We start from the raw sequence: 132679 nt of genomic DNA on the forward strand, positions 1-132679 counted from the left end.
GTTACTCCAAATATTAAACCAGGTGGTAATCCACAAAAGTCCATTAGCTACTGTATGAAAGGAAAAGATTATATTTGTTATAATATGGATCCGAATTATGAAGTTAAGAAGTTAAGACCAGAAAAATGCACCAACAGTTACTTGGATATCAATTAATTACAAAGCAGCTTAATATGCAGAAGGCTACCGGAATATATCCAGAATTGCTATTTAAATATGATACTGTAAAATCAAATTTAAATTCTTACTTTCATGATGCCGATATGGAAAATAACCCTGGAAATAAATTACATATGTGGTCTATGTTTGGGATTGAAACAATGTTTGGTGGTAAAAATAAGATACCACAATACTAGATTGTAGGTCCATCAAATATAGGTAAGACATATAACATTGATGTATTAGAACAAGGTGGCCATCGAGCATATCTAATGAATAAAGAAAATGATTGGTCAGATTATAAGGATGATGATTATGAATTTATATATAATGAAGAAACAGGTTCTGATTTCAAATTAACATTTTTAAACCAAATGTTAGAAGGAACACGGTTAAAACTTAATGGCAAATTCACAAAGTCAATAACTAAAAAGAAGAATATGCCAATAATACTGAATAGTAACTATATGCCGCACATGTTATACAAAAACAAATCAGTATATGAGTTAGAGCCAACGCTCAATCGTTTATATATTATCTATGTTGATAAGAACCGTAAAGGTCATATAATATGGAATCCATACACAATGAAGGTGAAGGATTATGGAAATAAATTCATGTATTATGAAAACATGGATAAGTATGAGGACTTATACAAAGGTGAATTCGAAAACGAATACCAAGATCAGCATACATTTATCCGTTATGCACATAATAGTGGTCAGGATGATTTTAAAAAATATACACCGATGGATAAAACAGTAGAGGAACTACAAGAATTAGCTGACACAGAAGAATATATGAAGGAACAAGAAGAAAAACATAATAGTAATAATACACAGAACAATAAACAACATAAACCGCCTCAATAAATAGAGGATGGTCAACTATAAAGGTACCATCATCAGTAGATTGTAGGCATTGGGAAGATGTGTTTAATGATATAAAATGTGATGATGTTGTAAATGATACTACTGATTGGGAAAACCTACCAGAAGATATAGAGAAACATAAATACATAGATGTAAGTACATCTGAATCAGAGAAAAGCAGTGACTGCAACATACCAAATAATATACCAAAACGTAAAAAGAAAAAAAGACACATTAAAAATAAACAGAGAAACAAGCAAATAGTAGAAGAAATACAGCCAAAAGAATATTTTAAAAAGCATAAGGATATAAAACAGGCTATAATAGATGATATAGATATAACAAGAGAAACTGACGTCAAAAATAAATCAATAGATACTAATATAAGTACAAGTATAACTAATGAATGCATAAAACATAAATATAATTGGGCAAGTAAACGAAAGGTTGATGCAGTCAGTTTCAATATGAAATTTTTTAATAAGTAAATAAGTAAGAAATTAATTTAGAGCTGAATACCATGTGTGGCCATATATTCATGTAGCATTTCCTGGGAGTTAAACTTATCAACTGTTAACCAACTATTATCCTTTACACTATATCCAACCCACTTAACCTCAAATATGTACTTATTATCAGTATACACATGTCCTACAATCTTCTCAATTTTATATGAATTACTATGTTCTATATTTCTCTGTCCTCTTTGATTTTTTCTCTTGCGTTTAGATGTATTATTTTCAGTTTCGTCCTCACTATCTATAGCCATATCTATTGATTGATTAATGTTAAGCTGTAGAAATTTCTGCTGCATGTCAACCATTTCGTTATATTCAGTATTTACTTTTTGCTCATTTGAAAATACTAAGTCAAGTTTGTTTTTCTTACTTGGGAATTCAAAATCTTTTCCATACTATAATTTATGATGTGGTTGTACCTCTATATTATACTTATTTACAAATCGCCATATATTAGTAAAAATACAAGCAACACAAAACTGAATATTATAATATCTTATATCGGTTATTTGCAATGCTGCACGATTATTATTAAATCGTTCAAATTTAGAGCCTAACATAGAGAACTGTGCTTCTATTGCTGAACGAAATGATCCAAACTTGTTATTAAAGTATGTCTCATTGATTGTTAACTTTTGTCCTGGTTCTTTTCTTATGGGATGTAAAAAATTACGGTCATAAAAACTATATCCAGCATCTGTCGCATTATCTTTAAACTTTTGTATAAATAAGTTATATCCACCATCCATTCCTAAACAATCTGCCTCACTTATTTTTTTATATAGTCTCATATTAATAAACATAGTACCATCATTTCCGATAGCACATTTTTTCAGATACTGAAACATGTGTAATTATTTCATTCATATCCTGTATAACTTGTGTACGTACAGCTGGCCCTTTTAATTTATATGAATATAACTGTGAATGTGACTCATTTGGTTTATAATACTTTATTTTACTATCATGTCCATCAATAAATAGTGTAACATTCTTAAAACCATCTGGATTGTTTATTATTGCTGATAAAATGCGATACGTGGTGATGAGAACATACTATCTAGATCTTGTTTTACCTTTTTATTCAATTCATTATAGTTAGTAATCCAGAACCGCTTATATATATCATAAAATGTTGCATATGGCATAACAGTATGCATATCCTTTCCTGATATACCTGATACCATATGAATGCAAGTCCTTTTTCAATCTCGCAGTATGGCCCTGGATATTCAATATTTCTATATAAAACAGTAAGAAAATAAAATATAGGTATAAATCCAAATCTATTAAGTAATACATCCTTTATATCATTTATTGTATTATTCTTCATATCTTCAATAGCTGTTCTATGATTAAATCTATGTTGCATTTCAGGATAAGATTTATTAAGAAAAGTCCATTTATTATCAGTTAAGTTTTTAATTTCAATATCAAGTTGTTCAGTGTGTTGTGTTGTGTTCATTTTTATTTGTTGTTATATGCTTTAAACAATCGCTCTTTTTTTTTCTCGTGGGAGGCTACCAATATAAATAAAAAAATTCAATTTATTGTAAATCAATAATTAATTCGGCTACTGATAGTTATACCGATCATAGCAATTTTATTATCTATATTACAGTGCTAGTAGGTTATAATTGGTTATACAACTAATAGTAGGACATCAAGGTTGTTTCACGGTTTATCCAAGGTTGTTCCAAGGCTGTTTCCAAGGTTTTTTCTAAGCTTGTTGCAAGGTTACAGTATGAACGTGACTAGAGGCCAAGCAGCCTGCATGTTCTTTCAGTAAGAATATAACCTGGAGAACGAAAAGAAGCTTTTGGACAAGATAGACGGCTTCGGCGATGTCGACATTTGCTTCATGAAAGATCCTACCGAGCCGTTCCTGCTTTACATCCCCAACATCCACAGTAATCCGTTCATATACCACCGATATTTGTCAAGCCCTACAAAACCACCGCAACCACTAGAAGAGCAAACTTTCAACGATGAGCAAGCAAGTGTGACCGAAAAAATCAGAAGACTGAGTAAATAATAGAACCTTTCAATGATACTTTATCTACAGTATTACAACTTACTAATGAACCGTTTGATATAAGCTCAACCCCATAGGTCGTCTACTCCTTGAACGAAGTATTTCTGTCGTACAATCCCTACAACGATGGAGACTGGTTGTTATATTAAAAATTATGAAAAAAGTAATAATTAAAAAAATTTATATCAACTTAAAAATAAAATAAAAATCGTATTTTTTATTTTATAAAAAAGATAAACTTCAGAAGATTTTTAAAAAAATATAAATTTGGAAGTTTTTTGAAAAATGGTTCTCTTCAATAAAGATATTCTTATATATAAGTCATCTTTAATATAATCTTTTGAAAATATTATGTATGAGGTATAAAAAAAATATTTTGAAAATGAAATATTATCTGACCCCAAAAATAAAAAGAAATTATTTGATAAAATTATAAAAGAAAACATGGAAAAAGTTAATAATAATTACTTTTGGTATGAAAATAGTAGTAGTAATATATGCACATATATACATAAAAGAGGAAAAAAACAAGGATATATGTGTCACAAAAAAATAACCGAAAATGGTGATAAAAAGAAATTTGTATGCACAAAACATAATCCTAATCATATCCCAAGAAAAAAAAACAAAAAAAACAAAAATACAATAAAAATAATAGAAAGGAATAAAAATGATATTAATAAAAATTAAAAAAACAAAATAAAAAAACTTTTTATTTGTAATGCAGGTGAAATAAATCTTTGGAAAATAATTACCAAACTCACAACTTAAATAAATCAGTTATCAAAATTAATAAACGGGGCTATTATATTTATAATTGATATTTCAATTATAATATGCCCCGAGTATGTCATTTTTTCTTTTTGTCAGGAAGGTAATACAAATCCTTTGTATTATGCCTTCCTTGTATTATAATAATAAATATAATTAAAAAAAAATAATTCTTGATGTATCATAATATAATATTAAATATAATAAACATCACACCTAAAGGTGTTAAAAGCTTGCGGTAGCGAGCTGATGTTTATTTATTATAATATTATATATTACCAAATGGGTCTTTGACCCTAGAAGAAATAGTAATGGAACCCCATTTCTTCAATAAACAGTAAAATGATACATTTTACTTTTTATTTATATATATTTTAAAGATTAGAATCTTTCTAAATATATATAACCAGAAGGAAAAAAAGAAGAAAGAAATTTTTTTAATTATTCTTGGAGGATAAAATTATTATAATTTTATCAACTATACTGAGTATTTTATTTATCAACCAGACGCCGATGTAGTATATGAGTATCGCGAATACTCAAACGATATGATCTTAGAAGTGGCCTGTCGACACACAGTCATGTTCGATGACAAAAACACGGTAGGGTTTGGCAAATGGTGCTCTACCGAAAAAATCCATCTCATCAAAGTCAACTGAAAGCGTAAAAGATCTAGTGACGCATGCGTTCGACCGCTATATGTTTTAAAAGAAAGCTTTATGGGTAAGCTATGTTTTTTTTAGCAGAAAGTGGATCTAAACTAATATTGTATATCAGAAACAATCGTTGAAAAGATCACCACGGCGTTGCAGCACTACCAAAGTTCGATTAGACTTATGGAGCACGAAAAATATGAAATAGTGGGGTACTGCCGAAAGTCTCCTGGCAATAAAGCAACACGAGACCGGCTGCGGCTGATGCAGCACATGGTTGGTCGTCTTCAAGAGCGGTCATTAGTTGATAAGGTCTTTGTTTCTCTTTCTTGCAAGTCGAATCAACCTATAAGCGAGCGTAGGGGTCGCAATTGGAAGGGTCGGGTCGGGTCAAGGGTCTGACCTGTTGACCTATGGGTCAAGAAAGCACTGACCCAACCCGACCCGTTCAACCCGACGGGTCAAAACTTGGGTTGACGGGTCACTACTGATTTTGATTTGGTGACAAAGGAGGTGTCAATCAACCTGAGCTTGAGCACTGGAAGTGCAAAACTACATGAATACACAGCTCTCTAAGATGATGGCACGCAAATTCCTAGCAGTGCTAGCAATATCTACGTTTTGTGTGATTATTCTTAAAGGTAAAGGGGTTTGTGCCATAACAAAAGAAATCGTTTGCGCTCACATGCATTAAAGAAAGCATAATGGTTAAAGTGTGGTTAAAAATCGACTTCCTTTAAATGCCCCTAATCCTTTTCCCTTTTCCCTTTTCTTTTCATTTCTTCCTTCTTCGTTCATTTTTCTTTTCTTAATTCCTTCTACGTCTCTTGTCAAATCTCGTCTCTCACTGCCACTCTCTATTGTCTATTCTCATTGTACTATTGCTACTTCTTTACTTTGCTACTTCTTTACTACTATTACATATATTGCTTATAGCTTACTTATCTTACACTTTTGAATATAAAATATGATCCCACAATGAAAAAGAATATAAGTACGTTTTATGTTACAGTTCTATAGCAGACATATTGACAACTACATCTTTTAATATATTGATGCTTCCCAACAAGAAGATTGACTACTTGAATACGAGTACCTCATAGATATCATATGTATACACGGGTCACAACGGGTCAACGGGTCGGGTCAAGGGTTAGACGGGTTGACCCGCGGGTCAGAAAAGCATCAACCCGACCCGTTGACCCGTCCTCAACCCGCGGGTCGGTTTTGACCTGCGGGTCAGATTGCGACCCCTAAACGAGCGTGACAGTAACATAGAAAATGACGACATGGAAACCTTGAACAAAAACACAGTTGGATCGATGTAACGATGTAAGGTAAACTGAACTGGTCGACATACATATACTACAGTACTATCAGCATCGAATCCAAAGCTGTAGTGTCAGCAACGATATTTACCACGAGAGAGGCTTTCTACTAGCGTGGTACCGGGTAGCATATTGCCAAGCATGGTAGTATAACATTCAAGAGATCCCAGTGAAACATAATTATCGACGTTTTATTGATCAAGTATTCATGTGCGTAAGTTTATTCATTGATGGGGGATATGGGTTTGGGACAAGGACTACAGAAAAAACTGGTACATGCTTTTTCTCTCGACAACCGATCTGACTTGACATGTTCACAATAGAGCTTGTTGATATGATCTTTGTCCTATACTTTGTTGTGTAGCAGTCATGGTGAATATCTGACATGATGGATCTTGGACTACCACTTCTTTGTGATAGAGACTTTATACATCAAATGAATTTTTTCATCTCGTCGTTGCTACTTCAAGAGTATAAAGGAAGAGCAAAAGGTATGATTGGATTCTATTCGTGTTATTTTTTTGGGTGATATATAATGATATGACAACAGGGAAATATAAGTAGCAATACTAAAAATTATTAAAGAGCGGACATGTACAATATATCCATTCCTTAATCCATCGTGATGATCGTTTTCTTTTTTAACTACATACTACTTTCGAACAGTGGTTTGAAGTTCGTGACGTTGGATAAAGAAGGTACAAATCAAAGCTAGCGTTGCCATCACCACGGTTGATAGGAATGCATAGCGAATTGCAACTTCGTAAATATCAAGAACAGCTTCCAAAACATCGTCTGGCAGCAGTTCTCGGATTTCGGTCATTGACTGTCGAGCAATGTCGATATACTATCATAAGAGCAATTCGTTAGTTCGACTCTTTTCGTTTACCAATGACTATATTAATTCCTTGAAACCCGATCGAATCCATACTCTTTTCTTTTCCTTCCAAATTCTATTTTTGTTTCTCTGCTACTCTCTTCTATCTATCCCTTGACTTCATCCATTAGCCCCTTTTCCTTGGTATATGTGACATTTACTCCTTCTACGTTGTCATAAGCCCTGTCCCTTTTCTTCATAGCACTCTCCTTCCCCCTCTCCTGCTTTTCCCTCTCATGCATTCCTCTTCGCCCGTATTATTCTCAAAAACGATGTCATAAATGTCCACGCGTGATGGTGGTGGTGATAAGCAGTGATTTCATAAAGATTACTATACCTTTTGTGCATCAGGACCAGTGATCTGTTCGGACAAGCTAGTCTTGACCACAGCTTGGAAGATGGCCGTAGTAGCAGAAATACCAATAACGCCTCCAGCAGAACGGAAAAGATATGACATACTCGTGATAGTGGCCATCTCTGTATTGTTTAAATTCAAAGCCATCGAAAATACAAAATGTCAGCGGATCGTATACATCACAAGAACATAATCACATAGCAAAAGAGAGAGAGATAGTTTTACCTGCCGCTCCCACACATGACAACATTGCGATCAAAGTGGTCGTAATAATAACACCCATACTGAAACCGTCCATCAGCAAGCATGGCATAATAATGTACATGGGTGTTTCTCTTGTCCACGTCGAATAACCCATCATGGCAAGCAAGAGTATGAACGTAAATGAAACGGTAATATTCTTGTACTCGCCCGTACGCGACATGTATATACCAGACAAGACAGATCCAATCGAGACACTTGCAATCTTTGGTAAAAAGTAGATGCCGGATGCTGTGGGAGTTTCACCCAATAAGCCCTATACAAGAACAAACACATTCTGAGTATGAGATTACATCCCGAAAAGGTCAAGGCATCGATATGGCTTCTTACCTGAAAATACAAGGGAGTGATATATATGGTAGCAGTGGTGCACATGAGCACCCAAAAGTTAGTCAAGGAACAGGCAAGGGGAGTTTGGGAGGTAACAATGTGCCATGGCATCAACGGGTTACGAGCCACATTGGCCTCGATCACACAAAAGACGACAGCCAATACAACCGATGCACAAAGACATCCGATCACCAAAGGATCCGTCCAAGAACGCAGGTTACCACCCATCGATGTGGCCAATAAGAATGCAACGACAGCAGAAACGATTGAAATGGCGCCCAAGTAATCAATCTGTTTGAGACGTTCAAATGTCGTGGAGTTGTCCTTGCGTTCGTTCAAGTTGTAGTTGGTCAAGATACAGGATGCAGTATAGATAGTGATTAAGAGAATCGGCAGGTTGATGTAGAAACAGTATCTCCAGCCAACACTATCCGTAATGAAACCACCTAACGGTCCTCCAATAACAGATCCCAACTAATATAAAGTAGCATGTTACTCACGGATGAAATTGGATAAGTGTATCAGCACACAGCATTCAACACCCTAATATCATTCCCTTCCTTATTATACTTACACCATATGCCATGTTACCATAACCTTGATAAGTACCACGTTGACGCAATGGGACCAAGTCGCTTACGATGACAGTGGTAAGGGTATTAATTCCACCGCCACCCAAACCAGCAACAGCACGGGCGGCGACCAAGGACCACATATTCGGTGCAGCACCACATAGTAAGGATCCAATAAAGAATACAATCGTAGCAAACAACAAGGCTGACTTTCGTCCGAACACATCGGAGATTCTTTACATGTTCACAAAAAAAAGAAAGGCGAGTAATTTTTAGTTGGGGCCTCTTTGAGAATACTTATCTTCTTTTTCTAATCCGAGCATCGGTAAACTTTACCTTCCATCTGAAAAGAAAATTAGGGTTTTAAAAGTCAGTGCGCTGCACAAAATTGATAGGCTCTGTGGAACATAAACACAAACACAAGCACACAGGAACATGAAGAAAGAGACTTACAAAGAGGTTGCAATGCAGTAAAACTGAGCATATACGACGTGGCTACCCAAATAATCTCGTTCGATCTATCATTGATTTTGGCTGGATTAATAATCATATCGCTATACTCCACAGACCAATATCCTCATAACCAAATGCACATCATTTAAAAAACGCCACTAGTACTATTTGCCGCTGCTTATATGCAGCCCTTCTTTTTGACCCTATTTTACCTTTTAAACTCAGTACCAATTTGAGCATAAACGGTTGCAACGATGGATGCGTCCAATGAAGCCAAAGATACGGCGACGTAAAGTCTAATGAGTCCCATACATTATTTCCGAATGACCAGGCGAGGAAAGTACATGGAAAAGATTAGTAGGAGCCCGATAGTACCATGATAATAGCAAGAAGTCATGTGTAATGCAATAATTACGAAGCAAGCACCGTGACGATGGATGCACCGTTTAATCTTTTTGCCACAATATCGTCCTCCGGGGAAGCGGACGTATCCTCGTTGCTGCTGCCGCTGCTGCTGCTGCTGCTACTACTGCGACGGCTGTGTTTGCTACCAGCAACCGACGGTGGGTTGGATGTTAAAATGGTAATGCGGTCGTCATTGTCGTCAGTTGATGAGCCAGTGGCAGTTGAAGAGGATTTATAATTATGAGGTGAAAGATTGCTGTTGTTGTGCAAGAGAGGAGTGGTTTCCTCGTTGTTCTTATTTTGATCCATGAGTAAGCACTACTACTACTACTGCTGCTGCTACCGATAACCAAAATAAACGAACGACAGCCGGCAAGCCCAAAAATAATATGAGAACGAAGAAAGAGGAAGAAAAGACTAGTGCTACTAGTGCCTTAAAATACATAATCTGACAATATAGAAATGTGCAGTCACTTTCTCGATGCATGTACATGTAAATTTTGAAGCTTATCTTTTCTTTCTCCCACCCTCGCACCTGAAAACCTTAGATACGGTTAAATATATGCTCCGGAGTGAAATTTGTTGCCATAAACAACAATTTTAGTGTTGCGTAGTAGCAAAGTAGGCATATCGTATCAACAGATGATACTATAGGTATGCAGGTAGGTACTAAGGCACAGCATGCGGATGGATGATGTTTTTGTCACTGCATGTGCGGATTTGATTTCGCATTTGCTTCCAGCAACCCGAAATGTTACACAGAATTTTTATCTTCGCTTTAAGGTACCGAAACTCGGTGGACAAATAAGTGCCTGAATAGGAAATTCGATTTGTTGAATGTTTTTCTCTTTCGTAACAACTGAGCGAATATTTTGACACTTCCCCGATTCAACATATTAATTTAATTTGATTTGATAGTGGATCAGAAATAAAAATACACATTTGTACTTCATTTTACTTTGTTTGCATATTGACGGATCTAAGAGCGTCATGACCCAAGGATCCGCAAGTACCAAATAAAACTGCCAAAACATATCACATCGATCCTGGAAAGCTGCTGCTGTCTTTTTTCATATTGCATTTGAGCTGGGTTACACAATGCACTAAAGAGAGCGACCTTGCGTGCTCCATTTTTTCCTTTTCGTGCCCTAAATTCATTCGGCTCTTTTCACATCAACACCATCATCAACACGACCAACACACACTACCCCCTTTTTTCTTGTCCTCTTTCTTCTTCTCCCCACTTTTTAGCTATTTCTCTGGAAAATTCTTTTTTTTTCTTTTTTTTTAAACCTTTCTTTCATGGAAATACTACGACGACGCCAACGATAGAGAAGAGAAAAAAAAACAGACAATATAAAGAGCGAACATGGATACGTTGAGCGAGTTGGACAAGTATCTCTCAGAGGACAGTAAAATGTCCCTCAAGGGTATGGCGACCACTTTGGCCATCAATTTCGGTATTGCATTTGGCATATTCATGCTCTTTAGTATTTTACGTCCCAATCATTCTCGTAAAGTATCTATTTCTTCTTTATCTACTATTGACAAACATGAAAGCAATTAGACCGTGGAGCTAAACGTTTAAATTAATTATTTAGTTGTTTACGCGCCACGATACAAATATGCCAAAAAAACGTAAATGAGGAACCTTTCATAACAGACAAGAGGCTAAAAACGATAAAAGCTAATTATGGAATTGTGTTTATTTAGTGCGCAGCCACCTGCTATACCGAATGGAATCTTTTCTTGGTTCAGACCTGTGATGCATACCGACGAAACCACCCTAATCACAATGATCGGATACGATGCTGTCATGTTTATCCGGTTTATGCGCATGTTGCGAAAAATGCTGTACAAGATGACTGCTCTCGGCTTATGTATCATGGTCATAAACATTGTTGCCACTTCGTATACGGGGTAAGTCTTCTGTCATTCTGGGGAGAAGGAAGGACACCATCAACACCACTCCCATTGTTTTCATTTTTTTTGCACAATGGTTTTCGGTAGTAAACATTAAGATTAAAGAGCGATGATCTTGTTCCTTTACCTACCTCTCCTCTCCCCGCATAATAACTGTTCTCCTTTTCGTAAATTCTTATTGTTACTATTTATTGACGGCGTGGCACGAAATAACATTGTTTAGAGAATGGCCTCCTTCAACCGGCGTTGATTTCTTATCCATTTCAACCATCAACTATTACGACGGCAAATTCCATTCGGACGGCAACCTGGGCTGGTACTGGGCCCATTCTGTCGGCTCGTGGCTCGTTTCATTTTTCATCTGTCAAGGTCTGTTGTACAACTACCGTGAATACGTAAAACTCAGACGCGACTACTTTGACAGCGACGAGTATGAACGGTCTGTGCATAGCAGAACCCTGCTTGTATATGACGTGCCCACTGCATTGCAGTCCGATGAGGCATTGAGTGTTTGGGTTAAACGTAGTATCGCTCAGCTCAAATTCCCACCACAAGAAGTTCGGATTGGTCGAAGAAACGATCAGTTGGCCAAGTTTGTTGACGAGCATGAATCGGCTGTTCGTAACCTGGAAAATACATTGTCGAAACATCTCAAAGGTATTTTATCAAGTCAACAGCTGCTGCTATTTTTCTTTTTCCCCCCTTTTTCGAAAGGTGCAGCATATGCAGGGGAAGTGGGCTTTGTATAGACTAAAAAAACCATCATTGTCTCATTAGAGCACAACGACGACGAAAAGTACGATTCAGAAAAACGCCCTATGATCCGCATCAACGGCCGTTTCTTTGGTTGTTGTGGCGGTCGTAAAGTAGATGCCATTGCATACTACACCGAACGCATCCAAACACTGAGTAAAGAGATTAATATACTTCGAAGCAACATGTCGTCGAACAAACCGACCAGCTACGGATGGATATCTTTCGAACAACCTTTCCATGCCCATATGGCGGCTCAAGCAATGACTGCATTCACACTAAAATCCATCATAACTTCTGGTGCTTCAGTAGTAACCCCACACCATAATCCACGTATCCTGCTTGCGCCACAGCCTAGAGACATTCTCTGGAACAATCTATCCAAGAACCCTCACCTACGTCGTAGCAAACGCCTAGTCGGCGGCGTCATCTTTTACGGCTTTGTATTCTTGTTCTTCATCCCGTCCAGCTTATTGTCGGCATCGACCAACGTTAAAGATATTGCTCGGATCTTCCCCGACGGCAACCAATATGTCAAGGAACATTCTACGTTTGTCTCGTTACTCGCAGCATGGTTTTCTCCCATCATCATGGCCTTGTTCTTTTTCATTCTCCCCAAGATTTTGCGGTTGTTGTCTCAGCAACAAGGTTACTTGACGCAAACGAGCGTGGATCGTCAAGTGCTTTCGAAATTGTATATATTTTTCATTGTCAACCATCTCCTTGTATTTACTATTGCTTCCACGTTGTTGGCCATGTATGCTCAGATCCATAGTGCGGTCCAGGGTACCAAGCAGCTCACTCCTGCGATGTTTTTTACCACAATGGCCAAAAATCTGACCCAAGTGGCTAAGAATATAAGTGGTAAAGTAATATTATGGATTGCGATAGAAGAAGCGTGCTATAGTAAAGATAAACTTGCTTAAAAATGATAACTTTTCTTTTCATTGTAGATGTCTCTACTTATTGGGTTAATTATGTTTCCCTGAAAGGCCTTGGTGTGATCATGGATCTTGCACAAGTATTTGCGTTAATTACAATTACGTTGAGGTTCGTTTTTATAAGGAAAAACTTGTAAAGAAGTATAGAGCTTCAACCATAGTTGGTGCTAACGTAATTTACTCTGCCACAAAATAGAAAACTGTTTATGAATCCTAGTCCTCGTCAGCTCCAGGTAAACGATAGATATGGCACCTATAAGTCATGATAGAAGGGCAAAATATTTATTTTTTCTGTTTTTCCAACCACTGTATATATAGGAATTTACTCGCCCATCGCCATTTGATTATGCACTATTTTACAACATTCTAATCTTCTTTTTCACGATCGGTTTGGTATACTCGGTGATCGCCCCGCTTGTGTTACCATTTACCTTGGCTTATTTTTTACTTGCAACGATGGTGTTCAAATACTTGTTAATGTAAGCTTAAAAAGATTTTGTCAGGAGAATTAGAAGGTGGGGTTAGTCGTATCATATGAATATGCTGTGTCAGACTATACTACCGTAGTGAGTAGTAGTAATGTTGGTTGTAAGTAATAAATCAAAAATTTATTAGGTATGTATTCACTACTGATGTCGATACAGGAGGACAGATATGGCGCGTGCTGGTCAACAGAATACTTGTATCTTCGATCCTGTTTCAAGTGGTTATGATCCTTGTACTGAACTTTAAAGGTGCGACCGGCCCTGCCTATGCCATGATCCCGCTACCAGTTTTCACTGTTTTGTTCAAATTTTATTGTCGACGTACATTCGATCCACATGTGTATTATATCCAACGGCATGGCGACGACGACGACAACAGCAACACAACTGAACGACAAGAGAAAAAGAGAATTTCTGAGCGGCGACGATCACGACAAAAAACAAGTAATAGTAATAATAGTCATTTCAACTTGAAACATAACATTCAACTACGATTTGGTGAGCCATCGTTTTTGAGCGAGCTACCCATTCCTATGGTTCATGAGCGCGTTCGTCACTTGTTGCCTAAATTGTACGGCGCAGCACAACAGCAGCATGGGAGTACCACCAGCAGCAGCAGCTGTGGATCCAATCATCAACAAGAACAACAGGAAGTGGTTCATACGAGTGCAGTAATGACACGACGTAAAACGGTACGACGTATGGCTACGATCCGACTCAAGCAACATCAAGAGCTGCAGTTTCAAAGCGTCACTGACCAGGAGTTGGAAAAGGATGAATCGACCGAAGGCGTGAAAGGACTTTACAAGTTTGATCAAGACGACGACGACGAAGTTGACGACAACGATGATGCTGATGTTATTAACAACACTGACGACAATAGTAACCAGCAGAAGCAGCAACAACAGCGAGCCATTGTAACAGCTAATAGTACTAAACAAGACGACCATGTGCTACGTGAAACAGCGATTGCAATGCCCGTGTCTGTGGCTACTACGACAACGACACCCCGTAGTAATAGTAGTAGTAACAGCAATAACAAACGTTTCATCAGCAAGAAGAACGTCATTCCGGACAAATACGCTCCCACGCGTCCTCTCATGCAGCAGCAGCAAGAGGAGGAAGAAGATTATGATTTCGAAGATACTAGTAGTACGATGTATGCCACTGCTTTGGGAAGTTCCGGTATAGCACCACCACCATCTCATCATAATCATCAGTATCATCACTATCGAGATGATGGTGATACGTTTGAATTGGAAGAACGGTTTGTGGCAGGCGGCAGATCTCATCGGTAATAACAAATAGGATCGGATTTAATTCCGAGCTCCCTCTCGCTCTCTCTCTCTCTTTCTCTACTCCTTTATTGATGTTACATTTGTGGCGGGAATTGCAGCGCCATTATTATACAACATATATACCCCGAAAGGACAGGCGTGCATCATATTGAGACACGTCGATAGACGTTCTCTCTCTCCCTCTTTTTTTTTGTTATTATATGCGTCCCAGCTAACTATTACTATTAGTACTACATCCTATCTTGTTGTAACTCATACATAATTCTCAAATAATAATGACGATAGCTTCTTCTATCGAGAGCGCTGTACGAAAAAGGTACTACTATACTTGTTAAAAAGAAGATTCGATTATAGGCCTTTTGTTGTTGTTTTCTTGGGGGAGAGAGAAAGGAAAGAAAAAACAAAAAAGCATTTTAACATAAACAAGTTAGCTAATACTGGAAACATATCTATTACTTAGCAACACCTTTTATTGTCACGTGTAATCTCTGTTGCTATGCAACACTTTCTGGGGGGGGCGAAGATGGCTGGGAGGAGACAGATTTTCCAAAGAGAAGCAAATGAAGATGGCGCACCATCTTTAATAGAATGGAAGAAAGATCGACCCTTTTTTACTTTTTTTTTGCGCCAGATGATATGATTGGCGAGTGCACTAAAAGAAGAAAAGTCATAGGTTCGATCGTCAGGAAAAAAAACCTATTTCAACACTAAAAGAAAAATGGAATGTTTGATTCGAAGAATAATAGAAAAAAAAAACGTGGCATAAACAACAACAACTTATATATCCCAAGTTTAGCACTCTTGTGTTCATGTACACATTCGACATGGAAACCCCACCCCTTTTCTCTATAGCTTTGCCTTTTCTCGTTATTGCTCTAATCTCTATCTGATAGTCGGTTATAGATAGCAGTAGTAACAAAACCACGCGGTTTGCTCAGAGTAGATATAAAAGAAGAAGGATTTCGCACGCTGTCGACAAAAAAAACCCTCCCGGTGGTGATACTCCCGTATATATCCCTTCCCCTCCTCCCCTTTACCTCTTCTCTTACTTGGCTGATTTTTTAAAACCGTATATACTTTCACGAACCTTTTATTCGTTGTGTGTGCATTCGATTGCGATCGGCTCATCCGCAAAAGAAGGTGGGGGAACGCGACGACGTACAGCATACGGAAGAAGAACGACAGTGACCATAACAGAGCGACTGCGAACGACCGAACGACGAGTGATAGCAGCAGTGTGTTTCCTCCTCATAAATAGCGACTGTTTTTCTGGCTTGCCACACTCTTGTCGATTCGCTTATAATTCAGAAGAGCTGGTAAGGATAGCTATCTATAAGTTACCAAAAAATGGCAGTTTCCATAGCAACTAAAAAACGAATTATTTATTTATTACATTTCATTAGGCATTGCCTTGGTTGTCTGGCAACAACAACACTGTGTCGTGATCGTCAGATCGTACCTATACAATGAAATCAAGGCACACTACTAGTGAGTATCCTTTCATCAAGTGGGAGAGAGATATATGCTCATCATGCACGATACGATGTGTGGACTGTAATAGGAAGCATCATGGCGGACTTGAACGCGAAAACGCGTGCTATTAGTGGTGATGCCAGTGTGTGCATCTCTGACACGTCGCCCGTCTTCAAAATCGTAGTTTCTCTTCTTCTTTTCCTCCGTTGTACCTGATGTTTGGAGCGTGTTTGTATAAGGTTTGTATGTGAATCATTGCAATATTATATAACTGGGCGTATTTGTTATTTATTTTTTTTCGTTTTCTCGAAAGGTACCTGAAATGTCTCATCGTAGTAATCTTGGTTCTTTTGTTTCTTTAAAAGCTCGTCTCATCTGTTCGTCCGTTCCCATTTGATCTCCACACGCACGCAACATTCCTTCCCTTATTTTTCTCTTATTAACTCGGAAACCAGATATCAAATGAAGGTAAGTAAACGGGAGCTTGTGTAGTAGTGCAGGACGAACAGTCATTTGAAAGAAGTCCCAGTTCTTACCTTTTTTATTTCTTGTAGTCTACACGCAAAAGAAATCGCCAGCGCTAGTCGTTGGACGAAAGGGCTCTTTACTATTTTGTCTAGAGCTGTTTGAGCGATGAGGTAGGCAGCTGCGACTGTTTCTTAAAGCCTATTAAAAGAAGAAAAGAAAGGCAAGTGTCCTTTTGTCATATTTGCCTCTGTACTTGTATATTGTTCTGTACTTTTATTTTACCTACCTATTTTGTTCCTGTACTTTTCTTACTTCTTTTCTACTCTTATTTCTGTTGCATCTTCTCTCTTCTACTTTTCTTTCTTGGTCACGAACCTTTTGCCCCACAACCACCCACCCCCCTCTCCCCCCACAATGATATATTCTCATAAACCACCACCCGAGAAAAACTGGCGGGTTTAAAAAGCCCCTCTACTGACATTTCTTCTGTAACCCTGCAAGAAAGAAGAGGCAGATTCCAATTACTGTTGCTAGATAAGAAAGAAGCGGCTTTCGACTTTTTTCTTTCTTTGACTAGTAAATGGTCTCTTTCTCTCTCTCTCTCTCTCTCTTCTTGATACCCCTTTCCATTCCTTTGAAACAAAATCCTGAGCTGAATTAAGCGCACCATGCTGTAAACAACCCCTTCTTATTTTTTTTTGGATGTATGCCTTCAATGTTTGTACCGATATATTATATGTATGCCCCTCCTCATTTGACAGTTTTTCCTTTTTCTTTCTGAAATAAAATATTTATCTTCCCCCAAAAATTTGATTCGTAGTTTTTATATATAGTGGAGAGCGTTCGTGGGTTATTCGAAGAAAAGTGCTCTTGCGCTGCTTGCTACTATGTACCGACAAGTGAGATGATATAGGGCAATAGCAACTACAGCGGTTGATGGGGTTTGCCCAAGGACATACTCCAAGTCATCCTAATAGCACACTCTTTTGTAGTAGTTTTTTTCTTGAACAAAACATCGCTTCTAGCGTCATTGATGATAGAGCACCATAGCCTCCTATCCGCTCTATTGTCCAAGTCGCTGGTACTTGAATAAATTACTGTTCTCTCTTTTTTTGGCAGATGAGTGCAGGCACTTCTTCATGTGGGTTACTTGTCCATCCTACACGAGGTACTTCTCGCTAATCGTACCAAATTAAGATTTTGCAAGATGACATGAAGAGCTGTGCTATTGTTGGCCATATGTAATGAGTATAACTAAGCTCAAGTATATGTAGTATGGCAAGGTATCTTAATGATACTTTTGTTAGATACTTCCACTCGTGAAAATGTAAAACAGAAAAAGTTCCGCGAAATTCTTTCAAAAGAGATCTGCCATTATTGTTGGTGAAGCAGTTCTTCATTGCTCTATGTACACATTTGCGTGACCAAACCATACGTACGATACTGAAGGCATATGCGGAATAAGTATATGTGTGTCTAGCTTCTGTGGGGAGTGATGAACTCAGCCTCATAGTGGCATTATCATCTGGTCTAAATGGTTCTTAATGGCCCACGGTCACCTACAAAAAGATCTAAATGGTTCTTAACAGCAGGCTTACATTACAATATAACCGGATAAGCTTGCCGGGGCATTGCCTCTCTAGCTTACAATATCTCTAGCGCCCTGTAAACTAGCATACATGTAGTAAGAATATATGTATATTTGATCCAGATAAAAATCGAAACACTTTCAAAGATGGTGAAGAAGCTTTGTTTATCGTGTTAAAATTTATAGACATCTACTCTTGAGTTCTCTTTTCTTCAGGAACAGTAGTGTGATATTCTTGGAGCGACTTTTCATAGAAGCCCTTTTCAAGAAGCATATGGGCGCCAACCATGGCAAGGGACTTGCTAGCAATCATGGCACCCTCATGTGCTTTAGGGGTACCAGCAGCTTCGACAAACCCGTGAGTGTGCGGGTATTCATTCGTGTACACATCAAAGAGAGGATGAATTCCTGGCATCAAGACGGAAACGTTGCCGAAATCTTGAATTTCCACACGAAGATAGAAAGAAATGCTCATCATCAGAAGGCTTACTCATTAAGTCCAAAATCATACAAAACCAACCTGTAGATCCACCAATTTGTGCCGCCTCCTGAGCTTGACGAGGAGGTATGGGTGCGCCACCGAGATTTTGGAAGTACTTGGTATATAATTCTGCCATAACTGAGTTTTGTATAATATCTAAATTGTGGAAGGATGTAAAGTAGGTTATTATGAATGTTGTTGGATAGATCAAAGTGTTAATTATAATAATAGTAGGATATATATGCTTAAAGCTAACGAAGCATTATCGTTGTACAGTACACATTAAAGTATCCATTTGTGACTTACTCTTGCACATGCCAGCATCGCGCCATTTCATATTCACTTCACAACCAGTTGCCAAAGCTGCTGCCTTGAAACAGTTTTCGACCTTTACCATCAGCTCTTCAACACGGTCTGTATTCGCTGCACGGACATAGAAATATCCTGCCGTTCGATCAGGGATGATATTTGGCTATTTATATATGTTTAACGTTAGAAACGGATGATGAGGTATGCGCATTTCTTGCTACTAACTTACCGCTTTACCGCCTATAATATTCCATAGAAATAGGAGAGACAAATGAACCAATGGTTGTTAGGCTGTATAATTATAGAAGCGTGAGGCTGACACTTACCATCAGTAATAATTCCATGAATTCTGTCAGTTCCAAGCAGCTGCTGGCGAAGCAAACCAATGCTAACCCAAGCCTGGCAAATGGCGTCCAGCGCGTTTACACCTATCATGTACCAACCATCGATTGAATACCAATGTCAGATTTTGCTCACACTGTGGTAAACAAAAAAATTATTATGGCTCATACCATTCCAGGGCGCACCGCCAGCATGACTTGGCTGATAGCCGATTCCAGAAGAAACAGCATCCCTTATGATTAGCAAAAAATACCTCCGGCTTAACGTATCTTTACGCGTCTCCTTCTCAAAACATACCTTTCCTCGAAACTCGACTTTAACGTCTTGAATAGCAGTTGCAGCCCAGTATGTCATATTGCTAGGTCCAGGATGGAGCATACTGCAAACATCAACATGGTCTTGGAACGCTCTCTTTTTTGCCATCAAAATCTTACCATCCAATGGCTCTACACATAAAGTAAATAAACGAAAAATCAATGTTATTGTTTGAAGTACTGTGCACGATGCGTCAAGTGAAAACGGTCATCGTAGTTTATGATAAGCAGTTTCTTTGCAGATTTAAAGCATTTTACCTTCACTAGGAGTGCCAAAAAGTACGACCGTTCCGGACGCAATTCCCTTTTCCAACAGGGCCTTCATAGCCATCGCGTTCGCTACGCCGGTAATGGCAATAAGATTGTGTCCACAGGCATGACCTAGTCCAGGAAGCGCATCATACTCCGAGCAGAAGCCAACGCGTAAACCAGATCCTTTAGTATACGTAGCCATAAACGATGTTTCCAAAGCAAACGCGTGGCGCGTTACAGTGAAACCGTTCTTCTCAAGATAGTCCGTGAGAAGTTCATGAGCATGATGCTCTTTCATGCCAACTTCAGGGTTCTTGTGCAACTAAAAAACAAAAATCAAATGTAATACAGCAAGATCGATCAGTACGTATACAGTAATGGTGTGCGAGAAAGAAGAAATAAAAACTGTAACTTACATCAATACTGAGTTCCCGTAGTTCAGCAGTAATGCGATCAATTTCAGCATAGACCACCCTTTGAGCTTCGGTGAGGGTCTTTAGGAATATGGTATGATCTTATTAGTAGTTGCTGACATCATACTCTTCCGTCCGTTTTTCTAAATTCTTACATTGTTTGTATCAGAAGTCATTGTGTCTGCAATCCACAAAATGGAAGATAGACATGAAACAAATCAGCCTTTTATTTATACATTTCGCACGACAGTAACGGTGCTCTTGTCCCAAAAAATGCTCAGCAAAAAAACCTACTCGGTGGAGATAAGAATGGATGTACGTAAATCAAATACATCTTTTTTCTTCTTGGCCTGAAAAAGGATGGGGGACTCCATGAAAAATAGAAAACTCGCACGGCATATATTTTCCTAACGTGGGATCAGAAAATAAAAGAACAGTTCAAAGAGATTTGCTACTGTACTGGCGAAACAGGTGTGCGACAGGCAACTTTACTTTTTTGAACTTGAATGGACGAGAAGAGATCAGTAGTAAAGAAGTGTACGAGCGTTTCCGGACGATTCTCCGGACATATCTACAAGCAATAGATAAGCAACAGCGAGCATGTAAACACTTTCAATACTTATCAAAAATGATAAAAGAAAAAACGGACAAATCTTATCGCCGATTTCGTTTAGTAATCAGTAGCACCAAGGCTAATCTTTTACCAAACTTTAATATAAAAACATCGCCATCAAATGGAAAATAGATGCAACAGAAGCATTTGTACTTTCGACGTGGTGACGCTACGACTCTCGCTGATATACGACGCTTGTCCTACAGGAAAAACGCATTTTTATATGCATACATGGTTGCATTTAAAAATGTAATAATGGGCATACTGTACACCTTTACCTTTGGAGTATTTAATGCTTCTTGTTTTTTCGCAAGAATGATTTGCACGGTAGCACAAACTGTTGCCCAAAGGGATTTAGTTAGTGCACATTATATAATACTACATATCTTTAAAGCGAAAAAGGCAGAGTATAGCTTTGTATGTGGCTTTCCACCAAATGGTGAACGATACGGAAAGGTGTCAGAAACCAGCCATATCAACTCTGGATATTATTTACTGATTTTAATATGCCTACATTTAGGCGTTGATACAAGCAGGCAAGAACCAGACACAGTCATCTTTGTCTAGCTGTCATGTTACGAACATCAAGTGGTGTATTGCCATGAATAATATTTAAACGAGGGTGGTTTTAATTTTATGGACACAATAATGTTGGGGTACGCTATAGTTGAAGTCAGCATCTAGAAAATAAAACAAGACAAACCTAATTCTTTTTTTTTCATACTTGTGCCCGTTACTCCTATTGGATTGAAGCGGGAAGAATCCTTCATCCGCGGGGGATGACGTTGTTAGATAGTCAGAGACGATGATCTGTAGCAAGGAAGTGTGGTGTCAAGAATGAATTGCAAGCCATGCATGAAGTTATAATATCTACCATTTCTTTGACTCGATCCTTATAGCTGTCTGAACCGTTGCTTAGCTCCAAAGACGACTACTTGAATATCCAGAATGTCCTTGAAGCCGTACATGACAAAATTTGATGTGCAGGCTTAGCAGCTTTGACTTTACAGTATCATATGGTGGTCTTTTAATCCTACAAAACTACAAAAGGCGAGACGTGTTTCTCTGTATGCTTAATTAATTAAGATGTATTTTAAAATAAAAAGGGAGTAATTTACAGCGAAGAATAATGCATTGTTGGTGATTGTTATCATCTACTATTCCATTGTGCCCAGTCAGCATGATCTGACGGATGTTGTGAGTCTCGGTGACTCGGATGTTGACCACTGATAGACATGTTTGAGAAACTTAACGACAATTGCCTATGGTCTTACGGTCAATATGACTCTTTCATCATATAGTAGTAGCTCCCGCTAATCTTTACTAAATGGACAACTTACTCTGCGAGTTGGTCCGCTTGTGCATTTCGATGGTAGCAATATTTGAGACAGCTTTCTCGGAAAGCAGCTAATCCTCGAGCATGGTCGGTGTAAAACTAAAGAGCATAATAAGTAATAATGAATCCGTTAGTGTAAGGATATGTCAATTGACCGCTTCTATCTTCACATTTTCTTTTTCTAATATTCCAACCTTTAAACCATCTTGCAAATTTGTCATTATTTCTTTGAACTTTAGATACGCTTGACTCAAATTCTGCAATGCACGTTCACGCTTTGCCGTAGCAGATCCATTTTCGCGAGCCTTGGAATAGTCTTGATGAACACGGGCCATTTCTCGCAAGACTTGACTTTGCCGTTCATCTTGCCGATCGATTTCCATCAAAGTATCGTCGTATTTACGCAATTCATCCACAAATAACTCCTCAAATTGTGCTGGATCGATTTTGACAACAGGTGACTTGGCTGTGATCTGTGCAGCTTTTTTCAACAAAACTGGAGAAATGTCGTCTGCATTGGATATCCTTCGAGCACGATCCACGATCTGTCGTCGTGCAATCAAGTGGTCGTCCATTTCGTCGAGTAATTCTCGTAGTTGTTCGATCGCTTCTTTGCCGCTTGCTGCCTCGTCCTCTACACCGTCGTATGCGCCAGGAACAGATTGTTCCAGATCTTGTTCGGGAAGTGCAAGCACGTCAATTATCTTGGCCCACGTCTCTAGCTTGCCGTACACAATTTGATCAGCCTTTTGTGCCGACATGAGTGTAGATCGATGTTGTTGGCCTTGTGAAACCAACTGTGCAGTAAATGCATGAGATTCGGGTCGATTCCATCCTGTTCCGCCATTCAATAGACGTTAGTATGTGTATTGCATCGTAAACGCATCCAACGTGTACACTCCTATCTTCCTTACGTTCTCGATATTGTGATCTTAACGATTCATCATTTTCTTGCTCCTCGTCTAATGCATTAAATGCGTCCTCCAATATCCCCATGTTCTTGCTCGATGCCTGTTGAACTTTATCCCACATTTCATAAAGCACTTGAGATCCGCCTTCATTCCGTACTTCAGCAGCTTGGTTACGCAATGGCCCTGGAAGTCCAGCCGTTTGTTCGAATCCTGCTAAAGTTGCTGATAAATTGAGTGACTGTACAGAACTAAATGCGATACCTGTTAGTATTTCCACGGCTTTTTAATAGCGGTATACCTTTTATCTCTCTCTCCCCTTTATTTTTCCACAATTATTTTCGAAGTTACCTATGATACACGGCAGAAAGCTCTTCTAACCGGGCAATGATATCTTCCTTGATAACCCGCTCCTTGCGATCGACATAAACGCTTGCTGCTTGATGCACGGCGAAAGGCACGAGCTTTTGAAACAATGGCAAACCAATGACAGGATGCGGAGGAGCATCTGCCCTCCGTTCATTTGACAGCATAAGAGCCACCGGATCCGAAATTTCTGGTGGTGCGACAGGCTTGACCATTTCTGATTTTTGGATCGCAGGTAAAGCCGACGGTGAAGGCACAGCCTCCAAATAAATCACATCATTGTCCTTTTCCGCACGTGCCAAATTGGTCTGAATAATCTGTTGGAGCGAGCGAAGATCACTGACGACGGCGCTGCTGATAGACGGGGATCCAGAAAAGAATGACTTGAGGAGATCAAACGCACGTTTCACAAGGCTGCTGGCAATCTGCAGACGCGCGACTTCTTCTCCGTACTTGTTTTGTGATATACATTCACATGCCTTGCGAAACTGCGACGCGGCATTAAAGTGCAAAGCCTTGACTTGCATGTGTGTGAGCCACTGTTTCGGGAATACGTTTTGTGTTGATGAGTTGGTGGCGAGTTCGTATGCTGCATCGTAGAATTCGGCAATCTTGATCGCCAGGCGTGCGATCGTGCCGTCGCGCAGTTGATCCATGGCTGCACGTTGCCATACACATTCTTGCGCTTGTGCGAGCATCAGGTTAATTAATGTTTGTAGTGCTGCTGTCGACATGTCTGGTGTGGGCGGTATCCGCATTTCGGGTATCACGACATCTTGTAGATGTTTGAAGCAACCAGCAGCGTTCTATGCGATGATATAGTGATATGGGTGTATCAACATGTTCAGCAACAAGTAAATCACTTTGCAGTTCGGCGACCTCTTTCAGCCATTTTAGTCCATGCCTGGTATAACACTGTATGAGTGTGCGTACCTGAAAGTAATTACATGCACGTTTGACACCTTCGGCCGTCAAGCGGTTCTCGGCATTTCCGAGCTGGGTATATGTGGCGCCAATGCAATATAGGATACATGCTTTCTCATAGTTCATGTTACGATGTGGTACTACATTTGTGTGTACGTGTAAGTTCGAGACGCCAAGAAGCCTTATAATTAGAGACGAACAATGCCGGGAAACATAGGAAAATAAGCATTACCAGCATTGCCTCCGTTCGAAAAGACTGGATACCACGGAAATTCCACTCCTGTCTAATGGTTTTCCCACCCCGTCCCATACACACTTGAGTACACTTTTGTAAGCCTGATGTTGTTGTTCAATCCAAAGAGCAATACGTACATCGATTGGAAATTTTGATCCTATGAAGACAAGCTGTGCATAATATCTGGTTTTATAATATCAGTGAGCTATATCCATGTGGGCTTGTCAAAGCTGTTTTGTGATAGACAAAAGATAGAAAGACAAAGGTGAGCTTTCTTACTTTATCAGGCGGTTTAAGGCCTTTTCACTGGCCTCCATGTAAATGCAATCGTTGCGCAATTCATCGAGAACACGAAAGTCGTCAGTATAAAGGTCCGGGTGTTCCGCGTATCCGTTCGAAATGTACTTTCGAAGATGGGGCGTCCACGTCAATCGCTCGGTACGTTTTGTGCTGCTTGAGAGCATATTGCTTTCAGCAGTCTTTTTGCCGCTGGGCGGCGATGCTACTGGCGAAGAGTTCATGCCAAGAAGTTCCCGAAGCTTAAATAAAGGAAAGATTGCTCAGGAGGCGAGGAAGAAAGAGAGAGAGAGCAAAAAACCTAATACAAGCAGCGCATATAAGGCATGCGCTCTTTCAAAAAAGTCATTTTCTTTCTTTAGTCCTCTTTATACTATCAACACTTTCTTCAGTTTCAACTGATCGCTGGCATACTATACACTACACGTCTCTCGGAGAAATGAGCCTTTCGACACAGGCCACGTCGAGGTCTGATTCATCTTTGCCAGACAATCCGGTCAACAAGTGGCAAAATTTTGCAGCTAAGGAGTTTGAAGAGCACAGAACTCGGACAATTCGAACAAGAAATCAAGAGAACAGACAACTACAACAGCAGCAGCAGCAACAACTGGCGCAGTCAGAACAGCAAACAACACAGCCCACAAAGCAGCCAGCACCGTCAATGGCACAACATTCATTAGTACAGCAGCAGCAACAACAACAACAACCAGTATCAGGGCAACAACAGCGATCTACGTCACCACAAAAAGACCTTGGTTCAGTACTGTCATGGCAAGACTTTGCAGCCCAAGAAGAGAGCAAAGCGCCAGTGCAAAGTAGTGATACCCGCTCATTATCACGACGCACGTCAACGTCGTTCTCGCATTCTTGTCCCGCAACGCCTAAGAGAAGCTTGAGTGAAAATGTGCGAAGAGATCACAGTTACAGGATTTACCTTTGCAACAACGATAGTGGTCACTACCCACACACCGCGACGAACAGCACTACCACTACGCCGCTGCCGCCGCCGCCTGCCCAACTTTCTGTGACATCGCCAACATCATTCTCTCGAGCGAACAGCAGCAATTATGATTCGCAGTTGCGCTACAAGCCTACGCTGCCCGATCCAACGTTATGTTTTTGCAATGAACTGGCGCACCAACGGACAACGCCCCACGATGGCGTCATTTATGAGTGTCACGCGTTGGGTGGTACCAGTAGTAGTAGCACCAAGAACAAAAACGTTACCGTTTGCGCATTTCATGCTCACAAGGACATTTGGGATGCGTATCGCGAGATTTTACGCGACGGACGAAGGATCGATAAGATGGATCCGGCTCTTTTATTGTGTCCAGCGTTCAATCTAACATTTACCATTGTCACGCGACTGAACAACACGTATACCAAACGGTTACCTTATCCACCACCCAGATGTTATTGCAACAAGCCGGTCCTATTGGATTTGCGTTCCATCAAGTACAACCATCGATCCTACTTTGTCTGTTCAGATTATGATCACATTGATGCGCCTCTTCGATGTGGTTTCTTCGCTTGGGCGGATCAAGTACGCTGCAGAATACCGGACACGCTGCCTCACTCTCATTCTTCATTGGCGCAACCATCATCACCACCATCGTCGTCGTCGTCTTCCTGGCAACATCATCAACAGATATTATCACCCTCTTCTCCTGTTCCACCTCCATGGTCACCTTTATTATCCTCTACTTCCTATTCATCAACATCCGTTTCTGATCACGACCATCAACAGCAATCACAACAACAATCAAAACCATATTTCTCAGCCGACATGCCCCCCTTTCTTCCGTCTTCACGCGAATCCATACCCTCAACGCCCAGCACCACGTCCGCACGCACTTTCCCCATCAATTACGACGAAGACGCGAGCATCTACACCCCACGAACCTCCAAAATCGACAACCCAATATACGCACTGGCATCATCAGGAAGAAGCGGCGCCAAAGCTGAAGAAGGTAAAGACTGTTCTACTGGAGCGAGCGACGAATTCGTTCGGTTACTACAAGGTGCCAAGATGCCCTTGTGGCATACGTCCACCAAAGAACAGGGTGATCCGAATGATTTGCGCAGCGGTACATCATTGCTCGATGCTTTAAACGGCGTAAAAGCCGGCGGTGGCGGTAACGATAACGAAAGCACATCGGCATCATCCTCACTACCCGGATCACCTCAGCAACGCGAAACAACGGCACTTCGAGGCGTCTACGGACTACTTATACCCGGCTCGGTGTACATGCGCCAAGCCATCAAGAAGAAGAATACGGACATAGCGCGGGCCAAGGAGAAGCAAATGACAGAGGAAAAGCTAGAGGAGCTGAGACAACAAATTGCAAGCATGGAAGAAACGATCCGAGACTTGGAGGCCGAGAATCAAAAAGAACGGGCAGCGAAGCAGGTCAAAGAGGAGGAGTTGTCCGACCTTATTAACAAACAAGAGAAGCATGCGGTCGATGCGCAGGAACTGATTCAAAAAGCAGAAAAGCTGTTGGCGGACAAGGAGGAGATTACGGCTTCAATGCAACAGGTGCAGGAGATTTTGGCGGAAGAGACCATGTTGCGTGAAAAGAGTCAACGACGCAGGATCAAGTTGGAGATGATACTCTATGATATACTGGCAATGAACGAGTCGCTGAAACAAGAGATGGCTGAAAAGGAAGAAAAGCTCAGTATGAAGGATCTCAAGTGTCGTGTTTGCTTTCAGGAAAATATCGAGTTTGCTTTGGTGCCTTGCTATCACTGCTGTAAGTGAACAGTTTTCTTTTGTTTTCTCGGAGTGGGGTAAGGAGGATGTGCTTGCATTTCCAGGGCAAGGATGGGGGAAAAGATGTGAAGCTAATGCTTTTTGAACATTTTTTATACAGCTTATTGTAAAGCATGCGCTGAAAAGCTGTCAGAATGCGCCATTTGCAGAACAACTAAATTTGCAATCCAAAAAGTTTATGTGAGCTAATTGGATGGTACGTGGGTTTTCTGTTATGCTTTGGAGATGACTTGGTGGATACTAATGGCCTGCACTTATTTCAGTAGTTAGTAGCATCTGTATACGACTCATCAACATATCTTTTTCCTTGCAAATAGTATCAGCCCCCTCCCCTATTCCTATTCATCTGTGCATACAACTCGTTTATGCTAGCGCCACCACTTACGGCTAGTTAATGGCTTAACTGCAAGTTCAACGTTGTTTTACATACTGCCACCTCTCTACAATTCTCATTCCAATACGGATATGTACCTAGCATCAATCACACAATATTACCCCCTCCCCATTCCATTATCGACTCTGAGCGAATCCACCCTCTTTTCTTCATGTACTTTAATATTTTTTCCCTCATATTATACTTATATACACATCCTATGTAATAATCCTCTCTCAAAATGTATATTTACTATCCTGTACACACACATTCTCGCACTCACATACATGTCACACTCAATAAGCAAAACAAAACAAAACGTTATAGCATTTGTACGCACTAATATTGACCCGACTCGTTTCTTTTGCGAATATACTTACTGCACAATAAATTCAAAAATTATTCATCTCAGTGCCGAGAGTTTACTAGTGATGATTTTTAAGCATGGTTCAAGCAGTGACATTTGATTTCTGTGGATAAAGGATGTGATATTGCGGTTGTGGCAGAGGTTAAACTAATCTCTGTGACCAAAGTTCTTTCGCGATACTTGTTTGCTATCGGTAATCGTAACAGTAAAACTCACAAGGGACTTTTGCGTAGACCATAATCAATCGGTAAAACATCGATTTTAAACATTATTTATCCACATAGGTTTCTAGTACCACCACCGTCATTATAAACATTTTTTACGGTATCCGGAAGGCACTTTAGGCATGTATTTCCACCGGCGATGTGAAAAAGGAACTTGCGTAAAGTCTGTACTAGGAAAGCAAACGTGCTCTTACGAAAGACATACAGATAAGAACGAGGATAGTATTGTCGTTCCCTGCCGCTACAGCCCCGGAATAGATATTAGCAGCAAATCGTACTCAAGGACTAGCATGTAATCAATACGATCGCAAGAAGCTTAACAGATACTCCCGACGACACCTATCTTGCCGGACAATCTGATTCTATAGACAGTACGCGGTGCAACGTCCTCTACGTTTTACGCTTAGCAGACTCGACAGAATCAAGGACTTTACCCCCCCCCCCCATTGCTATCAATGTACGATCGAGTGTAGATGAAGCATACATGTCTCAGATAATTCAGCAGTGCGCTTGTATATTTGAAAAGCATCAGAAAGCCCCTATCTCTCTTGTTTTTTTTTGTGTTGACAAAGTGGGTTGTAACGTTCTCGAACGTTCTTCATTACCTCAAGGTTTTCCTTTTCTCAAGGAAGTGCGGTGCAATTTCTGGGCAGAGCGACGCTTCTTACTGTCGAAGGATGACTTTATCAGCGGCAGAGCGTACCACCCGTTATTGGATATAGCACGCTTTATCTCATCCCACAATGATTGTATCTTGCTCACAAAGGATCAGTAAACATTTTGCATAAAGTTTATTTCTTGATGCGTCGGAGGGGAGTGGATGTGGTTTATGGGCTGGTATAATGGACAGGTAGGCTTGCGTGAAGTAGAGTTAGTAATCTGTGATCGCACTAGAGGCCTGCCATTAGTTGCTTAGCCGTTTGTGAACTACTAGCAGCATTATAGCTACTAGATTTACAGCGGCCGACATAGCCATCAATGGTTAGATTAAAATACTTACTCTGAGTCAGATGAATAATCTGATTTATCTTCATTCATTTCATTTTGTTCCTTAATATACATATTATAATATTCCTGTGTTTAAGTGCAGTAGTTTAAATAAAGTATTTAAATGCTCCTCAATAAACAGTATACTTTAATATTATATCTTCAACTTTCTACCTACGTTCGTTTATCATCCTACTATCCCAACACTATGGAGCAATTGATTGACACTACTTATACCGGATCAAATAAGCAAATTGTGAAAGCAATCAACGAGCAAGCCAGAGAATACAACTTTGCCGTTTCAACTAAACGAAGTGAGAAGAACGTAAAAATCTCGATCCAGTGCGTACATGGTGGAAGTTATCGCAATACACATGGAGTAACTGAATTAACGCGGTGACGCCAAATAGCGACGAAAACGACCGGCTGCCAATGGATCATGAACCTAAGGTGGTGCGAGAAGGATAAGCACTGGAAAGTAACGAAGATCAGCAACGACAACGAGCACAACCACTCCCTTGACAAGCCTCCTCAGTATTACCACCAACACCGCACGTCAACTCTCCATGCCGAGCAGCAAATATTATCATTGACAGATAATTTTCGTCAGGCCCCTCATGATACATCGAGAAGTTCAGAATCACGAAGACGGCGCAATTATGACAATGAGGGATCTACACAATTTTCGTGCGCAAATATTCGGTGAGGATAATTATGGCGGCTTCAGTAGGATATTCGAGTTCCTCATTGTAACAACTCTATCACTAGATATAAGCTAGACAGCACAGGTAAAAGACTCGACGCCCTCTTTTTACCCATGAAACGAGCATAGCAAAAGCACGATGATTCAATGAGATCATTGCTATCGATGCGACGTACAAAACGAGCAGGACCAAGATACCTCTTGTCAATGTTGACTGTGGTTATTTCTGGTTCTGGTTATTTCTGGTTTTTTATAAGGTGAATAACCAGAACCAGAATTGACCAGTATTCACCAGCAGAACCATAAATAACCAGATTCCGCCAGCAAAAACCAGGAACATGAACAACCAGAATCCATCAGAAAAAATAAAACCATAAAAGACTAGATAGCAGCGGAATACAAATAACCATATATTACCAGATTTCACAGAATAAAAGAAACCAAGAACAACCAGGAAATGCTATTTAACTTCTGAGCGGTATTATGATAGTGTAACTATTTATTTCTAGTTATTACTGTTTATATTCAATAACGCGAGGCCTTCTTTTTGTTGTGTGATTGATCGTACAATAATGCACTGTTAAGGATGAGGGACAAGAGAGGCGGATATAATATAAAGTTATATCTATATACATTCGTGCTTGATCTATGTGGTATTGACAATGAATTAACTGCTATTGCTATCGTTGGTCATTCTTCAGCTTATCAAAACACTTACAGTTATGAATGCCGTGCCGTTTTCGACTTGCGGCCACGTGAAATCGGTGTTGTTCGTTTTTGTCCCTTGCCGCCTCTTTCTTGTTGCTTCTCTTTTGGCGGCGTCTTTTGTATTGTTGGCTACATTTATAAACCAGTCTTAAGCAAAAACAAAAAGGCAAAGTAATAATGATTACTACTATCATTATGACTTTTTTTTTATTACCTTGGCGTTTCTTTACGCGAGTTGCCTTCATCGTCGCCACTTTTGGTAAAGTTTCACCACGCTTGACGTACAAAATGACGAGCACTTTACTGGTTGACGCAACGGTCCAATGGTACTGTGGCATGTTCTACAGCAAGCTGCTCAACCTCGTTGATGCATTTATCAACCAAGGATTGCTTGATCGATTTCAACGGAACTTGTTTTGCCTCTTCTCTGGAGCACGGAAGTTCATCTTTCAATCATGATATGGCTCCTTGACGACGCTTTTTGTCAGCATATCCATGGGCCAACTCAGCAGCTGCTCCCTCCAATCCACCTGCTTGCTGTATAACCAGGTGCATGACATGCTCCTTCTTGATATTATGTGTCTTGGGCTCCTATATCCAATCGACCGTGCTATTGGCTGTAGTTGCTGTCTCTTCAACTGGTTGCTGCTGCTGGCTGTTATTCGATTTCAAGATCTCCGATATCTCAGCGCAGATCACTTCTATACGCTGCTGACGTTCATCAAGTTCGTCTATGCGGCTACATAAGACTGAATACTGGTCTAGTTCATCAAATACCATGGGCTCGTCTAAGGATAATTCGTAGTCTTGTGTGTACATCGTGGTTTTACGGGTTGAATATGAGAAAGAAATGTATTGATTAAAATATGTATGCAAATGCAGGTACACGCATTTAGTTATGACGTGCGTACTTAACAAAAATATAATAAAACTGATTGAAGGGTATTGTTTCTTTAACTTTTCAACATGATTTGCCCAAAGTGTACTCTAAATTTTACCAAAAACAAATATTATGCTCATATGCGAACTTGCTTGAGCCCACCAACAAATTATAGCCGACAATAAAGCTCTACACCACCAAATGCTACAAGCGAACCTTTGAATGATTTACAACAGCAGACCGCTTTTATTGCTGACATTGTGCATTACACTGAACCTGTTTATAGTAGTAGCGAAACAATATATATGGATGTCGATGAAGAACAGATAAGCTTACTTGACGATAGTGGTTCATCCAGCGAAAGCGACACTAGCGATGATCTGGCCTATGATATGGACAACTTATGTGCAGAAGTAGACAACAGCTCTATCAATAACGAATCAGAGGATATCAATGACAATACCATCTTTTATGATGTTTCGAATTCGACATCCATACCTGAAAATGTCATACGTGACATGCGCCTTTGGCATATCATGCAAAGGTTCAATGTTCCAAGAGCATGCCACGAAAATGCACGCTGACAAACCCGCTTAAGTTGAGTATACTTAACAAAAAAATACCAGAAATAACCAGGGTGACTGATTTGGTTATCTTGCAGTTTTTTGGTATCTGTAATTAAACTGGAAATAACCATATATAACCATATATAACAATCCCACTACTCGTTGTCACTAGATTTTACCAGATTTCACCAATATCCACCAGAATTAACCCACAGTGAATATTTTGCCAAACTCTCGATTCAGAGCTATCCATCCTGGAGGGGGCCACTACCAAGGCATTACAATACTCTGAAGACGGCACAGAGTACCTTTGGCAACAAAAACGGAAATACAGTGAGATACGCGAAACCACACCAATCGAAGACACTCTATTAATCCAATATCTTCATTGGAAGGATGTAACCACTGACGGCCACCGAGAGTTGTTCAAGTATACTGAAGCATTCCAAAACTAGAAGACAGGCAGAATGGACTGGAAAGGATGCTACGTCCAAGTGGTCAAGGACAAATTCACGATGGTGACTACGTACAAGGATGCTGAGAGCCTCAGGACGACGCGCGCAAAGTATAAAAAGAAGACATCAAGCCGCAAATAGCAATAATCTCATACATAGTTTGATCTATCCAAAGTGTTAGCATAAAGCACGATCACATATTCCGATCACCGCTCTACAGTGACAATGAAAAGTTGGAAGAAAGACCCGAGCTGTCTGTACAGAAAGAAGAAATGTGTGTTTTCAACAATATTATGCTTCGTTAGCGTTTTCTCAAAAACAGCGGCGATGATCTACTTTGGGCAAGCCTACTTGTCCATGATATCGACCCACTAACGACATCTTTTCCGACGCATGAAAAGGATGTTGTGGCTGATCCTTTGAATTTCTGGTCGGTGGCAAAAGAGCCACGTTAAGCGTGAGCGTTTATTGATAGCGACATTAGATAAGCAGTTGACCCGATAAGCTGAAAGATTAAGAATTTTAGTTTATCCGGGCGAGCCAATCACGACGGTTGACAAGTGACGTCCTTGCATTTTGTGGAGAGAGAAAAAGATTTGCTTCGATTTCTTTTTTCATCGCCCCCGTGTAATAACTCTGGTCCTCTTTTTTTTTGCGAAACATGGTAAGAGTGGGCCCCTTTTTTTTATGCTAAAAGAAAATAAAAAAGTGCTTGACAGTTCTTTCGCCAATCATTCGAAAAGAGAGAGAATAATAAAACTAGACAATCCATGATCAGTGTACTCCATTTAATCCCTCGCTTGAAAACAACACCTGTTTTCTTTAATCGTATATGTTATTGTACCGTTTGGAACACACTGGTTGACTTTTGACTCTTTTTTTCTGGCACTCAATAGTATTCCCATTTGTACACGTATGGGCAGCAGCAGCAGCAGCAGCAACAGCAACATGCACAACCGTCATCACCACACGACACATTTCAGAGTTTGCATGACTCTGGATGGGACTCTAAAGAGTTGGAACACAATGGTCGATCCTCACCGCGACAACAGCAAGAACAGCAGCAAACATACCACTCGCCGTCTTTATCAATAGTAAACGGCACCTCGGGATCGTTATCAGGAACATTACCCACTTTTACGTTTATGCCCCCGCATCAACATAACTCGGGCCAATTGTCGCCACAGCTTCAATTATCTGTAAATATATATTGATAGAAGGGCAATGATATTGACGGTGGCATGTCTTATTAATGTTTTCTAAAAAAAAAAATACAAAGGTGCACCCATTGATGAAGTCGTCAGATCAAGATCAACAAGGCGACGATCAGGACTCGCGACAACAACGACAGCAACAGCATGGTCATGAACAACAGCAACAACAATACCATCAGAACACACTTGGTTCCCATGACGCTTCTTCTCATGCTCATATGGCTACCCGCTCCGAAAATCTTAGTCATCATTTTGGAAGCTTCTCATCTGTAAGTATCTGTTTTTTTTTGTTCCATTCATTCTAGAGCAATGCATTGTGTATGTGTATGTATGTATGTGTGTGTGTGTGTGTGTATGGTCATTCAAATTCTCACGTATTCAATCACAGGATATGGTATTCGCAAACTCGTTTAATGTCCAGCACGTATACCACCCAGTTGACATGAGCAGTATCGTGCACGCGCCTGGTATGACAGTAAATGATTTATCTGCGAGATTACCCCCGTTGAATCCCGATGTCGTTAATACTCAGCCGAACGTGACACTAGCCCGAACATCTGTGCTCTCTGAGCTTGATATACCTTCTTCTTCTCACCACCATCATCAATATCAACAACAACAACAACAACAACAACAGGATCACGTGGAACATCAACCGAAACGACCGAAACTAACCCAACAACAGCAACAGCAACAAATCCATCCGCAACAACCCAAAGTCAGCCGGGAACGCGCACCATGGACACCCGAAGAAGACAATCTGTTGCGACTGGCCGTCCAGTTGTATGGCGACAAGACTGAGAAATGGGCCAAGATTGCGGCATGCGTGCCTGGCCGGACCAACAAAAACTGTCGTAAACGATGGTTCCATTCACTCGACCCATCGCTTCGCAAAGGTGCATGGACAGATGAAGAGGACCAGTTGCTGCGTGAGGGCGTCATGCGATTCCCGAACCAGTGGAGTAAGATTGCGGACATGTTGGAAGGTCGGACAGATGACCAGTGCGCGAAACGATGGCGCGAGAGTCTCGATCCTACCATTGATCGCTCGGACTGGACGCCCACCGAAGATCAGCGGCTGATGGAGAAATACGAAGAGTATGGGTCGCAGTGGCAAAAGATTGCGCAGTTCTTTGATGGTCGACCCGGCTTACATTGTCGCAACCGATGGCGTAAACTGCAACGGATGATGCAAATGAAGAAAGAAAAGGAAAATGCTGCGGCTGCGGCGGTGGCAGCATTGCCCGCTACAACATCGTTTATCAACGGTTTGGCAGACGAACATATTTCGCGTTTACAAAACTCGGCTTTTGCTTCTTCTTCTTCGTCGTCGTCGTCTTCATCATCAAATCATAACAACAATGACAACTCGACAACACATATGCAACAACAACCATCGACATCGTCTTCCATATCATCTTCATCAGATTCGTCGTTATCGTCATCCAACATTTTGGCGGACCAGCAGCAACAGTTGGCATTGAACGGTGGGAATGTTGATGCAGGAACGATGCATGGTAATAATAGCAATGGCGGTGAACCCCATAGCGACTTGAATCCATATGGCTGCGCTATACCCGGGTGCTACACCAGCTTTTTCCAATCCAGTGGCCTGTTCTATCACATGAAGAGCGCGCATCCGAACTTGGAAACTTACGACAAGCCGTACCGATGTGCCATACCGAGTTGCATCAAGCGATACAAGAACATCAATGGGTTGCAGTATCATTTGCGCGAAGCGAAAGGCTCGTCTGGACACGGCGCTTACTCTAACAGGACAAGGGCAGTCGTCAAAACCCACGACAGCATGGTGGCATCTCTACCACCCTCATCGACATCATCTTCATCATTGCATCAACAAGAATCGTCCGCATTGACACGGTGATGGAACGGGAGATCTATTTTTTTTTTTTTGCATTTCTATATAATCTACAGCCTTTCTTTCCCTCTTCCCATACATACTGTTTTTCTACATATATTCCCGGTACAGAACATCTTTTTCTCTCTCTCAGCAGTATACATATTCAACAACCTATTACAATACACATAATTCAACTTTTGTTACACATACTATATAAACAATCAAGACACTACTACTAGAAGACCTGTAACAACAAGTTGACTGAACGTAAGGATAGTGTGTGGAACCTTATTAGAATCTTGCCCCTGTCATCTGGATTTGCTCAAGTCCAATGATTCTAATTAACTGCATTTTATGCAGCATTGTTTTTCAAATTTGTGAAACGATAACAATGAACTGCGACGACTCCATGGTCATCATCATCATGCTTTTTTTTACGCAGCAACATGCACATCCGATAAAGGTCACGCCTCAAAGGGGGACTCTGGAATCTCAAAAACCCTTGATCTCGAAATGAAGAGAAGAGAGGCCCTTCTTCTCTCCTAATAGAATCGCTTGAGGGTGGGTACCGCTATTGTTAAAAAGAAGAGATGGTGAAAATCTTTTTTTTTTCTTTGCGATTCTTGCCACTTCTTTCTTTGGAAACGCGAGGAAGGTTGACGTTACACGGCGCTTCCCAGAAAAGTTTGGTCCACCGAAGGAAACTTCTGGCTTCTACGACCCGCAAAGAGGCTTTATGAAACCTTGCCCGCTATTTATAAAGTCGCAGTTTTATTTTTTAATTTTTTGCCCTCCAAGAAGCTCTCTCTCCCTTTCCTTCACACACTTTCTTCACTAAAAAAAGCACATTTGTGATTGTTGTTCTGATGGATCTCTCTTGGTGCATTATCTGTGACAATCGTATTGATTCAAACTTGGTAAGTCTCATTGATCTCTCTTTCTTGGTTTCCGGAAGATCCGAAAGAAAGAAGAAGAAATACTCATCGATCATCTTTCTCTCATTGAATAGAATGAGTCGGATCTGTATTGTTCAGATGCTTGCAAAGTGAAAGATTCTTCGTTGTCGACAACTACGTCTGCTAGTGGCAATAGTAGTAGCAGTAGTAGCAACAACAGTATGGCACTGTTTGGTCAGAGCCCACCCAAACAACGTACTATCAAGAACACCTTGACCTTGCTGCGCAACAGACAGCAACGACCGACTGCGCCGTCAACGTCGTACCCGTGGATCCCGCTGTATCGCCGACGTCCGATCATTTCGAGACGCCCCGCTGTTGCAGCAAGTGGTGTACCGCCGACGACGACTAGTATGCTTTGCCGCAAGCCGTCGACTTCGACAACCTCGGTTGCGTCGTACCATTATCGCCCCAATCTTACGGCCGTGTAAAAAAAAAAAAAAGAATTCTCATCACCATCATCATCATCATCGTCTCTTCCTCTCGTTTCCATTCATACTTATTATTCGCTCTTTGTCCTCTTTTCATGATCGTCACAACCAGCAGTTGCTCTTCTGTATATACACAATATATCTTATTCACCCCATTCATTTTAGCTTAGTATTCCCCACACACACACACACCATAAAACCCACATCAAAAACATCTCATATCTACATAAAATCATTGAAAAAAAAATTCCATCCCTTTAGCATAGTAACCTCTCCTCTCTGACTCTCCCTGCACATCATCATTATCACACATAAGCATTTAACAAAGAAGAAACATATACTCTCTCTCTCTCTCTCAATAACAATTATCCACCTTAAAACCTCATTACAAACCTCGTTACAAATTTCGTTTAATTGAATTGATTACGTGATGCATTGCCATCCCGCGCGCGGGATCGGAAAGGGATGATTATTCAGCGAGTTCCCGAGCACCTTTTTTTTTAAATATAAAAGAGTACTCTAGTTTCCCTTCGTTCTCAAAGCTCGTTTATATAACAACAAAGAAAAACATGAGTGCTGCTGGTGAAGATATCAAGGCCCTTTTGCAAGATTTGCTTGCCCAGGAAGAACGCTGCCAATTCACAAAGTTCACCAGCGACGACGCGCTGAAGCTCGGTCTTCTTATTCTGGAGAATGCAAAGGCATACACTCGTCCCATTGTGCTTGACATTAACCTGGCTGGTCATCAGTTGTTCCATTTCGCCATGCAGGGTACTGGTCCCGATAACAACGAATGGGTTGCTCGGAAAAAGTAAGGATTCTCTTTTTTTTAAGCTTGCATATCCTCGCCTTCTTCTGTTGCTGTTGTAGGTGGGGGGGAAGGGGTTGATGTAAAGGGTGTTTGGGATAGGAGGAGGGTGTATTAGAGCAAAAAGCAATACTATTAGAGTAAGAAACTTGGTTTCAACTGACTACTTGGATCTGACCGTGCTATTATCTGTAACAGCAAAGCTGTGCTTCGATTCAGACATTCCAGCTATTATCTGGGCCGTTATTGCGCAAGCCAGAACAAGACCCTTGAAGAAAAGTATTATGTAAGTAACTTGTAAAAGTTACAACAATCGAAAATGATGTTTTAACAAAATAAGCACTACTAGGTGAGCGAAAAGGAATATGCTTGCCACGGCGGCTCGTTCCCGTTGATCATCAAGGATGTGGGTGTTGTTGGCACCATCACTGTCTCTGGCTTGGCCCAGCAGGTACTTGACCTTTCACCAGCAGTATCGCATGTCTAGCAGAGAAAATAGGGGGTGGTCATCTAATTCATGTTCGCTTTCTATAGGACGATCACGGTTTGGTAGTCAAGTCGATTGAGCAATTTCTAGGTCAATAAAGATTTCTTCATTAGAGAGTGCTGATAGTCTAGCATACTATGTGTATTTGCTATGTGATTGTGTGTGTGTTCTCCATGTGCATGATGTGTAGCACACGCTTTGTGCTCGGATAGTAAAAGTTCTTGCATGACAACAAATTAGGCTCTGGCGGGGAGAGACACATTCAAAAAGAATAAAGACAAGGCACAGAACAGCCTTCTCCTTTCTTCTTTTCATTCTCAAAATATGCTCTACGATCCATCACTTCCATTTACTGCGGCTTATCGTCTATTTCGAGAACAGACAATCAAGCATAGTCCATTTACTGCTGGCTGCCATGCCTTTCTCAAGTACGATGACACAAAGGCAAGAAGACTCCCCAACACACATACACACACACACTCACACACACTCTCTCTCTCTTTCTTTCTTTCTCTCTTTTACCTTTGAGATATTTCACTTGACCAATTATAAAGAACCTTGTTACGCGATGCCAACACCACTTTTTTTTTTTGCTGCTCGAATTTGAATTTAGGAAGCCACGATCCGATTATTAATATTGTATATATTATACGCACTTTATGCGGACACAACACTCGAACGAAACCCATTTCTCACATTCTTTTTGGAATTCGTGTCGGGTGATAATCAGCGTGGCAACGCTCTTGAACAACAATTTGTCTATTGCATCTTGGGAGGTTCCATTGTCAAAGTGAGTTCTATTCTGTAAGAAAAAGGTGGCGAGAGAGAGAGAGAGAGAGAAAGAAAGAGAGGGTAATCAAATAGGGGTGTTCTAGATAATGGACACGCATGAAAAAAAAAAGATTGGTTTATTAAATATATATTGTTAGATCAAGGAACGAACACCACGACAAGTGTGTGATAATACATCGGAAACATTACCAAAGCCTAACACGAGTGTCCAGCGCGTGAATGAATTGAAAAAGAGCGTTGCTTTATTGATAGGTGATCCGTAAGTGGGAACAGGATTTTTATACATGTGGGTTCAAGAGAAACTGTTGTTATACACAAAGAGTAATCGGTTTTTCCGTTTTTTTGCTAGGTTAACACTATTTGGATCAATCAAAGATGGCGGTCAAGAGATCATTGGGCAACACCAACGAACAAACAAGGTAAAAGCATCTTGCTCTACTGAGAAACCTCAGGTCCCCTGGTTAACAATCGCGGCATAATAGTCTCAGCAGCAGCAGCAGCAAGAACAGCAAGAACAGCACTTGGATCCAGAGGCACTTGCCCAAGTTACCTACTTGATGCGTGATGCTTGCCTAAGGACTTTAAGGATACCCGAACAGCAGGTAAAAAAACGGACTCTCTTGTAATGAAGTCCGGAATGCTGGTGACGATGACGATGGACTGATGAAGAAAAACTTTTAAGTTTGTGCAAAATGCTTTCAAATACCATGCAAAAACTGTTGTCACAAGCTGTGGATTATCACCAGAAAAACTACGAGATCTCGTGGAAACAAATCATATTCTAGCAATGGATGTAGTGCCTTCATTTCTTGAGCAGGTTACCGGTGACAAAGAGTAAGTTTTTCCAGCTTTGCGACCCTGGGAGGGATTATTGTTTCTTTTTTCTTTGGGTGAGGGCTTTAACCAAATACAAATTTAAAAAAAAAAAAACTAGATATTTGTATGCACTTGCCAAAGTGCCAGTCGGTAATAGTAGTGTGGAATTGGTGTATCATTTACTCACGTCGGGTCGAACACTTGGCGATGATTTCATACACATGTACATTTCCAACAGTATTCGTACATGTGAGTTGTACGAAGAAGGTCCACGTAAAGACAAGCATGTCCGCTTGGTAAGTTCCCTTTCCCCCACACCAACTGATAGCCCGTACTCTCAACCTTTGATCCTGATGATGAATATTTGGGTAGGTGGCCAAGTTTATCCAGTCTTTATTGGAAAGAGGCACTATCTCCATTGCCGAATACCTCATTGAAATCCAATCCTTCTGCGTCGGATACTTTCGATTCAAAGGCGTCGCCACGCTCTTCCAATTGGCATCCAGCGAAGCACAGCGAATGGGATTTCAAGTGGATCGACAGCAGCAACAACAACAACAGCAGCAGCAGCAGCAGAAGCAGCAGAAGCAACAAGAAGTGGCAATATGAAAAGAAGAGAAAGAGAGAGAGAGGAGAGGGGAGAGGAAAAAACAACGTTCTATATGTTTTTTATGTACACATCAATTGCAGCCTGTTTTTTATACGTTCTTGTTTTTATATATGGAGAATATTATATATACTTTGCTTGTCTCTAATTACATGCCACCACCGAACTGTTGACCAGCGGATTCACGTTGGATTCTACCGACATAGGCACGCGAGACAACGTTCCATGCTTCCATGTAACGGTCCATGCACTTGGACAAGCAGGCTTGCTCACCGCTTTCCAAACGAGCACCAGGCTTGGGAACGCACTTGTCGTAGCACTTTTCGTTGATTTTCTGTACGTGTGTGCATAACCCACCGAAAAAAAAAAAGACGTGTCAGTCTCATTCTCCCTAGTTTTCTTTTTCTTTTTCTCCTTTCGTTACAAAAACCCCCCTTACGTTGATAAGCTCTTGAGCGTTGGCCAAAGCAAGTTCACCGCGAACCTTGTCCATGACTTCTTGCTTCTTGCTACCCTATACCGAGAAAAGAAGAGAAAAAAAAGACAGTCCCCGAATTACATAAAGTAACCCAGTGCATGCACACAAATGAGTATTCTCTCTTCTTTCTACAGACATTGGGTGTTGTCGCATTTCAGGTTTTAAAAAGTCAATTTACCAAGTCGGCGGAAGCACCGCTGCCAAAGTTGTAACCCGAGTTGTAATCGCTCATTTTATGTGTTGAAAGAATCAAAGAAACTTGTCAAGAACACGGGAAAAGCAAAAAAATAAAACAATTTTTTCTCCGCTTAGCGTGGTTTGGCTTGTCCGTCCGGGGAAAGAGGGCCCCCGGCGGGTCTGTCAGCGCCCCGTCACTTAAAGCGCGCCGCAAGCAGTAGCGACCCAATATTGCTTGGTTCATAAACTCTCCCTTTTACTCAAGGTTATTTAAGCCAGCAGTGATATCACATTTTGTCAGTAACAACCCCCTTTTTATTATGCCAGAGTAGTTGTAGAATCAATAACAATTCACATGAATCGGCCCGGAACAACAGGAAGACTTGCAGAAAGACCACCATCGACCGCGATTGCCTGATAGTATGCAAATAAAATGTCATTGTCAATAAACTCAATAACAGGGAATATCTCAGATGTATGTATATGTTTGCTGTTAGTAGGAAGAGATCAGTACCTGTCCATTGATATAAGATGCCTCTTCACTAGCCAAGAAAGCAACAACCGCAGCAACCTGTTGTCGAAATTACATTATAAGAAAACGAGTGGGGGTAAATGGTATTGAGCAGACTGCAACAACGTAGGGCAGACAGCTGCTTCGTTTCATCCAGTCATGAGAGAGCATACTAAAGCATTATCCTTACCTCTGATGGGACAGCATATCTTCTGGTGGGATTGAGCTGACCAATCTTGTTTGAAGAGCCTCTTGACTTTGCATAGTCGAACGTTTTGACTGTCATGCCGGTTTCAATGATGCCCTATATATTTAACATGAGTAACGAGATATAGCACATTATTTTAGATATTCTTGGATACATACCGGGCAAATAGCGTTGGTGCGCACATTTGTGCCAGCATATTGGTATGCGCTGGTTTGGCACAAGTTGATCACACTATGTAGATAAAAAGTACATTAACAATAAGCAAAAAGACTTTGCTTATAGTAGAGTTACAGGTCCTACTTACGCCGACTTTGCTGCCGAATATTCTGGTGGGCCAGCACCAGAGCGAATACCCGCGACTGCATAAAATGTTGCTAAAGTTAGCCATGTGTAGTCAGTTACACAGAATAGGCAATGGTTCTTCTTACCTGAAGCAGTGCAGATGATGGAACCACCCGACATTTCCTTACCACCCTTGCCTGTTTCTTCCATTGCCTTGCCCGCAATTTTGAGAGCCAAAAACGCGCTCAAGGAATTCACTCGCACGACCTCCATAAAAGACGACTCGTCGGCGTCTTCAAGTCGCACGCGCGGTAAACTCATGCCTGCGTTGGCAAAATATACATCGAGACGGCCAAACATTTCCATAGCTTCTGCGACAATGTTCGTGACGCCCTCTGTGGATGCAGCATCGAATGCTCGTGCAATACAAGCGACATTTGGATATCGCATTTCAATGTCGCGGGCAAGCTCTTCCAAGTTTTCGCCTCTCAGGTCAGTGGCGAAAATTACTTTGGGTCCACGCTTGGCTAGAGCATAAACGGTAGCGCGTCTGATGATGTTAAAATCAAGTTCAGGCTCTTTGTTAGCACCACCATAACATACATTTACTGGTTCTTTTTTCATGAACAAAAAGTAGAACAGCAGCAGCAGCAGCAACAAAACGATCTTATTTACCCAATGCCTTTGATCGAGTTGGCACCAGTGACAATGCATACTTTGTCGGTGAGAGACGACCCAGCTTTGGCCAAGTGGGCGGCTATCTGTCCAACACGCTCATTGGCAGTATCAAACGACGACATAGTATCAATATGAAAGGGTGAAAAAAAAAGGTATAAAAAGAAAGTGAAAGGGGAAAAGACAAAGGATGTTTCCTTGGGGTTTTTTCCCTTCAAAGACTCTCATTTTAGTCATGAAAACTTGGTGAAATCCCCACGACTCCTATGCTTGGGAAAATTATTATGCTTGCAAAGAGCTTATTCCACTTTTTTTTTACGTACCTGACCACAAACTACAGAATCCATCGATTCGCATCCATAAAAGCTATCCCCTCCGCTTTTTGATTTCCGACGGACGCCCACTGTGTGCAGTAAAAGTAGCAGCGTAATATCTTTCCCTCCCACTAAAATAGATCTACTATTATATACAACAAAACATGAATTCATTCCGACAAGGTGTGTGTGTGTGTGCCATTCTTTAACTAAGAATCGGCTGGTTTTGATGCTCCAAAATGACCAGAAGGGATAGAGAATGACAACAACGTTATGAAATACACACGCTCACACAGTTAGCTTGAACACAACGGGGTAATGCATAATTGTCATAGTATCGCAATCGCTCTTGGCTCGGTCTAGAACGACGCCATTCACAGCCGGCATCTTGGCACAAAGACAGCATTCATCATTCTTACAGCAGCAACCCATCCGATCCATATCTTCATACCATTTCGACACCTTTAAATTCGTAGAACGATTAGAAGCTGAAGGTTTCTCTCGAGAACAAAGCGAAGCTATCATGGCGTCGTTACGAGAAGTAATATCCGAAAGGTATGTATACATCGATATGACATATGGCGAAAAGATGGAAACTATGGAACCTAGCTACAACAAAAAAAGCTCACTATGGCAACCGAATTTTAGTATGACGGATGCAACCAAGGGGATGGTTACCAAGGCTGAACAAGAAAAGGTACGACAATGGAAAAAATTGGTAGTAAAATGAAAACGACTAACGGCCCGTAATTCTTTCTCTGTGTGTGTACAGACGGTATATACATACAAGGTTGATTTCGCTCACCTAAAGTCCGAGATTCAACTGCTTGAAAAGAACGACTTCACGATGATGAGAGCAGAGAACGACCGATTGTTAGGCGAGGTGGAAAAACTACGACAAAAGTTACGAGAAGAAATCACACGTTCACAAGCAAACGTGCGATTGGATTTGCATTTGGAAAAGGGGCGTATTCGCGACGAGGCAAGTGCACAGGAAATCAAGATCAAGGAGACGGATACCCGAATAGAAAGTGAGATTGCTGGGCTGCGAACACAAATGGAAGCTATCAAGTTCCAAATTCTGCAGTATATGATCGGTAAGTATAAAAGCGAGAAGAAGAGTTTGGGTTGGTTTGGTGGTCGGATAACGTCATTTTTATGCAAAAGAAAGTTGTGCACTGACATCCATCCCACCGCCCGTGTTTGATTGTTACCCGGGAAATTATGATGATAGGTACCATCACAGGTGCTGGAGCATTGTTTCTGGCCTACCTTCGAATGCTCCGCTGACCGTCTCGTTGTATCCACTCTCTTGCTGTGCCTCCACATCTTTCTCTTTCGCACGCTTCCCTTTGCATTGTGCATTCCAGAACCGTGAACCCACACGCGACGTCTTGTGAATTTCTACCAACCAATAATATAAGCTCTTTATTTCCTTTTAACCTTTTTCTCTCTATTTCAAATCTGATATCATACACAACATACTTTTGTACCCAAATCAAAATCAATGGCTGATAAGAACGGCAACAATACTAGTAGCAGTGTAATCACTTCTACAATCACTGCCAAAAGTCCTACTCGTCCACCTATAAGTGAAAGTGACGGCAAAGGAGGCAAAAGAGGAAGCGGAAGCTCATTTGCCTTGTTGCCATTGACTCATCGCGTGGGAGGTCATGTCCGCATGTTCAGATTGGCCAACGGTGCCATTTGCAAGGCCCTTACAAACAAGGAACGAGAGTTCTACGAAGATGTTGAGCAAAAGCCAGAATTTCGACCCTTTGTACCTTGCTACATGGGCGTCATTGTCATTTCGGACGATCAACAGAACGGACCAAAGATTATTCTGGAACGAGATAAACGTCGCTTAAAACAATTCACGCCGCCACCTACCATGCGGCCTATACGACGATCCACGACTGTCATGCTCTCCTCAGATAGTTCGGATACAGACGTACTGCCTATCTATCGAAGCGGCCATCCACCTTATCATAATGCCATGGATCCAGCAGCAGCTTCTCGTCGTCCTCGTCCTGGTCGACGGCGATCATGTTGCCAACGGGCGGTGTCATGCCCTGCTGTCTTGCGGACTGAAAAAGTTGACATCCGACGGCCGCATCCAGCGACACAACAACAACAACAACAACAATCGGAAGACGACCAACAACAGGGAATCATCAACTCGTCGCTATCGGATCAAGACACGCATGAATTCATTGTTATGGAAGACTTGACGTTCGAAATGGAGCGGCCATGTGTTTTGGACCTGAAAATGGGAACAAGGCAGCATGGTGTCTATGCTGCAGAAGCCAAGATGAAAAGCCAGACAGCTAAATGTGAGCATTCCACAAGCAAGTCTTTGGGTGTCCGCATGTGCGGCATGCAGGTATGTAAAAACAAGTGTGGTACACTTTAAATACTCTGTTTGACAGCAGAGAATGTTAAAACAATAGTAACATCTTCATATTGTTTATATATTAGGTGTATCGAGGGTCAACAGGAAAGTGTCAGACCCAGGATAAATATGTCGGACGAGAATTGGATGCGGATGGATTTCGCGACACATTGCATTCGTTCTTGAGCGACGGTACGCGTTTGCTCGTCGAATATATACCCGATCTGATAAGCAAGATATGGCAGTTACAACGGATCATCAAATCCATGCACGGCTATCGTTTCTTTGGCTCGAGTCTTCTCATCATATACGATGGTGCAGATACGACCAAACCCGTCGATTTGAGACTCATTGATTTTGCACATTGCGTAACCAAGCAGGAACTACTGCAGAACCGTGCCCGCATGACATGTCCACCCGAACAGCCGATCGACCAGCCAGATCATGGGTATCTGAAAGGCCTAATGACGTTGATGCACATGTTGCAAAACATAGCCACCCGCCATTTCAATTCTTCCCCATACTAAAAACCTGCCACAAACGTTCTTATACATATATACATACACGATACTACTATCATCACTACTTACTATTACATACGTACACATTCATCCAGCCCCGTCTCAAAACAACACATGCACATATACAGTGTCTTTTCATCATATATCAAAGATTTGCTGATCAGAAATACAATAGACGTTATTGTTGCTGTACCATGTATATGCAAAGTAGGATTGGATCGAGCAATTGTTGATATTTCTATTGGGAATTACTACGCGCACGACAAAAATTGACCTCGCGCACGACATTTTTTTTGGTAGTTTAGTATTCCGCAGTTGTCGTGCGCACCGTCTCTTGCACAGCCTGAAAGACCCGCGCACGACAAAATCTGATCTCGCGCAACGACAATTTTTTTTGGCAGTTGTCGTGCGCACGGTCTCTCGCACAGTTTGAAAGACCCTGCGCACGACAGAACTATGATGATATATGCCGAGTAACTGGAACATTAACATACCGTGTATCCAAATGGCAAGCAAACAACTTTGTGCCAACATAAGTATTATAATATAGTGAAGCACAAGCGAGACAATTTCTTAGTCAACACAAAAAGACGTAGCCAAGACCATAGAAAAGTGGGTAGACGGTGCACCAAGTGTTTTCACCAATTTAATATCAATGACGATGGTATTGGCTGCAAAGACATATCCTGTGTTTCGTGTTCCAAAACTTGCCAGAGCTAGGGCTGTCATGTAATTCTATTCAAATAAAATTATTTTTGACGATCAGTGTAATATTCGACGTATATATAACGAAAGATGATAATAATGTGTCAACCAAATTGTTGAATATTTGGAGGGCGAAGAACAAGAACAATTAAATCCGGAGACAAGGCACAAGAGCTTAAATATGAGACAAGAACATAAATCGTCGAGTACGTTGAGGTAAACGACAACTGCCAAAAAAATTGTCGTTGCGCGAGATCAGATTTTGTCGTGCGCGGGTCTTTCAGGCTGTGCAAGAGACGGTGCGCACGACAACTGCGGAATACTAAACTACCAAAAAAAATGTCGTGCGCGAGGTCAATTTTTGTCGTGCGCGTAGTAATTCCCTTTCTATTTTACAGTACCACATGCACATGCACATCCTGTGGTCGCATAGTCTTCTTACCATAGCAGTGCTGATTACAGAATCACGTTATTTATTATTTGAGCTCGTAGTTGCCAATTCTATTGAGAGCTACTGTATGTAAACCTCACGCCAAAAACGAAAAATACTGCTATATTGCTATATATTGTTTTGGCTCATGAAGACGGTAATAAGATAGCATTCGAGGGGCAGTGAATAAGAAGATTATTGGAAAAATGAAGGGTAATTCACAGCGTTAGTCAATGAAGCATGGTAGAAATAAAAGGCAAGGTACTCGTCGTCTCAATATGCATGGCCATAAAATGTGAATCATCATGATATTGATACTGATAAGTAACATACCGCTATAATTAGGACGCTGCTATTGAAGTAGCAGTATATCTGACATGAAGATATCCATCGCTCCCTTCATTTTCTAATAGCGAACATCACATACGTTCGAATTTTCATAATATTTCATTGATTCCCCCCACCGCCTTGTGCAGCACCAGTTCTGCAACTTTTCTATATAAAAAGGGTGGACGGAGGTAACAACTAGTAATTCTGTTGTGTTTTATTTTATAATAAGTAAATTCATATCTCTGTTAGGCAAACATATGCTCAGCTTATGCGTATTGAGTATATAACCCGGAAACTGTTTTTGTTTAGTAAGCTACTTCTAGTTTATATAAAGAGCATCTACCAGAGATATCATTTTGCAGGATATCGTAGTTCGTGCATGCTATCAAGTCGTCTAGAATGTTGGATGAGAAAAAGATAGCGATTGATGGGGTAAAGCCTTGACTTCATCATTTTTTCTAATATTTTTTATACATGAGTGCGTACTTGACGTAGTATCTTACTGTGAAGAGATTCACAGTCATAATGCTAGCCATTGTGCTCTATTATACTGCCGTCTATTGTAAAACAAAGCCTAAAAACTTCTTTTGATTACTAATATGATAGCTCTCTTGGTTTTTTGCATTATCCTGGTAATCTTTTTTTGGCTCCAATAATTAAACCATCATTTACAGACTAATAGCCGAGCATAGCTACGGTACTTGGTATATCCGTCTTCCCTTCCATCGAGAAAATCCGGAAGTTCGTCGAGAGTATTCGCATAAGTGCTATTGTGCGAGGGTATATATTAGTATTAGTTAGTACGGTCTGAGTTCTTCTCTTTGTCACGCCTCCAAGCTTGGCCTTTTATCTTTCTTCCATTTCTCGTTGTTAAACAAAGAAACCAAACCATGGGAATCAGAATGAAAGCAACCCGTATGCTCGACAATTTGCCGATAAGGCCTGGTTTATTTACGCAATCGCTACCAGCAGACGTTTATACGGAATCGATTGACGAATCAACGCCTCGTTCGGACAGCAAGCTTAAAATCTCGCGTGCTGTCCACAATGCTGCGTTTTCATACACGTTACCAGATCACAATCCAGATCCTGAGCTATTAGCAGTGTCTACGAAAGCCTTGGACGAAATTGAACTTGATCCCGAAGCGATCCATACCGATGAATTCCTTCAAGTGTTTTCTGGAAACAAAATACTCGAGAATACCCGCCCGTATTCCGCTATCTATGGAGGGCATCAATTTGGGTAGGGTTAATTAAACGCATAATGTGTGCCAAAAGTAAACTTTAACTCGTGCTTAATGTGACTATGGCAAATGATCCCCCAGAATTTATGCAGGCCAACTCGGGGACGGTCGAGCCATCTCCTTATTTGAAACAGAGAATAGCAGTGGCGAGCGTTGGGAATTACAACTCAAGGGTGCTGGTCGTACACCCTACGCTCGTAATGGCGATGGTTATGCTGTCTTGAGATCCAGTATCCGCGAGTTCTTGATGTCCGAGCATATGCATGCTTTGGGTGTTCCCACCACCCGTGCCTTAGCGCTTATTGGAACCTCGCGAGAAATATTCAGAGATGATGCTCTTCCAGGTAAAAAAAAAACCATAGCCTTTTTAGTACATCGGCGCTAACAATGTCTTTGGTAAACGTATAAATTATGCGACCGTATTGTGTATTCTCTAGATGAGAAACAGCCTGAACTTGGTGCTATTGTTACCAGAATGTCCCCATCATGGATGCGCTTTGGCAGTTTTGAAATCTTTTATTCTCGTGATGACATGATTAACTTGCGCAAGCTTGCTGATTTTGCAATTGAACATGTCGTCAAAGAAGAAGAGGACTATAAGCCATCAAGCGCAGATGGTAACAGATACATGCGTTTCTTGCGTCGAGTCGCAAAGAAAACAGCCAAAATGGTTGCAGAGTGGCAAGCAATTGGTAAGTTTTTAGTTAATAGTTACGATAAAATCGCCAGAACAAGTACGTCCTGTCGTGGTATTTGAGAAGGGTTCTCTAAAATTTAAAACAATGTACATACCTATTAGGATTCAATCATGGTGTAATGAATACCGACAACATGTCAATTCTAGGTATTACTACTATTGCTGTTACACAATCTACTTTGCATAGTATATATCGACAATGTATCAAAACGTACTTAAATATTCTTATTATTGTAGGCCTTACGATCGATTACGGACCCTATGCAATGATGGACTTTTATACTCCTGCCAATGTATGCAACCACTCTGACACGGCTGGCCGTAAGTGTTAATTTATCTACGTCGTCATCTAATTGTTCAGTATATTTGCTACATTGCTGACCTTATGTAAATTATACAGAATATGCCTTTAAGCGTCAGCCCACTGTCTGCATCTTTGATCTATTTAAGTTTGCCGTGCCACTATTTGAGCTTATTGGTGCAGAAGACAAAGTCGATTCGCTTGTCTTTCCCCCCATCAATAACAACAGCAACAACAGTGGCGACAGCAACAATGAGACCGTGGTGACTGATGCAGTCACGCGAAGACAATATCGTGAAGTAGGCAAAAACGCAGTGACCAAAGTCCTCAGCGAGGAATTCTCGGACTGGTTTATGGAACATCTTTTATGGCGCATGCGCTTAAAGCTCGGTCTCAAGCCGCGCGACGAATTGGCGAGTGACATGAACGATGTTGTGATTCCCCTGTTGGACTGGATGAATGAGTACGATATTGACCACCATCGCTTTTTCCGCTCGTTATCAACATACCAAGTGACGAATGCGGGCGAGGATAAGGATGCCGAAACGCACGGTATCCAAGTTGTGCCACGCGATGCGGCAAAGGCAGGAGAAAGCAAGGAAGCACTCAAGCCCTGGTTGGCCATTTACCGCCATCGTCTTTTGCAGGACGGTGATCAGCCAGATAATGCCGATCGTCAGCGGCGCATGAATTCTGTAAATCCGCGCTTTGTGCTTCGAAACTGGATTGCTCAGGAAGTCATCGAAGCATTCGAAAACAAAGATGAGAAAGAAGCCAAGAAAATACTTCAGTCGTGTTTGACGGCTTGCACACATCCTTTCAAAGAACAGTATGATGACCAGTTGATCGAACATTGGGTGACTGACCCTGTTCCTGAGGTAAGTTGAATACCGATTGTTTCTTTTTGCACAAGTGATATTGGATATACCCTCTAATATTCTTTCTATTATGTGAAATAAATATATTGTAGTGGGGTCGAGACCTCAAGTGTTCTTGCAGCTCATAATAAAAGAATAGCAAAAGAGAGGCGAGATAATAAATCAAGAAATAATACATAAGCCGTTGTGTCTTTCTCTTTTTACACAAGAAAAAGGAGTGAAGGTGGTTATTTAGATGTGGGGAGGGGGTTGGTTCGGGGTATAATAATATATAGAGGCTTAAAAGTATATGTAGTTTTATGTGAGGAGAGCATTCTTCAATTGTATAATCCATTACTGCCTACATCCAAGCGTCCCGATCCAGCATCCAAGAATCGTCATTTTCTCCAGGCACAGGTTGTTTGTTAGCGTTCTTTACTCGACTGGCCATATCATTAAACATGCGAAGACCATTGCCCACCATATCTTCACCAATGTTGCGCACATTTTTGCCAACCGCAAGCATCTTGCCAAAGTCAAACAAGTCTTCTTCTTCGTCGTTGTTGCTACGCTCGCCTTCTTCGTCCTCTTCAGGTACATCATCAGCCCACGACGGCTTCATTGTGCGTTGATGATGATGGTGATGTTGTCGCTCCTGGTTATCACGTTGCGCAGTAGACGAAAAGGGATGCAGATCCTCTCGTTGACGATGCTGTCCTTCAGTAATGGAGATATTGTCATTGTCGCTTCTATCGCCTTCAGGGTCGGCAAGTGTGGCGAAAAACGACGATGGGGAAAATATACGGCTATCGGCGTTTGGGTTACCATTGTGGTTGGTGCTGTTTTCCATGGCGGCCTGGTTCAATTGGCTCATGAACTTGCCGGCGACCTCCATAAATGAACTGCTTCGTTTATGATGTCGTGGTTTTTCAAAAGAAGCTGATGAAGTTGTTTTTGTGCTGTTGGACATGAGAGGGTCGTACGACGGCCTATCACAATTCGCATGGAATTAATATATTGTCCTATATCAATAACAAGTTATTAAGACACAGCACACAACAGAAGTTACCTCCGCTTCGAATGATCTGCAGGCTGCTGTTGCTGTATCTGTTGGCCTTGTAATAATTGCTGTTGGTGATGATGCTGTTGATCTTCATCCCAGCCATCCTCATCTTCCAGACTCATGATGATGTTTTTCTTGATAAATGCGAGTTTTTCCGTGAAATCGTCTAGTCGATCTCCCAGAATTGATTGGGCAACCACAGCAACGGAGGACCTTCGGTCTGAAGTACCAGCTCCAGACCTCTCGTCATTTATTTCCTGGGAAATCGCCATATCATGAGCCTCGGGTCTTGGGGACGGTGGCTGCGACATGGATTGTAATGCGTCCACCTGTCCTTCTGTAGTTAGTGCACGCGATTCTCGGGGTTGCTGCTGTTGTACTTCACTTTCATGCGGTGGTGGTACTAATGCTGCTGCTGCTGCTGCTTCTGTTGTTATTGCTGTTGTTGTTGTTGCAATAGGTGCCACATTGTTGTTACTGATACTTTTATCGAATTCCTCTGGTTCATATGATAATGGACTTTTGAAATCCTTTAGTTCTTTCACCAGTTCTGATGTCGAGACTGCCATTGTTCCGATCGTGGATACATTGTTGACACGTTTATTATCTAAACTAGTGAGTTCTCGGTCCACGATGAATGGCGTTGGTGATGAACTGTTAAAATCCTGGAGTTCCCTTGCTGCTGGCGGTGGTGGTGGCGGTGACGACAACAACGATGATGATGAGCTGCTATTATTGATATCTGCAAGCTCCTGCTCCGCTAGTGCATTGCTGCTGAAACTCTTGAGCTCTTTTGCAGGTAGCTGTTGTGGTGATGAGGTACTGAAATCTGCAAGTTCCCGTTCTGCAGTAGCTGATGGTGATGGAGCATTATCGCCGAAATCCTTGAGTTCTCTTTCCATCGACGGATTACCGAAATCATCAAGCTCTCTCTCTCGCAATGCTGATGGACCGCTCATATCTTTGAGCTCCCGAGATTGCTGCTCTGTCGTCGGCTTTCTGTCTGTTTTCGGAGCAACGTCGATAAGTTCTTGATTATAGTATTCCACTGTTCGACTCGTTCGTTTTTCTCGCTCTTCCTCTTCTTCCGTTCTCAACACGGGTTCAGCGTACGCATTGTTGCTAGAATTGCTACTTGCATCTGCAGTTATCTACATACATTTTTTCATTGCATATGTTAGTATGTAGTAAAACATTGTACATTAATTGATCTTGCATAAAATTGCGCGATATCTACCTTGGCACGATCACTAATAACCGCCGATATCCGGTGGTCCGACAAAAACTGAGCATCGTCGTCCTCATATAAATAATCTGTTTGTTGCTCTGGCAAAGCCCTACGATCGTCACGTCCTCCTACTCCTCCCAACGCTGTGGTAGTAGAAGCTGTGGCAAACGGATTCCGGGACAGAAACCGATGAGGTTCGGCTGCCGAGAAAAGTGCGTTAGGTCCTGTAGGATCGTTGTCATCGTCAATAGAATCACTAGCATGCTGTGCTAATAAGGGCTCAATGCCAACGGTCGTGTTTGGATCGAGGTACTGATTGAGAATGCGCGAGCTAGTGTTGTCATCTTCACCAAGCGCTACTCGACCGTGGCGAGGACCAAGGCATTGGGTAAAAGGCCACAAGGGCATGCATGAGCGATTGTTATTGTATTGCTGTTGGTCTCGGTCGTTCTCGTCGTCTTCTGAATCGTCTGGCAGTAGGATAGGTTGACGTCGTCGCTTCGGGATACAGGATGCCAGAGGGTTCATTTTTTTATGAATGAGCGGTAGTGGGTATGGGCGTGGGGTGGGCGGTATCGGGCAGAGGTAAGGGGGAGAAGAGGTGTTAGTTGCGGGTGGGGAGGAAGGAAGTGTTGGAAAGAACTAACATATAGCGGGGTTGGCTCTCCCTTTCCTCTCTCTCTCTTCCACACGACAGTGAGTGTGTACGACGGGCTTACTATACATGGCGCATAGTAGGCACCTTGATTTCAAGACGTGACACCAATTTCCACTTGGCGCGTGAAGGCACATTAGAATGGCCGACAATGTATTTTACTTCATTTTGGCAGGTTTATAATTTCGAATGATTTAACGGCTACGATAGACCTGTTAAAGCACACATAACCCGTCATTAACCAATGCTTTGATGCGGATTTTAATCAAATAACAGTATATGTTTAAAGACTGCTGCTATAGATAAATACATCATGTAAAGGAGGACGTTTGTTATGTTGTGTGTTGTGTGTTGTGTGTCGTACTTTATATTTCATCCCCATCTTTGCTAATGGTTCCCTTGGACGTTAAACTTCCGCGTCGTTTTGGACCCATATATGCAATATCGGAGGTGGATCGCTGTCTTATTTAACTACTTGTTAAAACTTCTTCAAATTGCTAAGTGCAGTTAACGACAAATATGGCTTGCAGTGTATGTCAGCGCACAGCACTGGGTATGGATGAAGCCATCGTTAAAATACGCGGAACGGAGAAAGTTGTTTTGCTTCGAAAGCTATCCTCATTTGTGCTATGATTGAATACCATCCAGTGGCTCAGTAATCGGATATAGATGTGCTCATAACAACTACAACCTTGCATACATCTGCTAATATCTGACACCATTCCATTATCAATTAACGGTAATACTCCTTCTTGCTTCTCACTGACACCCAAACATTTTCGTTATTGATAACTTTTTTATAACGGTCTGCCAAGGTATCATTAAGGGCTATAGTAATGTACGACATAGATAATCATATATGACCGATATGTTAAGTGTAAGATACTCTTCTTAGAGCCTCCCAAAAACTCTAACAGGATAAACAGCAATACACATTCTGTAAAACGTATTAGAATGTATGTAGCGTGCTTTTGATGTTCAAGATTTTATCAAGCCATACATCATCATTCTATTGATGTATTGTTGGCTCAACAACTAAGGTATACGAATGTTTGACTCATTCTTCTAAAGTAACTTGGGTTACCAGAAGAAAAACGATAAGCCAGCCATACTTACCTCGTTATAGCATTTCCAACGGTTTCGCTTTCACACTCGCCGGATTTACATCTGCCTCGATCCAATATGTTGTCTTCACTACAGCAATTGCCAATCGAAAATGAAACCGCTTTCCAGAGCAGTGGGCAAAAGATTTGTTTGAGAGCAAAGGATGTACATAACAAGCATATAGAATGCCAGATCGAAATTCTGACAATGCCAAGTATAAATCAATGTCGGCTATTCTAATTTACTGATATATACATCCCCAACCCACCCCCCTCACCCACCAAACGATCGCCAGAAGGCAAGGTGCGCCAACTATCAGGAGTATATTGCATGTCATTACCTGCATTGTTGGCCAGTGCTTCTCCCATGAATAATCAAGGGAACATTCCTCTTTGGAGGCAATGATCAACCTTTTGCTTTTCATTTGTAGAGCAGTCAAGTATTTTTTGCATTGACTATCATGAACAATAATATAATGAGCTTGAAAGTATAGGCGGGTCAAAAAACGTGGCAATGAACGTGGCATGTGCCTCAAAAAGAAACCGCTAAAGTTACACACACGCCCAATTAATGAACCGCTTTTTTTTTGCACCTTGAGAGAACATGGGGAATCTCGCCCTTTCTCTTCCCCGTTTATTATTAGCTCATATATTAACTTTCTGACCAACTTTGAATACAGTAGAACAGCAAAGCACAGCTGCAGTAACGACAACAAATAAGCTCCTACACCATGGCCGTGCCGCGATCTTCTTCTTCGTTCTTACCTGCACACGTTCTTGCACAAGATCGCGACAGCGGCATCAGTACAGAAGGTGAATCGGACGCGGAAATGTTCTTCAATAGCAACAGTAACCACAGCAGCACTACTGCAAGTCGTCCCATGACGCGACAAGCATACCCATTCAGCGATGACGAAGAATTGCCGTCGATTCAGGAACAACACTACAACCAGCAAAAACAGCAACAACAACAGCAGCAGCAGCAGCTACTTGAGCACCAACAGCAACAAGAACAGCGTTTAAACAGTGAGGCCGTTTTTAGCTCGGAAAGCTACCACAACCACCAAGCAGAACAAGCCATGGCCTCTATTAAGCAGCTGGTCAAAGAAAACTCATGGAAAAAGGCATTAAAACACAAAAGCGGGGTTCTAGTCTACATGCTATCTAAGCAACAGCACGGCGGTGACAGCACGAACAGCAACAAAGCACCCATATTCAAGGGTGAAAGTGTTATTCATGGATTCTCGCCTCAGTCTGTATTCTACGTGATTGGCATGCGAAAACTTTGGGATAGCGCGTAAGTTTTGAAAGGATAATGGATAGTTAAACATGGTAACTGAAAATGGCAACGAAATAATATCATGATCCAGGTTCGAAGAAGGTCGGCTGATTGAAAATCTGAACGAGACAACATCGATTACATACGAATCATATCACTCTAGTTCCTCATCCAAGTAAGAAGCCATTTCTTCATAGCGTCGGTTACCCATTTCGTAAGACACTCTTATGCTGATACGACGTCACGTACTGTAATTAGAGCCTACGATGTTTCGCTTGTCGAACGGATCGAATGCTCTGCAGACGGCGTCATTTTATTTGCTTGTACCAGCATAGAAACGCCCAAAATCCCAAAAGTACCCGGTCGAACTCGCAGGCAGATGAAGGTAATAGAGTGCTAATGAGTTAGCAGCATTGTCACTTATCACACATCGTCCTGAACGTAACAGCTACCACATTTTACCCAGAAGACTTTGAATTAACCTTCTCTTGGATAATAATCTGCTATCTAGCTACAAGGATGGATTTTAAAGCCACTTCATACAACACCGCCGTCAACAAAAGTGACGTACATTACCCAAGAGAGCGTGAAAGGATGGATTCCCGGACTGACCAAAAAATCGCTTGCACGACGGCCGCTTGTGCTTGCCGATGTCCACAAATACTTGCAGCAAAAAGCAGAGCGGTCCAAAGAAAACAACCGATACCCCGCGACTGGCCTTCCTCCAGGCACTGCCATCACTACAACCAACAGCAATACTACTGCAGGCAACAATGATAGAACTTCCCATCCGTCTTCGCTACTAGCGCCAACAGGCAATGCACATGGTCAACGCAGGCCATCGATCATGGCGCAACAACAACAACAACAACAACAGCAATATCAAAAACCCAAATCAATCTTGCAAAAGACACCAAAAACATCGAGGTAATATTGGATATATAGGATGTCTGCATGCTGTGTAAGGGGGGGGGAAAAGAGAGTGAAAAGTCTAATTTGCAAGGTCACATTACTCTTTATGGCTATAGTCTGTTACACCCGAAAAGTAGCAGTATGCAGAGTATATTAACCAATCCCCCACCGCGTAACTCTTCTCTTCCGTCGCCAACGTCGTCTCGCTCTTCTTCAGTGACACGAAGGATCAAGTTCGCCGACGATGACCTTACATCTCAACGTAGCAGCACACCTTCCTCCATTTCTGCTGTTCACAGCAATAACAACAGCAGTGACGATATAGCATCAGGCCCAGCTTCTCAACAAGAAAGCCACGGCCCCGCTACTGTAGTATTACCAGCATCTCAACAACACCAACAGCAGAATATCAGTAGACTATATCCACCATCACGACATAGAACAAGTAGAAAACAATGCATCGACATGCTGAAACGGCTCGCATCGAGCGATATAGACGAATGGAAGGAAATGGGCGAGCGCAACAGTGCCAAGCTCTATTCGAAATCAGTACAAGGATCGGCAATACCCATTCTTCGGGGCGACGTGACGATCAACGGATCATGGACTCCTGAGCAAGTTTGCTCGGTGATCCAATGCTTTGGTGCACGGAAAATATGGGACGAGTACTTTGAGACGGGCCATGTTGTGGAACGCTTTTCGCAGAAAGAGTACCTTGTCTATATGCAAATGCGCAGTATATTTCCGATCCACAGTCGTGATTTTTCGCTTTTGACTGTGATTGACAGTGATCCAGGCACAGGCACGATTCACGTAGCATCGACAAGCGTATCTGATGGTTTGATTCCGATCATTAAACCGCATGTCCGAGGTCAAATTGTCGTGTATGGTTGGGCGCTGCGTCCACTCAAGGAGAAAGGAGGTGGAGGTGTGCGACTGACCTTTGTATCGCATATGGAGCTGGAGGGCACTACACCTTTGCCACCCGCAATTATTCGCCAGTTGACGATGGAAGTACCTGCATGCGTTGACCGTGTCCAATGGTATCTCCGTCAGCACGGTTGTCCCCCTTACATCCGCCGCGTTGCAGGCAAAATTACGCAAGAACAGTTCGATTCCAAGGATAAAATATACCGCGTATCATTTACCGCCAAGCATAAGCCATCACAACATCGTCAGCATGGCAGTTGGTTTACAGATATACGAACGAACCCGTCCATGTATGGGTTTGGTTTTAATGTGGAGGTGCTGCCTACAGAGCATACTCGGGTGGAGCTGCGAGCGGATGACATGGGTATTCGAGTATATACCTTGGATAATTCGCTAGAAGGCCGTTTGGTGGAAGTCGCCATAGAGCCTAATTTGCCTGGATCTACACCAAAATACACCTGGAATGGTGTGTCATTAAAGGAAGAGGAAAAGAAAAAGAAGGAGGATGAGGCTTTGGAGGAGCAAGTAACGGAACAAGAGCCACAACACCAATACCACGACATCATGCCAGCAACGATGCCACCTACTCCACCGTTAATAGCTACACCCGAAAACGAGGAACAAAAGGTTGATCCATCGATCTCACTGCCACCTGCATCGGACCAGCTTCACCAAGAACAGGATCAATCTTTGCAGCAGCAGCAGCAACAACAGCGACGGCTGGAACCGATAAAAACAAAGTGGGACCCATCAGAATCATGTATGTAAACTCATATATCGCTTCGTCATACTGCACTACTCTGAATACTTACCCTCTTTTTTGTGATCCAGGGCTCCATGCTTTGCATGACTCACGGGTAACTACACCAACCTCAACACGAGATGTAAGTCTGCTGTTGTAGAGTGATGATTATTATCTCACATTGCTGTGTATGATAGTTGCACTAACTCTCTTCCAACCTTTTTATTAGTTAATGCGACGACGAAACAGCCACGTTTTGGTCATCACTGATGAGCTTTCTTTCACGGGACCCCAACTATCTGTCATCTTTCTACTTATGGCGCTATGCTACTACATGGGCAAATTCTCTTGTCGATGTTAAAAAAAGCACAACCACACACATACACCCCTTATATCACACACCATCATCTGTATTATTTCCAGCTATACCTCATTCTCTCTTTTTGTTTTGTTAGAGCTACTGTTTGTACATATAATATCGCTTAACTTGTTGTTTTTTTTTCTTTTTCTCTTTTTCTTATTAATTTTGCATCATAAAAGATAATAGACAGTGGTATATATCTTGCATATCAGCTTCTTTTACAGCTTGGATTCTTGAGGCTCTTTGTACAAGACAGCAAAACCGTTGGAGAGAACGACACGCTCGCCAACCTTGGCAACAAATACTACGCCATCCGTCTTTGGCTCAGGACCAGGCACCTTCCACATGGATATGGTCACAGTTTCACCTGGCAGGACGGGTTTAGCGAAACGAGCATGGATCGATTTGAAGCGAAGGCGATCATTGTCACCAAAGCTCTTCAAGACGGAATGTGCAGCTTTGCCGTACGAGCATAGACCGTGGAGAATGGGTCGTGGGAATCCGACGGCCTGAGCAATGTTTGGGTCAGCGTGGAGTGGGTTAAAGTCTCTGCAAAAGAGAATAGCATCTGTTAGACCGCTAGCTCATCCTTCGTTCTTGATTTCAAAACCATTGAAAACAAGACCTTTACCCATTCAAACGGAAGATGAGGGCCTGGCTTTTAGTGGTGGTGAAAATGTCAGTTGCGTCTGCTGGTCGGTTAGGTGGAGCGTAGCTTGCAGGTGTAGGTCCCTTGGGTCCCTATTCCGTCTCTTATATCAATCTCCATTCTTCTCTATCGCTGCCCTTTTTTTTCTACCGAAAAGCCAGTATACTTACACCCCAACCTCCATAGTCGCGAACAAACATGCCGAGCGACAAGCGATAGTAGTGTACATTATCGGTCTCACCATAGAGATCCACCACAGTGTCAAGCAACATGCCCGATCCTGATTGTGTCGTTCACATGTTAGAATTTTTCCTTTGCGGCACGTGAAACAGCATACGTTTATGCGTATACACACCTTTATCATAGACGCCGCGTACAGTTTTCGTGGAGCGGAAACGACCACCTTCGACAGGGAAAGGATTGATCACTTCAACCGTCTGCTCACCATGCACGATCTTGTTTGGATCGTACCAAGGCATGCCAGGCACCGACCCGCCGGCTTGCCAGCGCTCGACGAATGAATTGACGTCCCAGCCAGCGTCCTTGAGAAGCAATGATACTGGGTAAGTGGGGAAAGGACCAAAATCCAAGTCCAACTCGTACAGCCATTGAAGTTCTTCTTCTGGAATGCCGATCGAAAGTGCATACAATAGAAAATCGCGTCGAGTGCATGCCACCTAGCGATAGCAGAAGGGAGTGTGTCAGTGGATATGGTTCTTTCTTTTTCATGTGCTATAGAAGAGAAAAGAATGCGCCTTACAATATCAGGGGAGCTAACGTGGCCGACGGCTTTAGATAGATCTGGCTTGAATCCTTCGACAGGCATAATAAATTCGGTATGAGAGGGTGACAAAGTGTGTAAAGAGAAAAGGAAAAAAAGAAAGAGGAAGAAAGAAAACTGTGGGGTATTAAGAAGATACGTTTATAATGCAGCAAAGCCGACAGTGGCTATTTTAGGGTTACACGGGTGGGGTTGAGCTGTAAGAAGAGCAATTCAGGCGTGCGACGATCACACGCGCATAATGCGCAAACCTAAATGTATGTAATCCTTTTCGTTCTATTAGTTCTAAACTTGTAACGAGGTCATGGCGTCATTAAATAGAGCTGGCCAGTTACTATAGCAACCATTGGAACAAGTGGAGAAAGTGCTCGAATCTGCTATGCAATTTCCATAGATGAGTTTCCCGTCCTTCTTTTCAGCAGTAGAGAAGTCAGGCTCGACGTGTACCAGACGCGAAGTACAACCGACTGGGAAAATGGCAAGGCACGGTTTTCCAGCGTTGTTATTCTCCAGCTCGATAACTTGAAATATCCGCTCAGCTGCTGCTTCTCTACTCGTTTATATAGCCAAGACCAGAGCTGCATATTAAACTTCTTTGATTTTGCTGTGCAGCTTTAATCTTGTGCTTGGGTGTCGGATTTGTTGTCGTCAAGAACATTAAACCAAAAGAAATCCGGCCGTCTGCACTACGCTTTTGTCATCGCTAGTTGTACAAAACCTTGGCGTTGTGCTTTGATCACCGTTCATCGTCAACATCTATAAGCGTAAAACATTGTACAGCTTGGTCTAATTTCGGCAGAAAGAACGGATAGAATCATTAGTTTGAAGTCCTTGTATCAGTAGCGCTGTACTTTTGAGGTGTTTTATATACCCCTTTTTGGTCCGGCCTCGGCATGTAATTATATTTTTCGCATCTGGCACCATTTTGTCTTGATGGCAAATATTTACCTATCGAGCAATACAGACTTTTAGATAGTGGCTTTTAAAACAATCCGTCGAACGTAATTCATTCATCAAACTTACCCTTCCTCGAAAAGAACACATAAATGTTGGTGTTGCTGCTTTTCACATTTTGTGAGTGACGGGGATACACATATGTGTCGTGGGGCAGCTCCTTGTACATTGTATGATTGCGATGTATATGTTTTAGAATTGTTTAGCTGGCTTTTTTGCTTCCTCTTTATGTTCGCCTCCAGAGAGATTGGTGCTATATTCAGTGCTGCTTAGTATCATGTATAAATTTGTACAATGCATGGTGCTTTAGGAGGCCATTTCTTTCCATTAAATTAATAGAACAAAGCTATCATTAATCAAGGTTTATTAATCATGTTGCTAAATATTTGATTAATATCGTACCGGTGATGTTGTCCGGAACACTATGCTGTTTTCGGCGAGCTTTATCAAGGACTCTTGCATTTTCTCCAGGGTCGTGTCCGTATGTTCTTTAGCATTCACTTGCATTAAAAGTTCAATGGATTGTTACATACAAGTTACCGTTTGTGTGGAAGCTGGTCATGTATGCATACCATTAGTAACTATATCATCAGACATGATCGTAATGCTTACATCTAACTAACTTACGAAGCATGGTATATAAACTTATACGTTGAAAATATGAATAAAATTCTGTGTACATACCGAATGTGATCCTTAGCTCGCTGTAGGTTTAAAATTTCCTGACTATTTAAAAAAATAGCCCTTTTTAAATGTTGCAAGATTCTATTAGGGTGGAACTAGCTTTGCTGTATCAAATATCAAGCTGTTAGAATAAAAGTATCACGAAGATCAAATGGAGCGAGGTTCTAAGGATGTAGCAAGAAACATTTGATAACTCTGTAATTTCAGGAGGTGCAATCGTATAGGACAAAGATGATCCGGATGAGGAGGTGTTTGGGAACGCAAGTGAGAAGAAGTACAGCTCTACTTAGTAGCTGAGATATCTATCAAGAGTAGTACATAGGATAAATCTATAAATGACTTAACAAAACTACAGCATAAATATCACTGAAAAGAACATGATTTAAGAATAAAAAGATATGACAAAAGATGTTTTGGAAGTCCCATTTATTCGAAAGGTATGAAAGGGCTACCAAAAGTACATTCCCTTTTAGTATATCCAGTAAATATAGCTGTAGATGAACGACAACAGTTACTTAAAGTTGGTTAACGAAGAGCTTTGAGTTATAAAACTTTTTCCCGGTAAATAACGACAATGCGAAACAAACAAAGACAGCCCTCCGTTATAAAGGTGTTCAACGGGAACTAAAGGTTTGTTCGGTTTACTGATTTTGCGAAAGCGTGAGAAGGTAGTCTCGGATCAATCGATTGTAAGGCAATAAACCCTTTTATGTACAATGTACTGGCAAGTGGACTATGTAGATCATCTAATACATGGAATATTTTTACATGTACAGATGTCCAAAAAGCATAAAAACAGAAAGAAATGCTATAATATTTTATATAACAGTAATGAGTATGCTTTGTAAGTGTTATGTGGTATTACATTGATGCTCTACTCTCGAATTCGCTTTTCTTCGGGAACAGTACTATGGTAATCTTGGAGTGACTTTTCGTAATATCCTTTTTCTAGGAACATGTGGGCACCAACCATAGCGAGAGATTTGCTAGCAATCATTGCGCCTTCATGAGTTGGCAGCACCTGCAGCTTCGGCGAATGCGTGGGTGTGGGGGAACGCATCAGTGTAGACGTCAGACGTTGGATGTAACCCGGGCATAAGAACAGAAACGTTGCCGAAATCTGAAACCGCACACGATATTATTATTTGAAAAAAGGTCTATATCAGAAAATGGCACTCCGTTGATACATCTAAAAGAAAGAGGAAATTTGATGGCACTAACCTGTAGAAGCACCGACGTGTATTACTTCTTGAGCTTGACGCGGTGGGATAGGGACGCCACCAAACGCGTCATAATACTTGGCGTATGTTTCAGCCATGACTGAGTTCTGTACAATATCTATACATTATAGGTAGTACATTGTGTTTGTTTTGGTTATCTCGGTCGTGCTCAGTGAGTGATGCGTAGTATACAAAAGCACAAAGTGATAGTATTGTCAACTTACTCTTGCACATGCCAGCACCGTGCCACGTGATAGTATATTCACAGCCGGTTGCTAACGCTGCTGCCTTAAAACAATTTTCAATCTTTATCATCAGCTCTACAACACGATCGGTAGACGGTGCACGGATGCAGAAGCGACCCGTTGTGCGGTCAGGGATAATATTTGGCTATGCATAATGATAACCAAAACCGATTCAGTCAACTCATATTCCCTTTCTTTTTGATCTTGTCGCTTTTAAACATACCGCTTTACCGCCTAATTATTTTGATTGCAATCAGCCTACTTGTTAGTAAAAAGGATACATACAGAACTAGGCAGCAAGCTTTGCTAAGAATAAAGACGAGAGAAACAGCTTACCATCGGTAATAATTCCATGGACACGATCAGTCCCATTAGTTTCTGTCGGAGCAACCCAACGTTAACCAATGCTTGGCAAATAGTGTCGAGCGCATTTACACCTATTATAAGCAGTAGAAATGTGTTACTTATTTATCATTTTCATCGAAACCCCGGATTTGTGTAGCTACAAATTCTCTCTTACCATTCCATGGTGCGCCACCGGCGTGAGCGGGCTAAAGGTGGGATAATACAGAACGGTGTGTATATGATTAGCAACTGTTCGTTTAATTATTCTTAGCCCACTTGGTATTTTTTCATTTCACTGCTTACCTTTCCTCGAAATTCGATCTCAAAGTTTTGAATAGCATTACATGACACACATGTTGTATTATCGGGACCAGGATGAAGCATACTGCAAACATCAACGTTGTCCTGGAAGGCTCCTTTCTTAGCCATTAAGATTTTATCATCCAATTCTTCTGCATTGTATGAATCAACAGAAACGAAGGGTTAGTGTTTCTATGTGGAAAGTAAGTTCATACTGTCGTGATGAAAAGCATGCATCAAGTGAAGTTCATTATGACAGGCGTTTGTTTCTACCTTCACTAGGAGTACCAAAAAGAACGACCGTTCCGGACGCGATTCCCTTGTCCAACAGGGCCTTCATAGCCATTGCGTTCGCAAGACCTGTCACAGCAATGAGATTGTGTCCACATGCATGGCCTATCCCCGGGAGCGCATCATACTCGGAGCAGAATCCGACACGTAAACCAGTTCCTTTAGTGTATTTGGCCATGAAAGCTGTTTCCATATCATATGCATGGCGTGCCACAGTGAATCCGTTCTTCTCCAAATAATCTGTCAGGACTTCATGAGCGTGATGTTCGTGCATGCTAAGCTCAGGGTTTTCGTGCAACTGTAATTATGACAAGATACGAGTTAATTTGCTGTGTTGACATAACAGATGATAAGGATTACGGTGAGATCTGAATTATCAACAGCTAAGACTCACGTCGCTGCTAATTTCTCTTAGCTCAGGAGTAATACGGTCAATTTCTGCGTAGACTACGCTTTGTGCTTCAGCGAGAAGTGATGACTAATTATAGCAAAAAGATATATCAGTATACGAGACTACATTTTACTTCGGTCATCCTCTTTTTGCTTTTTGCGTCTCAATTACATTGGCAGAAGTACTGACGATGGGAGATGTTCATAAGAGTTAGGATGATGATGCAGGTCTCCTCTTGCCTTTTCTAATAAATTACGGATTAATTAATTAACAATAATGATGTTCACGTCAATTCCAAAAGCCTGAAATTAATATGGTCGCGGAACAGGTGATCGCTATAGTTATAGTAGCAGTAGACTACGTGATACGAGTCTCACTATCTCGATTTTTTTTTTTGCAGAGCAATTACCATCCACACCAGCACACCATAATCCACATAATGGTGAGGTGGCTGGTTGATAAGTGGAGTAGTGGAGCGTATTGATCTATTAAAACTATGCAAAAGTGTGAGTAATTATTACCTAACTATTGATGACCGAAATGATGGAAATAAATGTATGATATGACGCGTGCACTTCTTCGAAGAAAATTGCAGATCGATACAAAATGGCGGGATACATGGAGCAGACCTGGAATGGCTCTTTGTCATGCAAAAGTAATTTATAGGTACTCGAACGGATAATAGTTTGCATAATAAAGCGATTCACGCAGCATTCGACATATGACAAATCCAAGAAAGGACGCTCGCATACATAAACAAGTGCACATTCAGTTTAATCTTTTTTGGTTATAATTAATTATTAATAAGTGTATAAAATAGATATCAAAAGGTTAACCGGACCTCGTGTGTGCATCTTTTTAGTGTGTAAAAGTATATATGTTTAAAGCTAAAAGGTAATGACGGGTGCGCTCTGACGCCGTCGTCCAGCCCAGCTTCGTCTTGTCACAGTTCTAGTGGGCATACACTGCGGAAGGCCTTGTTGCAATGACGGCGGTGCTGCCGGCAGCTCGCTTGTTGTCACATCAAAGCCATTGTTTTCATCGTTGCTGTTGTCGTTCTCGTCGTCGGTATCGTCGTTTTGAGAAATTCCATCTGGAAGTTGCCGTGAAATATTTTGTCGTTCGTTTTTTGACACTCGTAGCGTTTCTATTATTGCTTCTTCTGTGGTCGTTGTAGTTGTTTTTGCGGATATGGATGAAGATAATAGTGATACAGGAGGCGGAAGAGGAAAGGAGAGAGGAGTAGATGATGCATCGGATTCAGGGGTGACATATTCGTACAGTAGCATATAAGGATTGCTCTGCAGGACTTCTTCTATGCTGCATACGTCGACTTGTTCGTCCGAAATTCTGTACCACGTATTCTCGTCGCCATGAAGTGTATTGTTCCTATCATTGCATTGACGACAATGACACGTTTCTGCAACAAGACGCCGTTTGTATGCAATAAAATGACCGAAATCGTGACTGCCGTAATGTACAATAGTACCCATCAACTTGTACCGGCATTCCATACCGCCTCCTCGTTCTTCTTGCTCTTCGTCTTCTGAGGGTGGCGTTGTTCCTGCTGCTGCCGAAATAGGCTCATGTGGCTGTGTGTTGAGAGTACCATTGGTGCTATAGGGTGCCAAGTCGAGGAATTCCGGAAACATGATTCGACAGCTGTTCTTGAACACAGCGCCAGATGGATGGAACGTAGATCGGGATAAATGAAGGCATAGGATCTTTGGTGATTTGGCAAACATAACTTGTTTGCTAGACATTCGGCTCACAGCCCGTAGTGACGACGATTTCGCATTACCCCTGTTACTGCTACTGCTGCTGCTGCTGATGTTCCTGCTATAGTCGTCGTCATCTTGAATATTACCCACGTTGAGCCGATGTTCCAGTACTCGTCGTCGTTTCTCTATCATGACCATCTCGGAAAGAACCGATCGTCGGCTTGCACGGTCTTGAATTCTCTTGGCCTGCTCGTTAAGGGCATCCACCTGGGCGGACATCGAACTGACCGTATCGATCAATGCGCATTTTCGGCATGTGGCATCCGAGAGGTACTCCATTGCCGTAAACTCATTTAAGCAATCGTCAAGTGTTGTTGAGCTCTACATGTTAGAACGCATATTTTTTAATAACAGTGTATTTAGAACAATATCAGTCAGTGTCCAGCTGTCACATGGTAGTTTTAAAAAAAATTCACTGCGTTCCTTTGGATCAGATGATGATCCTCCTTTTTCGCCTGCTTACCGTATCCGGAAGGGTGAGTTGTACATTGTTGAACGAAAAATGTCGGATCGCCTCCTAGAAAAGAAAAGAAAACCTTGCAGTCAATACCTCTCTTCCGGTTTAACCATTTCCCTCCCCCTCTCATAAGAAAACACCTACAGTATAACCACATTGCATACAAGACAGACGACTAGCTAAGAGGCCAGTGAATGGATTTTTTAGTCGGTGATGGATCTTGTAACTCAACGACGACGGTGCCAGGATATCCTTCAATCCTCCCATAACCGACGCAGCCATAGATGATTGTAGTTTTTCCTCCTCAACGTCGATTGCGCTCGTTATCAATTGAAACAGTTCTTGTGCGTCTTGTTGATCACGGCTATTGATCCGTCGACCTGATACGACTGATACAATGTCGACAGGCTTGAATGAGGAGCGCTTCAAAAGTGGTTGGTTCAGCCGACGCAGCGTGGTGGCCAAGAACCATGAGACTGGACGAGCTCGTGAAGGTTGGATTTGTTCAAGATAAAGTTGCAAGCGGGGTAATGACGACAGGACCTGATAGCGTAATGATGTTGTATGTATGTGCGTATGCATATATGTTGTTGCGTGTGGTATACGTTGAGTTGAGAAAGCACCAATACTCAATCAGATAAACAAAAGATTTGTCTGCAACTTTACCTGCAAGACCGAGTTAAGAAAACATGTATTGCCTGTGTTGACGAGTCCCGAGACATAGTAATAAGAATGATAATTGTTGCTGCCGTTACTGCTGCTTGTTGTTATCGGGTCACGCAGACAAATCGAGTCTAATTCGGAATTGCTTGCGTGATAAATTGAATCCAGTGCTGCTGCTGTCTGCTGCTGATATGCTGCATATTGCTTATTTGTCATTGTTGTCGTTGACGATCGTCTACTGCCAACGCTGACCAAAGACACGGGCAGCCGTAACAGTATGCACGTAGTAGAGTAAGCGTAGGCCAAAAGATGCTGTAGACCTAGATATCGTACAGCCGAGAAAATTTCCGAGTAGTCGTGATGGAATGGAAATGCCCTAAAGGCAATCAGGATGACCAAGACGACTGCAATGCCGAGAATTACATGAATAAAATTGGTCAGGTCGATCAACAGTGACTGGAGGCCTTCCAGAGTCAACTGCATTTCTTGTTCAAAGTAGTAGTGGTTGGGTTATGGAAGATGTTGTAATGGGGGGATATTGGCGGGACAGTTTAAGGGGTTGAGCAACCTTTGTTTCTTAAACAAAAAAATAGAAAAAATAAGTGTGTGTGTGTGTGTATGCTGGCTGTTAGGATCTTCGATTGGCTGCCAGTAAAACTGCGCAGTTTTGCGTGTCTGTCTGTCTGTCTTGGGTGGTGGGGAAGCACATGCAAGCAGCCAACAAAGGGCTTTTCTCTTCTTGGTTTACTTGCTCTTCTTTCTCTTTCTCTCTCTCTTTCATTCCTTTTCCTCCTCCCCTTTCTTCTCTTTTTTTCCCTTCTTTTTTGCTTTTGGTCCTCTTGTATAGTTTATAAGGAACAGGCTTTTCCCATATTATTTTTTTGTCATTCTTTTCTCTATTAGTTTTTCTGTTATATTTGGGTATGATTAGTACTTTTGGTCAGAACAACATCGTTTACAGTGTTGACTATTTTATTAACGTCGCTTCTGCGTCTTTTATAATCTCGTATCAAGCTCACTGAGCGTTGTTGCGCTGGGGGATCAAGAAGCTACAAGCTCACCCTGAGCTTTAGTTCCTTTTTTATTTTATTTTTACTATTATTATTACGTTTATTATTTCGTTGTTCTTATATACATTTTCCTATTCTATCACAACATCCCATACATCATCATCAGCATCTTCAACTCCTTTTTTGCACAATCATCTTTCGCTTTTCGTCCTTTTTGAACATCCAAAAAGCACAGCAGATACCCTTATTAAACCAGATGGTCTTCTACGACGGTATAAAGTTCGCATGTCTCTCGTGCATCAGGGTTTGTATATAGGGGAGGAGAGAGGTACACGGGTTGGGGGCGATTGCAATTTTTCTTATACTTAATACTTTTTTCCCGATCAGGGCCACCGCTCATCCAATTGCAACCATGTGGATCGCCCGCTTATGGAGGTCCGCAAGAAGGGCAGACCCGTCAGTCAGTGTGCCTACTGTAGAGATCTGCGCAAGACCAAACACATCCACGCAAAGTGTGTTTGCACTGCTTCCAACAAAAGTACGTGCCCTCTTCTATTTGTCCCTTTTCAATGGGTGTAGATACCTCTTTGTTTCCACGGCAACACTCCGTAAGGCGACGCCATAGGAACAAAAAATTTAAAATCAACATTGGTTTTGTGTTTCCATAGCAACAACAACAATGGCAACAACAAATCAACCATGCCGACAAGAAGAATGTACATGTACTGAGAAGGCTAGAGTCCTGCTGTCTTCTGCGAAGCGGCGCAAAACGTGTTCCTCTTCACCCAGGACTACTTCTTCCGCTGGATTGGCGACGACCACGACAACCGCCGCGGCGGCCGCGGCCGCTGCTGCTGCAGCTGTGGTTGCCGCAACATCAACAACAGCAGCAGCATCTCAGCCGCCTTTCTTGCCTCAAACGGAGTTTGATATGCTGTTGGCTCAACCCACACTTACGCAACAGGTGCAGCAGGAACCGAACGAGGAAGACGTGGCATCGCTCTTTGACAGTATACTCCAACAACAGCAACAGGAACAACAGCAGCAGGAGCAACTACAGCTGCTGCAACAGCAGGAATCATCAAATGCTAATACTACTCCTACCTGTGCTACTGCAATTTCAACAAGTAATAATACCTCGTGTACTACTGCTACTGCTGCTGCGACTAATACTGCAGCAATGCCATCTTTCTGTGGAAGTCTGATACCCCAGCATACTTGCTTGCCACAATCGCTAGACGCGCCAGCGGAATCTGTCATGGTGACCATCACGCCCCTATCGAGCAACATTGTCCCATGCACTGCTTCTATCCGAACAAGGATTGTGACATGCTACTGTGGTGACAATTGCACTTGTCCTGGCTGTCTTGTTCATCAGCAAAATAATGTCATGTTTGAAACGTCATGTCCGTCTTCCGCCACCTCTTCATGCTATAATGGCTCGGATGATGAACAGTGTCACAAATAAAAACCATATATAAACATAAACAAACAACCTATCTGCTATAATACGTAAGCATAGCTTTTTTCTCCTCTCTCTCTCTCTCTCTCTCTCTCTCTTTACTCCTTTTTTTTTTCTCTCAAATCTTTGCGTATATATTCACGCCCTATATCCGTGTCTTTTTCCTTTCAAGTTAAGCATGGTAAAGATCCTGTGCTATTGCTCTATAACCAAAAAAAAACTCTATAACGACATACAGTGTACATATTCACGCTCAATTTTATCCCCAAAAACTCCTCATATAGGCTGATCAATTGTCACAAGAAGAAATTGAAGAATGCAAGGCATCCTTTGATCAGTTTGACAGGGTAAGAAAAAAGAGATGGAGCAGTTTTTAGTTTTCAAAAAGCATGAACCAAAATAATCATACAAAAAACAAGGATGGTAACGGAACGATCGATGCCAAAGAACTTGGTGGAGTCATGAGATCCTTGAATATGGTAGTTAATGACACTGAGGTCAAGAGCATGATTCGAGAGCTTGATGCCGACGGCAGTGGCTCGATTGATTTCAACGAGTTTCTAAGTATATTCAATAGGTAAAGCTTTTTGTTATCACTTTCATCATATCATTTCTACGTGTACACGCGTATTAAAAAAATTACTGACATACCACATGACATTATCATTCACTGGGTTATTTTTCTGTGGCGGGGTTGAACCACCTTAAACCAACAATAATACGCACGCATATACAAACGGTGGGGTGGAAAACTAGGTCAAAAGAAAATAAGGCGGATATACAAAAGGAACTGATGGAGACGTTCAAGGTGTTTGATAAAGACAATGACGGCACCATCTCGGCCAGCGAGTTGCGAGAAGTCATGAATAGCTTGGGTAAGCTTTACTCCGATGAACATCCTTAATTCCTATCATACTACTAAGCGAGTCTCTGACACTTGATATAACCCTTTCAATAGGTGAGAATACGTCAGAAGATGAGTTGGAGCGTATGTTGGAAGAGGCAGACCTAAATCAAGACGGTGTCATCAACTACGAAGAGTTTGTTAAAATGCTGGTAAGTATTATTCTTTAGTTATGCTACTACACAGCGTCAGAGTTTACTAACCTGAAAAGTAACATAATAGGGTCCCTAAATCAAGCTTTTGCCACCTTCATGTAATACAATATACTTCATATTGTTTTGAAAACTCTTTCCACAAATAAGAAGCGAAAAGCTTATAAAGAAGCCAAGAATTGCAGCAGCAGCAGCAGCAGCAGCAGCAGTTTTACTGCATATACTACCAGCCACCGTGCATTTTTAAAAGGTTTAAAGGAGTAGATGAGCTGGGGTCATGATTATTTGGTCTGAGATCTAGCGCGTCATTAGGCGCTGAGAAAAAGTTTCTGGGGTCACTGTTGGCTTTTTTCAAATATGGCCGGTGTACATTGTTGTTTGTGCTGCTTTCTCTAACTGCCTACCACATTACATACGAAAGAGCGAATATCACGCTACAAGAGTAATCTATTTGTATGTTATATACACAAGTAGCAGCAAGTCAGTAAACTCATCTCGCGAAAAATACCAAGTTGCTGTTACTACGGGCAATAGGGAGGCGGAGAAAGGTACCATGACCCCAAGACCACATTGTAAGGTCGTACCGGTGTATCGTAAGCAAAGAAGCAGATGCAATAATTAGTAGAACTTTACTATTCCTGTCTAGTTTCTTCTGCGGACATTAACCCTTCTTCTCTACCCCTGTAATATGCAGAGTATGATATGGGCAGCTCAACTCATAATATTGCATTTTGCTATCTATTTTTTTTTACTTGTTTCAATGCAAAGCACGACCGTAACCAAACCCTGTGATTATTTATTATAATCAGCTCTTGCTGTTGTTGGTTTAGAGAAGAATACTCTAGCCAAGTGGTATTATTTTATGCAGAATAATTGATACGTCATGCAGCAGAATCATAATCTAGAACGTGCTATATACATGGGGCTTAATATTTGCCAAGAAGCAGGTGGAAAAGCGAAAAGTTTTTCCTACTCCTCGCATCACCTCGCGTCCATTCATCAAGCTCACCTCCTCGTTCAAAAAATATAAATCCAGGCTTAATACAGCGACCAGGATGTAGGTGTTGGTCAATTACTAAACGCGACCTACCTTTTTGTTCTTACTTCCCCAAGTAACACAGATTTGTACTAGCAAATATTGACAGGTTGTCATCCTGTCCTCTTCTTGATCGTCTTATTTGAAACAGTTGAACTAAGCTCCGTGTACCACAATAAACAAGATTTTATTGACAATTATGTTTATTTGTAATACGTGTCTTTCGTGTTAATACATAAGTCCATCTTCTGGTCATTGATCGCTCTAGCGTACTACTTTGAGGTCGAATCAAATAAAAGTGACTATGCTGGTCGATCGTCTGCTGTCTATACAGCTCACAGAGTAGCCTCAATAAATGGCTTACACATTCTCAATCCCTTTTAGATTTCGCTGGTTGCTGACATTCCGGAGTACTAGTCAGCAGTAGGTCACCTCCTCGTCAATGCAGTTTAAGCGTAGATCAAGAAACATTAACTATGCCGTTGGCGTTGGCTATGTTGTTGTGCGTTGCTTACTGTTGGTTGCCACATAAACGACTGACGATTACCATCACCATCGCAGCTCAACAAATAAGTTGAGTGAGGGTGCAATAACATTGAAACCAGCAGCAGTTCTATAAAGATCAGGGGAAAAAATTGTCATACAATCAATGATTGGATCAGCTTATATATTTTATTTAATTATATACAATTTCCAAGTGACTAAGTGTAAGTGGAGCGATAATAACTAGCTGTACAATGATCGATATTATTCCTCATTTTTGCGTAATCGCCAGGCCAAATTATGGATTAAGAATAGCACCCGTCTCTGATTAAAAAACGAGTAGTTGGTTGATAGATTGGTGATATATTCGGTGAAGTGGTCCACTGTTCTTCCTTTTGCTTCCTTTCTTCCCTCTTAAAAGCCACAACCCTGTACGATACACTTCAGTTCTCATTTAAATGGAGTCTCATTGCTCTATAACCACTGAGGATCTTTCAAATCTGGTAATAAAAGGGATTTGCCATGACCCATCAACGCCAACTGCCGATTTGTAACAACAGCTTGTCTGTAAATCCTTTCCAACGGGGGTTCTTCTGGACGATGCTGTAACGCTATTCAATGAAAAGAGAAAATGGTTATGTACTCCTCTTATTACTCAATCCTCTCTTGTACTACCTCTTTCTCGAACATCCCACGGGAAGAAAAAATTCGCTTACTTAGCATCACCGAATTGAGTTTCGTGGCCAATTGTTCTCGTTTAGATATATCCACCAAGTACGCCATTCTACCCGCAGAAGGATTTGAGTACGCAAGGAGTGAGAATATCTCCTGCCAATAAAGAAAAACAAAGAAATGGAAGAGCACATGCCAAGTCAGAGTAATAAAATCATCCACTGCCGTCCACTGCCCTTGATAGAAAAAAAAAACTTACCCTTAACCTTGATTCTACTTCGGGACTAGAGTTATGACGATATTCGTATCTGAGTTCTTGGCCATAATCCATGATTTTCTTCAAAACGCGGTCATTCGTTGCTCCCTCATCAGATAGCACAAGCCCACTATCCGTAAAGCCATTATTCCTTCTGTTGTAGGGACTGCTACTGCTGGTGTTACTCTGTCGACCCCTTTTTTTCCGCGTTGATTCTTGCTGATCAATATCCATTTGATCGTCATCACTGCTGCCGCTTAATGATGGAGACCGCAGCTGCTGCTGCTCACAGACTTGTTGACTGTACTCACAGACCATTTCAACAAATTTCTGTGTCTTCAACTCAAACATGATATCGTGCGCAACGGGATTTTCTCTATCCATGCATTCTGGGAAGTAGGTTTGTGCAAGTTCAATGGCCTTATCAATATCACCGTGCAATATGGCCTTGCGGATACCTTGTCATAAAAATTATTGTTGTTTTTGATGAATATAATGTAGCATTATGCCGGATAAAGCAACCCGCTAATGAAAAAGAATAAAAAACCTACTTTGCCGTTTGAACATATCCTCCTCCTCTTTATCGTCCGCTTTGGCTGTTCCGCTGTGGGACAATTCAAGTGTCCGTCCGGAAGCATGTTTGATGTTGTTTAATGCGGCTTTGGCGGTGCCCATGTATCCCTGGTACACCAAGTAGGACATAACAAGGCGATCCATGGTTTCCCCTGCATCAAACGTGCTTCCCATGTCTTCCCCCAGCTCCTCTCGTTCTTTTAGGTTTTGATATATTTCGCGTTTTTGCTCCTACAAACAAATATGTCAAACAAGGAGAAAAGGCTTAGCAAAAGGCCATTTATCAATATCTCACCATCTTAAACTATATATCTTTTACATTTGTCTGCTACGAACCCAGTGCAATTTCCCCTTTCCATTTTCTCTATCCAGTTCTTACTCACCTTGACATAGTGAACAATATCAAATACAAATGGGTCCTGTCCAAAGTTAACTGTGACATGCTCCCCGGGAGTCCGTAAGCCAACGCAAGGGTATAAATGCATTGACGTTTTGAGCGAGCGGAATGCGATACCCAAATAAGTACCATTTTTGGTATAAAATGCTGTTTTATCTGCCATGTTGATTCCGCATCCGATCACATCGCCTGTCGTAAACCTTGGCCCATATGTCTTTCCTGTGCCAGACTCTTCAAAGGAGTGACCATCATCTCCATGATATCCCCATGAGTCGTTATCCCATCCTTTTAGATGTATCAGTACAACTCGGTTTGTTTTTTCTCGAACTTTATAGAAATCACCCCCACTACCCTTCTCTTCTTTCCATCCCTATTAATGTTCTCAAGCTCACTTAGAAAGCACTGTACCTGGTAATCGATCTAATCCGTTCTTTCCAGAGCAAAAGCCAATACCAATGAATCCGTCTTCGCCTTTAGATAGCACTTTTATTTCATAATAGTAGACACCACATTGACGTCTTATCGGGAAGTTGCTACGAACCGAAGCTGCGTGTGTTTCGGTTTTTCCGGGACCTTTTTTAGCCCAGTTTTAATATTAGCAAACTGAGTAGATTAAAGACGAGAGAGAAAGTATATGCTGCTTTTACCAGTGTAGACGAGGTCAAGTCCACCATTCTCTACCTCAAGATGGCGTGACTTATCATGACGATTCCATATGGATGGCAAACATAGATCTGGTAATTTTCGTTCGTGCGCCATTATTGCAGTATCTTCTGTTATAGCGCGTCGCCTTTGCATCTGACGCTGCTGTTGTTGTTGCTGTTGCTGTTGCTGCTGCTCTCGTACCAAGGAAGCATAGAGTGTGTTCTGTAGATAAACTGGTAAGTGTGTAGGACTGACGGGAATCGCTGTGCACCGTCGTTTGGCACTTTGTAACAGATGTAACGGAAGCACATTGCGAGAAGAAGACGAAGAAGAAGCACTAGTATTGCTGCTGGGACTATTGATGCTGAGACCGTGACTGCGTGTGACGCTAGTGAAAGGCATAGTCAATAGAGAGCTCTGATAAAAGAAGTATGAAAGAAAAAGAATAAAAAAGTTGTTGAGAAAAAAAAGGGTAATCTGCAGGAAAGCGCCGTATCACGCGTGTCGACTTTTTGAGTTCATCCCCAATAAACTGCTCCGATTCGATTTGAATTCATGCCCGCAATCGAAGGCCGATGTTCTGAGGTAAAGACTTCTATCACTCTGTGTTTACAAAACCTGATCCTGTCCTGCTAGTACGATAACCACTGCGATCCTTTGATTGAGCGAGTAGCAGCTATAGCTACGCTCTTCGCACAGCAACCACTGACATCCCTAAGTGGCTGTCTATCTTCAAACGTTATTTTCTTTATCTTTTGGCAGACACCTCCGTTTTCGTCAATAAAACTGTACTTGTTTGGATAATCATCAATATTACCGCTTAATACATGTCTAGCAAGCTTAGCGATAACAAGTTGTGGCTACTCCGTTATGCTGTTGCTAGCTACTAGATACTGTTATCTGCTGAAATGGACATACTCGCTAAACCGTGGGATTTATAGCGCACAGCTTGCTCCATTTAAGGTTTAGCACTAGGCTTGTTGCTGCCGATACTTTAGCTGTTATGTCACCCGAGCGTACCCTTATTTATCGCTACTCTCTGCATCATACCATCATAGTGAGCTTTGAACCCCCCAGTAAAGTTATTTATTGGCAAGTGAAACAAATACACGATTCAAGCGCCCAGTAGCTGGTCTTTATACATCAAGTGTTGGTAACGAGCGCTTTTTAACTGATCACTGACGAATAACTGTATACCAAAAGAAACATACAGTTTTGTGAATGGACTTATTCAACTTTTTGATACTTTGTACTGGTGATCCTCGGCGAAGTTGATTGCTCCCGAAGTCAAAGCAGCTACCAAGTTTTACCTTTTGCTACCCCCTCTCAAGCAGAGAGCCCAATAATATTAACACCGATACTTGTCTCTAAGGTTTCTATCATCTTGTCTTATAATCTGGGAAAGCTGCTATATTCTGGGTCTCTGAAAATACTAGAATGAATCGACAAGCTATGTTGGGAATGGAGCAAAGGGGCTTCTAGTTAATTATTCTGGTTTATTGCTCTACATTAGAGAGATCTGTATATATATGCTTATGGATTTCATCCACAGATGGAGTCTAATTTTAGGCATGAGAAGAAAATGATGATGGTGAATAGTCGCTTATAGATTCATCAAAAAATAATCATCCTCAGTATCACTGTCGTCTTCATCCGTAGAGTGATATACAGCGTCATTTTTGTCTTCTCTCTGTCCAAAGATATATCTCGATCTTCCACCGACAATGTTGTATTTTTCGCTTAGCAGCTGATCCTTGCTGCTGCTGCTGTTGTCGTTGCTGTTTCCGGAATATTGTTTGCAACCATGTAAATAATTGTATCTTCCGTTGCGCTCGATGTGCACTGTAAATGGGAGTTTGCCTCGATGCTCCTCAAAGAGCCGATATAGCTTTGGCTTTGAGAACATCGCGTTGCTGTCATGAATTTTGAGATGTACCATGCTGACTAACGATGCGAGCGCTTTCAGCTGCTCTCCGCCAATCTTGCATTTGGTCCGGATTTCCAGATATTGTAAGTGCGAATCACAAAGAGCCTCCATAATATCCACCAGCACTCGAGAGTTGACGATCTTAGTGTTGAATCGAGCAAGGTTGAGTTTAGTGATGTTTTTGTGGGCTGCAATTTGCCTTGCAATACGTGGCAGGAAATCATCATAGTCGACAAAATCAACTCCGTCGTCATAGTAATATGTATTGTTAGATCTCACTACAGTTGCTGTTGAATCACTGATTGAAATGTCGAAGGAGACTGATAGACTTGTAAGGCTAGATGCTGCGGGACCGTTGAACAGAGCGTCGATGCCAAAAAGAGATACATATCCCCTTGTCCCGGATCTTATTGGAATCCTTGCATTTGTAAATCGGTCGGTGTCACATAAGTTGATGGACAGTGTACGCAACTGGTCAAGGTTTCCAAGTGCCTTAAACACATCATCACTCCAAATATCAAATTTTCCAGATATATCAGCGTGATTAATAAGCGGGCACGAGGCTAGGAGCTGTGCCATCTCTTGAGAGTAGAAATGTTGACTCCAGTCGTTTATATGGATAGTAAGCGACAAAAGTCGAGGCGCGCCAAGGGCAGCGAATGTAGCTAGTGCCTTGTGAGTATCATTGGAAAAGCCATTCAAGTGTCGGAAGCAAAGGCTGAGTGTTTCAAGCGTGTTGTGTCGCTTTTGAAAAATACGTTTTAGTACTTGGTCGTTATCATCGTAACGCTGCCCGTCGACGTCGATGCTCAAGACTTGAAGTCTATCAGTTGATGTAGTTTGTGGTCGTTGTGAATAAGTCGCTATATATCTGTCCATGTTTTTACCCGGTGGGTCGTAGCAGAGCTTGCGAAGATGGGGACAATGGTCTTCAGCAAGACGTAGAGCTTTTGAGCAACTATAATGCATTTGACCAAGTGCAAGCGAGTTCAAATGTGGTGCGCTTTGAAGGGTCCGTGTTAGCGTTTCGTCGGGTACTTTAAAATCCAAACAAAGCTCTGTTAGGTATAGAGAGGATGGTGGCAATGTTGTTGCAATAGTTCTTTTGGTTGGCGTAAACTGTGGATATCTTGCGCTGCTAGTAATGGACTGGATATTGGGACACATCCGTACAGCGTCGGCTATCACTTCTTCATCAAAGTCACTGCTACTGAGGATGGTATTCAACTGTAACCTTTTGAGAGTCTTTGCGTTATTATAAAGAATGCTGCACATCTTTGATCTGGGAGGGTCTCTAATTTCTTTATAAATATAACACGACTCTCATAAATATCCACAAATCATGGTCTTCCAGATAGTATTCAGCTACAATGTAATAATTGCTTACCCAATGACTCCAATTTGCTCCATCTCCCTTGCAACATCGCTTCAAGTATAAGTTTGGATCGGTAGTAAACTGTTACCTCCTTGTCTTCCTCGCTTTCATACTCCTCTACCTCGTCAAGGCTGTCGTTCATATCAAGCACCAGGTTTCTGACTTGTTGGGGCTGGATCGCTCGTATAAATGACGGTATGGTTGAAGAGCATCGAGGCATATTGTCTCGCTTGGTCGTATCGATAGTCTGCCACATTCCATGCCATTCTCGCATTATAAATTCATTCCAAAAGCGGCAAGTAGACGCGAACCGGATACGCTCCTTCATGGTCAGCATAGACAAGATCTTGGCAATTATTTCGTACGGCAAAACGAATGTCAACCACTTGTTACGCGTTTCCATTTCCGCCATCAATTGGTTGAACTTTTTACCAAGCTCAGTACATGCAGGAAATGTTTCGAATCCTTTTCTGTACACCAGCGCTCCTTGTTTCAGATCGCCTTGCAAGACGTGTGCATTAGCTCTGAAGAAATATACGTCTGGTGTGCCACTGCTACTGCTGCGACTCTGGTAGCCATCGGCACGGTCGCAGTCGTCAAGTACGCGCTCGTAAATGTGCTGCATTTCATAGGCTGCTGCACGATGCAGTAGAATGGAGGTAAGATTGGTATACAGTGCATCCAAAGCTTGTGTGTATGATTCAACTGCTTGACTGTAGTTTAGTGATGCATAGGCCGTTCGTCCCTGGTCAAATGCAGTTTGGATAGCAGTAAAGTCCAGCTCGGCTACTGCTATACGAGCGTAAGCATCACCATGTGCAACGATCGATTGACGGATTGCAGTTCGCCTTGCCATTGCGGTTGACATTGTCGCGATCAGAGGAGCAGTCGTGCAAGAAGAGAAATAGCTTCTGGTTCAAAAGAATCAGGTATGCGTACGACCAAAATGCGATGCTGTCTGAAAAATTGTAAGCCCAGACAGTTATGGTGAGTGCGACCAAACACTTTTGGCAAGGGCAGTGCCGACATATTGATCCTTTACTCAATGAGTAAGCAGCTCGTTGATGCCTTTGCCTTATGGTACTCGAACGGTTCAAAATGATTCAATTGAAAGCTGAGTGCTACAGACTGCCATGGAATCTGACCGAGATCCTGTCAAAAGTGACTGAACATTAGGATATGATAATGATATTTGGTGCATCAGTAAATAGAAATATTTCACTGCAAGTAGTACATATCATTTAATGTACATGCTATACGTTTGTAGTATAGACTGTATCATACTGCTACTAAATTATTGGACGACGCTTCTTTTGTCACATTACATTAGGTCACTTTATGTCTTTTATTAGGAACCAGTTGTTTATGTGTGGTGCTCAAAATCCTCTTTATCACGTAGCCGCCCATTACATCATTGGATCATAAACAATACGAAGTCAACCCTTAAATATGTCTAAAGTGCTTGTATGGAAACGCGCACTGCCCACAGTTGACTGAAGACGATGCTAAAATATGTATAAAATTCTACGCTGAAACTGTTTAGAAGAGGAGATGTTGATGAGAGTTGGCTGCACATTTTTTTTCTTGGACAATATGATTTGTATATTTAGATTAAATTGTCTGATGGTTTATCACTACTACTATAGTAGCTTAGACAAAACATATAAGCAACCTCCTCGTCATCAGCTCATCACATGTAGTATTTTTATGTCAATTTAGATCTTTTGTGCCTCTTTTGTTCATAGTTCTTCCTTCTGTGGCTATTATTTGATGATACTTAATGTAGTGGACTGCCAAAAAGTGACTTAATATGACACCGTTATATATCTTTTTTGGTGGATATATGCACAGCAAATAAATGTAGATAGACTACATCATCATATCATTGAAGTATATATATTTGCTATAAGGAAAAATTATGGATAATACGAAAGGCCATGACAAAAAATAAAGAAGTGCCAGTACACCGAAGCATGAAAAAGTAATCTACGAAGGAAAAGTATGAGATGTAAGTAAGACGTTACATGACCTAAAAAACAAAAATCTTTGAAAACCAAAAAGATTCTCCTCGAATCCTATCAGATTCGAAGAATCGCTCCTAGGTGGGCTCGAACCACCAACCTCCTGATTAACAGTCAGACGCGCTAGCCAATTGCGCCATAAGAGCTCTTGTTGTGCCCTTTCAAAACAAAAACAATACGGAATTTACAGTGTATTAGATCGCACGCCGCCATATCGTCGTCGTCGTCATACCATCATACATGTATTGTTGTCATCAATCGACGATGATGATGATAATGATATCAATATGAGCTAAGGAGGAGAATGAGGAGGGGGAGTAATATAGCAAGCCAGTAAAGCTACTAGAAATATAGTAATACTCTACTAACTTAGAGTAGGATAGGTTTATATGCCATTACTTTAAAGCTATAAAGCCTCAAGCTTATCATTCCCAAAGTGTTGAGATTAGGGGTCGTAATTAGATGGGTTGGGTTAGGTCAAGGGTCTGACCTGTTGACCTGTGGGTCAAGAAAACACTGACCTGACCCGACCTATCCAACCCAACAGGTCAGAACTCAGGTTGATGGGTTAAGACTGATTTCGATATGGTAATGAAGGAAGTGTCAATCAACCTGAACTTGTTGAGTCCTGGAAGTGCAAAACTCTATATATACAGAGCTCTCCAAAATGATGGCACGCATATTCCTAGCAGTGCTAGCAACATCTGCGTTTTGTGTGATTATTCTTAAAACTAAAGGGCTTTGTGCCATCACAAAAGAAGAATTCACTTGGGCTCATATATATGTATTAAAGAAAGCATAATGGTTAAAGTGTAGTTGAAAATCGACTTCCCCATATGCCCTAATCCTTTTCCTTTCCCTTTTCCTATTACTTCTTCCTTGTTCCTTCATTTTTTTTTCTCAATTCCTTTTCAATCTTTTGTCAAATCTCGTCTCTTACTGCCACCCTCTATTGTCTGTTCTTATTGTACTATTGCTGCTTCTTTACTCCTTTTACATATATTTCTTGTAGCTTACTTATCCATTACTCTTGAATATAAAATATAATCCCATAATCAAAAGAATATAAGTACATTTTATGTTATAGTTCTATAGCAGTTAGCAGACATATTGACAACTACATCCTATAATATAATGATGCTTCCCAACAAGAAGATTGACGACTTGAATATAAGTACCTCAAACATATTATATATATACATAGGTAACAACAGGTTGGGTCAAGGGTTAAATGGGTTGACCCATAGGTCAGAAAAGCATCGATCCAACCCGTTGACCCATCCTTAACCCGCGGGTCAGATTGCGACCTCTAGTAGTCGAGATGTCTGCTCCCTTTAATCCCACTAGCCACTACAGCAAATGTCCAGCTGAAGTTAGTGCTATGAAGACCATTTCTCTTAAATCAATTCGTTGTATATTAAGTTTGGCCCGTGTTACTAGTAAAGCAATCAAAAAGCAGATAATTTAACATTTAGCATAGACATGTTTAGTAGTTTTGCCGTTAAGTACATAGTACATAGACAGCCTTTAGATATTGTACTGACGCTCTATTTATAATCCTGAAGATAAAAAAGCTCGATGCAAGAGCTGGTAGCTGGAAGGCTACCTTATTATAAGTCTTTTAGTAATAACACTGCTTAAATACCTTCTGATTACTCCTTTCGATAAATTATATTACTTTACCTGCGCCATAGGAGCCTTTTTTCTACGTTAGTCTAGGAACGATCATGCTCGCCCTGTGAATATCCGGAAGCTTAAACAGAAGAAAGCTCTTAAAAATAAGCGAAAGCTATAGCGCATCAACTAATAGGCTTAGTAATGTATGCTAAAGCTTGAAACAATTGGACCCTTAGTGGTATATACTTACCATAGCGTATCGTCTGCCGCCACTAAAATCAACCAAAGCTCGTTTGTGGAGTGTATGCACAACAACAGAAGATACTGACCAAGATAGGTCGGTTACGAATAATGGTAGAAGACCACACAGGAGATAGGATCATCTGCACGAGGAACTCAGTATCTTCATGCTTGATATTCATCGGACGCGCTCTTTTTCGGATTTTTTCTCTTTATAGCATGAACTTCATCGAGAGTTATATGTCTGACCGCTTTCGTTCCAGCCATGTCCAGACACACAAGACTCGTCAGAGGCAATCGTACCTCGCAATCAAAAACTACGAGCTCAAACTCGACGTGAGAAGATGGCGCTAGAAGAGCAAATGCAACGATTACAGAGTGATACGACGCTCAATATATAAAACGTTGCGACTGGCGATTAAATTTGTAGAGTTAAAGCAGAGAAAATGGAAGAGTACAGAGGGACAGAGGAGAGAGAAAATGATAGACAGAGAAAGAGAGGTAACATTTTCTGTGCGATATCAAAATAAGATGTAGTAAGGAAGGCCTGTTGGAAGTAACGACAAGCGTTACAAATACTTCGCCCAGTTGGAATTTCCTTTGTCGTTCCAAAATCATCCTCGACCGTTTGTTCACGCTGCGTATGCCTGTGTCCGGAGTAGCTGAAAGTTACAAATAATGGCATTCAAGTGAGATCCATTCTCTTTCACTTTTTGCACCAGGCAACAAACAGTAGCCCATTCCAAGCATCATTCATAGTCATTTTTGCCCTCCAACAAAATAGCTAGACACTTTAGGCTTTGCCACCCATTTTCCAGAAGGCCAATTGTGTGCTATAAACTCCACAGTACGCATACAAAACTATCGGAAAACAGCTCAATACTTAAGGATATACATACGTGAACTGAAAAATCGTCGGTACAAGGCGAAGCAACAACACTGAATGAGACATGTTTTAACAAGCTCCACACATTGAATGTGACTATGTCACATACAGCAAATATATATGTACGTGTATATCCTTTTTGCAGCAGCAAGGACACACAAAGTACAGTACTGTATAATACGCACAGGAGGAGTTGTACGATTGATAGTAACATGTTAAACGCTTTGCTTACGAGTTATAGATAGCCGCAGCCCTTGCGAGACACTGTTGCTATTGCTATTGATTATCCATATTTTCAAGTATGTTTATTCCCGTAATTGCAATACTCTGTAGCATATGTTAGAGACATAATCACCAAGTAGCTCTTCCTTGATTACAAGGATGAATACGCTTAATTCTTCGTCTCAAATACGTTGACACACAAAGACATATCGTTCATCTACAAAAATGCCGTCAAAGAGGCTAGAACGTGCTTGCGAGAACACAGACTCTCATCCGCACCGGAGTCGATTTTTGTGATCTTTCGCTACTCCTCCGTTAATTGGAGTTTCCTTTAACAGATGCGCAGTGTCCACCATGCATAAAAGCAGTAGAGGGATGTCGTCGTCATCACGTGAGAATTTTCTGAATAGAAGAACGGGGTTGACGCATAACTTATTAGCACGCAACAGATTTTTTTTCTTTTATGAAACGCCACGCAGCACGACAGCGACGTACAAAAGTCAGGTCAGTATGTACTTGTAGCCTAGAACCTGTACATTCCGAAAGTAAAAGCAAAGTAGAAAAAGGTAATCGCAACGGGTCAAGAGATGGCTTCTTATAAGAAGCCCATCCATTCTTCGCCATGCTCGTGTAACCTTTGCAGGTGGGGCGATCTGACGAGTGACGTCGATGAAATTTCTTTGCGAAAAGATAAAGAGGAGAGATGTTGCCCTCAGCAGTAAAATACCTTCTCTTTCCCTCAATCTTTTCCCACTTTTTTTTTTGAGCCAGAACCGCCATGCACGTCTTGAATCCCGTCTCTGTGATTAGCGCTATCATCCTTCTTTCTCTCTTGTTTGCTTGCACCATGGATACATACTCTCAAGACGTGGCTTACACGATGCCCCGGTCAGTCGAAGTGCTGCGGAAAATCATGCCTGTTGCAGTATTAGTTTTTCTATACTATACTCGATGGGTAAATCAACGCTTAACACCAACAACAACAGCAGCAGTAGCCGTAGCAATCACAAGCTTGATTAACGCAACAATAGCAGCAGCAGCAGTAATGCTGATGAGTGTCACTGCCCTAACAATAGCACTAGCAGCAAATGTACTCTTACTTGTCATCGGCGTAGCAAAAGCGACAGCAACAGAGGTGGTGATTTTTGTCGTTGGCATCGTAAAAGCAACAGTAACAGAAGTGTCGCTGTTCGTCGTTGGCGTTATAAAAGCAATAGCAACAGAAGCGTCGCTGTTCGTCGTTGGCATTATAAAAGCAACAGTAACAGAAGTGTCACTGTTTATCATCTGCGTTGTAAAAGTAACAGCAACAGAAGCGCCGCTATTTGTCATTGGTATCGTAAAAGTAGCAGCAACAGCGCTAGTGACAAGTGTTATTCCCGCAGCGGCAGAAACGAGCATAGAAACAGAACCACTACCCTTCTCACCATCGTCACCAGCCCTACCCAACCTCAGTGCATTTTTCCGAGAGCCAGAGGAGCCAACTCGTGAATGGCTCGAGGCAGTCGCCTACCGACGCCCAGTTCCTGTTCACCCTGAAGTTGCCTATTACAAAGAGGTGCTTCTCCGGTGCGAAGTACGCGAGCGACAGCGGCAGCAGGAAGAACAAGAGTACCTGCTGGAGGAGGCGGATCGACGACGCCGCTTTGAGGAGCATCTACAGCAACTTGAGAAGCAGCAACAGCAGCAGCAACTCGAACAACAGCAGCTGCAGCAGCAACAACAACTCGAGCAACAGATGCTGGTCAACTCCGACTACATGGACTGGGAGCAATCCTTTGCTTGTAGTGTAAGTATTTGATCCTTTTCTTCCGCACTGAAAGAAAGCTTGAATTGCTGGAAGTATATACAATAGTACTAAATGCATCTTTACAAAAGCCTGAGATTCTAATTAAGCCAGTACGAAGAGAAAACAACGAAAATCTGGAAAAAAACCGAAAAATCACAAAAAAAATCCACAAAAACAAGCGTCGCCCAAATATGCACTTGTCAGTGGTGATGTACGGTTGATACTCTTTATCAGTTCCATTACAGTATTACAAGCAATCATTGGAGTATACAAGGTATATATTACCTGTTAAATATAACCCAGACATATAAAATTTGAGTGAATCGGTACGTCTTTCGAACCACCATAGTAATGGGCTACATATTATCGATTTATCAACATCGACATACTGAATAACCACGTTTAACTAGGGCCTGCCTACAAAAGTCATTGACAGCATCTTATTTTTGCAAATGCATTCCTCAACAAGTGGTAATAAATAGTAAGTATAAATACCTCTTCTTGCTTATAAAGTTACTAAAATTCTTAATAGGAACATCCGCATTCGTCCATTGTCACTCAAGTTTTTGTTCCTCCCATCAAATTGCGACGCGACTTGTTCTACTCCGAAAAAATTCAATCCATTCAGTTGTTCGCGTCGCGCGTCAGCTCCATACTGCTGCTTCTCTTCTTTTCCTGCTTCGATGAACATGTCAGCGCCTGAAACACCAGAGCATCAACAACTCCAAATGGCAGCACAGCAGTTCCAAGCCAGTAAGAAACTCCACATACACCGCAGCAAAGAGTAACTGAAGATAAGCAAAAGCCCTCGCTAATCATTGTCGTTTAATAATAAAAGTGCGTGTGGACGATGCACCCTCAAGCTCTGTAAGTGTGTAATGCTTCTTTCGAGAACAGAAAAGAATCAACTTCTAACAATAACTTGGAAATTACTTTTATAAAGATTCCTGAACTACTTAAGGACGGTAAACTAACATTTGGAGAACCAAAATTACGAGCTGAGAATCACGAAGCTATTGCAGAACGTACGTTTTACCCTCTCCTCACTGCCTTAGAAAAGAAAGCGATCAAAAGGTCCATAATGCTTTTGATTTCTACTAAACTAAGTCAAATTCTTGTAGGAATCAAGGTGTTCCGCCTGCACCGTGCCCGACTAGAACAGCAACAACAATCTATATCTCAATTCCCAAGTCAATATCTCGACGTATTGAGCGCTCTATGTCAAGATAGGTTGGTATCAGAAAAGGGCTTCACGTTTTGCACAATTGAAGAAAACATATTATTTACGACAACGACCAAACAGTGACGAATCAAGCGGACAGCTTTCCAATCGTATCAATGAAGTATTATCACCGTTTTTAAGAAATGAAGATTGTATGTATTTATTGCCGTAGAAAAGAGAGCTACAAGACTCGTCAGATCTACTAACTCATAAATAATAGACAGCGACCACTTTACAGAGATAATTGAAACTGCAGTGAAGTCCATTGCGACGCGTACAAAATATGGTGTATCACCCGATGTTTTGAGTCATCTTGAATGTGCCATCACAAATATACCTCATGTATGTGTTTTATTTTTTTAATCACTCTTTTTACTTGGTTTTTTTGTGAGAATTGAGCTAAAGGTTCGCATACAGCATCTTTACTTTTGGCGGTGGGAAGTAAAAGATATTACTTGTCTTCCACATCAAATCCAAGCAATTATTCATCAGCGAAGGACCATACGCGCACAGGTAATAGTTCAGTACGAGGAAAACGGGAAGGAAACCTATTTTTATTGTAATATGCTTATATTGCAGCTACTTTAAATTGTTGCTATCGGTCTAAACGGTTATAATTCAATTTTTTTTAACTAGGTTTCAACTTATGTCACTAGTTGTTTCGAAGCGCTTCCCAAGGAACAACAAATTGCAATTTTGCTAGCGAAACATAACCGCAAAGCACATGACGAAAGCAAGACCGCCACTGCTGAAAGCAATTTGGAAAAGGAGGAGAAACGCCGGAAAAAGGTATACACAAAGGATATCAGAACATGCGTTTAGAAGCTGCCCCGTTGCATTAACAGTTTGATTATGTCTTAGGAAGAAGAGCGGCGGTTACGTGAGGAGGAAAAACGCAAACGCGAGGAAGAAAAGAAGGAGGAAAAACGCAAACGTGAAGAAGAAAAGGAGGAAAAACGTAAACGCGAAGAAGAAAAGAAAGAAGAACGACGGAAGCGGGAAGAAGAAAAACGGAAAAAAGAACAGGTAATATAGAGAATAGGAACAGGAAAATAATCGCTATGGCAGTGACAGAATAAGTGTCACTAAACGTTGATCTTTCTTCATGTAGTCCCAACTGCGCCTTACATCTCTATTTACAAAAGCTCCAGAGGAGAAGCTTACTTGTGCTGGGCAAAGTGGTAAGCGGTCTGATCATGAATTCAAGATGAATACGAAGAAAGGATGAGATACTCATGAAATCTAATTGTGTTGGGCAGACTCGAGCCAAATCACAGAAACTCGAAACATATTCCCACCCTTCTATGTCAAGGATAATGTGGTTATGCATCAATGGACGACTACCAATAAGGATCGTAATATGGAGTTGGACCACCACCTCAAGACACTCACAACTGACAAATATCGATTCTGTGAAGGTAAAGTTTCCAAGGTTCTACTATTATAGTGAGAGGAAAAAAAATAACCAGGGATGTGTTGTGTTTGTGTGCTGACATCTTCCTGGGACTGTTAGTATCGAATGATTTGCGATCGCAATACCTACAAGCATTAAAGCAGTCCAAGCCTGAACTCACTCAACGACGAGGTCGCCGTCAAAGCACTGATCTTCGCACGATTCTGCTTGGTCCGGATATGGAGAACTTTAATCAATTGCAAGTTTCTATGAAGTTCTTACAATTCACCGAAGATGTTCGGCCAGCGTATTATGGTAAGCGGTCGTGTACTAAAACGAGAAGAGTTTAGTTGAATTGATGGATATTAATGAACTCCATCTTTCTTTTGTCCGTTCGTTCTTGCGTTTTATTTTCAAGGCACATGGACCAAATCGAGTAAGAAAATCAACGGTCGAGCACCACTTGCCCAAGACGATCAGTTTGTCGATTATGACCATGATAGTGAAGGAGAGTGGGAACCAGAAGGCGAAGGAGAAGAAATCCAAAGCGGTGACGAAGAGGATGACGACCCTTCTTCAGATGTTGCCGACCCCGAGGATGTGAGTTATCTATCTAAATATAAATATAAGGCAATGAAAGATCTAATGATGGATTTTTGTTTAGGCTGGCTGGCTAGTCCCTGAAGGGTACTTATCAGAAGGTGAAGGTGTTGAAAGTGATGATGAACGTACGAGTCAAGTCAGACCGGCCATGCGACCTACTAGAAAAGTGAGTGTAACCTTGAAATAACCTATATGTTCGTGTTGACGTTGCAATTGAATCAGTGTATGCTTATCATAAATCAAAATATATGTAGCACACTGCTATCCGTCCCGTTGTTGTGGGACCCGTTTTCGATGATGGCGATCTAGGAGAAGATGATCCACTAAATCGTTATGCGACGCGAATGCTGTTTGGTAAGTGGATATAACCACCACGATGGCAATTATTCCGCTGGCAACTAGCTTTCTCTTCTTACCGTCAACGTCCTCTTTTTGCTCAATGTGGTAGATTTCCCGAAAGATAAACCGTACGACCCTTTCTATGTGGAAGCCGACGATGCTGCAAATACCAAATCCACATCTAGCACAGCCGACGACTCTTCCAAGAAATCCATTGCTTTTACAGCACAACACGAGAATGAATTAATCAGCGTAAGCAGCCTACCATTTACCATCTTTTCTCTTTTGCCGTAAGTTTTTGGCTAACGTTGTTTAATATTTGTATGCAGATCATTGAAGGAAAGGCAGACGCAATGCCAAAACTAATTTCAGAGGCCAAGTCAAACTGGTATGTGGGATTGAAAGTCAGTAGTAAGATAACATACAAAGTGGCTAATAATAAATTGTTGAAAAAACAGGCTATTACATGACATGTCTAAGCGACAGATTGAGATGCAAATTAAAAATCTAGCTGTCAAGGAAAAACGGGGAACTGAGACGGTAAGCAATATCGCACGTAACGGCCTTTTACGTTTAACATGGAATACCAATACTGATGGTTCTCAAACATCTCATAGAAACCTGCCTGGCACGTCAAAGATTCTCTCAGTAACTAACTTAGTATATCTCTTCTAATACAAACACACACATACACCCATCTAATTCCATCAAACATCTGCCCCTATTGTAAATCTTGAGACCTCATTAAACAACGACTACTAAAAAACATACACACACAATTCAACTACAAATACATATCTCACATTAATCGCAATAGAAGAGTATTTGTCTGTTATTCAATGAAAGAATTCATATTCACAGAAAGAAAGATAAGAGGAAACGGCAGGTTGAGGAGGACGCTATGTGAGCTACTTGGAATGATGTGAGGGGCGATTGAGTGGAGTAGGAAAATCAGATAAAAAGGGGCTGTTGGAGGGGTTCCGGCGGGAAAAAGGTAATCAGTGAGTCGTAGAAGAAGTACTGTTTGAAGAAGAAGAAGAAGAAGAAGAGGAAGAAGAAGGAGTGGTACCCTCCAACGCCTTCAGAAAATAGGTCTGTAAGTACTCCCATCGATGGCTACAAAGCTTGGCAGTGTGTCTGCCTTTCAGCTTGGCTTCCAATTCACGCCAACGTTCTCCGTGAGCAGGGTCCAGCATATGCTCGATCAATATGCGATCATCATCACGGGTCCATATTTCGCAGCCTCGGATGGTCTGATCGAACTTGCCGACCGGCGGTAAATGGGGCGTATGTTGATGATGATGACGATGGTGGTGAAGATGGTGGTTGCTATGCTGCTGTTGCGGGGTATCATTACTCTGGTTCTGCTGTTGCCGTTGCTGATGCTGATGCGGAGGTGACGGAGGGAATTGCAGAGGGGGACTTAAGGACGATTTCTTGGTGCTGTGATGTGGTCCTTCTCGTGGAGGCGTAAGTGGACGCCAATATGCTGCTGCTGTTGATGATGATGACGAGGCGGGAGAGGACGCCAGCGAAGGAGGTGACTCGAATGAAGGTGACGCCGTCGACGAGCTCTTTGTTTCCTTTGATAAGTAAGCAATTGTTAGCATATTTGTACATACTCTTTTTCAAAGCTTTCTTTGTATCGTCTTACCCACTGGTCTGCAATGGTCGTCTGATGAACTTGTTGAACGACATAGGCAATCACGTCCTTTGTCGTGGGTTGCCGAGTTATTTTGATACTTTGCTTGGGCGTAACCCGTCTCCGTTTCGTCGCCTTTCGATACACGATAAAGTGGTAATAGTATTTGTTAATTGCACCATTTCAATTCTTCTTTTAGAGTTGAAATGGGAAAGGTTTATGCATACCTCTTCTTCTTGGTCTTCAGGAGCACTGTCTTCGTTGTCATCAATTAAATTGCCATCTTCATCGTACTCCACAATGGGTCTCTCCCTAACTAAATGGAGCTCATTTGCATTAATGACCAAATGTCAAGAAACAACCATTTTTTCTCTTCTCTCTCTCTCTCTCTCACACAAACTCGCACTTTATGCTTTATCGACTCATATTCTGATATATATATATATACCTTTTCGTGATAGTTGCTTGGGTAAAGAAGGTGAACCGGTCTGCTGGTGGTTCAAATATATCTGTCGTACAGCTGTTGTGGAAAGGCCTGATATGCGTGCGACAGTTTTTTCAGGTACGCCAGTATGGTAAGCTCCCACAATGAGCCATCGTTTGTCTTCGTTAGAGGATGTGTGTCCAGGTGCCATGGTATTTGTTAAAAGGTCAAAGCTGCAGGAAAAATGGTAAAGACCGCTTCTGTTGCCGACCTTGGGTCGTGCGACGGAGAGATATTTGGTGTGGGTGTGGGAAAGTGGTTACACAAGGTCAACTGCACTTCCTTTTTTGTGTTGGGGCCGCCCCCGTGCTTTTTCTTACGCAGTGATTGGCAGAGATGAGATAGTCCTTATGAACAAAGAGATGATGACGATGTCAAGGAGAGATAGTATAATGAAACACGAGATATGCTGAGCAACCCTCTGTTGTTGGTTGTCTTTTGGTCCAGATTCATCGTCAATGGAACCACCTGCCGTCGCTCACTTTTTTCTATTTCTAATGAAATTCAACATTAGATATACGGTTCATCCTGATTGACGCCGCACGGCAACCGCGTGATCTCTCTATTTACTTGGTAATATCGAAAGAGCATTAAATCAGCACAAAGGATGCTATTTGTCGTACCGGATAAGTTGTATTATTCATGCAAATATGGGCGCTCTTGCTTTTGAATTAGCATAGCGCAGGCTTTTTATTAACATATAGTAAGTCAAATGCTGTCCCAAACATCCATATGCTATCCTATTGCAAGCTATGTATTTACAATATTCTTTATTAAACTATGGCCTTATTTATAATCCCATTTATTGACATCTTGATGTTATCTTGTCTCATACTCTCCTTGAGTTCTCCGGACATGCCGCAAGAGGTTGTAGTACACTTTAACATGATCCGTCGCTGCCAATATAACGACTAACGTTCGTATGTAGAATGCTCTTGTAGTGCTACTACAATTTCCGTCATCCAACAACATTTAAAAAAGTATTTGATATCTTTGTAGAAACACCCAGTCTGTTGTATACGTAATCGTTTGATTGTTCTTCGATTGTAGTAGTGAATCGATCTTCGCCCAACTTGACCATGTTAGACATGAAATGGGTGATCCACAAGCAGTGTTAGTCTGAAGACAACTGAGGAAGATACCTAGAAAATGATATGATGATATTAACGATAGTTGCTCAATCGCCGCTGCACATCTGTCGCAGAAAAGGTACGACTCGGAACTTTTGCAGTGGTTGATAGGACGGGCATGTTTCCGGTGTTGTCCGATATATTTTTCCAAATAAGAGGCACTTGTATTTCTGGGTGGTTGCATTCAATTTACTGTTGAATGATAGCGAAAGAAAACAAAGAAGATAGTCTTGTTCTTAGAGTTTGGTTTTTCCTTCCCTCCCTCAAGCCGTTTCTCAGTATCCATGCATGTGCATGTCTTAAAGAAGAATTTTACAAGGATGATACATGTAATGATTGTTAGTGAGATCCTTCCCAGTCGGAAGGTCATGAAGATATACAAGTGTTATAGATAATGATACTCACCTTCTGTACCCAGCACTACTAATGATTACAATATGACATGTCGTTGTCTGTGACATATAGCAGTAGCATGGATCAGAAGCAGATGTAACTTATCAAATTTAGAATGCGTGAGCCCTTAAAATTGACAGATTCAAGCTAAAATAGTACCATGAGAATGGCCGAGTACAATATATGTACGAAATACAGCTTCTGAATGACGAGCGAAGAAGCAAGAATGATATACAGCCATGACTGTATTTTGTTAGGAGCACCATACCATTTATATATGTGTTATACCATCAAGTGCACTGTCAAAGCCTTTTGATCTGGCCGAACAAGCTATTGCTTTTTAGCATCGTGACAGTGCAGCTCGTATTTCTCAGGTGCATCGAGTTGGATTCTCTTTTTTTTATACAAAGTTGAAAATGGCTGATAGCGCTACGCTCTACTAGCAAAGAAACTATGCCCATAGGTTAGCAGCTACGACAGTTACTCTGAGTTTCCCAGTGTTTGTACTGTGGTGGAAACGTCTAGCTTTTCAAAGTGACAATATTATACATGCCTCTGCCCTGTGACAAAGAGCGGTGTTGTAGAAGAAAAGACTGAGCCCGCTACTCAGGAACAATAGAAGGGTTATTAGGATCCAAAAAACTAGCCACGTCGTACAAGAAGCCGCAGATCCATTCAGCCGTGGAAGGCTAATTATAACTTCCAAATTAGAGCCAAGAGTTTTATCGTTTGTTCTCCTATTTTTACTTTTACTTTTTTTTGTGGATTTTTTTCTACTTTCTTTCTTTGATAAAAATTAAAGTACAAAAGAACGATGGACCGCGAGCAAAACGTAAATCCGGGATTTGCAGCACAATACCTTCATTCGCCACCACCAACGTCACGAAGAAACTGGGATGATCCAGGCCCAGCAACAGACATTCCGTTGCACGAAACGGGTTCACCTCATGTGCAGTTTGCTGCTAAATCGCCATCCATTATTCCATCGCCCGTCTATGCAGGATCGTCCACCGGCTTTCCGTCGCCTGCACCTGTGCCACCACCCATGCCGATGCACGTATCAACGACGACAAGCGAATATATGTCAAACAGCCCTCGCAACTTTGGAGCGGACACGTTCCGCAACGATTTCGGCGGCGGCAACGGCGGCAGTAGTAGCAATAATAGCGGCATGGGCGGAGAGAAGACAGCGGTCGAGGACATGAGCCATGATCTGTATAGTCGATCTACTCCTCAAGGAACGAACGAGCCTGCATATTATGGTAATGCTGCTAAATCATCATTGCGTTCTGACGGATTCATGCGACTAGAAACTGCAGAAGACGATCCATATCAAAACAAGGCATTGCCTCCTCCACAGCAACACCAGGCCCAGTTGGGCGGCACATCCTATCCTCCATATTTGCAACAGCCCATGATGGATTCTGCTGCAAAAAGGAATCTGGGAATGCGGCTCTTGCTGGGTCCGGTACGACGACCGTGGTTCAGCTGGTTATCGGGTCTGGCCATGTTGATTGTCTTGATCGTCGAGCTTATCAAGAACCAACAAATGACTGGAAGCGTCATTTCAACAAGTCCAACGTTCAATCCAATGATCGGTCCAAGTTTTCCAGTAAGGTTTTTTTCCTCTTTATACATGAAACGGAGAAGAAGAGGAGGGAAAATCAATTTTAATTATCTCTCTCTCTCTCTTTTGGTTATCAGGTATTGATCAACATGGGCGCGCGATTTACACCTTGCATGCGAACGGTGCCCGATTATACACCTTCGACGCCTATTCAAGACTGTTTCCAAGAATCAGAAACGTGTACGATTGAAGAAGCATGTGGATTCGGTGGATTTGGAGGGGCCGATCCTGACCAGTCCTTCCGATTCATTGCACCTATCTTTCTCCATGCTGGTATAGTGCATTATATCATGAACATGCTGTGTCACTTGCGACTGGGTGCAGATCTGGAATGTGTGCTCGGTGCTCCTCGATATATCCTTCTTTACATGGCTTCCGGTATCTGGGGCTTTGTGCTGAGTGCCATGTTGTCACAAACAACCACAGGTACTTTTCCCGCCTAGTGACATGTATTAGTGGATAGCAGTAGTAGTAAATCGACTTGTCTAACATTCATATTTAGCAAGCATGGGCTGTTCCGGTGCACTCTTTGGCCTGATCGGATACATGTTCATTGACGTGGTGGTCAACTGGAAAACCATTGCTCATCCCGTTCGAGAGCTGATGAAACTGTTGATTGTTACCATCATTTCTCTAGTCTTGGGCCTACTACCTGGATTGGACAATTTTTGTCATTTAGGTTAGTCCTCTCAAGTGTACAGCGTAAAAAAAGGGGGTGTGGGGTGGGGTAGATGGGATCTAACTTTAATATATTTTTCTGCAAATCACAGGTGGATTCGTTGTTGGCATTGTGATGGGCGCATTAATAGCTCCTATGCGACCTAATATGGAAAAGAAAGGGAAGCTAATCACATGGGGTGTTCGACTTGTCGCCTTTGTTATCCTGATCATTCTTTTTGCCGTCACCATAAACTCGTTCTACTCTGCAAGCGATCCATCTCAGGTATGTTCATTAGAACAACCGTCCCCCATGTTCTTTTTTCCTGGTAGAAAACACTAAATTTGCGCTATCTAGATTTGTCCTGGATGCAAATACCTCTCGTGTCTTCCTGTTAACAACTGGTGCGATATGTAAAACTGATGTCAAGTACTTAATGTGTATAAACCCAAAAGATATAACCAGCCTGTTATGAATATATGAGCACATTCAAAAATGGTATATATATATATATATATTTATAATATTATATGAGGAGTATATGTGTGTTTTGTGTGCGTGTGTCTTGATGGAGACGAGGAGACCCCATCATTAGAAATGGTTCGAATATAATAAGGGAAATATGCAAGATACAAAATAACGAATAAAAAAGATGCAGGTAGAAAAGAAATATTAAGGCGCTATCCAGTGAGTGACAGTGGCACTGGAGCCCAAGGTTGGGTGCAAAACTACATATTTAAAGAAATATTCCAGGTCACGGCGTCGTTGTTCAACGAATGCCGGTGTGAACTTGCCTATAAGGTCATCATCATCGCCATCATCCAATTGTATAAGTTATTACGCTAACTGCCAATCACACACACACACACACACACAACACACAGAGCAAGTGCAGCAGACGATACATTACCTACGACCTTTTTAGGAGGTAGCTTGGGTATACTTGTCTTGAGTCGTGGGTATCGTTTTACAAGTTCTTCGCGAAGATCACAAAAGTCAGAGTATCGCTTGCGAACAGAAATAGAGGGTCCCTATTGTCGCAAGAACAAGTTGTCAATACACATCATACCATCATCGCACTCCGGGTAACATGGCAGATTAACTTTTTGTTTTTCTTTTACCTTGTCGCTTAGTACTGTACAATTATAGCAGATGTAGCTTCCATAGCTTCCAAAGAAGAAGAAGAATGTAGCGTTAAATGACACGGAACGGAAGGAGACAATAAAAGAGAAATAGCAATTTACCCTACACCTATTCGCAACGGATGGTTCACAATGGCATCAGAAGCAAATATCTCACGACGCTCGTTATTATCGTCACAGTTGTACAAGCTAATCTGCGATGCTCCAGGCAGCGGGGTCGACCGAGTCGATTTCAGGCCTTTAAATAGCTTTGGAAGACGACGATTTGTTGACGAAGACGACGGCGGTGGAGAAGGTGGAGCCTCCCAGTCTTGTACAGTAATCGATCGTCTGCCAAAGGTGCGCTGTAATTTACTGTTACTGTCGTCGCTTTCGTTGTTGTAGCAATCCACTTCCTGTTCTTCGGGTATACTCGTGTTGATGATAGATGAAGCCGATGAAGCGCTGCTACTGTGTCGCTCGGCTGATGATAAAAGCGAAGTCGTAGTTGAAAACGTGGACGTCGATGAGCTGGTTGCCATAATTGGGGTCGATGCAGATGATTTTACGCTTGTCGGTGCTGGTTCACCATAATTACTACTCGCACGATCTTTATTGTTATTGTTGTTGTTGTATCAGTGATAAGCGGTTGAAGGTAACAAACTTGTTAGCTTATTTTTTTGTCTATTTCCCTCCTATGGTGATCCTATACGATTCAGTTTCGTTTTTGATTTTACCACTCATTGCATATTGAAGACGTTCTCGAACACTGTCGATAATGGCATCGGCTTGTGTCCGCCATTCTAAATCGTCGCTAATAGAATCATTCTCGTCGAGTGCATCTTGAATCTGGACAAGTTGTTTGATGCCGAGATGCAGATCTTGCGTGGCTTGCTGTAGTGTTGAATTGGAGAGTTGTTGTTGTTGTTCACGCAAATTGACCCAAGCGTCTTGGCATAATTCCAGTAATTCAGTCAGGCGTTTTTGATAATCCATAAAGAGAGAAAGAGAGAGAGGAAAAGAGAATTGGAAAAAAAGGAAAAGGAAGGAAAGAAAGGACGGGTGAAACCCAGCTTTGTGTAAATAAGAGAAAGCGCGTTTATCCTTCTTTATTTTTCATGGAGCCCCGGCTGATGCTTTCCGGTTGAGTGTGCAAGCCAATGCTGCTGCAGTTGTTATCGAGCAGCTTGGACGCACTATAAATAAATAACCCGATTAGTCCCTTTGAAAAAACAAACATCGTGCTTGTCGTCGTAGTGGGGTTGTTGCTTATTACTGCCAGCGTAGATATTGAACTCAAATTGGACAATTATTGCTACAACATTTTGTGAAACTCAAGCTGCATAAACCGACCTACCTCATTTGAAATTTAATCACTATAACACCCCGGGAAAGAGTAAGCAAAAAGACAGAAGAAAGGAGAGGGCGTCAAGTCCAAGTATGCATGCCAAACATGGCAACGGCCGTAGAGCAAGCCAAAAAAGAAAGTGCTTCTAGAGAGAACAAGACAAGTGGGAGAAGACTTCGAACGACACTATTTACCTAAACATGCTGTAAGGCCGACGGATAAGGAAAACCGATTTTCTCCTCAGAAATAGCACCATAATTACGCCAGTTTGTGGTTTGTATCCAGCCAGACTCCCCCTACCCACACCTCCCAACACCCGATAACCTGGTAAAGCAATAAGTGTGTCTACTACTGAAGCAACAGATTGTTGGCTGTTGACTGACGGATATGCTACCCGATGCTTCTGGGGGCAGCAAAACAACACAGCCATCTCCTTGTCCAGCTGACCATCATCATGTGTAATGACGTGCTATCAGCTGATTCTGAGGTCCACACCATCCATGACCTTTCATTGATTGCTCAAGATATGAATGCTCATCCACCAAGCAGTCCTTCAAAGCGACAATTCTTTGAACATGCAAGAAACCACGTTGATTGTCAGGATAAATTAGCTAATGGACTTGAATACTTATCAGCCAACATTCAATAATTCGTATCTACACTGCAAAGCGTCGATCTACAATGACCGTACCAGCAGTCAACAAACAAAACAACAAGAACACAGGAATAGCCACAGGACGACGGGTTTTCCGACTTTCAATGTGTACTGTCTCGATCGTACTCTTATAGTCTACAAAGCAGTAATTGTCCTTGGTTTCACTACCGCTGGCACTTTTTGTCTGTCTTTGCACAGTGTAATTCAACTCCATCTATTTGTACTGCTAGGAAATTGTCCGGGGTGTCATTCAGTATGTGCTCGATCTACTGGTTATGACCAACATGATGATTATAACGTATTACAAGTGGTATGGAGCGTCAACGAGCTTAACCCCTAGTGTAAAATATTTGTCCATGAGATGTAAATGCTCAATACCAACGATCAGCAACACTCAACCTTCGTGCTCTCTTGCGGCATCCAAACGAACCAAGCCCCACGTGGCTCGAGACAGTTGCCTATCGACGCCCCATTACACTGTACACCGACCAAATGCTTATCATGAAGAGGTGGCTCTGTTCCGCGTAGTAGCGCCAAGAGCGGCAGCATCAGCAGGAAGAACAGGAGTACCTGCGAGATGAGGCGGGATAACGACAGCGATGCTTAGAACTCGCTGCAGAAAACAATCTTATAAAGAGCTTAGTCAAGTAAAAAGAGAAGCATCTGATGATTTAAGGAGTATACAAAAGCTGCTGATATCAATTGGATTGAATGAAACGCGGTATATAACGAAAAGTAAACATCGCACTCGAATCTCTTACTCGTTGAACAACTGCAATTAATTATATGCATTTGAAAAGGGTATCGGTAGAATTTGCTTTAGTTTACGCCTGCTACTTTTAAATTCAACTGTGTCAACCATAGCTTGTGCTAATATAAGACTCAATGGAACCAAGTCGACATGTAAAAACCCAAAGGCTATATGGCAGATTTGGCCTCGTCGTGACAAGCTCAACAATGCGATCAACGGCTGCGCGAATCATTCAAGCACAAATCTATGGGCCGCACTTTATGGAGTGGCCGATATCAAAAAATACAAGTGATATAAACGTCAAAGACGATGAAAGCCACTAAACAGCTGGCAATCGTGATGTAGATGACAATGACTTTTTGCTAAGCTCATAAAACTAATACCGAGATACAGAAAGAACTTCACGTGCTCCAACGAGCACAACATAGGCAGCATTGAGTTATAGTATGTGGATTGGGTGCTACCACCAGCTCCTATACGTAGAATACACTCTATTGTTGGAACGATATTTCAGTTCAAATGTTGTCAGTAAATATACCCACGCTGTATTTCAGTGGAAGCGAGCCGTTCTCATTGTCCGATAGCCAGTATGTTAGTTACGATGGACCACTTTTCTGACCGTCGTCTCCATTTATATTTTTTACTGCAGGATATGCATTGCATCTTTTCACCATCATTGCACCTCTTCTACTGTGTGCCGCCGTAACGGGTTCCCAGTTATTCAAAAAGAGTTCCTGGCAGTTGCCAGAAAAAGTTTCTCTAAAGATATTTTCTGACGTGCCCAAAAAACTGATACATGCAACGGCTCTCACAAGAATTTTGACATTGTATTACATGGTCAGTGCATTATGCTTGTGTCAAACGGTTGCCTAGATATTATGTTTAGAATCGATCGAGTCATTGCAAAGTAAAAGTAATTACGAATCTAATGTGAGCCATTTGACATTGTCAGCATTGTATAAGAACAAGGACACAGCACGCCAAAACATGAGTTCTTTCCTAACTGTCAAATGAAGCGGCGAAGACGATTGAACACAGTCAGAAAGAAAATGGATATTGCAAGGTGAAGCGACACGCAAATATCTTCACAAGGAAAGAAATTGTAAATGAGTTTGAGCAGGACATAAAGTAAAAGAGCAGGTTTTTATTCATTGTAATATTAGAGTAAAGAAACATTTTATAAAAGACAAAAGTTATCGTTATGAATATCAATAGTCGAAGGGTACAAAATTTATTAAAAGAACACAATCAGTGGACAATAAAGACAAATAATAAGAACGCGATTTTACAAAGTGACCTCAACAAGCAGTTCGCACAACCTGCAGGCTATACAAAAAGCATGAAGAAAGCAAGAAGAAACAGAAGAAGTATGTAAAAGGGGGAGGAAAAGAAAGCCACCAATGCCTCGGCCTGGGAGTCCCAGTCTCCCAATCATTTGGCTGGGTCAATCAACCACAAACCCAGCCATCATGGTACAAACGAGTGGGAACCATGACGTACACTACGTTTCGAGAGTCAAGTGCAAGCAATCGGTTGTGGATTGCCTGTGAGTGGGGAAGGGGGAAGGGAAGGACGGAAGGAAGATGGAAGGGTAGACGGAAGGGTAGACGGAAGGGTAGACGGAAGGGAAGAGGAAAGGGAAGAGGAAAGAGAAGGGGTGGGGGTAGGGGAAGGAATTGACTCTCGAAACACCCAAAAAAGAAAAAAAAAAATTTGCTGCTGTTGTCGAATGCTGGAGGAGCTGCTTACTGGATACTCGGATGCTGGGAGCCGAACACTGAAGCTGGGAGCTGATTGCCGAGTGTCGATTGCCGAGTGTCGATTGCCGAGAGTCGAATGCCGAGAGTCGAATGCCAGAGAGTTGATCGCTGAGAGTCGAATGCCGAGAGTCGAATGCCGAGCGTCGATTGTCGAGAGTCAAATGCCGAGAGTCGATTGCCGAGAGTCCAACGCAATCTACAGTGGCACCTGGCTCCTCATTGCGACCCCCACCATGGCAGACCAGACCAGACCAGCAGACAAGGCATCCAACCGAAAGGACACTACCATATTTCTATGGCGAGAAACCGAAAAGGATTTCTCCGTCCTCTGATCTCGCCTGAAGATCGGTTGTGGCCAACACCGTTGAACGCCAGACTGGACAGCCCAAAGCAGGGACCGGTTGTAGGCAGCCAGGGGGACCACGGGAAAAAGGCTGAGACCAGGACCGACAGAGGCAAGACCAGGACCAAGGGAAGAGCCAGAGCGAGGGGAAGACCAGAACCAAGGGAAGAGCCAAGAGAAAGACCAGGAGGATCCAAGGGAGTGAAGGGAAAAGAAAAGTGAAGAGAAGAAAGAGTGAAGAAAAAATTTTTTGTTTGGTTTTAAAAAAACACGTCCAGGCCCGTGCTAAAAATACAGGCAGCAATAGCAACACGATCACACTTTTTTTTGTTACTTTCACACTTTGTTTTCTTTTTTTCTCATCTTTTTTTTTCACATGTATCATACATCAGCTGAGGGAAGTGGTTGATAAAATGACCAAGCCAAATATTGAAGCAGCCTGTATACAGGATGACACGCATACTATGTTGAAAACAGCCATGCTCTTGACACTCTATTTTAAGTTGGCCACCTCCATCATTGCGGGCTTGAGGGATCGTGGGTATATACTTGATACTTGATTAAGAGTGCGTCTTTTGTTTGTTACACACGCCACCACATCGCACCATGGTTAATCCAACAACGGCCGAGACTTTCTACAATGGCTCATTTATCCCATCAGGAAGCTGGATACGACCATTCAGCACATACTTACTCCAAACCAAAAATGATGTATATTTCGCCAACACCTTGCGCGAATATATCGTTATCATCCGAAGCTATTGTTCACCGGCCAATATCGACGCGGTATAAATCCATAAATAATCTCGTATTCAACATAAGCAACATTGACGGTAGACACTGTACCGAGACCCTTTGATCCCTGGCTTGAGCTTGGCGCTAACCAAAACTAGTACACGCCCAATCATTCTGATCATAAGTATTTTTTTTTATGGTCTGGAGGCAGAACTTATTCCCAACAGAGTGTCCAGAGGAGTGACGGACTATTGGGTGTGAATACATGTATGAGAAAATGAGGAACAGAGAAGTGACGGAAAAGAGAAACCTATTTATATGTGCGGTGATAGATGGCAGTGGCATGAGCAGCTACTGCCTGCGGATAGAAAGGGTGGCCTTCGAATATGAAAAACCAATGTGCTGACCAGATCGCTTGAACGATGGCGATGCATAGAAGAGTGGTTTTGGGTTGGGAGCAAAAGCGACGTGCGAAGACAGCAGTCTTCATCGCATGTGCGATAGCCGGCAGGCGTGGATCGGCACAGTGAAACGGTGCCCGAACCAGCTGATGATAAGTATTGATTAGCTTGCATAACACTATCCGCTATCATCGCCCATCCGCTCGTTTCCACCTGCCACTGCCAGGTGCTTTTTTTTTTTTTTGTGACAAAACATCCATTCTAAGTGCATCATAAGCAGACCTTCTCTTTCTAAATTATCGTAAAGGATATCAAGAGATCACTAACGACATACGCCTATGCATCATATTGCGTCAGTCCATACAGTATCGGCTTATAGCCGCCCCTCGTTGTACAGGTGTAAGATCTTCCACATTCATGATATAATGGCAATCGTACTGCTACTGCTTACATAAGCTGGATAATCCGAGTATAGTGTTTCCGTGCTTTACAAATTCGGATGGATTGTGTCTATGCTACAATGCTTAGCTGGTTGCCGTGGTAGTTGTCTGTATATACTTTTGATGTTAACCAAATATCTTATCTGATGATGTCTTTGGACAGTGTAATAATGTGTTTTACCACACAATGTATTTAAAAATGTGTTTGCGCTCTGTATTCTCTTTTGAAAAACTAGCAACGAAGGTATTCTAGCGAAATGCATGCACACCATAGCTAGTGCTTATACAGTATGTAGTTAATAGGACTTGACGTATACGTATTGCACAGCGGAAAATATTAGCCTAAGATTACAGGATACTACAAGGAATCACGATTTCACTATACTTAATAAAGCATCAATATAAGAATTACACAGGTATTCAAGGGGAAAAGTTGGATAGAAGCTTTAATTTAAGATTAAGAATTTATTGTCTGAAACATTGAATAATTCAAGTATCCTTCTTTAATGAATTCCAGAGTTTATAATGGAATTCTACTTTTGCATATAAACATGGAAAATCAGAAGAATCCTAGTGTTGTTCCTTGTTTGCTCATAAGTATCAACAAGTATTAAAAGAAGAATCTTTCATATCGAATTATGTTTATTCAAGGTGGTTTAAATTACTTTGTAATTAAAGATGGTTTCTGTCTCCTAAAATCTCCTATTGGTGCTTTCCATTAACCATGCCAGGCCAGATAATGTGCTGCCTGACGTGGTTTCTCGCTCTAGTTTCTGACAAAAGTCCAACAAAATCAGTGATGGATTCTGCTTCAACGACATATAGTTTCTCAGTACTCGATCCCGTCAAATACAGAGAGCCTGTCGTTTTCTCGAGGTTGGGCTGATAAATTCCGATTAACGCCAGCTTTTTCGTATTGCCAGCGCTTATTATGGTACCAGATTTGACATATGTGAAATAAAAATAGATTTTGCCAAAATATGCCTTCTCCGCAAAGACGACATCTGAATTTATACCACGCCTGGCCCTCCTACATTCATACAAAAAGTTATGTATTGAAAATTCTTCTCACTTTATGATGCTTTTACCAAAGTACCTGTCGATTTCCATCTCAAGGCGCACCATGTATGCCATTCGATGCTTTGAATGGTGATGTAGCTTGCTAGAATAGATGCTGTGGTTGAGCCAAAGCCGCCCACTGATATAGATTTCGGTCGTAGCATATGGAAGGGGATCGACATCGTTTATGCGTGTACGGTAGCTTTCAAGCGCTTCGTAAAAGACGCACTTGCTTATGCCTGCAATGCTTTCTTGAAATGCAGCCAATTCCATCATGTTCAAATTACCCCAAAGTTCAGGTGCAGATGAATCTTCCTTGTCTCCGTATGACCATGCTTTTTCTAATTGTTGCTGTTGTTCATGTGGGTTATCGTCATTTTGTAAGGCATTACTTTGAATAGCTGCGTCTATATAGCGCGCTCGAGCAAGCGATAACATGATATTCGATGCATTTGTTCCTGGGCTGGCAGTGGAACTGATATGTTGGCTGTACCATCCAATCATTCGCTCCAAGCATCGTGCACTATAGTATCGTAGTGGCCCCATCTTCGCGATCATGTCCGGAATATGTGCTAAGTAATGCTGGTTCGGTGTGAATATGGCCACTTTGAGAACCTTGTCAACTCGGATAAGCTTGGTCAAATAGGCGTGCCATTGTAGTATACCGCTAATAGCATATTGAATATAACGATTAATTCAGGATTAGCTTTCTAACTACTGTCAATATTTACTTACATGCGAATCGTTTTGACATCTTGTTCATATAAGGAGTACTGCAATGACAGCTGACAAGAACGAATCAAGCCCAAGAGTCTTGCTCTTGCAGTATCGTTGGCGATATGCGGTGCAACAATCGTTGGTACAACATAAAGCATGAAATCAAGCCAATCCACTGCCCTAACCCTTGATGACCCGGTCAAACTACGATAACTCCCTTGAAATGCGGTCGGAACTTCTGCTCGTGATTGCTCTAAATCGTGCATGATCTTTTGTATGATGCCCTCTGGTATGTCAAATGGACTATTTTTGGGTACACTATTGATGACAACAGTGTATGTACCACGAAACAGTTGAAGTAGTTGTTCCGCAATACCATGACCGAGTAAGTGCATTTCGTCCATTCCAAAGAATTCAGGGCCTGTAAAGCTATCCAATCCAGCCATAGCGGATGGCGAATGAACACCAGGCTAAAAGCAATAAGAGAAGATTGTTACTAAGAGCAAATACAGCTATCAGAGTAAGTAGAGCAAGTTTGAACAATACATGTGTACCTCATTCGCGTTTTTATAACCCTCCTTTGAGCGCCGAGGTGCTGATACGTTGGGAAAATATATCCCTTCTCTGTTGTTACCTTCTGGGTGTTCCCCTTTTACTAAGCACATCCGACAACCATCGAACGACATATGCCCAGTGTGACATGCCAAAGCTGCTACACCAGGTATATCTCCTGTAGCCAAAAGGAGGTGTACACGAGCACGGACAATGCTACCGTCATTGATCTTCACTTCCATTCCTTCATTTTGCAATATAGTGAGCTCCCTCATCGTTGGCTCCAAGAAACTCCAAATGTGATTCGGTTTTCGCGGACCTGGTATAAGGCATATTTGCAACATATTCTGTTTCTCATATCTATTATAATATATGTAACTTGTCAATGGCCTTTTATATTTGTTGAGGATTGGGTTTCAAACAGTAGTTTATACCTGATGGAAGGGTCAAAGTTCAGAACAGTGCAGTGGATAATAGTCATTTTGCATCCAGCATTATTTTTGAATGGCTGAAATGCATCGGCATAAAGAGCTATGGCAATGTCGTACTTCCCACTGAATAAGGAGGCCCGCGTCTTTTGGTACACTGATCCATCCAGGACATCACAAAGCTTTCCTTCAGAGTGTACGTAATTATGTCGGTAAAGTAGAAGATCGCGTGTTTCGGGATTGTGTAATAAATATGCAAGTTGAGAAGCAAGTGAAAGCTGCTCAATTGTTGCTCGTGGCAACGTGTTTGAGTCAGCAATGTATCTCGGTGTGGAACAGTAATTGCATACGTTGCTGAAATCAGCTTCAGTGTACATCTTGCAACTTTTTTCGCAGATGTGATAAATTGTTGGCTGGACTGGATAGATATCTTCCATCACACTTTTCGATCGGTATTGTGAATGTACATGTTCATGGGCTACTATATGGTTTGTCAATATAATCTATCTCGCAATCCAGTATGCTGACAGTGATTGACATACCAGGATCAATGCTTGAAATGATCTCATTCATAAGACCAAGGTATTCCATATGTGCTGCTCTGGAAACCAGAAAATTTTCAAAGATCCGCTGTGCTTTCATGCTGATAATTTCCATCGGTCTTGGAATGATGGCATCTGAAAATTCGAACCTCAGTAGCTTGCCGCTATTGCTGGTTTCACTTCTGTCCCTTTCTGCGAAGTCAAAAATGAAACTTTGATAGCTGCTCTAATCTTGTGTTTTGCTATATTACGAATACGTACCATCTCCTCTCGGTATCTGCTTTGGCTGTTCTTGTTGTTCCTCGATTTGAATGGTGTTGGGTAATTCATTTGGGTGACAGTAACTTGTTGATGCATGCAATGTAGTACTGTAACTTTGTTGAATATAACTAGCATCTATCCTATGCCCGTTAACGATCGCCGCATCACTCTCACGTTCAATAGAATCTTCCGGTTGATCGGGCGATGAAAGTACTTGTTCGAGATGCTGTCTCTGTAATGGGCTGATGCAAAAAGACACGTTCAGTTAATTAATTAACCATGTCGAAGTGCTAGCTGCATTACCTCGAAACTAAGCTAGAATCGGCGCAATCATCGGTTCTTCTCTTTTTTCTCTGATATTCACGAAGACAAAGCGCTGCATGCGTGCGGAAATAGTCTTTATTAACAGCTTGGCGACACCAACCGCATGCTATGGTTTCTCCAGGGTTCAATGATCGCTTTTGGCGTTTACGATACTTGTTTGGCAGCCCAGAAGTCATTATATATTTGTTTAGTAACAGAGAAAAAGTTGTATTGTAACGGAGCTCTTTTATATAGATTGCAATGAAAAGTGGAGTGGTGGTGGTACAGCTGCGGAACGCGTAGATCGCAATGAACAGTGGAGTGATGGTGGTACAGCTGCGGAACGCGTGTTGGCGACGCGCAAACATAAAAAAAAGATTGTTCAGCCGTTTTGAACTGTGCGCTTTCCGCTCTTCTTCCTCTTTTCTCTCTCACATGGCACCACTTCCCCGAGCAACTATTCAAGCTTTGCTTGAAAATATACAATCTCTTTCCCAGCGCTTTGAATCACTTACTGACAGCGTTAACCAAGTTCAAGAAACTCAAAGAGAACTTATCAACAGCTTAACAAATATCCAAGAAAATCAAGAAAATATGCGTCAAACCATTGACACTCTCATCAGCGACCAAGAAAGCCCAGCACCGCTTCAAGAAGATACTCAAGATGGGATACTTCTAGGCTCTACAAGGAGAAGAGATATTGACCGCCCGTTTCAGATCGTAAACGGAAGAAGGCGTGCAGCTGAATTGGACGTAAGGGTGATTGAACGGATGATACACCGCGAGTTTTTCCACGCAGACCAAGTTGGTGCTGAGAATGCCATCATCAATATGCATACTGCTTTGATGGAATCCGTTAACAACCTTCGCAATTCACTCGGCGTCAATGATTACAGTATTCCTTGGAGTGAGATTGATCGCACTTTGCAGCTTCAAGCCATCAAGGACCTGGAAGATAGCTTGTTGCCTTTGAGTATAGGACTTGATCGATGTAAAAACTCATGGGCTGCATCCTTTTTGATGGCGTACAAATGGGGTTATTTATTCCAATATCGTAAACGAAGGGTCAGTTTAGAGCGTGCTGCGGCGTCAAGACAAGTAAGGCAATGCGCAGCATGTACAGTATCTTTATGTCTACGTGTGTATGTCATTGACCATTATTTCTTTTATAACGTCATTCAATAACGCGCAGAATCCGGACAGCCATCAGCATTCAGACGATGCGACAACGTCGTCTTCAGTACATTCTACTGTCTCATCAAATAGGTAGGCCAATCGTGACATCAAATAATTTGATAGCTTAGCGTATGACGTACTGATAAAGCCTTTCTTCATGGGACCTGGAAGCGAAAATTATCAAGACCAAGACCGGCCTACATGTCGCCGCCGCCGCCGTTTTCACTAACATGATATACCGTATACTGTTTACATATAGGTACTCTTTGGACCCTTCTTCCCTTGCAATCTATTTTTTCTTTTTTCCCAACATATCTAACTTTACATAACTTCCTGCTACGTCTTTTTAATCACGTTTCTTCTTTATCTATGTATATTTCTTTTACTGTATATCTTGACACATACATGTATGTGTCTCTCACTTTGTTATATCTGAATATGTGTAGTCTTTTGTTCAGTTCCTCATTGCAATAAAACAAATACCTCTCAATATTGGATTCGCACAGCAATAATCTCATAATAGCCGATACTATAATTGAAGGATTGATGCATGAATTATTATCGAAATCTAAGTAGGATTCTTGGCTCATGGAGATAGCAAAAATTACTCGTGAATCATCGCTTCCAAAAAAGAATAACCATTACCCTTAAATTACAGCATCTTCCAGAGAATAAAAGTTATCATTTGATTATAGTTTCTACTCTTTAATAATCCAATAAAATTAAAACAAGAATAAGGATAGAAAATGCATTTTTCTATAATTAGTCTACCCTAAATTTCAAGGTTTATTATACTATGTATCAAAGGATACTATCATAAGATTTTCCGCTGTGCAGCCCCAAGTCTCACCCACGTCAAACTTTCAAGCAACAGTACTGCCTCCCGTGATTTGCGTACCATGTACCAGGTTCAGCGAAGCCGTATTAATGTAATCCTGTAAGCTCAGCCGTGCCTCTCATACACTGTCGATGCTTGGACAAGTGAATGGAAAGTTCCGTTTCTTGGTATAACTGCCCACTGGATCGATGACGACTGGAACCAACAATCCATTGCCTTAGGTCTCCAGCTTCTCTCCAGCCCTCACACTGGTGCCAACATGGCGGGGGCGTTCCTGAACGTTTTGAACGATTGGAACCTCGTGTCCAAGCCGCTCTTTCTGACTACCGACAATACATCCAATATAACGACAATGGCCACAGAGATTGAACTTGCTGTTGGACGCGATGTCTTTGATGCCGAAGAGAATCGTATCCCCTGCATCATGCATATAATCAATTTGGCGGTGCAAGCGATCCTCCACAAAGGTTTAGAAGTGGAAGCGTACGACAATGCAGAGCAAGCCTTGGACAGTGACAACTAAGAAATAACTACAACCATCAACGCAGGTAAATAAGCAAAAAAAAGCAATATCCGCCCATCAATATATGTATAGTAATTAAACTATATTTACCTTAGGCAAAACGTTGCGTAAGCTTCGCAAAGGGATTGTTGCTATCATAGTGTCTCCACAAAGACTGGATCATTATCATAGTGTTACGGTGAATTTGGGGTATTCCAGGTAGTTGCGTAACAGTTTATGTGTATGTTTAGTAGTGAGCACCAGTAATAATATCGTTTATTACAGACGGGTTGTGAAGTGATATGAGTGTAAAGTAAGGTAAAAATGTGTATGGGTTATGTCCAAGGTTGTAAATAGTAGGGAGCTGTTGTTTTGATTAAGCTCAGTGAGTAGAAATGAGGATTAGGGATGTTACGTCTGTCCAAAATGAATGAGGAATAAGGATCAGGAATGTTACGTCTGTCCAAGTAAATGAGAAATAAGAGCAGGAATGTTACGTCTGGTCTTAATAGAAGAGTTTATTTAGCTTCAGTTATGAGCAATAAACAATATGTAAGATAAAACAAGCCGTGTTTAGGTCTTGAGTGATTGAAAACAATACTTGAAAAGTTAAGTCAAAAGTGGGAGGTAGAAATTTAATGTCTTTATTCAAATAAAAATGATGGGGTATTTATATCTTTCTGGCTATTTAATAATGTCTAAGATAATTCATGCTGCAGTTGCTGCGGTTGCTGCGCAACGCCAATGCTGCGGTAACTTGCTGTTACTGTGGATGCTGCGGTAGTTGTTGTTACTGCGGATGCTGCAGTAATGCTCTTATTCAACAAGCTGTTCATCGAATCTTTACAAAGTAAAGGGTTCGTTCTATTTATAGTTGTTCCTTTTGATAATTTGGGGGTGCAAGAGAGTTGTAGAGTTGCTGCGGTTGCTGTGGTAGTTACGTATTGTATTCTGATTGCCGCTTGGTGTGTGGTTTTTTTGTATGTTTGTTTTACCTGTTATGGGTAGTTCTCGGGGTAACACACCTCCTCGGGCCCAGAAAAAGATGGTCCCACATCGTTCAAATTGTTGTATAATGGATCGTAAAGTCGCTCTGTATGTGCGTCGGCGCTCCATCCGTTCGTATTTTTGTTGTAATTCTTCTGTGATGTTCCTTGGATCGTAAAGTCACGCTGTGTATGTGTTGGTGCTCCATCCTTTTGGTTTGTTGTATTGATTGTGTGGATCGCAAAGTCGCTCTGTGTGTTTCGGTACTCCATCCGTTCGATTGCATTAATAATTTGTGTATGGATCGTAGAATCGCTTTGCGTATGTGTTGGCGCTCCCTTGTATTGTTGTGGATTTGGTTACGGATCGTAGAGTCACTCTGTGTGTTTCAGCGCTCCATCCTTTTACTTGAATTGTCTCTTGGTGTCATTGGAATAGTTGTTGTGTGTTTGTATATGTGTATGACTAGTTTTCCCTTTTAATGCTGTAACTAATTTGAATATTTATTTATGTGTGTATGAGTGTGATACAACTGATAGATAGATATATGATAGGTAATAAGAATGTTTTGTGGGTGTTGTTTTTGTGTTATATGTTTTTTTTTCTTTTTTTTTTTCTACTACATTTTTTTTTACTACATCTTTTTTTTACTACATCTTTTTTTTTGGGGTTACAGCAAGGTTACTATTCCAGAGTCGTCTATTCAGACCCTTCTTGGCGATTGCTAAATATGAGGTGGCAGCAATCTCGGCAGTATATATTTGTGGGTATCTAAGTGAAGGTATTTTGTAGGATAATATTCAGGGCGATAGATCTCACTTGATCCTTATCCTCTGTAAAATATGCCTGAGGCCGGACGCGGCACCTCGCTACAAGCCTATTTGTACAACCCGCCAGTAGCATTAATCTTTCATTGACATACTCTCTCATAGCCAAGAGCGTATTGGCTTCTGCAAGATGGCTTGTAAGCTCAGTATGAACGTGTGAGCTCTCTTGTACAAGGTTCGAGATCCTTTCGAACGCGCTTTCCATTGGTTGTGGTGTTGGTGTTGGTAATGTAGACGTAGCCGATCGCTCGTCAATGTCCATGGAGTCAGTTCTATGGCTACTTGTGCTCGGGTTTGGGCCCCATCCGCCTTCATTTATATTTGGAATATACGTGGGCGGTGATCCCCATCTATCTAGGTTGTGAAGGTCTGTTGTAGTTTCATGTGCCCATAGGGCAGCAATGTTAATTCCCGTGTTGCTCTGGATAATGTTGTTGTTGTTCATATCTGCAATATGGTAGTAGTTATTTTCTCTCCTTTTCCTTTTCTTTGTCTTCTCTTTTATATGTTTTGTTTTTTTTTATTTCAGTCTTTTCTCTATGTATTTTATAATATGTTCTTCTCGAAGTGTAAATTTTTTTTATGCATTTGCACGCTTATATTTCAGAGTTATTGGTTTACGAACGTCCTCTGGTAGGTCGATAGCTACTATCTCTTTTCTCCTTTTTCTTTGTTTTTCTCCGATTTCCTACATTTTTAGTCCTTCTCGATTTTCCTTGCTGCGGCATCGTCTGTATTATTTCGTCTTGGTCTGATTCTGATACATCTTCTTGTGGTGGTACTGCATCGACCTCGTCAGTAATGAGGTGCAGCGATGCCTGAGATATTGGGGCTCGGTACTTGGTACCAGGTAAGGTATAAGAGTGCAATCGGTTTCCATGGTAGGGGTTCGGTAGGAATCTTCCTTGCATCGTTTTTAATCGATAGGTAACGCGTTTGTTGACCTTGTGAATTAAAATGGTCCTTCCCATAGATCTTCTAGGCGTCCTGCCCAATTTCCTTCCAAGTGATTTTGATATACTTGAATAGTATCTCCAATTTGGAAAGGGCGTTATAGTTCCTTGCCTTACTGCAGTAATTTCTTTTCGATTCTCTGTTTCTGTGCCGCTTGTGCACTTTTGATTGTATCAATCGCTTCTTCTCTTATTGTATTGAGTCTTGTGATATGTTCCTCAAATAAGTCGAGTATGATCGTATCTTCGTCGCGCTCATCATCCTCTTCCAGGAGATCTGCAATGTTTGTTTGTGGTTGCACGTGTCGGTCGAAAGGTGTATGTGGTTCTCGTCCATTAATCAAGTAAAATAGAGATCTCTTCGTCGTTCCTTGTCGAATGCTGCGGTATGCGAATAGTAGTGCAGGTAGGTACATTGGCCAGTTCTTCTTTTCTTCTTTATTGAGTCTTTTCACCATGACTCCGACCGTTCGATTAAATTGTTCGACTAGTCCGTTTGCTTGTGGATGATATGGTGATGTGAGTCGATGTTCGATGCCGTATTGCCTGCAGATGGCATTTACAAGGTTGTTTTGGATAGGTAAGCCATTGTCTGAGCACAAAACACGTGGGCAGCCATGTATAGTAATGACACATTCGTAAACAAACAGAGAAACTTCTGCTGCATTTGCCACTTGTAAGGCACGTGCTTCGACATATTTGCTGAAAGAACAAATAGCTACAATGATATAGCGATGTAGGCTCTGGGCTGTTGGTAGATGTTTGATATCAATATGCACGTTCTCAAACGGAATGTTCGAAACAGGAATCGGGTATAGTGTTTCTTGGTTGTTGGGTTTCTTGTGTTGGTGACACCGGTCGCATTGTGCGATGAATTGCTGTACGTCTTCCGCCATTCCTCGCCAGTAGTATTTTGTTTTTAGCTTGAATAGTGTATTTTGGAATGCAAAATATCCCCCAAGAGGATGTTTGTGTACCATCCAGATTGCATCTTTGATCTCGCTCCTCTGTAGGATCATTTTTGGCGTGGATCCTTTGCGGTAGAGTTTTCCATTTATAACGATATAGTGTTCGTTTTGAGTGCGAATTGTCTTCCGTAGTTCCTTGCTACTAGTTAGTGGGTATTCGAGTATTTTAAGATAATACTTGAGTCCGTTGTATATGTTGTTATCTATTGTGATTTTGGTTGTGACACAGTAGATGTAGTTGTATGTCGTCGAGTAATTTGAGAATGTTTCAAAATAAGCTTTGTGCGGGGTGATTTTGTAATAGTGTTGTGATCGACGTTGGTATGTTGCTATCAGTATTGTCTCATAATGTGTTGATAATCAGTTTGTGATCGGCGTCCGGTTAGCTTTGTAGTATGTTGATTGATTGTGTTCAGTGTTTCAAGTGTTATGCAGTTGTTGTGGTCTAGAATCTTTAGATTTGTTCGCGGCGTTTGGAATGTCCTATGTTGGTGACTCCGGTTATTTTTGGTGTATTCTTGTCTTGCTGTATTGGTTCGTCAGTCGTCGTCCTTTCTTCTTATTTTTTCTCTAGTTCAACGTCTTCGAAATTTCCACATTTGAATCGTAGGCAACGGTCGAATTGGGTAATTATAGTTATAGAACAGTGACACAAGATATTTCCTTTTCTGTCAACAATTTTAAATTCATCATTCATCATCAATAATCATTTTCTCCATTTTTTCACAAATATTATTTATATTTTTATTATTATCTTTTTGTTTAATATCTAATACCTATTTTTGTTTTGGAATATATTGATATCTATAAACTGTAGAAGCATTTCTCTGTTTTATTGCTATAGTAATTACATTATCATTTAATTTAAAATGAGCATCTACAATATCATATTTTTTATCATCTCTCTTATTACATAACATCTTTTTATATCTTTTAAAAAAGTACTATCCTCAAATGGATTCATAGTAATTGTTTTTATTATATATAATGAAATTCAATTTTCTATGAATAATAACTTTTTTCCAATATACTTTATCTGTCTAATCTTTAAGAAATTCTTTCCATATATTGTTTTCCTTATATCTTCTTCGCCATTGATACTCTTTTAAATATAAATATATATATTTTCTATTCCTATTTCTAATAGGTATACCTTATTTTACTGCATTCCACAAGCTTTCAATATTATTTGTATGAACTTTTGTTATAGGGTCTTTAAAATATTTTGAATGATTAACTGTACTATGCTTATAACCCAATTTATTAATATTTTTATATCCTTTCCATAAATCAGTATAAATTGTAGTACCCTTTTTAACATATTTTGATATGATTTTTTCTATACTTTCCAAATTTCTTTTTAGAATAGGACACATAAAGAGTTTTTTATTTTCAAATGGTAACTTGTTTTTTAACCTACTTCTCTCAATACCTCCTATTACCCAAGCACCTTCTACTTTATGACCTTTATTATACTTTCTCTTTCCAATTTTTGTTTCATCAATCTCGACTATATAATTTCTTCCACCAATTTTATTTTTTTTATTAACTAATTGCTTATTTTTTATATGTGTTCTAAATATATTTTTATAGGATGAAACAGTATTTTTATCAATTTCTAAACTAGATGATATACTTGATCCTATTGATTTTTTTAAAAATTCATAAAGAATATGTAATTGAATATTAATAGGTAATTTCTTTTTATTAAAAAATAGTACCAGAAAATCGTGATTTAGATTTTTCACATTTATAATTTCTACAAATAAATAATTTTCTTTTATAATCTAATCTTGTATCTTTATTACATATATCACATTTTTCATATTTATTAATATAATAATTATCTAATAAATAGTTTATTGCTAATTTTTCACTATCAAATATTTCCTTTAATTTTCTGTATGGTTCTATAAACATTTAATATATACTATTTTTAATATAAATGAAATTCAATTTTTAATCTCAAAATTAATTGAGTTTGAATTTTTGTGTAACGAACTTTTCTTAATATTTCTCCGGTTGAATTTGCTGTTCGTGGTTTCTCTAAATCCTGGTAGTCTGCTAAGGAATTCAATGTTTCGGTTTTGGTGGGCGCTCTTGTAGTGTACGTCGAATTTGTATTCGCTCAGTGTCTCAATCTACCTGGCCATTATGCCTGTTGGTTCTTTCTGGTTTAATGTTTCACGTAGTGTGCTATAGTCACAATACACGTCGAATTTGTTCAACAAGAATGGTTTCAAGAGCCTTACATAGGGGTCTTCATTCACGGATTCGAAATGGATTGCAGCGAACTCAGATCCGTTTCGTTTTTAAACGGATCGATTTTTTGAAATCCAGATCTGATCCGGATTATAAAACTGCAGTTCCAATCCGTTTTGTGAGAATCCGGATTGAATCCGGATCAATTTCGAATCAGCACGTCAGCACAAGGCTCATTAAACGACGTATATATAAATGGGAAATGACGACATAAAAAAAGCACATTTTCTTATGACCAGGATTGAGTTATCGTGAAGTTTATCGTAGTCGTTATAGAGCGTGTCGTAATGGTGAGAAAGCAATAAAGACAGGCAGCAAGATTTGAAAAAGCATTTCAAAGTATAAAATGTATTTGGAAAAAATTATTTATTTTCTATATGTAATAACCAGAGCGCCGGAACGAATAGTGTATAAGAAGTAAAAAAAAGGTGGGAAGAGGATGACGGAAAGAAGAGATGTAGGTAAAAGGGAAAAGGGGAAAAGAGAAAAAAGCAGTCTTCAGAAAACCAAAAGGGACAAATTTTGTTGCAGCCTACTTCTCACCAAAAAATTTGCTCCATGAGTCAATCAACACACTTGCCTTTAGCTTCTTTGAAGCAAGTCTGTTCCGCGAGCTAGGAACATACTGCTTTGCACGAGAAAACGTGCGCTCTAATCCTGTCGACGAGGCTGGAATTGCTAAGTATCTTCGTGCCATTCTTTTCAACTCGGGCCAGTCGTTCATTTCCGATCGCCAATATTCCAATACTACGCCGTTGTCAGCCCCACCGTTTGGATCAGTCACTGTATCCGCCTGGATGTACTTCTCAAGCTGGTCTTTGTTGATGACCGCCTTCTTGATCAGTGCATCGGGGTTTGTAGGAGTCATGACTTGGCTTCTGCTTAGCTTATAGGACTCCCACGCCTTTTCGACCAGCTCGATTGCGTCCGTCCGAAATAGACCCCAGTTCTCGCTTTCCCACCATTCATACTTTAGGCGCGGGTCCATGGCCGTCGCAACAGTGTACGCATGTCCTTCTGCTTTGCAGTAATATCCTTGCAACTTATTCTACCCGCATTTTGCAGCTGCTGCAAGTTCCGGCCACGTCTACAATTGCAAAGGAAAGTTTTAGAACTTCACTGCTTCTATACGGGAGTGTTTTTACATTTATGCTGATTAAACGTTTACTTACTTCTTTCCATTGTTCTTGGTAATGCTCAAGTTTGTCTAACAATCGATTGTAGCTCAGGATTACGAGGTTCATAGTGGCATATGAGGAACCTGATAGCAACGGCGTCAACTTGGCGAATTCATGGAGCAACTCACAGATACATTCCAGGCAAACCCATTCAGTGTCTGTCAGCTGGTAGTTCTGTAGACCTGCTATATTGTGGCATGCTCGATTGTAGTTACGCTTCACTTTCAAGGCCCTTTGCAGCATGTCAAAGGTGGAGTTCCAGCGGGTACGCACGTCCAAGATCAGCTCAAGCTCCTCTGAAGACCCGGCAACATCTTCACCTCCATCTTCTCCACTGGCGCCTTGCTTTGGCTGGTGTAAGGACTTGAATGTCTCGAGATATTGATTGTTTTTTTGTGGTGTCGTGCGGATACTGACAATGCCTTTACGAAGCTTACGCAGTGTTTTGCCTAGGTAAGAGAGAAACGACGATGATAATTAACATGGTGTGTGTACTGTTAGCTTGTGTGTTTTTTCGTACCTGTACTGAACACTGCTATATCGTCGCTACCAGTTAAAGCTTCTTGCTCATCATTATACGCCTCGCCATGCAACCCGTCGTGGAGAATCGCCTGCACTGCTAAATTCAAAACATGGGTTATGTAGGGTATACGGTTCTGCGTGGCGTCAAAAATATCCGCGCCGACCTGGAACTCCAAGTTTTGCGCCATTGTGTTCATATTGGAAGCATTATCTGCCGTCAAGAAGAATGGTTTTGTTGCAAGGCTCCAGTCACCCAGCACCTTGAGGAATGCGTCTGCCATGTTGGCTCCTGTATGTGGACCGGTGAGAAGCTCCAGACCAAGGACGATTGATTGCTGGTTCCAATCATTGTCGATCCAGTGGGCCGTGATACCAAGAAAAGAAGCCCTCCACTCACTTGTCTAGGCATCGACGGTGTATGATAGGAACGGCACGTCTTTCAGTACCTCGAATATGCGAGTGCGGTAGATATGGTATGTGTCAAACAAATCGCGGGCGGCAGTGCTGTCACTTGGCAATTTGACATGCGTAGTTGTGGTGCTGATTGTGCAAGATTCAGCAGCGACTGGAACCGCGGATTCTCGACGATCGCAAATGGCAAAGCAGCAGACACGAGAAAAAGACAAAGTGCGTGACGGAATGCTTCAGAGCTGAACCTGGAAACGCCAAAACCAGGAGCAAGAAAGGCGTCGAGCGTTTGTCCCTGTAGTGGTGCATCAACGGAAGTATTCTTGGTAATATTGTGGTTCTTGAGCAAATGGTTGGATAGACCGTCGTAGTACCTTTGGGATCTTGGTATTTTCTATTGCAGAAACCGTTGCCGACCGGAACATTGCAATAATAAAAGATGCCGCCACTCTGGCTTTCGTGGGCCTCTCTGAACCATTTGTACACCCAACTTTTGCGCGCTTTGACAGTTTTTCCCTTGGTTTGCCGCTTATTGGTACCTGAAATGACGCTTTCGATATCGCTGGTGCTCTCTATTTCAACGATGTCAGCATCGGTTGACATGGCAGACGATTGGCGGTCAACTGACATAAAGCTTTGGGCCCGAGCAAGAGTTGATGATTCCTAACCAACGGTAACGACTTATATTAGTACAGATGGTCAGGTACGTATTTGTGATGCAACAGGTTTATGATATAAACATACTTCGCCATGATCGGACAAGTCATCATGATTGCTGGTGGAAAGACGGCGTTTACCAAGAATTGAAAACTCGGGTTGGTTCATTGTAAGTATCTACACAGGCATGGCAGTGTATTAATATATGGTAAAGAAAAGTGGTAGGATACATCACAAAATAATGCAAGTGAAAAGTGGTATAGCTTACTCGGTTATTAAAATAAAAATATGCGGATATGCTTTGAATCGTTCTTCTCTTCTTGCTTTTATATATGTTGCTTCCTTGTTCTTTTACATCTCTTTTTGCAGCATGATAGACTTTCAAGCATGATAGATTTTCAAGCATGATAGTAAAGCACTTCTACATCGTGCATTAACGATCCGCTACAGCGCCGGGATGACGCTTGATAGGATAGGACGTAATTTCCTTAAATGTAATTTATTTCCGCCACAATTGGGCCCAACTCAAAAAGATCTACGGTATCATGCTATCGGTGCAAACCGGGTTTGCTTTTTTGCTAAATAAAACAGCTATCGATATTCAGTGGGTGCCTCCGTATTATAATGTCTGATAAGCTTTCTACTTTTCCACACCCATGTATGCTTATGCCCATCACTATTGAATTACGAGATTCCGTTAACTTGATTCCGCTGATAACAAATCCCGTTGACATCGGAGCCATTTGCTTTGATATGCTCCTGATATACGAGACATACTTTGCTTGACATTGCCGATAACTGCCCATTGAAAATCGTTGCATTTACTTTGACTTTTTTTACACTGCTATCCTACTGATAAGCAAAACATTTTTACTTGACTTTGTTGATAACTGCCTATTTGGTTCCGGGATCAATGCTTTGTTTTCCGCTACAGTGTATATACCATTGTTAACTTTCATCTATCTTTGATTTTATCCATTGCCGCTATCATATCATTCGTTTATTGTTTTCAGCCTTTAGGAGATGTCTATATTCTATAATACAACTTTGGTTAATTAAGCTAACTGATGGGTATACAGTTCTCTTCTAGCAATAAACAAGCTCAAAATCTTATGATCACATCAAATAATGGAAATGGTATTGGACAGCCATGTTTCTTTCCGTTATAGTGTATGGCATAAGAACAGCGAGGCCATTCTGCTATATTTTGATACACGATAGTAGATGGATGGCTATATAACGCAAGCATACCTCAATATCATGTGTAAGTTGAAAAAATAGAGGATCTATCATCATATACTTTGGTGTTTGCAGAGTCGGTACTTTGATGCTGCAACAATATGGATACTACTGCTACTTTTACTTCTGCACCATTTACAACTTTACTAACTTAGCGCAAATAAAAACTCGTTTTTGTTTTCTATAAATGGAGTTGTGAGTTGAGGTGCATTGTACTAGAATTAGCATGCTGTGCATTCGACATGGGAAAAACGGATCAAACGGATCAAACGGATCGCAAACTTTTGAACCGTTTTTGATCCGGATCAGCAATCTCGAATCCGAATCCGTTTCGTTTCGTAAAAAATGCAATCTTAATCCGTTTCATTTCAATTCGAAACGAAACGGATCAGCCAATCCGGATTTTCTGAGTACCCCTAGCCTTACACTCCAGACAAGACATGCCGTCTCTAATCAGGAACTGCTATAGTTCTTTTCTCCTTTTGTGGTGACGCGTGAGTGGTAAGATATTACTCTCTCTTTTCCTTGGTCGTCCTTTTGCATTAATGCTGCGCCAAATGCTTCCTTTGATGCATCTACTCTCAGTATGAAAGGTCTATGGAAATCTGGTCGTGCTAGGATGGGTGGAGAAATAAGAGTTTCTTTCAGTTTATTAAAAGCTTTTGTTTCCTCTTCTCCCTATGGCTTGGCATCTTGCTTGGTCTGGTTATATAGTACTCGTGCTATCGCACTGAACCGCGGTATCCAGTTTCGGTACCATGACATACAGCCTAAAAAGGACTTCAGCTGTGTCACAGTTTTCGGTATTGGTAATTCTCGAATTTTCTTGGTGCGTGCTTCATCTACGCAAATTCCTTCTCCAGTGATGATATGTCCAAGGAATGAAATATCAGTTTTGAAAAACCAACATTTTTTAACTCCACGTTTTAGTCCAGCATTTCGTAAACATTCAAATACTCGGCGAAGGTGTTCAAGATGGTCTTCAGTTGTTTTTGAATGCACGTTCAAGTCATCCAGGTATCGACAAAGTATGTCTTCTTCTTTTTGGAATGCTAGTCGTACTAGGGTTACAAAAACAGATGGTGCGGCGTGGTATCCTTGTGGTAGTCGGTTGAACTCATATGCTCCAAATTTTGTAGAGAAAGCCGTTAGCGGTTTGCTTTGTTCGGCGAGTTTTACTTAGAAGTATCCATCCTTTAAGTCAAGGCTTGAAAAAATTCGGGATTGTCCTACAGCTTGTATTTCCTGCCAAAAGTTGTCTACATATGTCGCCGGTCGTATAGATGATTTATTTAACCCTCGCATGTCGGCAATAAATCTGTATGACTTAATGTCCTTTTTCTTGATGAGCATGACAGGTGCGGCCCAGGGTGAGTTGGATGGTCGTATTATTCCGAGGCAGCAGTATCAATCGAGTTCCTTTTTCAGTGCAGCAGCTTCTACAGGTGCTAATCTGTAGGGTTTGGAGGCTACTGGTATCGCGTCCTTCTTTAGAGTGATTTTATGTTCCAATAGGTCGGTACATCCAAGATAGTCGTCTGTCCAGGCAAAGCAGTCTTGATATTGTCGTACGAGTTCGAGAAAGGCTTTTCATAGCTTGCCATTGTGGTCATCAGGGATGTCATGTATGTTGAGTAACTTTAATTGTTCTTCGGCTAACAGGGTCGGTGTTGGAATATCTTTGTTGGATTCGGTTCGGTTCACCATTGGTGTTTCTATTCCAGGGCCTGCATTGTCTTGTATTTCGTGAAAGGTGCCAATAAAGCTCGGTGGTGAAATAATCAATTGTGAAGGCAGATTATTTTTGATCGTGATGGTGAAGGCTGTGGCTCCTTGTTCTACGTCTGGGCAGAAGTATTCATGTCTTGTTTCTGCAGGGTGGACTCCTTGTTCTGGTACAAAATATAGTGGTTTCGTTGTGGGTCTGAGAAATCTACCGTGCACTTGAGTGGTAAAATCGGCGGGTATAGTAATGTTCTCTCTCGACCAAACTTCTATAGTGTTATCCGGCTCTATGTTCCTGGTCTCCAGTAGCATAGGTGGTTGTGCACCGTGATCTAAGAAGAATAACTCTTCCTCGTATCGGGCTCCTTGTCGTTGCATTGTTGAATATGGATATTGTAGGTTGATATCGTAACCATATATCTCTTCATTGTTCAAGTCTTCAGAGTATACGGTATCGGAGTCATCATCTCGTATATAATGTTGCTCCATGTAGTCTCCTAGTAAGAATCCACTTGGGATATCTACTTCGCAGAATGAAAAGTTTACTAGGGTGATCGTGCAGTCTGTGGCTCCAGCTCATATGCTAGGATAATTGGTTGCTTCAATGGGTGCAGTCGCTGATATTTGTGGATAGAAGTTTACATCTGCAGAGATTGTGCGAGGTAATTTCCCATAGAAATATGCTTTTCCCTTTGGTGGTGTTGTGAATCCATCGGCTGTTTCGACTTCAAATCAGGGTGATCCATCGGCAGCTGTCCATTCCTTGACATTTGGTTTATAACGTTGGCGGTCATCGTTTAGAAAGAATTCTGCATGTCTTGTTTGTTCGATCTCCTCTTCTCCCGAGGATTCTTCATCATCACTTTCTTCTGGTGAAATTGATTCGTCGCTTTCACTACTAGAGTATTCGTAGTTGCTATCGTCGCTTTTGGTTTCAGATTCTTCTATGTCGGATTCGTCGGATTCTTCGTATAATGTTATATGCGGTTCTTGGTAATGTTGTGTCTTCTTGCTGGGCATTTCTCGAACGTACATAAGTGGTGCACAGGATTGTTTTCCTTTGTAGTTGACGGTGATGGTTGCATCCTTAAAATTTATCTTTGCTTTTACAATATCCAAGAAGTTTGTTCCAATAATGAGTGACACTAGGCAATTACCTAATACTTTGACTGTAATAGGCACTTCAAGGAAATTGCCAACTTGGATTTTGAAGTCTCGAATTACTCCTTGGTAGGCTTGAAACTTCCCATTGCCCAAAGTAAACACTGTGTTTGACGGTCCATCAATCTTTAGAGTTAATGTGGCCGCAAGCATTCTTGATATACAGGTTTTGGCTGCTCCTGTATCAATAAGTGTTTCAACTAGATGTCCTTTCAGATGAAAATTTGCGTATGCTGCAGTTGAGTCTAGATTTGGCTTCAGTTCCAATATGTTTAGAGATTTATCTTTTCTTCTGCGTACAGCAGTGAAGCTATGTAGGTCTCGTCTAAAATTAGGACAAGCCTTGATAAGTTCTCCGATCTTTATTTGGGCTGTTATGTTGGATACATCTTCTACAATATCGTAGTCGATAATTGGTTTCGTTCTAGGCGCGCGTCGTGGCTTTGGTTTTCTTGCTTCGTCGATGTTGTTCTTCCATATAGGCTCCTTTCCTTTGTTCGGGGATCTGTCTATTTCCATCGGTCGTTCAACTGATCGATCCGTCATCGTTTGGTCATTCCTAGTAGTATCCATTGGTGTAGCCATCTCTTTTGGTATAGCCTGTGGTTGGTTCGTCGGCTCATTGGTTCTTGAAGATGATGGTCGTTTGTTGATTTCTTGTTCCTGGAATTGTACTCGTCGTTGTCGTTTCTTCGCTGGATCGGGCTTGTCTGCGTGTACAATTTTGTTGACTTTTGATCCTGATCTCAGGCTCATACTTAGTGTTTTCTAAGCTCAAGAGTCGCTTTTGTACAGTGTATAAGTCTTGAGCATTGTTATATTCTCGATGTTGCAGGTGGGATTTGCTTTTGCTTTTGGTTGTTTTTCGGTTCCTTGCGGGTTTGTTATAGCTGGTGGGGGCGTTCAGTTGACCGCGTCTCTCATGAGCAACTGGCCCTAGTAGTTTTTTGGCTTGTTGTATCCTTGAGATTCTTCGTAATACTGGTCGTCGTAGTATTCTTCTTCTGAATGCCAATAATCGTCAACATCGTCGTAGTAGTCCTCTTGGTATCGATCTTCCAAATGTGCGAAATTGCTGTACACATTGGGTCGGCTATTACTGCTCGGTCGATCTTCTTTTAGTGTTCTCATGGTAGGTTTCTCATTCTGGTTGGGTCTTCCGTTCGACTGCCTTTGATCGTGGTCCTTTTGTTGTTGTGGACGTCCGTTGTTATGGCTTTGTTGCTGTTGATATTGTCGCTGGTTATTGTTGTAGTAAGGTCGGCGGTCTTGATATGGGCGTTGTCTTTCATTCCCATTTTGCTGGTCATTGTAGTTTTGTCGTCGACCTGGTTGGTAAGGGTATTGTCTTTCTTGACTTCGAGGTGGATAGCTCGGTCGTCGTCCATTGTAGTTGGCATTGTTTTGCTGAAACCCGTTGTTTCTTTGTTGTGATCTGATAGCAATTCATGCTGCTGTTGCAGGGGAGTATCCTGCCTCAACCAGTTGTTCGATCTTTTCATCTAAGATTTGATCTTCTTCTGTGTCTAGTTGGTTGTGGGGTTCACCTATTACGGCGAGCGTCTGGCCGTCTCTTCGTCTTTGGTTTACTCTGCGAATGCTTCCGTTGTCTCTTTCAGCATTCCAGTATCCTTCAGCGTATTGAAGTACCAATTCATGCGTCAATGCACGGCTTCTAATGCTATGCTTTCTGATCTCGGGTAGTAATCCAGCTTTGAATCGAGATTGTACTTGGCTTGCTTCCGTGATGCCAGCTTCATGAGCTGCTTCGCGTAGTCTTCTGAGGATAGATCTGGGGCTTTCATCGATCTTCTGCATTATAGTGTAGAAGTGTTCACGGAATCGTTGGATGTCATATTCAGTTACGTAGTTGTCTTCGAGCAAATCTAATGCTGCTATAACTGTGACGGGGGAGTTGTTCTCATCTCTTTCTTCCTGTAATTCAGGCAAGACTTGAGTTTGATAATAGGTTAAAGCCGGTCCTTGCAATACTCCTTGCAAAATTTCTAGTCGTCTTGTCTCCGATTGAGCGCCTGTGACGAGTATGTAAGAAGTGAACGCACGACGAAATGTGCGGAAACTCTCATGCTCGAATCTACTGTAAGTCAGCCAATGAGGGGGCATGGAAGAGCGTGTGCTGTCGTCCAACAGAGTAAGTTCGTCTCGCACGTTGTTTGTTTGGAAAGCTCCTGGCATGTATTTTTGCATCTTGACTTGTCTTCTTGTCCTTGATAGATATTTGAGCGGGCAGCTAGTTCTTGTCCTTGTGATTGTTTCGTGGGAATGCCTTGAAGTAGGATGTTCTTGAGATCGTCATCCTTGGTAATTGTCTTGTTTTGTGCTTGTTATCCCTCTAGTGAGCACCAGATGTGTTACGGTGAATTTGGGGTATTCCAGGTAGTTGCGTAACGGTTTAAGTGTATGTTTTGTAGTGAGCACCAGTAATCGTTTATTACAGACGGGTTGTGAAGTGATATGAGTGTAAAGTAAGGTAAAAATGTATATGGGTTATGTCCAAGGTTGTAAATAGTAGGGAGCTGTTGTCTTGATTAAGCTTAGTGAGTAGAAATGAGGATCAGAGATGTTACGTCTGTCCAAAATGAATGAGGAATAAGGATCAGGAATGTTACGTCTGTCCAAGTAAATGAGAAATAAGAGCAGGAATGTTACGTCTGGTCTTAATAGAAGAGTTTATTTAGCTTCAGTTATAAGCAATAAACAATATGTAAGATAAAACAAGCCGTGTTTAGGTCTTGAGTGATTGAAAACAACACTTGAAAAGTTAAGTCAAAAGTGGGAGGTAGAAATTCAATGTCTTTATTCAAATAAAAATGATGGGGTATTTATATCTTTCTGGTTATTTAATAATGTCTAAGATAACTCATGCTGCGGTTGCTGCGGTTGCTGCGCAACGCCAATGCTGTGGTAACTTGCTGTTACTGCGGATGCTGCGGTAATGCTCTTATTCAACAAGCTGTTCATCGAATCTTTACAAAGTAAAGGGTTCGTTCTATTTATAGTTGTTCCTTTTGATAATTAGGGGGTGCAAGAGAGTTGTAGAGTTGCTGTGGTTGCTGCGGTAGTTATGTATTGTATTCTGATTGCCGCTTAGTGTGTGGTTCTTTTGTATGTTTGGTTTATTTGCTATAGGTGGTTCTCGGGGTAACAATAGCTCGTTCAAGGTCGTTGCCCACCAACATCCAACTACTGACGATAATGACGAAGCCGTAGATCAGGACGAGATTGAAGATCGCCGTGAGCTGGTATTGGACGTTCGCACTCGTTGGAATTCCATATATACCTTGCTCCAAAGAGCTCTTACAGTCAAGTGTGCATACAATATGACGTGCCAGAATCTCGAGGCCCTTCAAGGATACTTCTTGACAGATGACGAATGGACATGTCTGGAGAAGGTGGCTGAGTTACTCTATGAGTTCGTCCGAATGACCCCATTGCTGTTTGGCGCTAGCTATGCAACTATGAACCTAGTTATTTTTGCTTACAACCTTTTACTTGAAAAGCTCGAACTATACATGGATAAATGGGAGGATGTAGGTTATTACTTTATATATGCGTATTTCCATCGAACACTATTTATCACATACTTACACGACTACTTCTTTATATGTTAGACGTAGCCTGAGCTAGTGCACGCAACACAATGCAGTTGGGAAAAGCTCAAAGGGTACTACTGCAAGGCTCAAGGTCACTCTTTTGCCGTTGCTACTGCCATGGACCCTCGATTAAAATACAAATGGTGGGAAGATGAGAACTGGGGAGGGTATTGTGAGGAGGCTATTGAGATGGTGCAGAAGACGTGGCAAACATATAAGCCATCAAGAACGCAAGAACCTTCCCCATCAAACCCGGATGCATTGATCAAGAAGAGGAGATCGAACATGGACCAGCTGGAAAGATATGTTTCCATAGATACAGTAATCGACGAGTCCGACGGTGAGTATACTTCGATCGTTTTGGAGTTCTGGCGGAGGGACGTGAACAGTAGCCAAGAGTTGAGGCAAATGGCACGCCGATAATTTGCGATTCCAGTCTCATCAACAGGATCTGAATGGCTTTTCTCCCGTGCCAAGCAATACATCCCAAGTGAACGGAGTCGGCTTGGGTATAGCAAACTGGAAGCAAGTGTGCTGCTCGACTCGTGGTCTAAGTATTTTGGTGAAAATTAAGAAGGAGTTGCTGTTCGCCGTTTCCACGTTGTGTTAGAGAAAACAAACAGCGGTTCTGTAATTCTTCGCACTCACCCTCCCTTTTTTACTTCCCTTTCCCTTGACCCACGGTCACCTATAAATAAAAAACTACTTCCCTTTCCCTCCCTTTTTTTCATTATTTCAAAGCCCAGCTAGTGCCATTGCCTCATTGATCGTTCGACTACTTTATTACTTTCTTCCAGTAGCCATGCCCTAGTTGCTTTTTCTTCTTCCCTATCCTCTTCTTTTTTTCTGATGTTCACTACTGCTAAATTTACCTAATGCTACCTTGTACCATCTAAAGCTTACTTTTCAGTAATTTGTATTCAAAACTTCACTCTATACTCGGATTTCGGATTTGATCCAGATTTATATGAAAAGGACTCGGATTGCAAAAGAGCTGATCCGTTTTATACGAAACGGATTCAGAATCGCTCGATGCGTTTCGAATCCGTTAATGACGACCCCTAATTTTCAGCGAAAATTGCATTATCACCTAAAATAAGTAAGTAGACAGTACTGCGGTTGATAGGGTTAAGTGGGCATTCTCTATGATTATGCCGACGATGGGTGCTCGAGCCATAGACGCAAAAGGTAGGCACAGTAGGGTCTACAGAAACAAACTATCCGTAGCTTTCAAAGTAAGCAAACTGCTGCTGCAGTAATATTTAAATATATATGGTTAAAACATATGTTGCCTATTCTATAGCGAACATTGCGAGAATGCACTGGACATAGCACATTGCGATCTAAGCCACAGTAACAGACATGATCGGTTGATTGCTTTGTCGAGAAATGTGCAGAAAAAAATTAGTTAGTAAACTTGAAGCTTATTTAGAGTAGTTTGTCAGAATCCTGGCGAATGGTGAAAGATGCTCAACGATTTTCACAAAAACACCTCAAATGTCATTGATGGCAGATGAAATCAAGTAACACACCTCTTCGGAGCTCATATTGAGAAATGCAATGTGGTAATAGTCTAGGAAGACGGCATAAAGTTGAAGTTTACCCAAGTCTCCCAGGAACGTGCAACGTTAAAAAAGCATGGCCGTCACAAATCGAAATTTCCAAATCTGGATTTTATGCTGGGATTGAAATCGTAAGGACCATGCTCTATTTAATAGAAGATGTGAACTTTTACAAAAAGTGACCTCTTAGCTTCAAATGGCTAGTTCTCTTGCAATTTTTGCGCTGTGGCTTAGAAACTTGGAGATATAAAGATTTAAATACTGAACTATATATTGGTGCAATTTGAGATCCGATGCGTGACTCTATCTATGATTAGGGGGGGACCTATATTGCTCATTAGCCTTTTTCATCACACTTGGTGGGTCAACTACCCTATTGTATGGTTTATATTAATGATGTTCTTATCAGCTCGGAAACGGAGGAACAACATTATGAGCATGTCGCAACCGTCCTCAGGATCCTAGCCAAAGCAGCACTAAAGATCAGCATCAGAAAGTGTCAATTCAAGGTGCCTACGGTCAAGTTTCTTGGTTACATCGTTTCTCATACTGGTATTGATCCAGATCCAGCAAAAGTAGAAGCCATAGCAAAGTGGAGCAGTCCAACATAGGTCAAGGAACTCCAGCGATTCCTAGATATATGCGCATTTCACCATCGATTTTTGGATAACTTGGCTCAGATTGCGGCGCCTTTGTACAAGCTCCTGTACAAGGACTCAACATGGGATTGGCAAGATAAACATGAACAAGCTTTCAGGGAGTTGAAGCAGTGCTTGATGGATCTTCTCACCCTGGCATATCCAGACCCAAGTATACTGTATGATTTGCATACAGATGCCTCATATGTTGGTCTAGGAGCCGTATTATGCTAAGGCCATCATCCTGTTGCATATGCCAGCAGAACTTTAATGCCAGCAGAGGTCAATATGAGCATAACCGAAAGAGAAGCATTAGCTGTGGTTTGGAGCCTCCAATATTTTCATTATTATGTACATGGTGCTATGCTAACAATCTATACCAATCATGCCGCATTGAAGGCGATTATGACAGCAAAATCTCCTAGTGGACGAATTACACGCTGGGTCATGGCCTTACAGAGTTACGATTTCACCATCACCTACCGACGAGGAAAAGATAATCTCCATGTAGACGCCTTAAGTCGAGCATGCAACAATCAACAAGCATCCACTGTCGACATCAGCCTGGAAGAATTGCTACAGCATCAACGTGAAGATGAAGAAATCAACAGCTACATCAATGAAAACGATAAACGAATCTTGTGGCATCACAGTCTCTATTGCATCAATTATAACAACAATTCCGTTGTTGTGATGCCAAAAACACTACGCACCAAATTCATGAGAGCAATACATTCAGATGCAACATCTGGACATCTTGAGCGCGACCGGATAATAGATCGAGCGAAACAAAATGTATGGTGGCAAGGCATGAACGACGACGTCAGCAAATACATCCAAGAATGCTATGAATGTCAACGCCATGAAACACCAACTCGAAAATTCGGAAAAATGATAAGTATACCTATTAGCCAGCCTAGAGAGGTGTGGGCCACTGACATTGCTGTGTTGCCAACATTGGCTAGAGGAAATCGCTACTTACTCGTATTTGTTGAATACCTAACCAAATGGGTGGTAACTGCAGCTTTGCCTGGATTTGATTCGAACTTGATCGCTCAAGTGTTATTGTTTGAAACCGTGCTAAAGCAATCAGTTCTGACAAGACTTATTACTAACAACGGCACGAACTTTGTATCTGAGGCCATGCAAATGGTCTGTCAGCGCCTTAGAGTGTCAAGATCTACCATAAGCATTGAGCATCCACAAGTAGATGGCTTGGTAGAGCGCCATAACAGAACTATAAAAACAGCATTGGCGATTTATGTGGAGAATCAGCCAGACATGTGGGACTACTACTTGCCCTTTGTTACGTTCGCGATCAACACTAGTAAGCAAGCATCTACTAGGAAATCACCATTCGAAATATTATATGGCAGAAAACCGATTTTACCAACAACAGCCGCATTACACCTCCCGCCAATGAAGTCTCACAACACAGAAACTTGGATCAGCTATCTGAATCACTATCTACCCATCCTCCACAACAAGGTACGCAATAATATTCAAAAACCCAAGCAAGACAGAAGAAATATTACGATCGCGGCAGGAGGTAAAGACCATCGTTCAAGGTTGGGGATTTAGTCATATGAATCAAGTCAAAGGAAACATGGAAGTTCCTACAACCAAAGTTTACTGGCCCATAGAAAATCGTGAAAACCAACAACGCTGAAGGCACAAGTTTTACTCTCAAATCAGAAGTTAATAAGCGAACAAAAACAACAACAGCAAATCAAGCACAACTTCATAAAAATCATTTGTTATTGAAATTTTTTTCTGAGGGAGGGATAGTGTAATAGTATAGCATAACCCAAAGATAGTCACTTCCCTGAATCCTTATAAGTACCACAATCCCCAGTATACAATAAAGGCATCTATTCTTATTCTGCAATATTACAACTGGATCTTGGTATGGTTATAGAAGCAGTAAAGGTGGCAGAGTCAATGGGAGTAGGAAGGGGAGGTCTTACGAACACAGTTGCCAGTGTGAGGACAGAAGACGGAGCATCAGAACGGGATCGACCTGGGGGTGTGGGAGCCGAATATGGGGAATAGGTTTGTGTGGTATAGGCATGACTGGAAGCTTCAGATGCAGAAGTATCAGAAATAATGGGATGAGCGTTAGTGGCAACTGGGTCAACGGGATTCGAATTTGGAGAATGACCAGACATAATAGGGTTTTAGCTTCTCCACCAATTGTAAGATGTAGCTTCAGAGTATATAATATGGAATACAAGAATAGACAGAAATGTGAAGTAGATGATGATAATAGTATATATGGGAAATCTTTATTTGATATATCAAGAGAGGGGTTTATATAGTTTTATACAGTATTAACAACAGGTGATTATGTTGTTATTCTTTGTATAGGAAAATGGTATGATGATTCTTCTTGATTTGAGTCCGACAGGTCAGCTGATTACTGACACTTAGATTTTTTTATAGTTTATTGCAGCTACATGGTTTATATTCAGTAACAATGAAATAATAAAGGGAGTGATAATTAGGGATCCGTATCAGAACCGTAGAACTGGAACCGAACCGAACCGAAACCGAGAAAATACGGTTCGGTTCTTGTCAAGAACCGAACTGGAACCGAACCGGTTCTGTATAAGTAGAACCGAAGAACCGAGAGGCAGAAGATTGCAATCAGCGATTTTGGTAATTAGTATTAAGTAGGCTATAATGGAAGTTACGAACAATGTTATTCCGAAAAGACCACGAATTAGTGTATTTGCAAGCCATACTTTATTGAAAAACTTAACAAAACCTGCAAAAGCAGAAGGGAGTAAAAAATAGTAAAGAAGAGAAGAGAAAAAATAAAAAAACACTTCTTTTGACGGCAGCTTGCTTTCTCCGCCCATGACGCACATCATTACTTGTTCCTCTACTTTGCTACCCACAATGCATTTTTCTCCATGACGTACTACTTTACTAGATTTATCATGGCTTCTCGATCAGTTTTATCAAGTTTGTGCATTCCGTTTGAGATTGCGCATTCTGGGGCTCATAACAGAATTATCTTACCCATTCACCCTTTGCCTTTTATGAGACACTATACACTATATACACATAGAGACACAGCAGCTGTATGTACTGCCGGTTGTGGTTCAATTCCTCCAATGTTACGATAACATGTACTAGTAATACTAAGTCGCTCTAAGTAAGTACTATAAGCTTCACTTTTTTTTGTAAAAACTGTGCTTCAATCTTATAACCATGCAATGACCCACATCATATGAGAATGTTTACATTCTGTTTCTCTTATTCATTTTGAGATCGCTGTTCAATGTACAATAATAAACTATTCTTTTTTACTGCAGTATTCAAGTATACTGCGACATTTGAACACACACATCAGCTTTCATTTAAAGATACCAAATCTTGCCTTTTTTATATACATAATGGGTTCGGTTCTTCGGTTCGGTTCTTCGGTTCTTCGGTTCTACGGTTCTCGTCGGTTCTAGTCGGTTCGGTTCTTGCTTTAGATGGTTTGGTTCGGTTCCCTTTAAGAACCGAACCGAACCGAACCGAACCGAACCGTGCGGTTCCCTAGTGATAATGGTGATACATACTCCTTCAGATGCCACAATATGAATTGGTGAAAGACATCTGAGGAAACAGAAAAGAGGGTGAGAAGGGATTATATAAGAGGGGATGTAGGTATGACAAGATAGCTAAAAAAAGGTGGGTTTGGAAAACTACAAAATCTATTACACAAGTTTTGAAGCAAATAGTTTCACGTAATACCGCTAGGTGTTCTTATTAAAGTCTTTTTGGCAGATAAGTACTATAGCTAATAGAAAGAGAGATCACAAAAGAATAAGAGTAGAATAAAAGATAACTTAATAGATGATGTTTATTGTATGTGATGAAAGGGGATATTTATATGTTTTATCTAAACTACTACTGTAATAATGAATATTAATATGATATAAAAATATACAATTGATGATGACAAGGATTAGCTGTATAGTAAGCAATGATGTGATAATCGACTGTATGACAAAAGGAAAAGTAGCTGTGGACTGCAGCAAGCAAGAAGTATATCAAAGAAGGGGAATAGAGTCCAAAAAGGAGTATGTGTTACATGAAGACTATGGCAACGACATGCTCTAAGATGATAAAAAGAAAACTACTATTTAATGAATAAGAAAGCCCAACGGGGGGATCGAACCCCCAACCTTGAGATTAAGAGTCTCACGCTCTGCCAATTGAGCTAGCCAGGCGCTGTGTTTTTGTAGTGACAGAGGGAAATCTTGTGGCAACGCCAAGAAGTGACTGTTGTTGTCAAAAAGAGTTTTTTTTTGGGAGTTCTTAGAAATCCAGAGGATTTGAATTACTCTCCTTAGAGATACTCCATTTTTTCGTTTCTCTTTCTTCTATAATTCAGAGGTTGGCCTATGTTTCTTAAAC

At 41.4% G+C, this 132679-nt stretch overlaps 41 protein-coding genes and 2 non-coding genes across 43 annotated transcripts; 21 read left to right on the plus strand and 22 right to left on the minus strand.

Annotated features, from left to right (window-relative positions):
- Positions 1 to 5134: 5134 nt before the first annotated feature.
- BDB00DRAFT_770804 (uncharacterized protein) lies at positions 5135 to 5410 on the plus strand (the record flags this gene model as incomplete). The annotated part of the gene is made up of 1 exon (XM_053119914.1): positions 5135 to 5410. A coding segment is annotated over one exon (276 nt), but the record flags the coding sequence as incomplete, so codon positions are not given.
- A 1578-nt stretch (positions 5411 to 6988) lies between these two features.
- On the minus strand, positions 6989 to 9898 carry BDB00DRAFT_770829 (major facilitator superfamily domain-containing protein; the record flags this gene model as incomplete). Its single annotated transcript, XM_053119917.1, has 8 exons — positions 6989 to 7183; positions 7551 to 7690; positions 7794 to 8085; positions 8160 to 8633; positions 8734 to 8965; positions 9181 to 9249; positions 9397 to 9480; positions 9600 to 9898. 8 exons carry the CDS (start codon positions 9896 to 9898, stop codon positions 6989 to 6991), a joined length of 1785 nt encoding a protein of 594 aa, XP_052975609.1.
- A 924-nt stretch (positions 9899 to 10822) lies between these two features.
- Positions 10823 to 15295, plus strand: BDB00DRAFT_962437 (uncharacterized protein). Its single transcript, XM_053129738.1, has 9 exons — positions 10823 to 11103; positions 11191 to 11227; positions 11303 to 11509; positions 11736 to 12169; positions 12290 to 13129; positions 13219 to 13315; positions 13403 to 13439; positions 13525 to 13685; positions 13822 to 15295. The coding sequence occupies exons 1-9, from the start codon at positions 10959 to 10961 to the stop codon at positions 14987 to 14989; spliced, it is 3126 nt and encodes a 1041-aa protein (XP_052975610.1). The 5' UTR covers positions 10823 to 10958; the 3' UTR covers positions 14990 to 15295.
- A 3413-nt stretch (positions 15296 to 18708) lies between these two features.
- Positions 18709 to 20805, minus strand: BDB00DRAFT_876436 (uncharacterized protein; the record flags this gene model as incomplete). The annotated part of the gene is made up of 10 exons (XM_053127484.1): positions 18709 to 18956; positions 19039 to 19155; positions 19306 to 19471; positions 19538 to 19548; positions 19635 to 19736; positions 19821 to 19851; positions 19948 to 20096; positions 20223 to 20538; positions 20633 to 20710; positions 20785 to 20805. The coding sequence occupies 10 exons, from the start codon at positions 20803 to 20805 to the stop codon at positions 18709 to 18711; spliced, it is 1239 nt and encodes a 412-aa protein (XP_052975611.1).
- Positions 20806 to 22578: 1773 nt separating this feature from the next.
- On the minus strand, positions 22579 to 24610 carry BDB00DRAFT_884536 (ALIX V-shaped domain binding to HIV-domain-containing protein; the record flags this gene model as incomplete). The annotated part of the gene is made up of 4 exons (XM_053128336.1): positions 22579 to 22677; positions 22773 to 23413; positions 23493 to 23737; positions 23838 to 24610. The coding sequence occupies 4 exons, from the start codon at positions 24608 to 24610 to the stop codon at positions 22579 to 22581; spliced, it is 1758 nt and encodes a 585-aa protein (XP_052975612.1).
- A 394-nt stretch (positions 24611 to 25004) lies between these two features.
- On the minus strand, positions 25005 to 25532 carry BDB00DRAFT_770733 (BRO1-like domain-containing protein; the record flags this gene model as incomplete). The annotated part of the gene is made up of 2 exons (XM_053119909.1): positions 25005 to 25194; positions 25291 to 25532. The coding sequence occupies 2 exons, from the start codon at positions 25530 to 25532 to the stop codon at positions 25005 to 25007; spliced, it is 432 nt and encodes a 143-aa protein (XP_052975613.1).
- A 904-nt stretch (positions 25533 to 26436) lies between these two features.
- Positions 26437 to 28310, plus strand: BDB00DRAFT_618522 (uncharacterized protein). The gene has a single exon (XM_053118041.1). The coding sequence runs from the start codon at positions 26615 to 26617 to the stop codon at positions 28070 to 28072; it is 1458 nt and encodes a 485-aa protein (XP_052975614.1). The 5' UTR covers positions 26437 to 26614; the 3' UTR covers positions 28073 to 28310.
- Positions 28311 to 29337: 1027 nt separating this feature from the next.
- Positions 29338 to 29823, plus strand: BDB00DRAFT_770798 (uncharacterized protein; the record flags this gene model as incomplete). The annotated part of the gene is made up of 1 exon (XM_053119912.1): positions 29338 to 29823. A coding segment is annotated over one exon (486 nt), but the record flags the coding sequence as incomplete, so codon positions are not given.
- A 4153-nt stretch (positions 29824 to 33976) lies between these two features.
- On the plus strand, positions 33977 to 36600 carry BDB00DRAFT_618755 (uncharacterized protein). The gene is made up of 5 exons (XM_053118045.1): positions 33977 to 34011; positions 34091 to 34126; positions 34244 to 34546; positions 34627 to 34830; positions 34950 to 36600. Exons 1-5 carry the CDS (start codon positions 34009 to 34011, stop codon positions 36444 to 36446), a joined length of 2043 nt encoding a protein of 680 aa, XP_052975616.1. The 5' UTR covers positions 33977 to 34008; the 3' UTR covers positions 36447 to 36600.
- A 688-nt stretch (positions 36601 to 37288) lies between these two features.
- Positions 37289 to 37707, plus strand: BDB00DRAFT_732361 (uncharacterized protein; the record flags this gene model as incomplete). The annotated part of the gene is made up of 3 exons (XM_053118337.1): positions 37289 to 37339; positions 37432 to 37481; positions 37539 to 37707. Coding segments are annotated over 3 exons (270 nt in total), but the record flags the coding sequence as incomplete, so codon positions are not given.
- Positions 37708 to 38094: 387 nt separating this feature from the next.
- Positions 38095 to 39273, plus strand: BDB00DRAFT_618631 (uncharacterized protein). The gene is made up of 4 exons (XM_053118044.1): positions 38095 to 38620; positions 38816 to 38903; positions 38967 to 39068; positions 39152 to 39273. Exons 1-4 carry the CDS (start codon positions 38379 to 38381, stop codon positions 39200 to 39202), a joined length of 483 nt encoding a protein of 160 aa, XP_052975618.1. The 5' UTR covers positions 38095 to 38378; the 3' UTR covers positions 39203 to 39273.
- A 134-nt stretch (positions 39274 to 39407) lies between these two features.
- BDB00DRAFT_981174 (uncharacterized protein) lies at positions 39408 to 41352 on the plus strand. The gene is made up of 8 exons (XM_053129980.1): positions 39408 to 39548; positions 39718 to 39894; positions 40034 to 40155; positions 40246 to 40315; positions 40379 to 40498; positions 40579 to 40730; positions 40831 to 41008; positions 41085 to 41352. Exons 1-8 carry the CDS (start codon positions 39429 to 39431, stop codon positions 41319 to 41321), a joined length of 1176 nt encoding a protein of 391 aa, XP_052975619.1. The 5' UTR covers positions 39408 to 39428; the 3' UTR covers positions 41322 to 41352.
- BDB00DRAFT_843458 (Tim10/DDP family zinc finger-domain-containing protein) lies at positions 41196 to 42066 on the minus strand. The gene is made up of 3 exons (XM_053124962.1): positions 41976 to 42066; positions 41759 to 41833; positions 41196 to 41653 (listed from the first exon to the last, which is right to left on the minus strand). The coding sequence occupies exons 1-3, from the start codon at positions 42027 to 42029 to the stop codon at positions 41468 to 41470; spliced, it is 315 nt and encodes a 104-aa protein (XP_052975620.1). The 5' UTR covers positions 42030 to 42066; the 3' UTR covers positions 41196 to 41467.
- Positions 41915 to 44043, minus strand: BDB00DRAFT_618770 (uncharacterized protein). The gene is made up of 8 exons (XM_053118046.1): positions 43974 to 44043; positions 43651 to 43914; positions 43122 to 43525; positions 42998 to 43052; positions 42852 to 42924; positions 42676 to 42789; positions 42489 to 42545; positions 41915 to 42388 (listed from the first exon to the last, which is right to left on the minus strand). The coding sequence occupies exons 2-8, from the start codon at positions 43773 to 43775 to the stop codon at positions 42326 to 42328; spliced, it is 891 nt and encodes a 296-aa protein (XP_052975621.1). The 5' UTR covers positions 43776 to 43914; positions 43974 to 44043; the 3' UTR covers positions 41915 to 42325.
- Positions 44002 to 45363, plus strand: BDB00DRAFT_619137 (uncharacterized protein). Its single transcript, XM_053118047.1, has 5 exons — positions 44002 to 44147; positions 44300 to 44519; positions 44613 to 44661; positions 44737 to 45061; positions 45199 to 45363. Exons 1-5 carry the CDS (start codon positions 44129 to 44131, stop codon positions 45252 to 45254), a joined length of 669 nt encoding a protein of 222 aa, XP_052975622.1. The 5' UTR covers positions 44002 to 44128; the 3' UTR covers positions 45255 to 45363.
- Positions 45339 to 46949, plus strand: BDB00DRAFT_618613 (uncharacterized protein). The gene is made up of 2 exons (XM_053118042.1): positions 45339 to 46347; positions 46443 to 46949. The coding sequence occupies exons 1-2, from the start codon at positions 45472 to 45474 to the stop codon at positions 46881 to 46883; spliced, it is 1317 nt and encodes a 438-aa protein (XP_052975623.1). The 5' UTR covers positions 45339 to 45471; the 3' UTR covers positions 46884 to 46949.
- On the minus strand, positions 46950 to 47549 carry BDB00DRAFT_618614 (uncharacterized protein). The gene has a single exon (XM_053118043.1). The coding sequence runs from the start codon at positions 47409 to 47411 to the stop codon at positions 47016 to 47018; it is 396 nt and encodes a 131-aa protein (XP_052975624.1). The 5' UTR covers positions 47412 to 47549; the 3' UTR covers positions 46950 to 47015.
- Positions 47550 to 48736: 1187 nt separating this feature from the next.
- Positions 48737 to 51642, plus strand: BDB00DRAFT_981191 (uncharacterized protein). The gene is made up of 7 exons (XM_053129981.1): positions 48737 to 49585; positions 49668 to 49930; positions 50024 to 50278; positions 50386 to 50430; positions 50521 to 50604; positions 50684 to 51462; positions 51555 to 51642. The coding sequence occupies exons 1-7, from the start codon at positions 49233 to 49235 to the stop codon at positions 51588 to 51590; spliced, it is 1815 nt and encodes a 604-aa protein (XP_052975625.1). The 5' UTR covers positions 48737 to 49232; the 3' UTR covers positions 51591 to 51642.
- Positions 51643 to 54375, minus strand: BDB00DRAFT_843465 (uncharacterized protein). Its single transcript, XM_053124963.1, has 3 exons — positions 53742 to 54375; positions 52511 to 53655; positions 51643 to 52430 (listed from the first exon to the last, which is right to left on the minus strand). Exons 1-3 carry the CDS (start codon positions 54258 to 54260, stop codon positions 51803 to 51805), a joined length of 2292 nt encoding a protein of 763 aa, XP_052975626.1. The 5' UTR covers positions 54261 to 54375; the 3' UTR covers positions 51643 to 51802.
- Positions 54376 to 56221: 1846 nt separating this feature from the next.
- BDB00DRAFT_876449 (uncharacterized protein) lies at positions 56222 to 59714 on the plus strand (the record flags this gene model as incomplete). The annotated part of the gene is made up of 7 exons (XM_053127485.1): positions 56222 to 56787; positions 56861 to 56944; positions 57028 to 57154; positions 57281 to 57696; positions 57798 to 59371; positions 59443 to 59495; positions 59583 to 59714. 7 exons carry the CDS (start codon positions 56222 to 56224, stop codon positions 59712 to 59714), a joined length of 2952 nt encoding a protein of 983 aa, XP_052975627.1.
- Positions 59715 to 59829: 115 nt separating this feature from the next.
- On the minus strand, positions 59830 to 61267 carry BDB00DRAFT_962474 (HotDog domain-containing protein). Its single transcript, XM_053129739.1, has 5 exons — positions 61124 to 61267; positions 60719 to 61040; positions 60534 to 60643; positions 60346 to 60455; positions 59830 to 60263 (listed from the first exon to the last, which is right to left on the minus strand). The coding sequence occupies exons 1-5, from the start codon at positions 61187 to 61189 to the stop codon at positions 59933 to 59935; spliced, it is 939 nt and encodes a 312-aa protein (XP_052975628.1). The 5' UTR covers positions 61190 to 61267; the 3' UTR covers positions 59830 to 59932.
- A 2288-nt stretch (positions 61268 to 63555) lies between these two features.
- BDB00DRAFT_932040 (uncharacterized protein) lies at positions 63556 to 66266 on the minus strand (the record flags this gene model as incomplete). Its single annotated transcript, XM_053129060.1, has 10 exons — positions 63556 to 63902; positions 64004 to 64120; positions 64227 to 64392; positions 64584 to 64684; positions 64768 to 64798; positions 64896 to 65044; positions 65166 to 65481; positions 65578 to 65661; positions 65984 to 66059; positions 66178 to 66266. 10 exons carry the CDS (start codon positions 66264 to 66266, stop codon positions 63787 to 63789), a joined length of 1245 nt encoding a protein of 414 aa, XP_052975629.1. The 3' UTR covers positions 63556 to 63786.
- A 576-nt stretch (positions 66267 to 66842) lies between these two features.
- Positions 66843 to 67355, minus strand: BDB00DRAFT_737972 (uncharacterized protein; the record flags this gene model as incomplete). The annotated part of the gene is made up of 1 exon (XM_053118414.1): positions 66843 to 67355. A coding segment is annotated over one exon (513 nt), but the record flags the coding sequence as incomplete, so codon positions are not given.
- A 502-nt stretch (positions 67356 to 67857) lies between these two features.
- BDB00DRAFT_619236 (uncharacterized protein) lies at positions 67858 to 69141 on the minus strand. Its single transcript, XM_053118048.1, has 2 exons — positions 68479 to 69141; positions 67858 to 68355 (listed from the first exon to the last, which is right to left on the minus strand). The coding sequence occupies exons 1-2, from the start codon at positions 68956 to 68958 to the stop codon at positions 67939 to 67941; spliced, it is 897 nt and encodes a 298-aa protein (XP_052975631.1). The 5' UTR covers positions 68959 to 69141; the 3' UTR covers positions 67858 to 67938.
- Positions 69142 to 69741: 600 nt separating this feature from the next.
- BDB00DRAFT_770770 (copper fist DNA binding domain-containing protein) lies at positions 69742 to 70064 on the plus strand (the record flags this gene model as incomplete). The annotated part of the gene is made up of 2 exons (XM_053119911.1): positions 69742 to 69789; positions 69873 to 70064. 2 exons carry the CDS (start codon positions 69742 to 69744, stop codon positions 70062 to 70064), a joined length of 240 nt encoding a protein of 79 aa, XP_052975632.1.
- A 943-nt stretch (positions 70065 to 71007) lies between these two features.
- On the plus strand, positions 71008 to 72212 carry BDB00DRAFT_843481 (calmodulin). Its single transcript, XM_053124964.1, has 6 exons — positions 71008 to 71128; positions 71232 to 71294; positions 71367 to 71524; positions 71704 to 71822; positions 71906 to 72003; positions 72074 to 72212. The coding sequence occupies exons 1-6, from the start codon at positions 71126 to 71128 to the stop codon at positions 72080 to 72082; spliced, it is 450 nt and encodes a 149-aa protein (XP_052975633.1). The 5' UTR covers positions 71008 to 71125; the 3' UTR covers positions 72083 to 72212.
- Positions 72213 to 73679: 1467 nt separating this feature from the next.
- Positions 73680 to 76629, minus strand: BDB00DRAFT_843484 (uncharacterized protein). The gene is made up of 7 exons (XM_053124965.1): positions 76068 to 76629; positions 75829 to 75993; positions 75407 to 75705; positions 75002 to 75254; positions 74454 to 74908; positions 74239 to 74350; positions 73680 to 74133 (listed from the first exon to the last, which is right to left on the minus strand). Exons 1-7 carry the CDS (start codon positions 76465 to 76467, stop codon positions 73997 to 73999), a joined length of 1821 nt encoding a protein of 606 aa, XP_052975634.1. The 5' UTR covers positions 76468 to 76629; the 3' UTR covers positions 73680 to 73996.
- Positions 76630 to 78801: 2172 nt separating this feature from the next.
- On the minus strand, positions 78802 to 80223 carry BDB00DRAFT_791162 (uncharacterized protein; the record flags this gene model as incomplete). Its single annotated transcript, XM_053121019.1, has 3 exons — positions 78802 to 78855; positions 78880 to 78950; positions 79380 to 80223. 3 exons carry the CDS (start codon positions 80221 to 80223, stop codon positions 78802 to 78804), a joined length of 969 nt encoding a protein of 322 aa, XP_052975635.1.
- Positions 80224 to 81460: 1237 nt separating this feature from the next.
- Positions 81461 to 81534, minus strand: BDB00DRAFT_t95. The gene has a single exon. It is a non-coding gene; the product is annotated as a tRNA-Asn (tRNA).
- Positions 81535 to 85091: 3557 nt separating this feature from the next.
- Positions 85092 to 86621, plus strand: BDB00DRAFT_619609 (uncharacterized protein). Its single transcript, XM_053118051.1, has 3 exons — positions 85092 to 86142; positions 86232 to 86416; positions 86553 to 86621. Exons 1-2 carry the CDS (start codon positions 85132 to 85134, stop codon positions 86361 to 86363), a joined length of 1143 nt encoding a protein of 380 aa, XP_052975636.1. The 5' UTR covers positions 85092 to 85131; the 3' UTR covers positions 86364 to 86416; positions 86553 to 86621.
- A 67-nt stretch (positions 86622 to 86688) lies between these two features.
- On the plus strand, positions 86689 to 88337 carry BDB00DRAFT_619555 (uncharacterized protein). The gene is made up of 9 exons (XM_053118049.1): positions 86689 to 86895; positions 86981 to 87009; positions 87086 to 87167; positions 87264 to 87372; positions 87446 to 87516; positions 87585 to 87706; positions 87782 to 87877; positions 88021 to 88153; positions 88226 to 88337. Exons 1-8 carry the CDS (start codon positions 86826 to 86828, stop codon positions 88075 to 88077), a joined length of 636 nt encoding a protein of 211 aa, XP_052975637.1. The 5' UTR covers positions 86689 to 86825; the 3' UTR covers positions 88078 to 88153; positions 88226 to 88337.
- Positions 88338 to 88810: 473 nt separating this feature from the next.
- Positions 88811 to 90468, plus strand: BDB00DRAFT_619605 (chromatin assembly factor 1 subunit A-domain-containing protein). Its single transcript, XM_053118050.1, has 8 exons — positions 88811 to 89072; positions 89176 to 89357; positions 89422 to 89526; positions 89615 to 89714; positions 89809 to 89951; positions 90029 to 90087; positions 90158 to 90239; positions 90317 to 90468. Exons 1-8 carry the CDS (start codon positions 88997 to 88999, stop codon positions 90353 to 90355), a joined length of 786 nt encoding a protein of 261 aa, XP_052975638.1. The 5' UTR covers positions 88811 to 88996; the 3' UTR covers positions 90356 to 90468.
- BDB00DRAFT_843506 (uncharacterized protein) lies at positions 90217 to 92021 on the minus strand. Its single transcript, XM_053124966.1, has 4 exons — positions 91790 to 92021; positions 91569 to 91657; positions 91354 to 91476; positions 90217 to 91282 (listed from the first exon to the last, which is right to left on the minus strand). Exons 1-4 carry the CDS (start codon positions 91974 to 91976, stop codon positions 90698 to 90700), a joined length of 984 nt encoding a protein of 327 aa, XP_052975639.1. The 5' UTR covers positions 91977 to 92021; the 3' UTR covers positions 90217 to 90697.
- A 2774-nt stretch (positions 92022 to 94795) lies between these two features.
- On the plus strand, positions 94796 to 96050 carry BDB00DRAFT_770824 (rhomboid family-domain-containing protein; the record flags this gene model as incomplete). The annotated part of the gene is made up of 5 exons (XM_053119916.1): positions 94796 to 94960; positions 95053 to 95401; positions 95478 to 95654; positions 95746 to 95918; positions 95991 to 96050. 5 exons carry the CDS (start codon positions 94796 to 94798, stop codon positions 96048 to 96050), a joined length of 924 nt encoding a protein of 307 aa, XP_052975640.1.
- Positions 96051 to 96305: 255 nt separating this feature from the next.
- Positions 96306 to 96664, minus strand: BDB00DRAFT_770762 (PX domain-containing protein; the record flags this gene model as incomplete). The annotated part of the gene is made up of 2 exons (XM_053119910.1): positions 96306 to 96427; positions 96544 to 96664. Coding segments are annotated over 2 exons (243 nt in total), but the record flags the coding sequence as incomplete, so codon positions are not given.
- A 1989-nt stretch (positions 96665 to 98653) lies between these two features.
- On the plus strand, positions 98654 to 99395 carry BDB00DRAFT_843515 (uncharacterized protein). Its single transcript, XM_053124967.1, has 2 exons — positions 98654 to 98902; positions 98988 to 99395. The coding sequence occupies exons 1-2, from the start codon at positions 98717 to 98719 to the stop codon at positions 99336 to 99338; spliced, it is 537 nt and encodes a 178-aa protein (XP_052975642.1). The 5' UTR covers positions 98654 to 98716; the 3' UTR covers positions 99339 to 99395.
- Positions 99396 to 101237: 1842 nt separating this feature from the next.
- On the plus strand, positions 101238 to 101600 carry BDB00DRAFT_876461 (uncharacterized protein; the record flags this gene model as incomplete). Its single annotated transcript, XM_053127486.1, has 1 exon — positions 101238 to 101600. One exon carries the CDS (start codon positions 101238 to 101240, stop codon positions 101598 to 101600), a length of 363 nt encoding a protein of 120 aa, XP_052975643.1.
- Positions 101601 to 102557: 957 nt separating this feature from the next.
- Positions 102558 to 102842, minus strand: BDB00DRAFT_843532 (uncharacterized protein; the record flags this gene model as incomplete). Its single annotated transcript, XM_053124968.1, has 1 exon — positions 102558 to 102842. A coding segment is annotated over exon 1 (176 nt), but the record flags the coding sequence as incomplete, so codon positions are not given.
- Positions 102843 to 110340: 7498 nt separating this feature from the next.
- On the plus strand, positions 110341 to 110669 carry BDB00DRAFT_843553 (uncharacterized protein). The gene is made up of 2 exons (XM_053124969.1): positions 110341 to 110415; positions 110440 to 110669. Exons 1-2 carry the CDS (start codon positions 110376 to 110378, stop codon positions 110571 to 110573), a joined length of 174 nt encoding a protein of 57 aa, XP_052975645.1. The 5' UTR covers positions 110341 to 110375; the 3' UTR covers positions 110574 to 110669.
- Positions 110670 to 111222: 553 nt separating this feature from the next.
- Positions 111223 to 111974, minus strand: BDB00DRAFT_843558 (uncharacterized protein). The gene has a single exon (XM_053124970.1). The coding sequence runs from the start codon at positions 111822 to 111824 to the stop codon at positions 111324 to 111326; it is 501 nt and encodes a 166-aa protein (XP_052975646.1). The 5' UTR covers positions 111825 to 111974; the 3' UTR covers positions 111223 to 111323.
- Positions 111975 to 130048: 18074 nt separating this feature from the next.
- BDB00DRAFT_843597 (uncharacterized protein) lies at positions 130049 to 130532 on the minus strand. Its single transcript, XM_053124971.1, has one exon. The coding sequence runs from the start codon at positions 130432 to 130434 to the stop codon at positions 130144 to 130146; it is 291 nt and encodes a 96-aa protein (XP_052975647.1). The 5' UTR covers positions 130435 to 130532; the 3' UTR covers positions 130049 to 130143.
- Positions 130533 to 130845: 313 nt separating this feature from the next.
- On the minus strand, positions 130846 to 131128 carry BDB00DRAFT_843600 (uncharacterized protein; the record flags this gene model as incomplete). The annotated part of the gene is given in 2 exon segments (XM_053124972.1): positions 130846 to 131078; positions 131097 to 131128. Coding segments are annotated over 2 exon segments (265 nt in total), but the record flags the coding sequence as incomplete, so codon positions are not given.
- Positions 131129 to 132419: 1291 nt separating this feature from the next.
- On the minus strand, positions 132420 to 132492 carry BDB00DRAFT_t94. The gene has a single exon. It is a non-coding gene; the product is annotated as a tRNA-Lys (tRNA).
- Between the last annotated feature and the right edge of the window lie 187 nt (positions 132493 to 132679).

This window comes from Zychaea mexicana, assembly GCF_025766255.1.
Source record: "Zychaea mexicana strain RSA 1403 chromosome Unknown BDB00scaffold_89, whole genome shotgun sequence".
Taxonomy (NCBI): domain Eukaryota; kingdom Fungi; phylum Mucoromycota; class Mucoromycetes; order Mucorales; family Lichtheimiaceae; genus Zychaea; species Zychaea mexicana.

Bases quoted from the DNA above. Each gene is read 5' to 3' on its own strand.
- BDB00DRAFT_962437 (XM_053129738.1), top strand. From the start codon at position 10,959: ATGGATACGTTGAGCGAGTTGGACAAGTATCTCTCAGAGGACAGTAAA. The intron at 11,104-11,190 runs GTAAAGTATCTA...TTAATTATTTAG, and splicing joins TTTACGTCCCAATCATTCTC to TTGTTTACGCGCCACGATAC. The intron at 13,316-13,402 runs GTTCGTTTTTAT...GCCACAAAATAG, and splicing joins TTAATTACAATTACGTTGAG to AAAACTGTTTATGAATCCTA.
- BDB00DRAFT_618522 (XM_053118041.1), top strand. From the start codon at position 26,615: ATGGATCCGGCTCTTTTATTGTGTCCAGCGTTCAATCTAACATTTACC.
- BDB00DRAFT_618755 (XM_053118045.1), top strand. The intron at 34,127-34,243 runs GTACTCCATTTA...GGCACTCAATAG, and splicing joins CTAGACAATCCATGATCAGT to TATTCCCATTTGTACACGTA. The intron at 34,831-34,949 runs GTAAGTATCTGT...ATTCAATCACAG, and splicing joins ATTTTGGAAGCTTCTCATCT to GATATGGTATTCGCAAACTC.
- BDB00DRAFT_618631 (XM_053118044.1), top strand. From the start codon at position 38,379: ATGAGTGCTGCTGGTGAAGATATCAAGGCCCTTTTGCAAGATTTGCTT. The intron at 38,621-38,815 runs GTAAGGATTCTC...TATCTGTAACAG, and splicing joins GAATGGGTTGCTCGGAAAAA to CAAAGCTGTGCTTCGATTCA. The intron at 38,904-38,966 runs GTAAGTAACTTG...AAGCACTACTAG, and splicing joins CCCTTGAAGAAAAGTATTAT to GTGAGCGAAAAGGAATATGC.
- BDB00DRAFT_981174 (XM_053129980.1), top strand. From the start codon at position 39,429: ATGCTCTACGATCCATCACTTCCATTTACTGCGGCTTATCGTCTATTT. The intron at 39,549-39,717 runs GCAAGAAGACTC...ATTTGAATTTAG, and splicing joins TCAAGTACGATGACACAAAG to GAAGCCACGATCCGATTATT. The intron at 40,156-40,245 runs GTAAGTGGGAAC...TTTTTTTGCTAG, and splicing joins GCTTTATTGATAGGTGATCC to GTTAACACTATTTGGATCAA.
- BDB00DRAFT_843458 (XM_053124962.1), bottom strand. From the start codon at position 42,029: ATGAGCGATTACAACTCGGGTTACAACTTTGGCAGCGGTGCTTCCGCC. The intron at 41,834-41,975 runs GTAAATTGACTT...TTCTCGGTATAG, and splicing joins GCGGTGCTTCCGCCGACTTG to GGTAGCAAGAAGCAAGAAGT. The intron at 41,654-41,758 runs GTAAGGGGGGTT...ACACACGTACAG, and splicing joins ACGCTCAAGAGCTTATCAAC to AAAATCAACGAAAAGTGCTA.
- BDB00DRAFT_618770 (XM_053118046.1), bottom strand. From the start codon at position 43,775: ATGTCGTCGTTTGATACTGCCAATGAGCGTGTTGGACAGATAGCCGCC. The intron at 42,790-42,851 runs GTATGTATCCAA...TTAAATATATAG, and splicing joins GCACCAACGCTATTTGCCCG to GGCATCATTGAAACCGGCAT. The intron at 42,389-42,488 runs GTACTGATCTCT...GCATACTATCAG, and splicing joins CATCTTATATCAATGGACAG to GCAATCGCGGTCGATGGTGG.
- BDB00DRAFT_619137 (XM_053118047.1), top strand. The intron at 44,520-44,612 runs GTATGTATACAT...ACCGAATTTTAG, and splicing joins CGAGAAGTAATATCCGAAAG to TATGACGGATGCAACCAAGG. The intron at 45,062-45,198 runs GTAAGTATAAAA...TTATGATGATAG, and splicing joins AATTCTGCAGTATATGATCG to GTACCATCACAGGTGCTGGA.
- BDB00DRAFT_618613 (XM_053118042.1), top strand. From the start codon at position 45,472: ATGGCTGATAAGAACGGCAACAATACTAGTAGCAGTGTAATCACTTCT. The intron at 46,348-46,442 runs GTATGTAAAAAC...TTTATATATTAG, and splicing joins TCCGCATGTGCGGCATGCAG to GTGTATCGAGGGTCAACAGG.
- BDB00DRAFT_618614 (XM_053118043.1), bottom strand. From the start codon at position 47,411: ATGTTGGCACAAAGTTGTTTGCTTGCCATTTGGATACACGGTATGTTA.
- BDB00DRAFT_981191 (XM_053129981.1), top strand. From the start codon at position 49,233: ATGGGAATCAGAATGAAAGCAACCCGTATGCTCGACAATTTGCCGATA. The intron at 49,931-50,023 runs GTAAAAAAAAAA...TGTATTCTCTAG, and splicing joins CAGAGATGATGCTCTTCCAG to ATGAGAAACAGCCTGAACTT. The intron at 51,463-51,554 runs GTAAGTTGAATA...AATATATTGTAG, and splicing joins TGACTGACCCTGTTCCTGAG to TGGGGTCGAGACCTCAAGTG.
- BDB00DRAFT_843465 (XM_053124963.1), bottom strand. From the start codon at position 54,260: ATGAACCCTCTGGCATCCTGTATCCCGAAGCGACGACGTCAACCTATC. The intron at 53,656-53,741 runs GTAGATATCGCG...AAATGTATGTAG, and splicing joins TTATTAGTGATCGTGCCAAG to ATAACTGCAGATGCAAGTAG. The intron at 52,431-52,510 runs GTAACTTCTGTT...GAATTGTGATAG, and splicing joins GCAGATCATTCGAAGCGGAG to GCCGTCGTACGACCCTCTCA.
- BDB00DRAFT_962474 (XM_053129739.1), bottom strand. From the start codon at position 61,189: ATGCCTGTCGAAGGATTCAAGCCAGATCTATCTAAAGCCGTCGGCCAC. The intron at 61,041-61,123 runs GTAAGGCGCATT...TGCTATCGCTAG, and splicing joins ACGTTAGCTCCCCTGATATT to GTGGCATGCACTCGACGCGA. The intron at 60,264-60,345 runs GTAAAGGTCTTG...TCTCTTTTGCAG, and splicing joins CTCATCTTCCGTTTGAATGG to AGACTTTAACCCACTCCACG.
- BDB00DRAFT_619236 (XM_053118048.1), bottom strand. From the start codon at position 68,958: ATGCAGTTGACTCTGGAAGGCCTCCAGTCACTGTTGATCGACCTGACC. The intron at 68,356-68,478 runs GTAAAGTTGCAG...TTACGCTATCAG, and splicing joins TTCTTAACTCGGTCTTGCAG to GTCCTGTCGTCATTACCCCG.
- BDB00DRAFT_843481 (XM_053124964.1), top strand. The intron at 71,525-71,703 runs GTAAAGCTTTTT...GTGGAAAACTAG, and splicing joins TTTCTAAGTATATTCAATAG to GTCAAAAGAAAATAAGGCGG. The intron at 71,823-71,905 runs GTAAGCTTTACT...CCCTTTCAATAG, and splicing joins AGAAGTCATGAATAGCTTGG to GTGAGAATACGTCAGAAGAT.
- BDB00DRAFT_843484 (XM_053124965.1), bottom strand. From the start codon at position 76,467: ATGCCTTTCACTAGCGTCACACGCAGTCACGGTCTCAGCATCAATAGT. The intron at 75,994-76,067 runs GTAAAAGCAGCA...GGGCTAAAAAAG, and splicing joins ACTTGACCTCGTCTACACTG to GTCCCGGAAAAACCGAAACA. The intron at 75,706-75,828 runs GTACAGTGCTTT...TACATCTAAAAG, and splicing joins CGGATTAGATCGATTACCAG to GATGGGATAACGACTCATGG.
- BDB00DRAFT_619609 (XM_053118051.1), top strand. From the start codon at position 85,132: ATGCACGTCTTGAATCCCGTCTCTGTGATTAGCGCTATCATCCTTCTT. The intron at 86,143-86,231 runs GTAAGTATTTGA...TCTTTACAAAAG, and splicing joins AGCAATCCTTTGCTTGTAGT to CCTGAGATTCTAATTAAGCC.
- BDB00DRAFT_619555 (XM_053118049.1), top strand. From the start codon at position 86,826: ATGAACATGTCAGCGCCTGAAACACCAGAGCATCAACAACTCCAAATG. The intron at 87,373-87,445 runs GTTGGTATCAGA...ACGACCAAACAG, and splicing joins AGCGCTCTATGTCAAGATAG to TGACGAATCAAGCGGACAGC. The intron at 87,878-88,020 runs GTAATAGTTCAG...TTATGTCACTAG, and splicing joins GAAGGACCATACGCGCACAG to TTGTTTCGAAGCGCTTCCCA.
- BDB00DRAFT_619605 (XM_053118050.1), top strand. From the start codon at position 88,997: ATGGAGAACTTTAATCAATTGCAAGTTTCTATGAAGTTCTTACAATTC. The intron at 89,358-89,421 runs GTGAGTTATCTA...ATTTTTGTTTAG, and splicing joins ATGTTGCCGACCCCGAGGAT to GCTGGCTGGCTAGTCCCTGA. The intron at 90,240-90,316 runs GTAAGCAATATC...AACATCTCATAG, and splicing joins AAAAACGGGGAACTGAGACG to AAACCTGCCTGGCACGTCAA.
- BDB00DRAFT_843506 (XM_053124966.1), bottom strand. From the start codon at position 91,976: ATGGCACCTGGACACACATCCTCTAACGAAGACAAACGATGGCTCATT. The intron at 91,477-91,568 runs GTATGCATAAAC...GTGTATCGAAAG, and splicing joins CTGAAGACCAAGAAGAAGAG to GCGACGAAACGGAGACGGGT. The intron at 91,283-91,353 runs GTAAGACGATAC...TACTTATCAAAG, and splicing joins CGACCATTGCAGACCAGTGG to GAAACAAAGAGCTCGTCGAC.
- BDB00DRAFT_843515 (XM_053124967.1), top strand. From the start codon at position 98,717: ATGGACTTGAATACTTATCAGCCAACATTCAATAATTCGTATCTACAC. The intron at 98,903-98,987 runs GTAATTGTCCTT...TTGTACTGCTAG, and splicing joins CTCTTATAGTCTACAAAGCA to GAAATTGTCCGGGGTGTCAT.
- BDB00DRAFT_843553 (XM_053124969.1), top strand. From the start codon at position 110,376: ATGCTCTTATTCAACAAGCTGTTCATCGAATCTTTACAAA. The intron at 110,416-110,439 runs GTAAAGGGTTCG...TTCTATTTATAG, and splicing joins GTTCATCGAATCTTTACAAA to TTGTTCCTTTTGATAATTTG.
- BDB00DRAFT_843558 (XM_053124970.1), bottom strand. From the start codon at position 111,824: ATGAACAACAACAACATTATCCAGAGCAACACGGGAATTAACATTGCT.
- BDB00DRAFT_843597 (XM_053124971.1), bottom strand. From the start codon at position 130,434: ATGTCTGGTCATTCTCCAAATTCGAATCCCGTTGACCCAGTTGCCACT.